General features: G+C 35.4%; 2 protein-coding genes across 2 annotated transcripts; one reads left to right on the top strand and one right to left on the bottom strand.

The window, feature by feature from the left end:
• The first annotated feature begins 3,824 nt into the window (after positions 1–3,824).
• On the top strand, positions 3,825–61,888 carry LOC149776966 (organic cation transporter protein-like). The gene is made up of 10 exons (XM_089941683.1): positions 3,825–4,959; positions 15,505–15,993; positions 28,990–29,220; positions 30,491–30,687; positions 33,964–34,194; positions 41,383–41,517; positions 47,356–47,444; positions 49,316–49,433; positions 50,888–50,960; positions 54,777–61,888. Exons 2-10 carry the CDS (start codon positions 15,607–15,609, stop codon positions 54,984–54,986), a joined length of 1,671 nt encoding a protein of 556 aa, XP_089797809.1. The 5' UTR covers positions 3,825–4,959; positions 15,505–15,606; the 3' UTR covers positions 54,987–61,888.
• A 9,849-nt stretch (positions 61,889–71,737) lies between these two features.
• On the bottom strand, positions 71,738–103,481 carry LOC149776967 (aspartate dehydrogenase domain-containing protein-like). The gene is made up of 8 exons (XM_089941684.1): positions 103,334–103,481; positions 102,242–102,377; positions 93,631–93,715; positions 91,017–91,160; positions 83,170–83,278; positions 82,594–82,714; positions 77,225–77,382; positions 71,738–72,059 (listed from the first exon to the last, which is right to left on the bottom strand). Exons 1-8 carry the CDS (start codon positions 103,374–103,376, stop codon positions 72,022–72,024), a joined length of 834 nt encoding a protein of 277 aa, XP_089797810.1. The 5' UTR covers positions 103,377–103,481; the 3' UTR covers positions 71,738–72,021.
• Between the last annotated feature and the right edge of the window lie 2,844 nt (positions 103,482–106,325).

Below are 106,325 nucleotides of genomic sequence, written 5' to 3' on the forward strand. Positions count from 1 at the left end.
GAAAGTTGCTCTGCAATTCCTTTCGATTTTACATCAATGTCGTGCTTGATATATCAGATGTAATTTATCTAAACTGACTGATTATACAGGCCATTTAATGATTGGTACAGTCACATAGACAATTAATTATCAATAATAACTCACAAACCACCAAATCGTTTAATTCTCAGTATGAATTACTCTGTCTCAATAGCAAATCCAGAGGATATGCCAAATATATTACCCAAATTACAGACTGAATAAAAGAAGAAAAACGATGAAACACACATAACTGGTTTATTTTAGAAGTTATTAATGCTTTCGCAAGCACAGTAATAGAATATACAAGGTAGATTTTCATCGTTTTAAATTTATTTAATATAGCAAGTTTCTAGCTGAAATCAGAAACAATATATATGAGCTATCGAATTTACATTTATTTTTACCAAAGTAACTTTCCAATATTTCCATGAAGAAAATATAAAATTAACTTTTAGTAAATCAAGCCATTATCAACACTATCAAACAACAATGCATATTTATTGACTACTGAGTTCTCTAGCAAATCGTGCTTTCTTCGCATTATATTTACAAAACAAATTGCATAAAGAGTTATTGACAAGTAAAACGATGGTATAACGTATCAAAGAGTTGTCGGAAACAGTACAAACAATCATCCGATATGTATTGATCCTGTCCTTCTGTACACAGACGCTTCTTACAGAACTTACAAGAGCTTTCTGGAACATATTGCTACAGAGCTAGACAGAGGTGTTTAGTCCGTGGAAGTAAGAGTGCTTGAAATGATGGAATTTGGAAGTGATCATGAGAAGAATATAACCAAGCCAATATAGCCTGTATTCCCCTCGGTTACACGCTATCTTTGCACGAGACATCTGAAGGATAATGTCAGGCACTTCCTTCAAAATAAAATATGGGTATAAAAGGGTGAACGTGATATAATAAAGACCCAAATATTTGATACCAGTGTCATCACAGACACAAATACTAAAATAGATTTTTAAAGTCGATCAGAACTTTTGGAAACAGTCATCAATGAACAGCATCAGACATTTGCACCATACTTTATAAAAACTTGAAACCAAGACTACATAAATATTTTTTCAAAAAGATAGCTGCAAAAATACTGAATGCATGAATTTGACTAATGACAATGCATCCATCAATAACATTGTACAACTTTTCGTTTGACTGGAAACCACAACACGCGCAAGATCTTATATATAAACTTTTCAGCATGACACATCACCATTTCATGGCTGATAGAAGTGCTCTTTACGACAGTGCGAATTATCAGTTAACGAAAAAGGAACATATTTGTCACATATATGACAGCATCTGGAGGTGCAAATCCAAAAAACAAACCACGGAGATTTTCAGAAACGTCCTCAAGGACAATAAACGTATATAGAAATAAAAGTACATGAAATCACTAAATGGAAAATACACCGTAATTAATAAAGCTATTAGTATTATATACTACTAATTATTAAATATATATTGTGTTTTGGAAAGCTAAATGATACTAATTGACATGTATCTGTAATCGTAGTATTGATTTATTGTATAGAAGATTTCGCTACTAACTTCATGCTCATTAATAATTAATTTAGAAATAATTTTGGAAACTACAGAACATGATATATTGGCATTTAAAGTCAAACATTTAATACTTCTCAATTACTTCAAACAATATTGGAATCAGCCTGAAATATTGAAATTAGTAAGATGTTTTTTACTAATCGCTAATTGATTCAATATTTAATTATTTTCATTATGTTCTAAAAATAAAGAAATTCTATAACTGTATGAAGTTGGTAAGCTTGAAGGAAAAAAAAAATTATATATATACTTTTATATCTAAAATGTATGAATATACAAGCATCATCTATGCTACTTGGTATGTTCAATTCAGAAATAGATAAATAAATAAATATTTAAGACAGGAAGATTGACAGAATTAAAAAGGATAATGAATCATTACACTAACCTGTATCTTAAATGCGATGCTGACATTTCCCGCATATATTACAAGACAAAATAAGCTAACGAGGCCTGACATGATTATGATATTTGTACACAAGGATAAAACGCTATTGTCACAATTAACACATTTCAGTTCATATTGTACCAAAATATATCCGATCGAAAAGTCACATAAACTGTAACTACTATAAATTAATCCACAATTTACACACGTGTGGCTCTTTTGTACAAATTTAAAACGTGTGGTGCGTTTAATTTTCAAACCTTTTTATTTTCATTCAAATTAACGTGCATTGATTAACTTAATAAAAGTGACTTTAATTATAGTTGACTGTTTACATCTTTTTTTTTTTATTTATTGCAGACATCAGTGAATAACCATGCGATTAGTGCGAATGACCAATAGCAGCGTGCTAATTATTGTTTCTAAAACAACTCTTTTTTTTTTTTGCAAATTTCTAGTGTGCAGTAAACGTGATTTCTTTTCATTCAGATTAGCATGCATTCATTAACTTAATAAATGTGACTTTAATTTTAATTAACTGTTGACATTTTTTCGGCGACTTAGAGATGTGTTGGTATCTTCTTTAATTGTAGACGTCAATGAATAATGGCGTGATTAGTGGAAATTAATATTAGTGCTAATTATTTTGAATATGCATGAATTTGGGGCGAACTGTCCCTTGACTGAAGTTGAAGTGTCTTGGGGTCGAAATGTCTAGGGAATTTTCTTGCGGTCGAAATGTCTTGCTCCCATGTGGTATTGCTACTTATTTATAAATGTTGATAAATATTCACGTTACTGCACCCGAACACTCTTCGTCGAAATGAAATGAGTTATTTCCCTTGTCAAATCTATGATCTCGCTTCTTTTTCTGTTAAATAAACAATCGCTAAATATTCACACTTTTTGTTTCTCAGTTTGTTTGTGTTGTTGTTGAAATTTAAAATAGGTACAGTAAATGATTGAGTCTTAATGTGCTTTTTGCGAATCTTGGGGTGTCTTGGGGTGTTTAGTGAGACCCCTCGGCCACTCTGGATTGAGTTTGAAGTGGCGAATGTATCGAACTTTTAATTCCCAACTTCACTGTTGTAACCTAATGCATACGTACATGCATACTTCCCAGTTAATTCGACAGGGGCTCGTATCGTTGCTTACAACTGACCTGTTGTTATACATGTACCACATAATAACTATAGTCAGATAATACAAACCCGTTATAGTCATTATATAGTATATGCATGACATGTCAACTGTTGTTATATAGTACATGTATGACAGGTCAATTGTAAGAAACGATACGAGCTACTATGGTTAATTCTACATTTCATTCGCTGAAGACCACATAATGTATTGTGGTTGCGTTTCTTGCAGAGAAATGTCCTATTTGTGACTGCGCTGATAAACATCCGGGGTATAATTTTTTTCCTCGCAGAAATAGTCGAAGATATTCCAATTGACCTTACGCCAGAAGGTAGATCGCTCCGCCTACCGAACACGTGACTTGACAACTTCTTAACCTCCGACAAACATTCGGTGAAAATGGCGTGCGTGGTAACATTAAAAGATATACCAGACGATATTGGTGAGCAATATTTGCCATATGAAACAACACTGAGACAGAGACAAACCTTTTTATAACAGAATTAAGTCATCTTTTACGTGATTCATATATATATATATATATATATATATATATATATATATATATATATATATATATATATATATATATACACGTGATTCATATATATATATATATATATATATATATATATATATATATATATATATATATACGCGATCACAAAAGAGATATTAACTAAATTAAAGCAATATCATAGTAATATTTATAAGGACGAAATTAAGTCTGTATATAATCTAATGAATGACGACAGTATAGTGATTAAAAAGGATGATAAGTCAAACACTATTGTTATTCTGAATCAAGATGATTATGTTAAAGAAGTTGAACGTCAATTAGAAATTAAATAAAAATTTTCAACATGCATTTTTAATGAGATCGCTAAAAATAATAATTCCGTATGTGAGGAATTTGATACTTTCCCTCTTAACATACGTACACCTCAATTCTACATATTACCCAAAACTCATACAAATCCTGACCATAATTTACCTTTAAATTTTCCAGGACGACCCATTATATCAGGTTGTAATTCATATACTGAAAACATATCCAAATTTATTGATAGTGTTTTTCAACCTTTAATGAAATCACTTCCTTCATACATTAAAGATTCAACTACTTTCATTAAAAAGTCAAAGTCTATTCCACATCTATCTGATAATTTCAAACCTGGTATCATTAGATGTAACATCACTATATACCAACATTCCGCATGCAGATGGTATTGAAGCGTGCAAATATTTTCTTGATAACAAAATAATTATTTTCAATTTAATAATGCGAATTACATACAGATAATGGGTATTGCGATGGCTCCTATATATACTCTTCCCTCTCATGGGTGAATTAGAAAAGGATTTTATTCAAAACGAAAAGTTTAATCCATCTCTTAGGTTCAGATTTTTAGATGACATATTTATGATCTGGAAGCATTCAACTGAAGAACTGAAAAAAATTATTGATATACAATAGCCGAGTCGATATCGACAGAAGCAGCTTGTCGGATGAAACTGGCGGACGCAAACAGTATCCGGAGGTGTGTATAATAGCGCTCGCTGATTGGTCAATAGAGCAGAATGATTGACAACTGGCGATCAATTGACCTTAGAGGTAGTGATTAGTCTGGTTCCCACTCCTCATAACGGAGTGGAGAGAGGTCAGGGAACCAGACTAGGTAGTGATCCGTGAGATTCACCTCAATGTTGGTTTGGTTTCCAGTCAGGAATCGTGAGGTATACTTGACCACTGCAGCAACCAACGTCGCATGCGTAGGAGTTAGGTCCTAAATCGGGACATACAAAAACGGAAGCTGATGATAGATTAGGTAGGCTAAGTGTTAATATAATAGATTTGTTTAATTCATTTGTGTACAGGGCCGGCGATACCATACTGTATAAGCAAACTAGGCAGCCGCCTAGGGCGCTGATTTCAGGAGGCGCATTTTTTAAAAAAAATTATTCTTTATAAATTTTGAAATTGATATTTTCCGGGGGTGGGTGGGTGGCGCCAGAATCTAACCTTGCCTAGGGCGCCAGATAGTCTGGCCGGGTCTGGCGCCGGCCCTGTTTGTGTACAAGGTTCATGCCTGTTTGCGGATTGACGTGACCATTTGTAGAGTGATGTCGGTAAGGTTACACCTAACACAGGAGTCTGACGTTTTTTCAGTAAAGTATGATGCAATCTCTGACAATACGAAATCACCTTATCGGTACCATAAATTAATTAATAAAATGTCAGACTCCTGTGAGACCTAAGACCAGAATATAAAAGTCTTCATAAAGTATCAACAATGCGGTTTTAGCAAGAGGTAGTCTGAGAATAAAGCCCCAGCTCCCAATCAGTGTTGATGCTGATGGACGATAAACCGCCAGTCAGTATTATAGGTGTGGAGCTGATTTATCGGCTGTATAGGAAGACAGGTAAACATAGGACTCGCGGATATTAAATGTAACTTATCAGTGGAAAACAAAATCAGGCATTTTCCTTGTTTCAGTTTCAATTTCAAATTAAAACTGGCATATACGTTGATCTTCGTTCCACTTTCTATTCAGTCGAACAAGTTACCAACGGAATAAAGGTAGGGAAGATATACTAATTTGATAGAGACTTCTGCTTTAAAAGTTACTTTTCATTATCACATATAGTAATTTTTAACTAAGGACAGCAATTTTATTTTTTTAAAATGATTTCCTTGTTAAAAAGGCATGTCCCTGCCATATTTGTATAAATTGTAGTGATTTTATAGGGATTTTTTTAAAAAGCAATATATGTAAAAACAAGCAACAACAGTTCATATAGGGAAAACATTTTTATAATATAGGGATAATAAGATGCTTATATTACCAGTAGAATAGAACATTTGTATGATAGATCAATTTTTTTGAGTATCATCATGATCATAATGAAGGATCATTTGTATTGAGTAAATTCGTTGTCATCATATTGACAGTTTATTTGTATTGAGTACATTTATTGTGATCATATTGACTGATTAATTGTATTTATTACATTCATCATGATCATATTGACAGATTTGTATTGCGTACAATTCATCATCATCATATTGACAGATTTGTATTGAGTATATCCATTGTGATTATATTGACTGCTCATTTGTATTGAGTACATTCATTGTGATCATATTGACAGTTCATTTGTATTGCGTACATTCATTGTCATCATATTGACAGATTTGTATTGAGTACATTCATTGTGATTATATTGACAGCTCATTTGTATTTAGCACATTCATTATGATCATATTGACACATCATTGTATTGAGAACATTTATTATGATCATATTGACAGATCATTGTATTGAGAACATTCATTATGATCATATTGACAGATCATTGTATTGAGAACATTCATTATGATCATGTTGACAGATCATTGTATTGAGAACATTCATTATGATCATATTGACAGATCGATATGATGAGTATATTCATGATATAGATAGATCATTTGTATTTAGTACATTCATCATTGTTATGTGCATTTGATTTAATTTATATTTAATTTAATTTTAAGTTTAAAAATCTTTTTATTTTTAATTTCATTAGATGTCAGAGTAATGTAATTTTGTTTACTAGGAATTTGATATTTTCCAGAAATTAGTTTGACTTGACTGTTTAATCATAAACACCGAACTTTCTATCTTTTGATGACCTAGTTCCTGACCTTGATTGAGGATCTTATTAAACAACTTTTTTTTAAAAATATCCATTCTTAAATCGTGAATGATAATCATGAAATCGAGGCTGACTGGGACTACATGCCTTTAAACGTAAATACTTCATTGCTATTCTCGAAATTCTGGAGAGTTGACCCTCATCCGGGAATCTGTTTTGTGTCTCAAGTTACTGTATAACCTTTTTCTATAGAGAAATTAGTCAGTTGGGCTTCTAAACACTGGGATATAAAGGTCTTTCTTTTTTCTCTTGTTGTGATCAGTTTGGAGTTATATTTTAATTTTTTTTCAATTTATTTGGATTCTAAAAGAATTATTCTTTTTCCTGGAAATATTTGAGTGCTCATACAGAATTCTTGGACATCATCGCCTTCCATTTTGGATTTTTTGTCGGGACTCAAACTTGAATTCATTAGAACATTTCATTACTAGGACTTCTAAAATTTAATTCTTGGATGATTTTTGGATTGGATTTTTAAAACCATAAGTTCTTATTTTTTCATTTTTACAGTGTTTTTCTCGGGAAATAAATTATTTGTTAAATTTTTGAAAGCTTGTTGTTTTCACTCTTTCTTTTGTTACTGTTTATTAGAGCCTAAACATGTAACATCATGATCATGTTGACAGATTATTGTATTGAGAACATTCATTATGAGGGCCCCGAGTGGCTGAGTGGTCTAAAGCGCTCACCATTATGGATCACTGCCATCTCATCTCTGTCTGCATGGGTTCAAGTCTTGAACTTGGCCAATGTGGGTTTGTGAGAAAGCTTGCCAGTAGCTTCTCGTGGGTCGGTGGTTATTTCTGGGCTTTTCCAGGGTTCTTCCTCCACCATTTATACTGGCTGCCATGTATAGCATATCTTGTACTGAAAAATGGCATTAAACCCTATAACAACAACAACAACATTCATTATGATCATATTGGCAGATCATTATGATGAGTACATTCATGATCATATTGACAGAGCATCTGTATTGGATACATGTATGATCATATTGACAGATCATTATGATGAGTACATTCATGATCATATTGACAGATCAATTGTTTTTGAGTACATTCATCATGATCATGACCGCTTCTGTGGCCTAGTGGTTAGAGCATCTGCCTAGGATGCGGGAGGTCGTGGGTTTTATCCCCGGCCAAGTCATACCAAAGACTTACAAAAATGGTACTAACAGCTGCCTTGCTTGGCGCTCAGCATTAAGAGGTTAGTGTTAGGATTGGTCTGCCTGGTGTCAGGATAATGTGACTGGGTGGGACATCATGCTACATGTCTGCAGTATGATGCCCCAGTGCTAGAGATCACTATAAACTGTATTGCTGTAGACATAGACATCGTAGCAAAATGACTGAAAAATTGTTAAAGCTATGTTAAAAATCAAAATCACGCACACACATCATGATCATGGATCATGCAGTGTTTTTCTAATCGTTTCAATTTTGAATTTGAATCTCTTGTTTAATTTCTAATCATTCCCTCAGATTTACAGCTTATAAGGAAGTGTGAAAATTTCCAAATACTCTTTGTTCCACAATACAGGAGTGAGGACCTTTTTCAAAGACAATTGAATGAACCAACAATTATATCAGCGAGACTGAATCCGCTTGCCTAACAGAGGTACTGCCATGCTCCTAAGGAATATAGACCAGTATATAAGACTTATAAAATTGGCTAGGCATAAGTCAGAAAACTGCTTGTATTGAGGAAAGCGTGGTCATGTAACACAGCGATGTCTGCATGGAAAACAGATTTGTTGCCATCTTTGTAATGAACTAGGACATAAGCAAAAGTTGTGCACATACCAATAGGTAGAAGGCAGTGATGATGTGCAGGCCTATGCAACACATATTCAGCAACAAAATGCATTAGAATATGTGTATACTTTTCAACGTAATAATTATAATTCTATAAACAGATTTCAGGCACTATCTGATTTGTGTACAAAGTGCAGCTTGTTAACATGTAAAAAGCTGTATGATACTGTTCAAGTTACTTCTCCCTCTGAGGCTCCTCACGTGTCTAATATATCAATGTCTTCTTTTAGGTATGTAAATCAGTCTCATATTGAACATTCTCATGTGTCTACTACATGTGGTCATGGTACAACAGATGGATCTTGTATGTTATCTTCTTCATGTGTTTATGTAAATAATCAAGGTGATGAAAAGAAATCTGTCAAGTCTAAAATCAATGCATTGCATACTACCTTGTCTGAAAATCAATCCTCTGAAATTGTCATGTCTTTGGCCTCCTCAAAAGAGGTCTGCAAGTAATCAACCTAAATATTCAACATATCCTCCCTAAACTGAATGATATAAAGTTAATGTTACAGCAGACTAGATCAGTCATTATTATAGATCTGTGTGAAACCTTTCTTTCTGATGATACTGATGATTTGGCTCTCCAGATACAGGGGTTCAACTTTAAAAGAAAAAAAAAAGACTCCATGGGGGTGGGGGTATTCTTCTCTATGTAGACAGTTCCATTAGTTATAATAGACATGTTGGTCTAGAGACTATTGGGGTAGAGAGTATCTGGATTGAAGTAACCCTTACCTAATCAAAGCCAATACTCTTATGTTAAGTTTATAGACCACCTAGTTCCACAGCTGATTGGATTGATAGATTTGAGGTGCAAATTCAAAAAGCATTACTAAAGGAAGATTTAGAAACTATCATATTAGGTGATTTTAACATTGACTACATGAAAATTCCACCATTAACATGGATAAGTAACTTTGAAACTTACAACTTTACTCAATTTATTAACACCCCAACTAGAGTAACAGATAAAAGTGCTACTATTATTGATCATGTCTATACTAATAAACCTGGAAACATAAGTGAAATTAATGTGCCAGCGTATGCACTGAGTGACCACTACACAGTCTGTATAACTAGACATGTTCTGAAATCATCTAACAATAGTCAACACATTGAAATACAATACAGGGACTTTAAACAGTTTGATGAGGAAATGTTCTTAAATGATTTAGGTTGCAAACCCTTCCAATCAGTCTGCAATATAACTGATGTCAACACTTCCTTAGAGAAATGATATCCAATGTTCAGTGCAGCCATAGACAAACATGCCCCAATTAAAACAAAAAGGGTTAAACACTAAATTACACCCAGGTGGATTACCCCTGAGATCAATAAGGCTAGGCACCTAAGAGATAATTTGCACAAGAAAAATGACATGAAAAGCTATAGCAAGTGGAGGAATAAAACTAAGCACCTGATAGATAAGGCAAAAGAGAACTACTATAAACAGGCTATTAATGAAAGTAAGAGTACCAAGACATTGTGGAAGCATCCAAAAGAGCTGAACTCACCCAGGAACAGTTGTCTTCCCAATAAACTTAAGCAAAATGATGATATAGCAACATCTGTACAAGACATTGTGGAAATATTCAACAATTTCTTCATAAGCATATCCAGTAACAGTATTCAGAACCAGACTAACAGCCCAATTGAACTTGACGTTGTTCTGTTATTTATAAGAGCTAAAATTCCTGATGATAATTATTTTTCAATAGCTAATGTTAGTGAAGCTGATGTTTTTGATATGCTAATTAAGGTGAATATTAATAAATCCTCTGCATTGGATGGGATCGGCGCATGAATTCTTAAAATTGCTGCACCAGTAATAACAAAGTCACTAATGCATATCATAAACTTGAGTATAATGATTCGTAGTTTTCCAGAAACACTGAAATGTGCAAAGGTTACACCTATGTTTAATAAAGGAGAAAAATAGGATCCATGGAATAACAGGCCAATATCAATTCTACCTATATTATCAAAATTATTTGAAAAGCATGTAGCCATTCAGGTCTATAAAAAAATTTTTGAAATATACTCTCTGTTTCATAAAATGCAATCAGGATTTAGAATGTATCACTCATGCCAAACAGAACTTACCAAATTAACTGATCTTTGGCTGAAGGAAATGGATAATGGACATATGACTGGGATTGTTTTCCTTGACTTCAAGTAAGCCTTTGATCTTGTTGATCATGAAATTCTGCTGCAAAAGTTGAGCTGTTACAGGTTCGACAATCCTTTAAACTGGTTTAGATCATACCTAAACCAAAGGTGTCAACAAGTAAGCATTGGCAATATTAGCTCTCAAGCTCGCACAATTCATTCAGGAGTCCCTCAAGGCTCAGTTTTAAACTCAGATGTTATTATAGTCCAGAACTGGGTACAACAAAATAGGATGGTAATTAATGATGGTAAAACAAAATGTATGATTTTGTGGACATAACAAAAGCTTCACAAGTTCTGGAACCCAGAACTATATCTTGCAATAAATAATCATCCATTAGAAATTGTCAAACATGAAAAGCTTGTATGTGTGACCATAGATAATAATTTATTATGGAATGACCATATTGATAAGCTTTGTAAAACACTGTCATCCAAAATTGCCCTACTCAGCAGAATCAAGAAATATTTACCTATGGAAACTTGAAATCTATACTACAAGTCATATATTCTTCCAACAATGGATTATTATTCATATGTATGGGGAAACTGTGCTACATCTGAGCTTGACAAGATTTATAAACTTCAGAAATGAGCAGCATGCATTATTTTAGATGGATCTATTGATGATCTCTCAAAAGTATTTTTTACAGAACTCAAATGGTTCACAATATATGACATGATAGATTTTCACAAGGCAGTTCTTTTATATAAATGTCTGCATGGAACTGCACCAGAGTATCTTCAGGACTTATTCAGGCTTTTTTCAACACAATACCAGCTGAGATCAGTATCAAATGGAAACATTTTAGCACCAAAACCAAGAACAGAGCAATTTAAAAAGAGCTTCCAATATTCTTGTACAGTTCTGTGGAACAAGCTTCCACTACATATAAAATCTGCTGAAAATATTAGAGTATTTAAGAAGAGATATCATGAGCATGTATGTGCTTCAGTTCTAATAGATAATGGAATTTAGTATTTGAATAATAAAGATGTTAAAATAAACAGTAATTTTTGCTATCTTCATATAATGCGCATTGTTATACTCTCCTTAATAGGGCCTCAAGGGAGAATAGTCCTTGACTAATGAGTCACCCTCTATAAATAAAGCATTGTTAATATTATTATTATTATTATTAAGGATCTTGGAAAAATTATAGGGGGTTAACGTCGGTTATAATATATAGGGATTTATTTTAAAAAATATTGATATGGATGGCAGGCCTGGAAAGATTGCCAATTATAGAATCCACATAAATAACATGTACCAGTACATGTGCTTGTGGCGATTTCTTAACCCTGCCATCTTTCAGAGGAGAACACTTCACTACTGTTTAAATAAAATTTTGATTAAAATTTGAAGACTACAAAAGACCATATAGAACCAAATATGAAACTTGAATTATATGTTTATCAAACAATATCCCAGTGCCTCCCTCTTTTGACTGCCATCCCAAAATTTCAGCCTCTTGGGCATATAGCTGAGGGTAAAAACAACAGACCAAGGGTAAATGTCAGTCTGGTGTCTGTATTTTGTCATTTCATCCTTAGTACATGTATGTACATTATTATTTGATGGGTATCTTGATAGTTTGCAAGTTCTGACAAAATGGCCAGATTCTGTGGGGTTAAGGTTGGATCATGGGGACAGTGACAGTTGCATGTATACATCATCTGTTAACTTCTGCACATAAACATATAATAAATACATATCGACGCATTAAAATGTGGCAGACAGTGTCATAACCCATATTGATCTATTCAATATTTTTCATATGCCCGCCATAGGTGTAGAGTATCTTGTTATGAAATCAGCCTGTATAGTCATTATAGTATTTTGTTTCCACACTGTACTTTAGCTCACTGCCATCTACCAAACTTTATAAATACTAGTAGCTTACATTTGGGTTAATAATTTGTTGTTCTTTTGGGTTTAACACCATTTTTCAGTGCAAGATAGGCTATATATTGCTGCCTGTATTACTGGCTTCGGAAGAACCCAGGTAAGAAGTACTGACCCATGGGAAGCTACTTTCAGCTTTCTCACTTGCCCACATTGGCCAGAGACTTGAACCCATGTGGACGGAGGTGAGATGGCAATGATCGGTAAAGATGAGTGCTTTAGATCACTCATCTACCTGGGGCCCATTGGGGATAGATAATCAAAGATCAAGATCACTTCAGCTGAAAGAAGAAAGTTGTTTTCATAACCTTAGTTTTTCAGTACATACTAGAGTCAAACTTTGTGGATGGCTTGCATTGTGATAAGAAAGCAGGTTGTCGATTTTGGGGTCAAAATGTCAATGGTCAAAGTCACTGACTAAAATGTGAAAAATGGTTTCTGATCAAAATATCAGTCTTTGTCACATGTTCCAGAAAAAAACAATAATGATAACAATTAAAACTGCAACATCAACTACTGTTACTCTTGTTACAATAAAAACAAAAATAGTAAATTGTACTAGTGATGCTGGAAATGTATGCACCCCCCATCTCATCCATTGGTAACCAAGTAGATCTGAACCAAAATATAACAACTATCCAGTCAAGCAATTTCAACTCAAGGTTATGAAGTCTTCCATCAGTATTGATAATTGTTCTTTATTTCTTATGCTCTTTATTTGTTGAAATTACTTTATCTAAATCAGAATCATCATTGATTACACCCATCTCAATTCTCTGTAGCCAGGCCAACATGGGGCCAGCTTGGTTGATAAGTAATTTTACATTTTTTTTGTTAAGGTGATGTGTCCATTTTTCAGAATGAACAGTAAGAATTTGCGTAACTTAAAAAGCAAGATGTGTAACTTTTTGAGCTGATAGTGGAAATGGCTAAAAGATACAATGCACACTACCAATAGACTACATGATCATTGAACCATCAGATGACAGCATTGTGGGTTGAAATGATAGTGTATCAGAACCACCATTGCTAAAGGCCATAGGAGAACACTAAGATATTATCTGTTTTATAGTTGGTATTTGTATCAGCTGTTTATTGTTACAGGCTATTGTTATGACTTGTCTTAAACTATGTAACAGAAAGAATCAAAACCAAACAAGTTGGACTAAAATGAACAAATGAATTAAATCCTGAATAATCCCAAATGTCCTATCACAAGTTCAAAAGTATAGAATTTGGTGTGTTCAAAAGAATTTCTGGATGAGGAGTCCTGGACTTGTCACTCACTGAATTCGGGGAAAATGAAAAGCGCATACTAATTATTTTATGACTGTCAGACTAAAAATAATTTTTTCTTCAGTAAATAGAATGTTCTGCATGTATTACTGCAACAACACTTTAAAAGAAAAATTGTTGGCAATTAGTTCAGTCCTAGGAATCATCACAGGCAGCTGCAGTAATTTAAAAACTTATTCACTACTATATTGGTCACAGAAGACCAACTAGGAAGCTTGAGTCGATACTGTGATATTTTCCTGATTCAGGAAAACAACAGTAATGTTTTGGAAAGCTAATTGCTTTATTGATTTGTTGATGAAACAGAAGGCAGTTTTGGTAAATGTTTATAGGGCTAACACAAAATAGAAGTTGTTTATCTCACACACACACACACACGGAAGTCAATTGCAGAAAACCAAGATCATTATGGTACTTGAGCATCACTGCCTGACTTTTACTTTCTTGCATTGATTAATTGATTGATTGATGCAATATTCATTCTTTTGACATGTTTTACTGGTATCAGACTTGTTTATCTTTCTCCATGATGCGTACTGTGTTTTTCAGCTGGGAACTCAGTTTAAGCAGTCTGAGGGTCAAGGACTGGGGCTTAAAAATCCTACAAAGATTTCTGTGTCATGGTCACTTTGATTGTGCGTGTGATTTAGATTTTTAACTTAGCTTTAACAATTATAGTCATGTCGCTATGATGTATGCAGTGTAGCAGCTTATAGTGATGTCTAGCACTGGGGCATCATGCTGCAGACGTAGCATCATGTACTACACAGTCACATTTTCCTCACATCAGGTCAACAAGTCCTAACACTAACCTCTTAATGCTGAGCGCCAAGTGAGGCAGCTGCTAGTACCATCTTTATAAGTTTTTAATATGACCATTGTGACTGAAGGAAGAAAATTGGTTAAGGTTTGTGCATAGTATATTAGTTTTAAAACCACATACCATGACCAACATTTGTGGCTGGCTTGCACTTAGGTAGAAAAGACCTATGGATTTTGGTGTCAAAAGGACAAATGCCATGGTCATTGTTTCCACAAACTTGACACAGATATTTAAATTTATCAATTTAGTTAATGATTTTAAATTAATTATAAAAATGCTTTTAAATTAATCATATTATAAAAATGCTTTTAAGTTAGTTATTAAAAGATAACAGGAATATAGGTCAGTTTGAACCTATTACCATTCAGATTATACAGTGTGTAAAATGGCATTTATTTCAGAAATATAAACTCTGGCTAAATCCAGAACTTTTCAGATTTTCCATTCCTGTACACGTATTCGAAAAATGTACCCAGAATAAAATTGATATTGGATTAGACTGTTACAGTCATGTTGCTATAAATACTCTTTTAAAATGTTATGAAAGTTGTTAACCCAGCCTAAATAATTTTAAATTATTTATTGTATTATGAATTCCTAGCTACAGTTTTATTATTGAAAGTTTAGCTGACATTTAACTGTTTATATTTTCAGATAGTACAACATATTAACTCTGAGTGAAAAAGCATTTAATACAAACAGTCAGCAGGTGCTAACTTGTGACAGTAGCAACAGTATCACCAGTGAGATAGGAGGATGAGGCTACGGCTAGAGGAACTCTTGTCCCAGCTCGGGAATCCTGGCAAATACCAGAAGGTCATCTTTCTGCTCTTGGCTTTGAACTATCTTCCGGTGGTTTTCAACCATGTTATCATGGCCTTCATTGGATCCACACCAACCCACCAGTGTTACTCAGAATCATATGAAAGTATACTGGACAGTCAGGAAATGACCAGTGGGAATCTGTCAGGCAGTAGCAGTATGACTACTGACCAAAGTTTCATAGTGGACAAGCGACTGAAAGAATGTCGAGCTGAATACGTATTCAAATCAGGGCAAAATCTTAGTGTCGTTTGTGGAATAGGAGGAGCTGGAAAGTTAAAATACTACAAAGAACCAAGGGAGACAACCATAGTAACTGAGGTATTTATAATTTACTTGACATCTTATTGCAGTGGTTGTAAAATTAGGGTAGCAGGTAATTTAATGTATAATATATATATTTTGTACTTTTTTTTTACTTTAAGGAAATTAGTACTAGGGTCAGCAATGAGAAACAAGGACAGTCAGCAGCCTGGAAAAACATATATTTTCTTTGGCCTTATAGAAACTTATTATGTCATCAAAGTCTAACATCAATTACCAAGACACAATAAGCAGTAGCTGAGAATACAGCATTCTGCAGAATAACCTGTCTGTAATAGAAGTACAGTAGCTTTCAAAGCAGAGCTAAAATTTCATGGCTGCCACAGCTGTATGGTAAAAGGCTGTATCATTGTCACAGTACATGTAGTAATATTTGTGGTCATGAAAAAACATCTAAAATTATATGTTTGCTGATCAGATATTATCAGCATTTGGTTTGGTTTATTTTATAGCCACAAATATTTGAATTTGTTATGAAAATTTGTGAGTGATTTTGTAATTTTATAATTTATTCAAGAAAATGCGTGTGTGTGATTTGGATTTTTTATGTAGCTTTAACAATTTTTCAGTCATGCTGCAGACATGTAGCATGATGTCCCCACCCAGTCACATTATCCTGACACCAGGCTGACCAGTCCTAACACTAACCTCTTAATGCTGAGTGCCAAGTGCAGCAGTTGTTAGTACCATTTTTATAAATCTTTGGTATGACTCGGCCAGGGATCGAACCCATGACCTCCCGCATCCTGTTCAAGAAAAGGGGGTAGAAAAATACATATTAAATATGAATATTTTCAATACATGAACTTGTGTTAGAACTGAATTTTACAAATTTGATAGCGCTAAGATACACCTTTCTGACCATAATTTTACTGTATTTCTTATGTCATTTATTTGGCAATAGATGTACTTGTTCGTTTCTCATTTTCCAATGATTGCCTTTGTATATATTTGGCTATTTAAAAAAAGAGGAAAAACAACATCTTCTCTAAATACACGATCTTTGTCATTTTTGTTAAATTAATGTCCATGACCACTTGCAGAGAAGAGTCCTGGCTCTCAGCAGATAACCGTTCTGTATAGTTTGTGAACTATAATAACTTGCAGTGCTTATCCAGATCACAAACTGATTAATCAATGTATATCATGCCTATTGATGAAATGTATTTTCATTTTTTGTATTTCTATGGTATATTCATACTTGTTATGTAGTTGAGGGCCATTCTAGGTGGGCACTACTCCTAAGGGCAGAGTGAGGGTTGGGTTGGGGTGGTGTTTTGCATCACAGCAACACTTTGAAGGTTACATTGAGCTCACACAAGTAGAGTGAAGTGCTTTGCCCAAGAATATACATATTACAGGCTGATCCAATGGTAGGAATCAAAACTAAACATTTCTGGTCATGAGCCCAAAGCATTTACCACACCATGAATCTCTTGTAGAGTGAATGAGTTTCAGTAAAAAAAAATATAAAAAAATACTAATGCCATAACGTCTTGATGTTGATACATATAACATAACATTCATTTTAGAATAAATAAAAGGAACTTCATAGTGTTTATATTTATGAACAAAATTAATCTTTCTATTTTTGGGTAATGCCCCAGTTAAGAAATAAAATGAACTTTGAGTGAAAATATTTGGTTTGCTCAGACCTTATCTTCAATTCCATTCCAGAACTCTTAGGTAGAGTAATTTACATTATATTTGAAATAAAGCTTAGACCATTTGTGGAATGGATTTTGTAATGCTGTGAAGTGTAATTAATTTGTATCAAAAGAAAAACTGTATTGTCATGATTATGTAGACTGTCACAGTTACAGGATTTGCTAACATATAGGATCATATAAATGGTAAAATTAATTTTTTAGCCTTGTAAACTGAAGCATTCTGTTGAAAAATAATTAGAACCCTGCTTGACAAAGTTGGTGAAGCTCTGTGTTAGCTACATGTTAATTATCTCTTTCAACTTATGAATAAACATGATCAACTCCAGCTTCAAGAAATGTATAACTTTCTGGTGATGGTGCCTTTACAGTTAATTGTAACATTTTTTTTATAGTTATATGCAGTCAGACAGGTCATGTTCTCCATAAACTGCTAGAAGCTTCCATTAACTATATCATGGGTCGGCAACCTACTTTTCATAGTATGCCACTGTTTTTTCAGACTAATTACAAAATGAATGAGCACATGCCACCAGTAGGAGAGTAACACTGTTAAAATCGAAAGATTTTTGGCTGCCTTTCACGTACCACACAAAACCTCCTGATGTACCACCTTGTGGCATGCATGCCATAGGTTGCCAACCCCTGAACTATAATATATTTGTCACTGTCTGCTCTTAACAATCTTCCAAAATAATGTCTTTTAGGGCTTCTATCAGTATAAATAAAACAAATCACATAAACTATTATTGAAAAGGGTCCCAAGAAATCTATAACCTCTGGAAACAAAAATTACAGCAAAACTTTGTGTTTTCAGGATGTATGCTTTTTCCATTGAAAGAACATAAATTAAACTTTTCATATGCATGTTTAGGTTTCCACCTGTATTATACAAATATAGCAGTAAATGTGATCATTAAGGTTCCAAAGGGGTTTATAGGTTAATTTTGTGTCTTTTCTTTTACAGCATCCCATGCACAAAAACACTTTGCATAAAATGTGCAGTGAGGAAGGGGATTAAATATCTTCTTTTATATTCCTGGCTCTTTACCTCAACCACAAAACTTCACCTCATTGTAATCACATTTTAATATGCAATAGAACATTAGATACCAACTATATCTGGCATTGTAGGGTCAGATAGTGCTTATAAGACATGTGACAACTTTGTTGAAATGATTCATGTTCCTGGGGTCTGGTCCGCTGCTATCTTATATAAGCATATAACTAAACTCCCCTTACTTTCTTCTTCAAATACATTACCAAATCACAATACTTTAGGAGAACTACAACCTAGCAAATCCAACCCCCATAAAACATTCCTACAGTATGCCTGCAAAGGCACAGTTTAAAGTATGTACTATGCATCTTGCTTTATGAACTTCAGAGTGTATGTGAAGAGCTATATTGACTGCCTTTACCAGGTAAAATCATTGAAGCATCACTTACAGTAACTACTGTGCTGGACAATATGCTAAACTACCAGTATGCATAGATAACTTGCCTGTACATATCTGGTCATGGTGGAAACTATACAACAACATAAGTGAGTTTTCTATAGTACACACCATACATGCACATAAAAATGCACAGACTTGCCATTATTGTGGATGTTGTAATATAAATTGTAAGACAGTATTACCTATAGAAAAGGTCAAATGATGGCCTTTATAAGAGAAATCAGTAGAGCGTCACTGTCTGAGAAAACTCTGTTGTGAGTGTTCACCCATTATTTACAACCACAATTGCCACTATTGTCAGCAACCACCTGCAGAATGCAACCAGTAACCACTATTTTCTGGCCCAGAAAAATTATTTTGACACTGCTGTGAACAATCATTTTGAAAAAACGAATGAACACTTCTGGCATTTATTGAATCCATTGTTACAACTACTTAGGAGTGTCTGCAAAATGCGGATTGTTCTAAAGCAACACTGCAATGTATGACGCGATGCAAAAACAGAGGTAAATGCCAATGACCTTTATTTAATCCTTTGAAGCAATGACTGTTTTATGAGTGTTGAGCTAAGAAAAACTACAGTCTAGACTAGCCACCAGTTCATTTATAGCCATAAAGACCGTGAACCAGACTAAAGTACATGTTACTAACCTCCATTGTAGTACAGAATAACAAGTTTTATCAAGAGGCTTTCACTTTACGGATGGATTCCTGAACAAAACAAAATGCATGTAAGGCAAAATATCTCACAGAGGACTCTGCCCAACCAAACCAGGTAATGACTGTGTTACAAAATACATAAACCAAAAACCCACAGTAGTGCTGAAGCTCGATAATTCCCTAATGAGAACTATTCTGAAAAGGGTTCATTGTTGTGGCTGAGTTTCTCATTTGTCTCTTAAGTCAATCCGTAATCTCTTGCATGAATGAGATCTTTGCCCTCATTGTTAATAAGTGATTTTCCAAATTCAATTGTCATATAAAAGGTTTGTCTTATTTGGTGATTTTCAATGTTACCATTATTAAAACCCACACCAAGTCATCATTGTTCATTGTGGTCAAGGCCTGTTACAGCCTGTTTTTGGAGTTAATCTGTTCACATCATTGGTGAGTTAGCATTCAGGCTTTGTCTTTAAATAAAAAATATTTTGTTTCTATATGGGTTAATTCTGTCTTTTGATTTCATTCATTAATACATATGTATTCCATATTTACCTAAGCCTATTTAATGCCACTGATTAATACACAGGATGAGTAAGTGTTATCACAGCTGTGTAATTTTTATGCTACATTAGAAGACTTCAATTTTCCACTGCCACAGTGACCTCTGGAGCTGATTTCCATGGGACTCTGCATCACTTTCAGCACACCTTTGTCCAGGGCACCCTCAGTTACATATGCAAATGACTTGCAGAATCAGCAAAATACATGACTAATCATTGGACCAAAACTATATGCAGTTCTGTCAAGATAGGCCAGTATCACTCATGATGGCCCCTGCTTTTATTGCCAAGAACAGGCTCCCATTCATGGGGAATCAGACTTTAGTAATGAAAATCCTGTCTGCTCCAGATACTTCATCTCAAGGTTTTATACCCAGTGCAAGCTCTGAATTGGTACTTAAGGACAGAACTTTTTGTTATCGCTCCTTTTCTTGCATAGGGTAAAGATGATGCATCAGTATGACTTTCATCCTGGATAATGTGGGTTATTTGTTTCACATATTGAAAAATGACTAAACTCTTGACCAAATGAAATTGATTTGCATCTTGGCTCACCCGTTTAGGGCGGTCATCACAGTCTGTCATCGTCTGTGCTTTGGGATGGAGATCTGAGTCCACTTCTATCTTTTATCCCAGAGATCTTTCATCCCAAAAGGTTCAACTCAACCTGGTGGGACCTATAGCCATTGCATGACAGGATGCCATGCCAGGTCATTCACCAGCTTCATAAGGACATGGAATTTCAACCTCTGCTGGATTTATGGGAGGGAAAATTTTATTCTTTTAAAGCTGCATATGGGGTCTATTCACATTGTCTCGCATACCTTATTGAACTGAAGATCATCTGTGTGAGGTAAATGGCTGTATGTCCCTCCACTGCTTACCTGTTCTTCTAAGGAGTTATGATCAGGTATTGTATTTGAAGAAGAAACCAACCTAGTCATAATAAACACAACACTTTGAGCCTCTCCACAGTTACATCCAAATAGAGAGTGTGCCTTCCACACCAGTAGTAACTGAAGCATTCATGCGATTGGGTGCTGGTTTCTATATCAAAGGGAGATAACTCTAACTGCCACCAGGGTGGGATAACAGTGTTTAGCATTTTGGCTAAAACATTATTGCCTGGGAGAGCATGATTTGTAAGATAGTTGTAGCTCTCCTAAGGTATTACAATTTCCTAGGGTAGCATCATTGGGTAATTATTATTGAAGAAACATATTTTACTAGAAAAATTGGTTTCTTGCTGTAAACTCAGAATGGTCAGGATTTTGGACCATGTAGAGAAACATTAACTGAAAATTCAAGATCTTAAGATAGACTTGATCATACTCAGTTATAAAGTGAGTGTGTGTGTGTGCAAATGAAGATATAAGAACAATGCCACTAATTTTAAAGTTAAATTGCTATAGCAACCTTGAAAAGGTTTGCAACTTTTGACTATAGACAAGAATTTATCCAAAATAGGTTTTTTTTAAAGTTAAAATGACCTTCACCTTGATTTAGGGCAGCATGAGAGTGGATGCTCGGAGATTAAACAACATTCCTTATTATGTTTGACAGCAGTTGTTGAAAGGTTTTGGAACATATGAACCATACAGAAGCAGCCATTGAAACCTTTATCAAAATTTGTAAATGACCTTGACCTTGTCTTAAGGTCAGCGGTTTTAGGTTCATGGAGATGAAGGAGCTATGCTGATTAATTCTACAATGCAAGTTAGACAGCTAGCTCAAGGACATATGGTCAAGCAGACAAAATTTAAACTTAATATTAACCTCTTCTGCTGTTTGAACTGGTATTCATGAAAGATGTCCTGGCACATTAGACACTGGACATCTTCTCCAGGACTTCCAGAATTCTACTACTAGATGGCCTGGTGACTTCCTTTTCTTTTACCTGTTTGCCAAAATAATAAACTTGTCTTTCCAACCAGTATGAGATACAGCCTGTTTCTTCTACCAGCTAACTGTGCTGATAAATTGATTTAGAATAACCAACAGAGCTAATATGGCATAACCGACTTTTGATCCGGAAATCGGATTCCACAGGATAGTATGAACTTCCGATTAATCGGAGTCGGACAAGGCAGGAACGACTGATTCGGATAATAAAAATAATAAAGTTGAATTTCTATAGCACCGTGTCTAACACTGCGTGTCATTCGATAGTGCGTTAATAAAGTTAAATAAGGAGTCAGAAAAGTCCAATATGGTCAACACAATGGGGTGAAACGATAATACTTGAGTTAGACCGAAAGATTTAAATTTATTAAAATATATAATACAGTCCTACCCGTTTATGTCAACATCCTCAATAATGAAGGCATAATATTGAATACATTGACACATGCTAATGAGGTATTAAAAGAAAATGATTCCGCAAGAGGCCAACTTTATAGGACCAAACAAAAGCCTGTTTTATTTTTATTTGACCGCGACATTAAAGCATGGCGGCAAGATCAACTAATTGTTGAATAAAGTACAGGATGGAACTGGCCGCTTGCCGACATAAATGATTAAGGCGGGAAAATAAAAGCCTGGCGGCAAGATCAACTAATTGTTGAACAAAGAATGGGTCGGAACTGGCAAAAAAATAAAAAATTTCATGGATTCTTTGTGGCTTTGAACTTCGTTGCATTTTGCTATAGTCCTGCCATTCCTTCCCCTTGTGACATCGGTGTGATATGCAAAATGTGTGTAACACGGTTTAAAAAGTTAATTTGAAAAACCTTTTAATTTAGCATTTCCGATTAATTGAATCATATCCGGAATCGGAAAAATTTCATGCCCAAATCCGGAATCGGAAATCAGTAGAAAAATGCTAATCGGTTATGCCCTAAGAGCTAACAATGCTGGTGATTTCCAGGTCATTTCCTGCCTATTTTTCATTACTGTGTAAATTTGATATGGATATTGATAAATGTGTCCCTGAGTCTAAGGCACTAGCCATTGATTTATGCATCTCTGTGCAAGTTGGTCTTAAAATTGCGCTTCTTTCCAGCCTGCTTATCATCTGCCACTAACACTCAGATGAATCATTGCCCACATTTTGCAGTAAGAGCTGTACTGGACCATATACTTCAAAAGTGGTACTATGATTGACAAATACTAGTCATAACTAAAGATGTAATTTTTCACAATCTTACTGGGAGCAGACTTGAAAGAGTACTCAAGTTACTTTTGTCTGTTTTATCTCCTAGACTGGCATTGTTCACCTTGGCTGAATAACATTCATTTATATCTGCTTGACTGACACTGTTCACCCTTACTGAATACCGTTCATTTGAATATGCTAGACTGACACTGTTCATCCTGGCTGAACACAATTCATTTGTATCAGTTCACCCTAGTTGAATACCATTCATTTGAATATGCTAGACGACACTGTTCACCCTGGCTGAATACTGTTTATTTGTATCTGCCAGACTGACACAGTTCACCATGGCTGAATACTATTCATTTGAATATGCTAGATTGGCGCTGTTCACCCTTACTGAATACCATTTATTTGAATATGCTAGATTGGCACTGTTCACCCTGGCTGAATACCATACATATGAAAGACAATGACAACAAATTGAACAAAGAGCAGATCTCATCAAGGCTGTCTTGTTAATTGCAAGAAACTTACAAAAGTGCAGAGACTTGTGATAAAAAAATAAAATTGAACTTGGAATTAAACTTATATATATATATATATATATATATATATATATATATATATATATATATATATATATATATATATATATATTCAGAACAATGAATAATATATGTGGTAACATTTTAATTTTCAGGGGTGGGTGGGAGGGCCTGGATTTAATAATAGATACATTATATCCTATTTTATATACCTCAGTCACAGGACAAAATGCAGTTTGTAAATGCTCTACATAAGGATGTGGGGATGTATGAGACTTCAAAATATCCAGCCATGATAGTCCAGGACATCCAGAAATAAAAATATAATGGAACTCCTTTGCTATTACAAGTGAAACAAAAAATTCGCAGTGACTTGTGCAAACATGACATTATCAGACTCTCTAGTATTTGATGGTTGTTGTGTATATAAAGTAGAGACAGGGAGGGCAAATAGCATTACACACTTTTTTTGTGTGTCTTTGCTGACAAGAGAAGTTAAACTGACAGCAGGAAGAGGTAGTATTCCAGTAAGACTTAAACATGGAGTAATGTTTGTTTCTTACAAATGAGATACAGTTGCAACATGAGTGACATGTGAAACTTTAAAAAGGAGTAATTTTTTCTAACAAGAGTGCACAGTTTACAAACAAATGAACTTTTAACCTTTTCTGATGTAGCCATTCCTGACTGACCTTTTAATGTTTGGTGGTGGGGGCCAGGGATGTTTTTCGGAAAAAACATCCAGCTGACAGATAGCTTGAAAAAAACATATTCTTGCTCAGATTTTTAGAATTTTTTAAAATTATATTCATTATGTTAGTTGCAAAAAATATGTCAAGGTTAATGTAAAATATCCTGGTTTGAAAGAGCATCCAAAGCTGCCCCCCATAATTAAATGGTCAATTTCTTTTGACATTATAGTTGCATGACATTTCAAACATCAAACACAATCCACCATTCATCTCTTTTGTATACCGAAGGTGAGAACAGAATATACACTATACTGTATTATGGTTTCTCAAGATCTGTACCTGCTTCACAAAAGGTGATAACTGAACAAGATCCAGATTCTGATGACCCTTTCTAGCTGATGATGATCATCCATTCTAAATGATGATGATCATCCATTCTAGCTGATTAAGATCCAGATGCCAATCATCCATTCTAGCTGATTAAGATCCAGATGCCAATCATCCATTCTAGCTGATTAAGATCCAGATGCCAATCATCCATTCTAGCTGATTAATATCCAGATGCCATTCATCCATTCTAGATGATTAATATCCAGATGCCAATCATCCATTCTAGCTTAATAAGATCTAGATGCCAGTCATCCATTCTAGCTGATTAAGATCCATATGCCAATCATCCATTCTAGCTGATTAAGATCCAGATGCCATTCATCCATTCTAGATGATTAATATCCAGATGCCAATCATCCATTCTAGCTTAATAAGATCTAGATGCCAGTCATCCATTCTAGCTGATTAAGATCTAGATGTTGATCATCCATTCTAGTTGATTAAGATTCAGATGCCAATCATCCATTCTAGCTGATTAAGATCCAGATGCCAATCATCCATTCTAGCTGATTAAAATCCAGATGTCAATCATCCATTCTAGCTGATTAAGATCCAGATGCCATTCATCCATTCTAGATGATTAATATCCAGATGCCAATCATCCATTCTAGCTTAATAAGATCTAGATGCCAGTCATCCATTCTAGCTGATTAAGAGCTAGATGTTAATCATCCATTCTAGTTGATTAAGATTCAGATGCCCATCATCCATTCTAGCTTATTAAAATCCAGATGCCAATCATCCATTCTAGCTGATTTAAGATTCAGATGCCAATCATCCATTCTCGCAAATTTATGTTACATTTAAATCTGTTGGGTTTACTGTCACTATACTGTACAATGTTCAAGGATATCTGTGTAAGGTCAGAAATGGGTCTCTTATTCCAATGTACATGTACTTGTTTGTGTCTGCTCCCATGATACTATGCTCATTGTGTTAATTGTGAATGGCAAATATACATGCAGGTATCTAATCAATACATCAGAATATTTTTTTATCGCAGGTAAATTTATTTTCTTCTGCAAACATATTGGATTAAATGTGTTTTTTCTATAAGTCAGAGTAAGATTATTTATCAGGCTATTTGGAGACTGCTGCATACCTGCTTTATTTCCAGATAATATTGGGAGGATTTATTGACAGTGTTGTGAGGCCCCAATGTGTGTGTGTGTGGGGGGGGGTAGGGGTCGTGCAGGTGACCCAAAGAACCCATGTCATCCAGTTGAGAATAAGGTATCTTTTCATATAAGCCTATAGAAGGGGCCTCAGGTGCCTAGAGGTCTAAAGTGTTTGCATTTACCAATCACTGTCATCTCACCTGTCTACATGGGTTCAGGCCTTGGTCTCAGGCTTAGCCAATGTGGTTACGTGAGAAAGCTTGCCAGTAGCTTCTCGTGGATTGATGGTTCTTACAGGGGTTTACAGGGTTCTTTCTTCACTAATTATACTGGCTGCCATGTATAACCTATTATGGGCTCACAGATGAAAATTGGGTTAAGCCAAACAGCAATAACATAAGCCTGTAGAAAATGATTGGAAATTCAGATCTAATTAAAAAATGTTAATCAGTTTTCTTTGAAGCATTTCATACACTTACAGAAAAAGAAATAGTTGGTAGACTTACTATTTACAGATATCATCACAGTACTATACACATACATATGTGCAAAAACTCACATAATCACAGCCACACTTGAATTAAATAAGAAGATACAAGTTTCTGTCTTTAAAACCCAATATAGGCTTTATTAGATGCATTCTTTGTGACTGCCAGTAGTTCAATAGGGGTTTGAAGGTAATGTTGTTTTAGGGTTTAACGCCATTTTTCAGTACACAATAGGCTATACATGGCGGCCAGTATTAATGGTGGAGGAAGAACACGGGAAAACCCCGGAAAGAACCACCGACCCACGAGAAGCTACTGGAAGCTTTCTCACATACCCACGTTTGGCCAAATCCGAGACTCGAACCAACGCAGACAGAGGTGAGATGGCTGTGACCCGTAATGGAGAGCGCTTTAGACCACTCGGCCACTTGGGGCCCCGGTTTGAAGGTAATAAAAGTGTCATTAGTGTTCACCTTTGTGCTCACTAGAGACCTAGATAGTACTGTTCTTCAAATTCCCAGCTGGATCCTCTGACCGAATCTTGGTCAGAACTGAGTTGTCTTCATGACCATAATGTTACCATTGTCAGAACTGTACCTCGTGCAGTTTGACCATGCAGTATAATGCTTGTCTCCATAGAAAGAAGAATATACATCACATTTGGGACTGACCATTTCATTGGGGAAGGGGACATACTATTTTAATCTTTAATGGGGGCTTTATGCATAATTCATCAGTAATAAACGACTCTGTCCAATATGGGTGTTAACGCTTTATCAACATAAATAAATTGTGCAAACACGAGCTTGTGCTTTTATTATTGTCTTTCAGTTAATCTTTTTCTATGGCTTAAAAAAACCCTGAATAAAACACATCAATTTATAGTATCTTAACACAATTAAGATAACAAATAATAAAGAGAATTAATCTAAATGTTCAGTTCAGGGCATCACATATGTTGCATGCAAGGGGTGTTCTAATTTTGATGGACATTGTACAGTCTAGAATGCTGTTGTATGATTAACACTATTTTTCAGGACCTGATAGACTATACCTGGTGACCAGTATAACTGGTGGAGGAGAAACCTGGGGAAAGCCCCAGTAAGAATCCATGGGAAGCTACAGGCAAGCTTTCACACATCCCAACATAGGCTAAACCTGAAACTTGAACCCATGCAGACAGTTGAGATGGCAGTGATTGGTAAAGGCCATCCAGGGTCCCTCACTTCAGAATGACCTATGTTGATTGGTGTTTGCAGTATGTGCAAAGAATAAAATGCTTCCTCTTGTTGCTGTGCTTCACAAAGTAGAACTCTTCTCAAGCAGGAGTTGTTATTTATTTTTTCTGGGCTTTGCTTGCTTTGTTTATAACTTACTGCATCCTGAATCATCTTTAATAATAGAATCACACTTGTACATTTTGTGGACAATTGAAACAATCATGCTTTGCATTTTATATATGGACAGAGTAAAATCTGACTTTAAAGAAATGTTTGCGTTGTTCCCAAGCTTGCCAGTTCAGATCAAGGCTGTGATGTGTACTAACCTTCGTACTTCAATGAGCATTAGCATCTAGCATGTTTTTGATTTACTGTAACTCAAAACAGATTGTGTTGTTCCACTTTATGAACCTTACATATGCAATTAGCACAATGGACTCACCACACCAGTCTTCAAAGGGCTTTTGTCAGCCAGTTATGTAACACAGTACATGATGGCTGTTTATACCTCATTCTTTGCCTTTCAATGCCTCTATGACAATTTATTTTATAAACAGTAACTAGAATATTTTTACATGAGCTATAAGCAGGGCTGTTTAAAGTTTATACATGTTACAAGCATGTTTGAAGTGGGTTTTTTAATAGTTTATCTTTTTTTCTCAAGATTACTGATTTTTTATTATTATTTGAAACCATATCAGAGGGTTTGGGAGTTAACAAATTGTGATTTTAGTGTGACATACGATGTTTTGGCAGGTATGCCCCTGGAAATAAACAAAAAATACCAGGAAAATCGACCCTATAATTAAAGGGTCAAACCCTTACAGTAACATTGACAGGCAAGACACAACATTCTGTAAAGAAATTGTTCCATTTTATTTATCAAAAACAATTCATACCATAAATTTAAATTTATTTTGAACTTGGAGTTATTCTGTTCAAGTTTAGCAGGGAATTTTGAAATGCAAATTATATTGACTTTTCTGGATTGACCAGAAAGAATCAGCAAATAATCATACATTTTGTTGCTAAATAAAACCACAGTTCCATCAGCTTTGTATTTAATATATGCCTTTTATGTCATCTATTCCAGTGGAACTTAGCATGTGACTTCAAGTACCTGTCCAGTCTGGCAACCACCATTTATTTTTGTGGCGTTATGTTTGGTGGCATGTTGTTTGGACACATAGCAGATAAATTCGGTCGAAGGCTGGTGATGCTTTTCACTCTGTACATGCCAATATTTGTTGGAGTTGGCATAGCTTTTGCACCCTGGTACTCACTCTTTGCTGCCCTCAGGTTTATTCAAGGTCTACTGATGCAGGTAATTACCACAAGTACATTATTCTATGTCTACTGATGCAGGTAATTACCACAAGTACATTATTCTATGTCTACTGATGCAGGTAATTACCACACATGTACATTCTAACACATAAGTATCAGCCTCTGATTGGTCAGATGTCTAAATTGCAACAGTGCACAATTTTTGATCCAAAATGTTGTTACGATTTGGCTAAAATGGGATTCCTGAGACAGTTCTACTCAGAATTATATTTTCAGCCTCTTAAAAATACATTTTGAAATATGTTGGAATGGGATATCAGCCTTTATTTTAAGATTTGATGACAATTTAGTTTTAATGTCAAAAAAAGTAAATGATTTACTATTAATACTTTGCACTGCTAAAACCTCCATGTACACCCTCAGTTTAGTAATGCAACAGTTAAATAACATGATTTAATATTTAAAAAATTCTAGCAACCTATTGCTTAAAAAAAAAATTGAGAGAGTAAATCTGTATGGTAAAATACTTATCATCAAAATTTATAATACAGTTCTGAAGGTAAATTATCCTCAAAAAATTCAGTTCAGATTCTGATGAATTGAGTGTAGTTACAGAAATCAACAAGTGGCAAAGTCATAAGTTACAGTCTTTATACCATAAGATGAATTATATCAAGCATTCACACCACAAGATAAATGTACCAAACATGCTCCTAAATAAAAACTATGAAGAGTCAACTCACTCATAAGCAAAGATCCCCACCCACATTTTAGTTCACCTCACTCTCAATTTTATTCATAGGCTGATCTTACAAATATCAGTGATTTAAGATAGTGGTGGTTTTTGGATGACATAATCTGTTGCAATAAATTACAATTTTGACATTTTTAAAGTATTTATTGTACATGATTTAAAGCGAATCTTTTCAGCAATGCTGCATGCTGGGTTTTTCGCATTGTCTTCAGGATAATACAGACAAAATGACTTCATAGAGAAACCAGTGACATTGAGCCTGATTTCTTCTGCCGAAAAATAATTTATATTCCTGAAATTAATGAAGTATTCATAATATTTGTTTTGGCTCACAAAGTGCTCATTTATTTTGCTGCAGGTGTCACACCCACAATTCAGCATTGTGATGGAAAGTCTTCAATTTTTACATGAAGATATATTAATGAAAAAAACTATAATTTTTTGCGAACAATTTTCCATATTTCACACTTACAAATATAATAAATGATGATATATAATGTTTATTATGCTATGACAAATAAAATTTGTTCCTTTTTGGGGGGGTTTTCTACAGGGCCTACAGACATCCACCTACACACTAGCAATGGAGCTGTTCCTGCCAAAATATCGGAGTCATGCTGGGGTTTTGTTGGAATGCTTCTGGGGCTTTGGAGTCATGCTTCTGCCAGCTTTGGCCTACCTGATCCAGGACTGGAGATATCTACAGCTGGCTGTCTCTTTACCCAGCCTTCTCGTTCTCTGCTACATCTGGTGAGAAACAGACAGTGATATCAGATCAGGATCTTGTATTCAAGTTCAATATTTTGTTTCTTACCTGATGGGGATTTTTTTTAAGAGTTCTTAGGAACCAATAATGGACCCAGTCCCACTGAGAACTGTTGCTAAAAAGTCATTCAAAATTCCTAATTTTAGCAGTTTACTTCTAAAAACTTTGTTCCCCAATTGTCTAATTTTACCCTAAAACTGAAGATGAAATTGAATTAAATATCTGCACATTTTAATTTTTGTACAAAAGTATATTTTCAGAAATTATTTATGCTTTGGAATACAATAATGCTGTCTATTATGGTACATAACAAAGAGAAGCAGATTAATAGAGCCAAAACAAAAAAGAGAAACAGCAAAAGATACTCATGGTTAATAAAATACAGCCTTTTTATAGGCTGCTGGAGGCCATCTCAAAAACCTTCTACTTTGATAAAAGTGAACACTGTAGTCAATTACTTTTACAACTCGGTAACATTTTTTGTTATATTGTTGCACTGACTTGGCTTTTGTACTTTCGATTCTGAGCTGCTACTGAAGACAATAGTGCCAAGGCTGGACATTTATTCATTCCATGATGAAAACTTGAGATTATTGTAAAATCAGTGTATACTGTGCATCTTGAAATGAGGCTACAGTGGTCCCCTCTTATGTGGTCACCCCTTCTGCTATGGGAAAGTGGCTGCATAGAACAGGTGGCCTTCCCAGAGGGGGATTATATTTGTGAGATGTATGTATGTGTATGTGTATTAGTAAGAAAGCTATATATAACTTAAAATCATTTAATATCTTCATTTAAAATGAGCATTAGTTATTGATAGGTTTTTCTTGTCTTGAGAACAGATTTTTTTCAAGTTAACAGAAATTAATAGTTCTTATTCATAAGCATGAAATGTAGGTGGAGTATATTTTCCTTATCAGTTACAATGATTTCAATTTATATATTATCATTATATGTTACAGTGTTGTTTATTTGAGTCTTCCCAACATATTTTTTTTTGGCAAGAACTGATGAACTCTCCCCACTGTCGTCAAGTCAAATAATTTTAACTTCTGTAGTATTAAATCTCAGTTTACGTGATGACATGTTAAAGTTTTGTAATGATTTATTCCTATGTTGCTAATTGTACAGTACTGCAGTTTAATTTTGCAGACAAACTTTTTGTAGAATAGATGAAATGCCTTGTTTATATTAGAAGTGATACATGTACTGTCACGTGACTTTTTGGTATTTATCTGGTACCCTGTTTCATTCAAGCATAATTTCTCTGTGTGTTAATCTATGAAATTTATTTTTAGCCAGTGCTGACCATGTTATGTTCTTGATAATTGTGTCTGAAGCCCTATTATTTACCCCATTTCATGTAAATTCAGATTTAATTATATAATATTAACATGAGTTGTACATGCGCTTTAGCCAACACTTTGTTCAATAACAAAAACCTCACATTGGGAAAAATACATCAATACTCGGATTACTTACCTTACCGTATGATTTAAATAATGGTTCTGGACACATTAAAATAAAATGAGGCCACATGTAATGGATCATTTTTACAGTTTAGCACTAATATGCTGGCCTCTAGTTGCATTATAGGGTGGGCCTTTCTTGAGGGGTACTTTTGAGCACAAACTTTTCAGTGCCAAGGGATTCTGGCTGTAAAATGTAGGTGTCTTCTGGTCGGGACGGGGGTGGGGGTGGGGTTTGCATTCATAAAGGGGACCACTATATCATTACGTTGAAAGTCATCAATATGACCACTTTTTAACTATATTGTAGTGCGATATAATCTTAGAGATACTGACTGTAAAATGACGTGGTTGCAACTATTGTCTCATTAAATAATTAGAAGAAAATTTGTATACAGGTTTAATAATCACAGTAACGGTCCTGTTAAAGAAAATTATAAAACCATCAAAGATGAAACTATTGAAAATTTTATATGACTTGCAATTGGCCAGGCAGGGTTTCTGTTTTGGAACCAATGCAATCACAATAATTATGTTTATTGTATACTTGAGTGTGAAATATAAAGAATAATTGGCAAATTAATTTTCATTTTATCATTCCTATATTTTCAAATGTGCAAAATATATCCTGTTATTTCCACATGTAAAAATATAAGACTTCCCATCATGCCATGTGATGCTTGACTCCGTGTCCCTCCAGAAGTTGTAGCTGCAGCAACATAAACAAGTACTTTGTGGGCTACAAGAAATAAATAGAAACTGTCTTACATTACAGACATAAACAATCTTTGATATAGAAATCTGAAACGATGCCATTCACATCGCTGAAGTTATTTCCCCTTACTTGACAACAATGATAAACCCTCTGTGGTACATTGCTGAATCAGACTTGCATTGTTTTCAGATAGGAACAAAAAATTTACCAAATGACAAAAATGTAATTTGCTGTGTCAACCAAATCCTACCACTTTCTTAGGTTACAGATATTTATATGATAAAAGTGAGGTGAATTTACAGAATGGAGGTGGGGGTGTTTAGTAGAAGAGTGAATTTAATCTTCCAAGCATTGATTCTGGAGCAAGTTGTTTATACAATAAAAAGAAAATTTTCTTTTCCTTAGTTAATATAGATACATTTCATCTTGTGGTACCCAGAATGATATTTTTTAAATCATGGCTTTGCCATGCATTAAAATATCATATTTTTGGTACCACATGATGAAATATATCCATTATTAATGTAAGAAAAGAAAATGTCTTCTATGTCCTGAAAGAAAATCACTCCCCAACCTATCCTTTCTTTTGTGTATTTAATAAAAGAAGTCATTGATTTTCGACTTGTGCATATTTGTTGAAATTTTAAATAGTCCTTAACTCTTTTATTATTTACATTGAGTGGCATTGTACTATTTTATTTCCATAGTTTTTAGTTTTTTTTAGAAGTAAACATTTTTGGGGAAATTCCCCACCCCTTAATATAAATGGGTGGGGTTTTGTGGAAATCAGAGGGATTTGATGAAAAGATAAAGGTAAGGCATTAAACAATTACTAAACTGTTACATATAAAGAATAAAGACCATTTTATTCTTCTAATACATATTTTTCCATTATATAAGTGCAGGGGCCCGGCCTAGAAAAGTTTCTAAATTTAGTAGACTTGTTGCTAGATAAAGATTTCCATGGTGACTATTTGCCACAATGTTGTCTTTTTGTGTGAGTTTATTATCACATATGAGTTTGTCATTGGAAAAATATGATCTTGATATTATTAAATTTTAATATTGCCCCACAGCATCATGCCAGAATCTCTCCGCTGGTTGATCATGATGGGGCGGGTGGACGAAGCGGAGGCCCTCATCACAAAGATCACCAAAAAGAATAAGCTGCCTCATCCTCATGACAGCTGGGAGGATGTGAAACTTCAACTGGGAACACGTGATGCAGACACCAAACAGTACAGTTTTATTGACCTGATGCGGACACCTGTACTCCGAAAGCGTAGTCTCATCCTGTTCTATCTATGGTACAGTAATGTGCTTTGTTTGGTTGTGTGTCTTTGCATCTGTCTGTCTTTGTGATATGTGTGGGACAAGAATGTCTGTGTTATGGAGACACAATTTTATTTCCTATTTAGAACACACTGCTGATGTGTACATGTGTCTGTATGAGTTTATGTCCGTGCGATTTCCTTCCTATACATTTCTCTCTCTAGTTTTGGATTTAGGAAACTGCTTTTATCGGTATTGTTGAGAAAGTTGAATCAATATATTCTAATGTTTACCTTAAAAATGATCAGTCATGCACTTCAGGACTTCCTTGGTCAAGGCTGTTTCCTTCAATTGCCTCGGCCCTAAATTAACTGCTTGTTTTGCTGTGCCAAAAAGTACAAAACCTCCCAAAAATATCAAGATATCCTCAAAAAACATAAAGCTATCTGAAGCATTTGAATATTATTTCTTATTCTATAGTTATCATTGTGTCAAAATCCATGATGTGCAAAAGTAATTATGAAATTTGTCATTACATATTCGTTAGTAGAAATTGTTTTGCAGATGCAATCCATTTAGGAACTGCCAATCTGAAGTAGGGCAATTTGTGTTTTCTGTCAAATGGATTAACTTTAGAGAATAAAATCTTATTCTACTTAAGTCGCAGAATTCTTGCAGTGTATAAAGCTCACCTCTATGAAACAGAGAACTTTGTAGTAACCCCAGCATTGCTGTTGGCATCCACACACACAAAAACATTTACATATGTACAGCCTCACTGCTTCTCAGCCATTCTTTTGTCAAAGGTCCTTGGCAATGATTTGGAGTTGGTTTCTTGGTAACTACCCCTTGGAAGTGGGGATGAGGGAGTAGACCTTGTACTTATATGTATATTAGTTGCATGTTCTTGTCAAGTTTTTACATTAGTTCAGCATTTTTGCATACTGTAAACATACTATGATATTTTTTACTGACTTTTGGTTAAAGGTTTTAAGTTATTTCTTAGCTCGTTTCATACTGGTCTCCTCAAACTAGATGATTGTATGCATCTCTGTTAGTACCACACTATTTACAACAAAAGAAGGTCACTGTGAGCTGCATTTCACATTTTACTGGCTTAGGTTAAGTTCATGTCTTGCTCAAGACCAGATATGCTTTTGAACCCTGTATGCATATTGCTATATCTATAATCATTCAGCTTCATTATGGGATGCATCTTGATGAGTACTACAGCATCATCACGAAAAGTAGGATACTGCAACCCATATTTCAGACATAAATGACTTTGGTTCAGATCTGTTATAAGTTTATTTTGCTATCTCTGTTCATGCTATAAACATCAAACTAGCAGATTTTATGCATCTCTGTTAGTACCACACTCTTACACCAAAAGAATGTCACTGTGACCAACATTGCACATTTTACTGGCTTAGGCTAAGGTTTTCTGTTTAACTCTTGATCAGATAGGTTTCTGCAACCTGTATACTTAAGATTCATGAATTTGGTGAGGGATTGCATCTTGACATTAGTTTGTTACTGCGCATTTTTCCAATTTCACTGACTTGGATTCCATTTTTGAGATGTAAAGAAAATATGTAAATCTGTCACCAGATATGGCAGCCATTAATAAGAATTGAAAACTATAACAACTTCTAACAAATTGTTCCAAAGAATTTGACAAAATTGTATAGAAAGTATCCTGGCATCAGATTTGTACATACGATGCTGATTCTTCATCAGATGTGGCTGCTGTTACTAAAACATTGTTAAAATGACTTGTCAGAAAAACACACAACAGAATTTATTTAAATTTGACAGCAACCATCCTGGTAAGTGCTTCTAAATTTATACACTTAAGCTGATCTGTGATCAAATATGGCTTCCAAATGTTCAGATGACTTCTTTTCGAAAATCACTCTTCAGATTGCAACTAGATCTGGAAGTTCTTGAAAACTCTTTATCTTTTTCCGCAAACTGTTATGGGAAGACAAATCATTTTATACTGAACAAGTTGGGTCACTTTTTGAATTAAGGATTTTATTATTTAAATATTGTCTAATTGTAAATAGCTAAATGCAGAAAATAGAATACAAATTGGGTGGATCAAATGACAGGACATGGAGTAGTTCTGTTTGTTTTAATAGCATTCTAATTTTGGTTATTGTACTTACTTTGTCTTCTTCGTTTTTACTTATGCGTGCAGTGATAAACAAAGTAACATATTGAGAATGTTTAGTTTCATTAAGAAAAATAATACTAGTGAAAACTTGTACAAGTCCTTGTGTGTGTGTGTGTGTGTTGGAAACAACTCTGTAGTTTTATGAAGCATGTGAAAATAGACAAAAGTTTTGAACAACTCAAAAAACTGTTCAACAGAATTTCACCAAATTTGAAAGTAAACGTCCTGGCAAAAGGGACTTTTTTGTATTTTACATCAGATATCTGCCATTACAAAAAATAAAAACATTAAAATGACTTTTTGTCCAAAAGTGCATATTGAAATTTGTCCAAATTTGACAGCAAGCATACTGGTGTGAAGTACTTTCAATATAGCTGTCATTATTAAACACATAAAAACTTTTAAACAACTTTTTTTCAAAAACTACAAAGCAGAATTGTATCAAATTTGACGTCAGGCATGAAGGTCATCACAGTTTATACAGACGATACCACTCTGCCAACAATTATGTTAAATAAGACCGAGGTTGACTTCTCAAAATACTGTTGAGCTTGAATGGACCAGTTTGGCAAAACACACATTGACATGATGGGCTTTATACAGTTAATGCTGTATTTCCATCAACTATGGCAGCCATGTCTAAAAATAAATCTGAATAACTTCTAAAAACAGAAATGTTCCACAGACTTTGACCAAATTTAACAGAGTATCCTGGCATAAAGAGCAGTGAGCCTGTTACAGATGATGCCACAATGCTATCAAATATGGCTGTGGTTACTAAAAATAGAAAAACTTTTAACAAATGACTTCTTAAGAACAAATTGCTGAATAAAATTGTATCAGACTTGACAGAAAGCACTTTGGCATGAAGGGCTTTTGAGGTTGGCACAAATAATGCCAATCTACCATCAAATACAGATGGTTACTAAAATCAGGAAAAGAGTTGAACAGCTTTTTCTTGGAAACTGCTCTGTAGAATTAGACCAACTTTGATAGAACGCGTCCTAGCATGAAGACCTTTCAGTATTGGACAAATGTTGCTGAATCAATAGCACTGAAAGAAATTCTACTGTGTATATCCTTTTGACCAGATTTCTTAACTGCTCTTGCATTTGCATATTAGTGCAGATGTAAAGTTCACCTGAACCCCTTTACTTAGCTGAGAACTGTTACCTTGAGCCATGAGTGGTACAGTGTGACCCTGCTATAACGCGCTCCGTTATAATGCGAATTCGGATATAACGCTGTTGTGGCATGACTCCCGAAATTTCATATACATGTATTTTTCTTGTGCACAAAAAAAATTCTTAAAAAGTATGAAAAACAATGTAAAAAGTTGCTTATCATTTTGGGATAGAGATTGCGTATGAATAAAAAATGCAAGACGATCGTGGCTTGGCTCCTGAAATTTTACATGTATTTTTCTTGTACACAAAAAAGTATTTTTCTCGTACATGAAAAAGTACTTTTTCTTTCTTCTTAAAAGTAAGAAGAAGAAAAAAACGCATAAAAAGTTTATTCTGGGGTTGCGTAGGTCTTCGTCAATGTAGCAAACTTGGATTGTTTTTCCTTATTGGCTGCAAAACATACCAATGTAGCTTTTTTTATTTGTTGGCGACATTGTTGGCTGTTTAAACTTTTATATACAACCATTGGTTTGGAGTGCAGAAATTCAGAGGCTCCATGAAAGGAAGCCACAAACTGGATATAAAATGCACTGAAATTTATCCATTGTTACATAAACAAATTCTTTGTCTGTACTGACAAACCATCTAAACAGTGCATTGTTATATCATAATCCACTTATTCTGACATCTAGCATGAGTTCTGTATGTTGTGAAATATCCGCTTTTTTGTTGTTGACATTTCTGGTAACGGAGATCAACTGGACGAGGTATTCTCGTAATCTGTCTTTCATGGGATTTTTGGCTGCATGCTAGTAATTAATATATTTACAAAGACTGGCATTTGTGTGTGGATGGTAAGTAAAATTCCTCTTCTTTTCACTCAGAATTAAATCCTTCAGAACACTCATGTTTTCTGTAATAATCCATGTCATCAGAACACCTGTGTCTCTATCTTCCATTGACCCTTTGTTAATTTTCAGACGCATGCATAGAAGGCAGCATCACGCTGCTATCACAAATGTAAAAAAAAAAAAAATCTTATTGGTTTATTCAGTAGGCATGGAGGGACAGTAACTAGAATAGTCTAAACGACGGCCAATTCCTTTTTAAAAATATATCCAGATAAAACAGTTTGCTGAAATTTCAAAGGAAACAGATTACCTTTGAAGCACCGACTGTTATGAAAACTTACTCAGCAAATGGAAAAAATCCCCGTCTCAATCATGCAATACAATTATTTGATATTGCTGCCACAATAAGAAATGGGCATTCGTTTGGTTCTCCAAAGCTGTTCTTTAGCGGCAACTTCAAAAGCGCATGCACCCTTCATCAAAGAAAGCTGACTACAATCTTTGAATAACAGCAAAGAAGTTTTCTTCAAAGGAAGTCAGTACCAAACTTAAATAAAAGTGATGGAATCTGATGGATATTTGCATTTTCCAACATGACTGGAACACTTTAACTGTGTTGTGAAAGTTTACTTTTTGTAGGGAAACAGTTTATGCCAATGGCGGCTTAAAACGCAAACTAACTTTTACCGACTTTGAATGTACTTCAAAGTAAATGTGCTTCGTCATTCGTTACGTGATTGTGCTATGTTTTTCCACTAAATTCAGACCAATATGACCTGTTACAAAATTAATGAATATTTTAAAGCTGTGTATGCATATTTTCGATGGAATCACTTGTATTGTGGATTCAATGTATATGATGAGGTTCGCAGGTGAGTACACTGCGTTGATACTCTGATCATGCTATACATTAGACATTTATATATAAACAGTATTCATGTATATGTACCAAATCATGGTTCTCTAAATAAAGTAAACTATTATATGATGTCTTCTCTCTTTTCACTACAGGTGTATTTCTCATTTAACATGCATTAATTCAAGATAGCAACTGTGCCAACGAAGCACGTATTTTACCACCCACATTTATTACCCACCCACCCCACATTTTTTTGTTGGGGGGGTACATTTTCTTCAGCTAACTGACTTGGTTGCATATAACACGGTTTGGTTCATAACACGGTCGGATTCTATGGCTCCCAACTACCGTGTTATAGCGGGGCTCCCACTGTATACATAATATTCACTCTGATTTGCTATTTCATAATGCCCAAGGAAAACATTGATCTAAACTGTTGCCATGAAGTCATTGGTAGAACCACTATGTTGACCCTGATCTGCTATCTCATGATGCCCTGGCAGATGGTGCCTAAATTGTTGCCGTGAAGTCATTGGTAGAACCACTATGTTGACCCTGATCTGCTATCTCATAATGCCCTGGCAGATTGTGCCTAACTGTTGCCATGAAGTCATTGGTAGAACACACTATGCTGACCCTGATCTGCTAGCTCATAATGCCCTGGCAGATGGTGCCTAAATTGTTGCCATGAAGTCATTGGTAGACCACACTATGTTGACCCTGATCTGCTATCTCATTATTCCCTGACAGATGGTGCCTAAATTGTTCCCTTCAAGTCATTGATTAAACAGACAGTTATAGACTGGTATGCTTGTGCATTTCATGATGGCAGATCTGAGTTTCACTCTGTATTGTTTGCATTGTGTTATTGCAGATCTGGGTCTCTCTCATTACTGTTTGCATTGTGTTATTGCAGATCTGGGTCTCTTTCAGTACTGTTTGCATTGTGTTATTGCAGTTGTGGGTCTCTCTCAGTACCGTTTGCATTGTGTGATGGCAAGTCTGGGTCTCACCTTTGTACAGTTTGCATTGTGTGATGGCAAGTCTGGGTCTCACTCAGTACTGTTTACATCGTGTGATTGCAGATCTGGGTCTCACTCAGTACTGTTTACATCGTGTGATTGCAGATCTGGGTCTCACTCAGTACTGTTTACATCGTGTGATTGCAGATCTGGGTCTCACTCAGTGCTGTTTGCATCGTGTGATGGCAAGTCTGGGTCTCACTCAGTACTGTGTGATTAGATCTGGGTCTCACACAGTGCTGTTTGCATCGTGTGATTGCAGATCTGGGTCTCAGTACTGTTTGCATTGTGTGATGGCAAGTCAGGGTCTCACTCAGTACTGTTTGCATTGTGTGATGACAGATCTGGGTCTCACTTTTGTAGTTTGCATCGTGTGATTGCAGATCTGGGTCTCACTCAATACTGTTTTCATTGTGTGATGGCAAGTCTGGGTCTCACTCAGTCCTGTTTGCATTGTGTGATGGCAAGTCTGGGTCTCACCTTTGTACTGTTTGCATTGTGTGATTGCAGATCTGGGTCTCACTCAGTACTGTTTACATCGTGTGATGGCAGATCTGGGTCTCACTCGGTACTGCTTGCATTGTGTGATTGCAGATTTGGGTCACACTCTGTGCATTGTGTGACAGCAGATCTGGGTCTAACTGTTTGCATTGTGTGACAGCAGATCAGGGTCAAACTGTTTGCATTGTGTGATGACAGATCTGGGTCTCATTATGCATTCTGTAATAGCAGATCTGGGTCTCATTATGCATTGTGCAATAGCAGATCTGGGTCTCATTATGCATTGTGTAATAGTATATCTAGGTCTCACTGGATTCTGTGATAGCAGATCTGGGTCTCATTATGCATTGTGCAATAGCAGATCTGGGTCTCATTATGCTTTGTACAATAGCAGATCTGGGTCTCATTATGCGTTGTGTAATAGTAGATCTAGGTCTCACTGCATTCTGTGATAGCAGATCTGGGTCTCATTATGCATTGTGCAGTAGCAGATCTGGGTCTCATTATGCTTTGTGTAATACCAGATCTAAATCTTAATATGTGCTGTTTGCATTGTGTAATAGCAGATCTAAATCTTAATGTGTACTGTTTGCATTGTGTGATGACAGATCTGGGCCTCACTCTGTACTGTTTGCATTAAGTTCATATTATGCAAGAGTAAAAACGATATATGTTCAAATTCAGGTTTGCAACATCTATAGGATACTATGGTCTGACATGGAAACTGACAAAACTGGCTGGAAACAAGTACCTCAACTTCTTCATTGGTGGTGCTGTTGAGTTCGTGGCCTATGTTTTGGTTCTTCCAGTGACAAAGAGGTGAGATTGCTAAAACACATTACAAAACTCAAAGACCTCCAACAGTTAAATAGCAGTAATGAAGTCCACCCTTAAAGCAGACTCTTAAAATTTTCTCCAGTTTTCCCATAACATCCTCTCATTAACCATTTTCTCTGCATCGCAAGATGCTAATCTCTGGAGAAACACAGTTATTAATCGTTTATATCCAGTACTTTTTTTTTTGTTTCATTAGTTTTCTTAGATGCTAGATGTGCAGCATGGCATTTAAGTGGGGCCAGTCCTTTATTACAGTAAGTGTCCCTCGTGGGGAAATTTACCGCTGCAATCTCATCAAAGAAATTTGTAGCTGGATCAATGTCATATGGCGTTTAAGAAAGGAAGTTAAAAAAGAACCATAATACAAGATTCTAGTGGTAGAATTTAGTAGTATTTTGTTATCATGTTATTTTGTTGCGCTGGGGATCATAGATTTTAGTCCATTTTCTTTTTTTTTTTTAATTGATTGGCTGGGAAATTTTTGGGACATGTTATAACAAGAGGATGTTAATTGGAATTTTATTAAGGTGTGCAGACCAGTCAATCAGACAGACCAGCAGTCATGCAGATCATAAACACTAAAAAGTGCATGACCTGCATATAAACCAACCCACAAGTTTGAGACATCACAAGATGCACGCGGTAAGTTCTAAACTCATTTATTTAGGAAAACTTACATTAGCAAAAATTACCCGTATAACTCGCTCATGGTACAATTATTACATAGAAATGGTTTTTGTTTTTTTGTTAAGTCAAGAAATTTATTTAATTGTCTCTTTTCTTATTTTTTGGGTGCCTGATTCAGATAACTTGATCAGACGATGACAAGAATTGAGCATTCGTGGGTTGCTGTAACACTACCTCCCCCTTTTGACTCAGTTATTGTTTATGTGTTATTGCATTAGACTTTATATATCAGTGCACCAGTAATTACATTTTTGTTTTGCCTTGAAATTGTAAATGCCTAACTTATTAAAATATTATCCCAGTATGTTGTTGTTGATGTTGTTATACGGTTTAACGCCATTTTTCAGCACACGATAGGCTATACATGGCGGCTGGTATTAATGGTGGAGGAAGAACCCAGGGAAAACCCCGGAAAGAACCACTGACCCACGAGAAGCTACTGGCAAGCTTTTTCACATACTCACACTGGCTGAATCCGAGACTAGAACCCACGCAGACAGAGGTGAGATGGCAGTGATCCGTAACAGATAACGGAGAGCGCTTTAGACCACTCAGCCACTCGGGGCCCCCTATCCCAGTATGACAACAATGAACAACAATAGGGTTTGATTCAATGCATTTAGGCTAGTGAGAGTATTTACATAATGGTGCCACCACATGTACTTTATAGGTTTGAACACAAGCTGAATGAAGTACATTCTGCTGAATGAAGTACATCCCTTGGATTTGAAACATGGGCATCACTGCACTAAACTTTAGTATCTCCAAAATACAGTTGTGAAGTTTCAGAAATAATATTTCAAAAATTGTGTTAATATCGTAAAAACTGAGATGTAGTTGGCTTTGATGTAAGTGACCTTACACCCAGTTTTACAAAACTACGGTAATCATGCTAATATTATGGAGTGAAAATCAATTACACATCAAAGTACCAGTATAGTTGCTGGTCAGAATTCCCTCTTAACCCAAGCCAGTTTCAGGATTTTCATGATTAACTAGCCTGTATTGCTGTCAGAAAACAAAAGACAGATCCACCAATTATAAACAAAGGAGACTCTGAAACACCCAGCTTTCCATTGTATGGAAAATTATGATTTTGTTCAGCCAAAACACAAAAGTAAAATAGATTAATGATGATCTTAGTGATCTATATAAAGAATTTTTAGCCTTTATTATTACCATTCTTTCATGAACATGTAACAGTTATGCTGGTTATGCCTTGCACAATTGAATGTGCACCATTTCATAAAGATTACCTCAATTTGTAGCATTGCTTATATCATTGAAAAAGAGTAATTTGTGATCAATGTAAATGAAACAGCTATTACAGACTAGCTGAAGTGTTATCTGGAAGAATGCAGTTTGGTTGAAAAAATAAACACAGCAAATTCTGCATCTAATATGTTTGGGAATAAACAAGGATTAAAGTGATGCTAGGCACGATTTGCACTGTGTAAGTACTGTACATTATAGGTTAAAGTACAGCCTGGTCTCGCAGGTAAACTTGAACCAGCCCGTAAATTATGAAGTCTTTATTTAACTTTATTTAATTTCGTATTGGAGAAATCAGAAAATATGCACATGCAAAATAATAACAAAAGCAATCATTGTAGTTTATAACAGTTTAGTAAGTGTTTTGACATCAAGAATGTATTTTTTTCCCTCACATTTGTATTATTTTTTCTTGTCTCAAGATTTACAGCCATTATGGTAGTAAACAAAAAAAATCTAAAAAAATCTTTCAAGTTTAGACCTTGGTGAACAGATAAGCTGACCCCTCTTCTTCCAGGCTTTAATTTTTCCTCAATTATTCAGCTTATACATGTGTATAGATGGTATTATGATTGGCATTTTAGCCACATTTATGTATATATAAGTGGCCCAAACTGGGGGTTTGTTTCTTTAAATGTATTTATTTGTCATAAAGTATTATATTTGCAAAAGGATAGGAAAGAATTTCATAAGACCTAGCAATTTTCACTTGGCTGTATAGAAGCAGAAGGTCGTGGGTTCGAACCCTGACCGAGTCATACCAAAGACTTACAAAAATGCTACTAACAGCTGCCTCGCTAGGTGCTCAGCATTAAGAGCTTAGTGTTAGGACTGGTCGGCCTGGTGTCAGGATAATATGTCTGGGTGAGAGGTGTCAGGATAGTATGACTGGGTGGGACATCATGCTACATATCTGTGGCATGATGCCCCAGTGCTAGGCATAACTATAAACTGCCACACTGTAGACATTGTAGCGATATGACTAAAATTGTTAAGGCTACTTGAAAATCATAATCACACACACACCACTCGGCAATACTGTGCTATTCATTACATAGCAATTTCCACTCTTTTATACCATACTATACATGACATTGTAATTTCCACACAGCTATACCATACTATACATTACATTGTAATTTCCACACAGCTATACCATACTTTACATTACATTGTAATTTCCACACAGCTATACCATACTTTACATTACACAGCAATTTCCACTGCTATACCATACTATACATTACATAGCGATTTCCACACAGCTGTACCATACTGTACATTACATAGCAATTTCCACACGGCTATACCATGCTGTACATTGCATAGCAATTTCCACTCATCTATACCATACTGCACATTACATAGCAATTTCCACACAGCTGTACCATACTGTACATTACATAGTAATGTCCACTCTGCTGTACCATACTGTACATTACATAGCAATTTCCACACAGCTGTACCATACTATATATTACATAGCAATTTCCACTCAGCTATACCATACTTTACGTTACACAGCAATTTCCACTGCTATACCATACTATACATTATATAGCAATTTCCATTCTTCTATACCATATTATACATTACATAGCAATTTCCACTCATCTATACCATACTATATATTGCCTAGCAATTTCCACACAGCTATACCATACTATATATTACATAGCAATTTCCACTGAGCTATACCATGCTTTACGTTACATAGCAATTTCCACTGCTATACCATACTATACATTACATAGCAATTTCCATTCTTCTATACCTTATTATACATTACATAGCAATTTCCACACAGCTATACCATACTGTATATTGCCTAGCAATTTCCACACAGCTTTACCATTCTCTACATTACATAGCAATTTCCACACAGCTATACCATACTATACATTACATAACAATTTTTCACTCTGCTATACCATACTGTACATTACATAGCAATTTCCACACAGCTATACCATACTTTACATTACACAGCAATTTCCACTGCTATACCATAGTATACATTACATAGCAATTTCCACACAGTTGTACCATACTGTACATTACATAGCAATTTCCAGACAGCTATACCATACTTTACATTACACAGCAATTTCCACTCTGCTGTACCATACTGTACGTTACATAACAATTTCCACACAGCTATACCATACTGTACATTACATAGCAATTTCCACTGCTTTACCATACTATACATTACATAGCAATTTTCCACTCAGCTATACCATACTATACATTGCATAGCAATTTCCACACAGCTGTACCATACTGTACATTACATAGTAATGTCCACTCTGCTGTACCATACTGTACATTACATAGCAATTTCCACACAGCTGTACCATACTGTTCATTACATAGCAATTTCCACAGAGCTATACCATACTATACATTACATAGCAATTTTCACACAGCTATACCATACTATACATTACATAGCAATTTTCACACAGCTATACCATGCTATATGTTACACAGCATTTTCCATACAGCTATACCATACTATACATTGCATAGCAGTTTCCACACAGCTATACCATACTATACATTCTATAGCAATTTCCACACAGGTATAACATGCTAGACATTGCATGACTAGATTTTTATCTTGACACCAATTGTAAGTACTTTTAATTTATCCAGATCAATTTGTTCTTTTACTTCTATATAATTGCTTATAAGTCTGGTCCAACTGTTAAAAAGTAGACACTGATCTGCTTTTGCATAATGTTCCAGGAGATAAGGGTCTGTGTTGTATTTTTTACTAATTATTCTATCAAAGTGCATAGACCAAGATCTTTCAGTGCATTATGAAACTGCAGTTTGGGTCTGTGCAGTTTATAGTTGGATATGACTTATAAGTGAGTATATATGGTTTGTGTGTTAACATTCATTCGCATGGGCATTTATCCAGACAAATTCTGTGTCTGCTAGGGACTCGAAATAAACAATATTTTAAGAGGTTTAGTATACTGTGGGATCACCATGGTTACCAGTACTTGCTTTCTGTCACACGCATCTTGTCAGAATGGTGCATTTAGGAATCAACAAGTGTCCAGAAATGTATATTTGAAGTTCACTGAATATATGGTCCATAAAATAAGATACCTTATAAACTGTTTGCATTAATATATAATATTCCTTAGCAAATGAGGTTATGTCTACTGAATGCACAATGCATCAAAAATGAACACAAATTTTAGTTACATATAAAACTTAATTGCAGTTTTCAGTATTAAGCATGTCTCAGGGATATGAGGAAAGGCAGTTGTCTTTGTGATATGAGGAAAAGCAGCTGTCTCACTGATATGAAGAAAGGTAGATTTCTCTGTGATATATGGAAAGGCAGCTGTCTGTGTGATATGAGGAATGGCAGCTGTCTCCATGATACGAAGAAAGGCAGCTGTTTTACTGATAAAAGAAAAGTTAGATTACTCATTAATATGATGAAAGGCAGATGTCTCTGTGATATATGGAAATGCAGCTGTCTCTGTGATATAAGGAAAGGCAGCTGTCTCCGTGATGTGATGAAAGGCAGCTGTCTCCATGAAATGAGGAAAGGCAGCTGTCTCCATGATATATGGAAAGGCAGCTGTCTCCATGATATGAGGAAAGGCAGCTGTCTCACTGATAAAAGAAAAGTTAGATTACTCATTAATATGAGGAAAGGCAGATGTCTCTGTGATATGAGGAATGGCAAATGCCTCAGTTATGAAGAAAGGCAGCAAGATGCAAACAGTTATATGGAATTAATTTTTCATGAACTATTCTTTAAAATGTATAGCTTCAACAAATGTGAAGAAATTTAAATTCTGTATACTGCATTATGGTATTTAAATTTTCTAGGTTTGGTAGACGACGTCCACTGTGCTTTTACTTTTTATTGGCTGCTACTACGTGTATCACAGCAGGAGGGCTCATGTTTCAGCCAAATCGTGAGTACTGTACTTCTATAATACATGTCATGGCAGGCTAATCAAGCCAGTATCAAATACCAATCTCCTTCTGTTAATAAATTGTTTTATGACAAGTATAAAAATACTTTTAGGGGTGGGGATCAATATTTCATGTTTGGTGGGCCCACAGAGAGCACCAAACAGACCTATGTGGCACTCCACAATCCTTCAGTTTCTTTGAATTTTATTTCATTCCCATGTCATATTATCAGATGGTATAACAAAGACATGGGTGAACAGTCACTATTTCTGCTGCTGTATGGTAGAATTAATTCTGAAAGTTTTCCTAATATTTTTTTATATGCCTGCCATAAGGTACAGTGTTATATAATAGATGTCTGTCCATATGTCTGTTCCCAGTTTGGTTTCTGCACAGTAACTTTAGTTACCCACCATCTACAGTTATCAAACTGTGTGGATGGATTATACTTGGTGTAAGGAAGAACCCTATCAATTCTTGGACCCGATCTAAAGTTCAAGGTCGATCTAACTAAATAACAATAACTGGAGTTCTTGATTATGTCCTGTTACCAGAGTTAATGGATGGCTTGTACATGGTGAAAGGGAGAACCCCTGTTGCTTTTGGAGTAAAAAGATCAACAGTCAAGGTCATGTTACAGATAGAATTTTTAAAATGGTTTCTGTTATACATGACATACCTGAACCAGACTTTGTAGATGGCTTGTACTTGGGGTAAGGCAGAAGGCCATTGATTTTGGGGTCCAAAACTCGAAGGTCATTGTCAGTTTGAAAGAATAAAAATGGTTTCCTTAAAAAGTTAAGCCATCTGCATAGAGGACAATTCAACATGGGGTGGGTGTATAATATGCCGTTTGTGGTATTCTTGTTCTGCAAATGGATCCAGCTGCTGAACCCTTTATAATGATTTATTATGAGTATTACACACCCTTTATAATGATTTATTATGAGTATTACACACTCTTTATAATGATTTATTATGCATATTACTCACCCTTTATAATGATTTATTATGAGTATTACACACCCTTTATAATGATTTATTATGAGTATTACACACCCTTTATAATGATTTATTATGAATATTACACAGTTTATTGAGTTTTTGCTGTAAGACACCAACATGAACATGATAACTTGTCAGTGGAGTAAACAGTAGAATAAATGATAAGCAGAACTGAATAGATTCTCTTGCCTTCATTGACTGAGAGCATATGCTGTTACTGACTTTATTTTATGCTGTCTTTGTTTTTTGTAAGACTTGTGAATGACATACAGTAGAACCTGTCTTGAAAGACCATCCTTGCTGCACGAAAATAATGGTCTTTCAAGACAGGTTGTCTCTTATAACAGGTCATAGCAAAATATAAACACATAATCCATAAATCTCTGAATATAGGACCTGGTCTGTCATTGTATTGCTCGGCTTGTTAATTAATTATCATAGTTAATTGGAACATTTCAGATTTGCAACATATCATTTTATGCTTTTGTTTTACAAAAGGAATGCTTTCATAATAAAGAAAATTTTGTTTTGGTAGAGATGGGTCAACATGCTTATTGTCAGGCCAAAAGTCACTTGTCAGAAAATTTTAGAATTAAATTACAATTCCAAACCAAACAGTGTTTCATAAATACTGGATGACCTGGGGATGTGTGTATTCTGACTATTGTGGCATTTTTCGTAGTAGCAAATATGATCAGCATCTTGATATTACCATAGATGTAGCCCACAATTCAGAAACTCCGTCGCTGATGAGAACTTGATAATTATCATGTGATTTATTAATACCCATTTGTGTTTTTATCTCCAGTTACAACATTATAGAGAAATATAAAAACTAAATAATATGAGGTGATGTATCTTTCAGCAAGCAAAGAAGTTTCCTGGGCAACAACAGCATTTGCTATCGCTGGAAAGTTTGGCATGGGTGGAATCTTCTGTGTCATCTTTATGTATACTTCTGAATTATATCCCACAGTAATAAGGTATGATAAACCTCATCTTCATGTATACTTCAGGTTATATCCCACAGTAATAAGGTATGATAAAACCTCATCTTCATGTATACCTCCAAGTTATATCCCACAGTAATAAGGTATGATAAAACCTCATCGTCACATATTACCTCCGTGTTATGTCCCACAGTAATAAGGTATAATAAAACCTCATCTTCATGTATACTTCAGGTTATATCCCACAGTAATAAGGTATGATAAAACCTCATCTTCATGTATACCTCCAAGTTATATCCCACAGTAATAAGGTATGATAAAACCTCATCGTCACATGTTACCTCCGTGTTATGTCCCACAGTAATAAGGTATGATAAAACCTCATGATTATTGTCTGTACAAGCCAAGAAAAATTATAGAAATTAAGGGATTGCATTTAAAACTTTTTTTTTTAATGTTGGTTTTATCTTTGAAAACTATTTGAATTTGTTGAAAACATCACTGAATTTTGTCGAAGGTTTGTTGAAATTAGCTAGGTAAGGCATGTGCATCTTCCACCAGGGCATGGGCCAAATAAGCATTTTTAAAGCAACACCCTAAAACCTTTGAAATCAAGAACTTTTTACTCACATATTTTCTAAAACTTATGGATAAATAATTGAAATGGGATAAGATGGATCAAAGGACACACAACACCAGTAGTTAACAGTAACACATGGAGAAAGTAAAAAGTTAAAAATACTCCTTGGAAATTCCTTGAAACAAACTCTATGAGGCTGCATGAAATATATGCTGATTTGTGATTCAGTGACTTACTCTAAACCTTAATAGTGTTCACTTGAATCATGACTTCAGCCAATTTTAGAACCTTACTAGAGAATTTATGCATGTTGTAAAGAAGTCTACCATCTATACTTACAAGATGAGTCCAATTGCACACACTGCACAGACCCAGATCTGTCATTACATAATGCACCAGCAGATCTGGGTCTGTGCATTGTTTTAGGAGTAATCAGTAGGTCAAACATTTTGCAGTGGCAGATCAGTGTCTGTATTGTCTGAAGATGGACCCAACTTACAAGCAAGTATATACAGTTTGTGTAATAGTAAAATATTGCTTAAAACTCCCAAGGACGATATACATATATTTTAACTTAGTGTTATTACATTGGCGAGGAACAAATATTGTTTTAGAATCCAGAATTTATGACAATAACAACATTATTTTGTTCTTAATTCAAACAAAATCTTCTTTGTTTGCTTATTGTACATGAAGGATAAGTTTTCAAGGCCGTTGTTTTACATCAGAATCTGTTCATCTTCAAGCACAAAACAAACAAACAAAACCAGTGCATGCAATATATTTTTTCAATATGTATCTGCATTTAACCAGCTAACTAGAATATGGATGCCTTTAAATTTGTAATTTTCAAGTGCTGCCTTTCATTTTGTCAAGTGTTTCTAAATTTGTAAGTTATGTTTTTCAGGAATATTGGAATGGGAAATTGTGCCTTCTGGACCCGTCTTGGAGGCGTAATCGCCCCCCAGATCCTTTTAATTGTAAGTATTATAAAGTAATTGAATAAGAAAAAAAACTCTTATACAAATTTTTAAAAAAAGACTTCGCTTCCACCCTGGTTTGTTATGCTTCTTGATCTACTTACTACATCATGTTGTGAAAGAAATTTGACTCTGCACTTTTTTGGCTTGAAAATCTTGCATTGATGGACTTATTTTTGACATAAAATAGCATGATAAAGAACATGTATCTCTAAGAAGTGGATGATTATACATACATTTGTGTGTATATAATTTTCTTAGGTGTATCTGCATGACAGGAACTAATTCTCCAGAATGGCTTCTTTTCATGTTACAACTCTTCCTCATTATAACATGCCTCATTATAACATGATTCTGTATATAATGTAATACTACTGTGGACCCCTGTGACCAAATTCATACCAGTGTATAACAATATGGGTTGAAAGGAAGCAATATGAAACTTAGTTATATATCTTTCCTTTTCCAAACACTATTATTTAACCATATATGTAGTTGGCAGCTGGGGTGGGGTGGGGTGTAAAAATAATTCTGCTACTGTTGCATTGCTTACCTTTTCTGGGCTTTATTGTCCCCAGTCCAGACTAATTATTCCTTCCAGTTATTGTTGGAGGGCAAGAATTGAAATGGACATGATCACAGTCTGATCTCTTAGTCACAATCAGCACATTGAATACCATCCCTCTTTGGACTTTGATGATGCCTGCTGTATTGCTTATCAAAATTTGCCTTCGATTTTGGTTTTAAACATATCTTTGGCATTTCATCTTTCCATTTTGAATCAATTGAGTGTCTCCTTGGTTCATGCAGATTTTAGGGTTTGCACCTTGCTTAGCAGGAGTTGGTTCATTACAATTTAATTGTTTTAGTGCAGTGATAAACACTGTCCACCCATGTTTGCTTCTGGATTTTTTGTTTTGCAAGAATTTTTGCAGTTTAGAGTTTATAATATTTTGGGCAAGAGTAAGCACCAGAGGGCCCCTTGGCCCACTCACACCACCTGCTTAGCATATACAGGGTGTGCACGCACATATAGTTGTCCAGTTTGCTGTCTTTGGTCTGACCAGGTGTGGGATTTAACTTAAAAGTTTATGCATATTCAGGGGGAGGAAGAAGGTCACTCTTCCTTTTTATCTGCAATGGGTGATCCCATCCATTCACAGGAGTAATCTGGATGTCTTCCTGTGCTGGTGAGGACTACTGCAAGAACGTGCTGGACCACAACAGGAACCATTTATGGTCAGCATCTCTTGAAGCGAAGATGCTAATTGGTGGTCTCATCCCCTCCATGGTGTCGCAGACTTTGAGGGACCAACAACACAGATCCTTGGCAGCAGCTCTAGGCCCTTCAAGGCAGGCCAAGAAGCACCCTGATTTCCCTATTGGGTTTATCTCCCAAATATTTCAAGCAGCCTCATCAGTCTCACAAGCAAACTAAATTCAAAGCTCCCTCTTGCCTGTTGTTTGCTACATTAGTTGGTCAGAACGACCAAGGGAGAAAGAATTTGTACTCCTACCTCTTCCTCAAGGATGGAGGGGATTGGCAATAGGTAGTTGTAGCCAGCATTTCAGTTGGAGCTTGTTTAGCTCATTTTTCAGGGGTTTGGTTGGGCATCACAATGTGTAGGCCCATTCCACCTTCAAATATTACTACTGCCATTTTTCCTTAAAACATTCTCTCCTATCATAAGCACCAGTCTTTCAGCAGGCTGCATTGGCTCAGTTAAGAGGTGCACCCCTTCCTGCAAATGGGTGTAGTTGCGAGGGCGGAAAATAACCAGACTGTTTTTATTTATGGACCTTTTAGGTGTCTATAAAAGGCAGAAATTTCAGGTCATAATCAACCTTTCCACCTTAAACAGATTTCTTCAGGAAGAATGCTTAAAGATGGAGACTACTGGTCAGGAATGCCATAAGGTGATGTGACTGCAATTTCCATCAGTCTTCAGGATGTGTACCTTTATATCCCCATCTTCCCTCAACACAGAAAATACCTCAAGTTTTGTCTTGACCAGAATGTATTTCAATTTTGAGCTCTTCCATTCAGCCTTTCCAGTGCCTCTAGAGCTTTTATCAGGGTGATTGGAGTAGTTGCAGCCCACTAGAGGTCATCAGGAATCCCATATTTTGATGACTGGTTGATGCACAACATCTTCAGATATTCATCAGCTCAATCATGTTCCTCACAATGGCTCTTCTAGCCAGGACTTCTTAGCATTCCTATTTCTCTCTCTCTCTCTCTCTCTCTCTCCTGGCAGCTGACTTGTTTCCTCTAGGGAGATTTTACTTGTGCCCTCAGTTGCTTAAAGCAAACTGAGATCCCATATCTGCTTGGATACCCCCAGGTATCCAGTTTTCACCATCACCTGGGGAATTTGGTCCTTGCAAGCTGCATATAAAAATGGAAATGTGGGCTGTGTTTCTAGCCTTACAGGGTTGCAAGAAGCCATTGTGTTATGGTCACCTCAAACAAGAAGTCAGTAGTAGCATACCTCAGGTATCTAGGAGATACATAGGTACACATTCTGTTTTAGGTGAAGTCTGGAGACTCCTCCAAGTCTGCCATATTCCAGGCAAGAGGAATTTCCTGGTGGATGGTCAATTCACTGTGCTGTCCTCATTGAATGGTTTTGACATCAGTCAGTAACGGAGTCACTTTTCCAACTGTGGGGGAGACAATTGGTGGACTTGTTTGCTATGAAACTAAACAGCAAGCTCCAGTTTTACTTCCTGCCAGTACCATATCAGAGTGGGATCATCTGCATTCCCAGCTCTCAAAATAATTCTGCATGTCCTCCACTAAGTCTGGACTTCCAATGCTCGGCCCATTTTGATAGCCTGATGCCACCCTACCCACTCAAAACACAGCCCCTACAATCATGGTACAAAGACCCACTTGATCTGTTGGTAGACAAACCAGGAGATCACCACAGAGGAGGGATATGCTGTCACAACAAAAGGGGTCTCTCTGCAACACCAGCCCACAGATTCACCACCTTCACACATGGCTCACCTTAAGTGATCAATAAGTTGGACCAATTTTCTAGCAAGTCTGCCAACTGCATTGTCCAGTCTTGCAGAAAATCTGCTTCCAGGGTTTATAAATTAAAATGCAGGACGGAGAATCTTCTGTTTGGTGCAGTAGGTAATGTGTTGATCCTAGGTGATCCTCTTTCAGTGCAGTTATTGATGTTCTTCTTTTCCTTTTTGAATAAATAATTGTTCATTGTCCACTATTTAGAGCTGTAGGTCAGCCATTTCTAACTCAGTTTCTCTGGTGGTTCTGCCATCAGGTCAGACCTTCACCTTTCTGATCTCATCAGGTATTTTGAATTTCAGAGACCAGAATCATGTTCACTAATGCTTAGATGGAATCTTTCATTTGTTGTTTGTGTCCTTTGTATTACTGCAATTAAGATTTTGGGGGGGGTAAGAAAAATTGATAGAGGAAATAATTAGCTTGGACCTGGAACTATAAGTCAAAGAAAGAAGAGCAATGCAATAGTAGCTGGTAAGTATTGCATAATTTAATTTTGCTTTACCCCACCCACCCACCCCGACCACCACCACCAAAAACAAGAACTACACTTTATATTTTTTTACAGTTCCCACTACGTTTTTACTATAATATGGTTTGGTACATAATGTGGTCTGCAATTATCGACTCAAACTACCTTCTTAGAATGAGGGAATTCAATCGGATGATTCGTTTAGAAGTTAACTTTATGATTTGCTTTTGAATTGTGTATACTTGACCGAGATATCTTTTTTACCAATTACAGTTCACAATTGATAAAATGCATTGCTTCATTTTAGGACCAGTTTGCAAATAAAGCAGGACCGTTGGTCTTGTTTGGGGTTGTAACCCTGCTTGGCGGACTATTGACCATGCTACTCCCTGAGACTCGAGGCTGCAAACTCCCTGACACTGTAGAGGATGTGGAGAATTCATGTAGCAGCATTGCTGAGGAACAACTTACCCACATTTGTAAAGATACAGACAATGTGGAGATGACAAATGCTTGAGTAGTCTAAAGAATCAAATCTCCACATCAACTCCACATTTATGAATGTTGTCAAAAAGCATATATTTATTATGCATAATTGATGAATTTCTAACTAACCAACTGCTCTTAGTCTCGATTGTTATTATTAAAAATTCCAATTTGGCTCCTAAACTGCCTTGTTCCGGGAAATTGTGATCCATTTTATAATTACATCTGTTTAGCTTAACTTGTCAGAGGGGAAATTGTGCTAACCTGATGTTCAGATACCTACACAGTTTGGCACTATATGTATAAATTCAGTGAAGTAATTATATTCTCATTCAGATTTGTGATGTTGTCACTATTAACCAAAAATGTTTCTGTACTAAACTGGTAAATTTTTAACAGCGCATGCTAATACAGACATTGTTATGTTAATGAATAAGGTTGGTTATCTATTCAGGGATTCATCAGTTGGCTCCCATTTTTGAAAATTGTGTTGACCTCAGTCTGAGTGGAATTCTAATGCATCAGTTTTTAATTTGAAAGAATTCAGACTATTATGGATAAAAGTAATATCTGTTGGATATTAGATATGCCATTTAGAGGCTTTTTAAATAAATTGGAACCAGAAATTTTGAAAAGCCAAATTGAATTGATCTCAATTTAAAGATTATAGTAAGTGATGTACTCAGTTTTGTCATTTATATACCCCCAGGTATTTGTTATATATTTACAGGAAGGTGATCTCTGAAGTTCTGATGTAACTTTTTGGTTTGAAAATATAAATGCAATTAAGGTGTATGTTGTTTTTTTTACATGGGCTTAGTTTGTAGACACTTGGTGTGTGCAGAAAATGTAGATGTGACAAGTGACAAAGATCCTGAGAAGTTATTCATTTAAATATTTACTACTCAAAGAAACAACAGCCCAGTTGGAGCAATTACATCTCATCAATGTCCGTTCTGTAGGTATCAAAAGAGATAGTATGCATGCTCACTTTTAAGTCAAGTCCAACTGCAGACTACACATACCCAGATCTGCATCAATGCAATTCTTAAGAATAATCAGTAGAACAAAAAGCATAGACCCTGATCTGCTGGTGCATTATGCAATGACAGATCTGGGTCTATGTTGTTTTGCAGTTTTACTTGATTTATTAGTGGGTATGCATGATACTGACTGAGCGATGAAGTGAATATTGGTTATTACAAGTTTTTACGGACATGGAAACACTGAAGCAGTGCATTCTGTTGTATTAATCAATATTAACAAAAACAGCCCCCCTCCCCCAAGTAAATTTGCTTTTTTTGTCATTACTTGTGAGAAAAAACCATTTATTCTAGTGGAGGATAAATTTGCAGTGTGTTTTTGAGCTTGATAAAGGTACAATGTGTAGCTTTTGTATTACAACTTTTTGTTTATCACTGATTTTTGTGTGTCTGTAGATGTCCTTTGTGACCATACATATTGCTTTCATTGTCCCTGGTGATATTTTTTCTTTATAATGTAAGTTACCAGTAGTGAAAAGGACTTAAACTGGATGCTGAATTTTTTTGCAGTGTTTTTATGAATTTGTGAACAAAGCAGAATAATATTTTCCAAGTGGCAATGCACATTTTTCTACCAACAGTTTGACTATATACTGAATGATGTTTAACTTGTAGTAAAATATGTATGCTGTTCTGGGGAGTTGGTCACTACAGCTTGCTTCCACATTTAATTTGTAACAAACTAGGTAATGTAATACCTCAACATGCAGACTGACATCAACACAGCATGTCCTGAAAATATTGTATTCCAGCAGTCATTATTTAATTGTCCATAGTGTCAGATATTGGCAGGTGCTCTACAGAGTCTTGATCCAGGCAAATATGGCTGGCTATTCCAATGTCATTGTAATATAATTACCATATATACTCACTTATAACTTGGATCCAACCGCAAACTGCATAGTCCCAGATCAATCATCGCATAATGACAGATCTGGGTCTGTGCTATTTGTTATATCTGATCAGTAGAACAAACAACGTAGACACGGCACATTATACAAGGGTTTATTTGGTTACAGCTGGATGTAACTTGATATGAGTACATACGGTAACAGCAGTATCTACTTTCTCATTTCATATAAGGCATTTTAATACTTTTACTGCCAGTTGAAGATATGTTAAAAGATTATTTTGTAATTTAGTTGCTCTGTTAGACATGTTTTGTACAAATTTCAATGTAAATTTATTCAGATAAAATGTATATCACAAAATGCTGTAAAAATAAAAAGTAAATCTGATATAGCTTACTCCTAAAGGAAATTACAACTGAATATTAATGTTTAGGTACATTATTTTGTGTATTGTGTAAAACACCTGGAAAAAGATGACACATACCAGATGTTTTGACAGATGACATGCATGTTGTAGTTGATCTGTTACATGACACTAGTCTGAAGCATGTTGTAGTGACAACTCTGTTAAAAAAAACAAAAATTTGAAAAACAAAAGTAAAATAAAAATGAAAAAGCTCTATAGCATTGTTGCCATGAAACTTTTTTGATCTCGTTTTAAATTTTTCCACTTTCATTGCAGTGGTTCTGTATTTTAATATGAATGAAGCACTTGTGATAAGATGTTTACTGGTTTAGAAGTAGTGAGAAAATGTGTTATAACTCGTGTTTTTACTTTTTGTTTACTACAAAATTTACAGGAGGAATTGCATTTCTGACATTTTAGACTCTATTAAAAAAACTTTGAAAATATATTTGAGACAAAGTTTTTGAGGAATATTTTGTCATGCAATTTTTTAAAATGTTAGGATTTATTTAATAAATTTGAATGTTTTTTTTAATTTAAATATCATGGAATACTACCAATTTCAATGCCAAACTTGGCTGTATTTTGTTTAGATAAGTTTTTTAAGCACTGTAGTAGGGCATTTGTGTTCCATGAATACATGTCTAATTGCTACTCATGGACCTACTACATTTCACATGTAAGAAAGTTGTTATTTAGCAATCATTTAAAATGTTGACAAAATTTAATTTAAGCAGTAAAATCAACTCATTAAAAGTCCAGCAGATGCAAGATAGTTTATTAAGCCATGTTTGATACCAGAATTCTCAGACCTTTTTTTTACCTTTATTGTGGAAAGAATTACATTTATTTTTGCTGAAATTTTGAAGATGTTGCTAGGCAGCGTCCTTTAAAAATTAGACTCAGGATCAATGCTGCCAGATGTGAAGAAAATTTACCAAGTTGTCATGACTTCAGATTAGATTATCAAGATAGACTTTCTTTTATTGAAAATTGTGATATAAATTTTCAGTTTCAAACTTTCTACATATTGATTGATAATGATCATAATATAAAAATACAATTATCAAATATTTTTGACATTTTAATTTTTACAAACCATTAGTCATTTCACCATCTTGTATCATCGGAAGTATAAACACAAATATGTTTGTGATTACTTTGGAGCTAATGAAACAGATTCCTAAACACCGAAGAATTTCATTATCACTGGTCTTGAATTTTTAATTATGTAAGCAGTACTTTGAATTATTCACAGTAAGAATTGTCATAGTGAAGATATGCTGATTTTATTGTCGACATATATTTAGGAAAAACAGCAGTGAAGGAATGCACTCTGACAGCATTGATACTGATGTCCATTAAAACAAAAAGGCAACAATGTTGGGGTTTGAATTTATTAATACCAGAACAGTGTATAATCAAGTCATGCTTAGCATTCAGTATATGTCAGATTCACATACTTACATATTTTATTTAAGGGTATTTACAATATTTTTATTTACTTTTTTGTATTTACTTCTTAAGCATTTGTATCTTAAAAACAACATAGATTTATATCATCTGCATATAGTTTTAAATCGTCTACAATTTAGTTTCTTATCATTTGAATGACAATACTTAACAAAATACTGCATCGTGCTGAAAGCCATATGGCAGTTTATGGACTAGTCAGTCACACTTAAAAAGGTATGTGGATTAAGCTTTGCTTCCATGTACCATCTTTATAAGGGTGACTTGTTGGTTCATGAACTACCATAAAGCCATCCAACACTGTGCAATATTTATTATATCCAATGAGCTTTGATACCTTTGTGAGAAGAAGAAATTTACAGTTGTTATTATTCCCTGCATGCAGCTTTTGACTATGCCACATTTAGTTACAAGGTGTATATATATATATATATATATTGTTTTGCTGGATATGTAAGATTTGTACTAACACATTCTGAGCACCTGCACATGTCACTAGATATCTCAAATATATAAAATTATATTTGATTTGTTTATCTATCACACCACTAAAAAAACACTTTTCATAAGGTTAACATCACAGGTCATCAAGCCTAGCATTCACACTTTTGTAGTTGGTGGACAGTCAATAAAGATGTCACCACCTAAGCTTATTTAAAGGTTGACATGGGGTAGTTTACACATTTTTTGTCCTATAATAAATAGAAGTGTCACCATCTAAGTTTGCATGGTCTTTAGGTGAAAGCTTATCTGGACTTGTAAGCAGTCCTATCACTGATTGCCCCAGGGTATGTATAGTAGCCACTGCATCAGTCTGGTTCTTAGCTGTATTGTTATTTAAAATAATATATTAAAGCCTAACCCTTAATTAAAAGAAATAGGTGCTACCAACAAAAACTTTTATCATCCTCCTCCAAGACTTAATTGGGAACCTGACCAAATAAAAATTTATGAGAAATGCCCACCAGTTAGAAATTTATGAGAAATGCCCATCAATTAAAAATTTATGACAAATGCCCATCATTTAAAAATTTATGAGAAATGCCCATCAATTAAGTATCTTTGAGATAGTTATCTTATTTTCAGTTAATAACAATTAGGAAAAACATTAGAGTGGTATAAAATTGTTCTTCATGATATTCTATCACAGTTTTCTGAAAGAAAAATGATTTTTATAAATTGGTTTTAAGGAAGCCATTTAATTTTGGAGGGATAATACTAGCAGCAGCAAATAACACATTTTCTTGTACATATAATAATTAGGTATGTCAATGTTTTCTTTTTGTCACAACTTTTTCTGTTTCCCTTGAATGTGTTTGTATTAAATTTCACAAATATATAACCGCCTTGTTAATTTTAGGGAATTTTTTTTTAGGCAAGAACCATTAGAATTTTAGGATCCCAGATATATGTATATCTGCATATAATCTGCAGATAGAATATACATGTTTTGTCCACTTGCATAAACTTAATTCTTTGCTTTCCAGCTACTTTGCAGTCTTTTAGCATTACTTATGATGTCAAACAGTGGATAATAATAATAATAATAATAATAATAAATAAATAAATGGTCTAGGCAAAAAGATAATTTAAAACTGAAAACTTGTGCTATTAACATGAAAAATTATTTAAAATTCCAGTTTACCTTATGATGTCACTCCACCAACTCAATAATTGTTACCCTTTCAGTTAGGACATTGGGGAGGGGTCAGTTTTATTTTTTTTCCAGATATTCTGTCACGAGATACCAGTAATTTGTTTATTTATGTTGATCATAGCATTTTATGACAATTTTACATTATTTCTTTGCATAAGGAAATTCTATTTTTAGTCCAGTTTTCTATCAAAATCATATACAGAATTTCCATAGCATACGGATTATCTCACCTGAGCAGTGTAATGAGGTGGAATAAAATCAAATACACTTTGAGTGAATCTAAAACTTAACAGCTTTTGAATTTTATCATTTTCCACATTGTCAAACTGCAATGTACATGAAATGTGATGCAGAATATTGCATAATAACTTGTGCCTTGCTGTTTTGTTATGTCCAAACATTGTTGTTGTTGTTGCTTTATCTGTTTATTTACATTTAATGCTTAATACACAGTTATTGGTGCATAGGTTCCATTGTTTATGTAGTAAAATGTAGTTAAATGATTAGGGACAAGACTGTTCTAGAGAAACAAGTGTTATCTCTTCTGGTCATAGACCAGAAGAGCTTATGGGAAAGCCTGTATGTCGTCTGTTATCTTACAACACCAGAGTGTCATTGCTACTCATCCTAAACTCCTTGGGGGATTGTCGTGACATTTTATATACACCGTCGTCGCAGGGTGTAGCTGGTCCTAAATAAAAAACGGACATCCAGTATGGTCACTGTAGTGGCCATCTTTAAAGCCTTATAATTGCTACTTCTGAATGGACTGTTATATTAATATGGGGTTTCACTGAAAGGCTTATGATGATACCTAGTTGGTCCTAATAGAAAATCGTGCTGACCTAATGGCAGCCATTTTGGAAATCTCATTTTTGCTACTCTTCCAGAAAGGAAAGTATTATTGGCATGGGGTTTTCACTAGATGACTTATGACATCCAGTTGGTCCTAATTGAAAATGGTACTGCCCAGACATTTGATATGACTACCACAGTGGGCATCTTGAAAATCTTGTCACTATTCCACGTGAATGGATGGTCATGTCAGCATGTTGTTTTTGTCAGGACTTATAATACTGTAAGAACAGAGAGAGAGAGAAAATCTCCTTAATCCTTTCACACTGAAAGCTACAAAACCTCTGCCTTCTCAAGTCTGTGAATCTTATTAAAAAACTTTCCCAATCAATAATTCAGTCTAGTTAAAACCTGATACTTGACATGAAAACAGATAAGAGTTCTCACTCCCTAGGATCACTGCCCTCAGGCAGACAGTTCCGTTATAATTAACAGCTCTAATTGTTTCAACTAATGCTATAGGGAAAATATAACTGCCCCTATCATTGTAGCATCACATGCCCCAGGTATCTAATTTCATCACACTGCTCCCCTCATTGAAAACATTTGTCCCACATGTTACTGTCTGAGTCAGTTCAGTTTCTTGATGTAGGTTACAATGAACTTGTTCTTTTGGCAGGAGTTTTATCATTATATCAGTACTTTTATGACATTAGTTATGAAGCAGTCTACTATACGAGTTCACAAAATATAAAATTAAATATGAGATATAAAACTTTAGTTTTTTTTCTAATTAAGTCAGCTAAATCCTATTTACACACTAAACATTTTTGCCCAACAAAATAGTTCCCAAGTATTTCTAAGAAAATGTAGTAATTTGCACATTTCTACTAATCTGAGTCATTTGACAGTCACAAAACACAGTCACTTGATTGAGCCTGATCACATTTTAGATCACTCTACACTCCAAATCTCTGCAGTGGGCATCGCACCCGCTTTCCGTGCCCATACTTTGTAGCATCCACAATGCCAATCTCACTGTCAGACCTGTCGGAATCATTTTCTTCACTAGATCCACTGTTAGGAATTTCCTTCTGCATGTTAACAGTGTCCTTCAACCAGTTTGTACTGTCGCCATAGAATGGTTTTAGTCTATTATAATGAACCATGCATGATTTGTTTGTTGTAGATTTTTGAATGCGAATACCAGGTCACTGATACATTTTACAATAAGATAGGGTCCATCCCAATTTGATTGTAATTTCTGGCTAATCCCAATTTTCCGTTTTGGGTCATGTAGCCACACAGCATCTCCTGTCTGATATGTTTTAATGTGTTGTGTATCTGGTAGTCCTAGTACCATTTCTGCTTTTCACTTGCATTTCTTAGTGTTTCCTAGCTAACTCATGGGCACAATCCAGGTATGTTCTTAATTTTGAAACTAATTCTGTAGAATTCCTGGACTCCAAAGACTATTTCTTTAGAGTTCCATACATCAAATCAGCGGGTAACCTCACTTCTCAACCAACATTGTTTCATTTTATGAGAATTTCGCTGAGTCATGGGCAGCACTATGGTATGACATGAGTACCAGTGGCAGAATATCATCCCAGTTTTTCTGATCTTTGGATACTTGGGTTACAAGAATGTTTTCGATAGTCTGATTGAAACATTCTACCATTCCATCTGACTGGGTGTGAAGAGCAGTAGTCCGTGTTTTATCTACCCCTAAAAGGTTACACATCTCCTTGAACAAATTCGACTCAAAATTCCTTCCTTGATCTGTATGAATTTGCATCAGTACACCAAATTGAGCGATGAACTGATCCACTAGAATTTTTGCCACAGTCTCTGTTTCCTGGTCTGGCATTTTGAAGGCTTCTATCCATTTCATGAGATAGTCCCCTATCACAACAACATACATGTTTCCATGATTTGACATAGGGAAGGGTCCCGAAATGCCTATGGCAGTTCGTTCCATTGGTGCACCAACATTATAAATTTTCATGGGGGCCCAGTTAACTTTATATGGCCTCCTTCCATGCTGAACACTGGCCACAACTACAATACCAGACTTTAACATTTCCTCCTACACCCGGCCAGTAGATTAGGATCTGTTTGGATGCCATCTTGAGACACGATATGCTCCAGATATGAAACACTGCTTTGGAAGAGATGACACTTTCCTGGACTCAGCTTCAAGCTAGAAGCTAGCAGTCTCTCGAAAACGTCTTGCAGGCACTGTAAAATCATTTTGAAATCTGCGCTGAACACAACAACATCATCCAAATAGACCAGGCATATCTTCCACAAAAGCCCTTCTAGGACTTGGTCCATCAAATGTTCAAAAGTAGCAGGCAAATTACAAAGGCCAAAGGGCATGGCCTTAAACTGATAGAGACCATAGTCTGTGACAAATGCAGTCTTAGATTTATCTTTGGGATCCATGGCCACATGCCAATACCCACTTTGTAAGTCTAGAGTACAAAACCATTTCGACCCTTGAACAGCATCCAGTTTGTTGTGGAAACAGGGAAGAGTCATTTTTATGTCACTTCATTTACCGTGGTTTTCTACTGTCGACACAAAACCTCGTTGATCCATCTTTCTTTCGAACAAGAGCAATGGGCGATGCCCATGGACCATCAGATTGCTCCATCACATCTTGTTTAAACATTTTCTCAATATGGTCTTTCACTTCTCTACGCTGTGCAAGAGGTAACCATCGAGGACATTGGGGAATGGGTGTAACCATCGAGGACATTGGGGAATGGGTGTACCTTCTCGGTGTTGATTGAATGTTTTACAATATCTGTTCTCCCCAGGTCAGTCTTATCTTGGGCAAACACCTGGTTAAATTGTACAAGGAAATTAACCAACTCACTTCTCTGGGAGTTATCCAGATACTTCGACAACCATTCGAGTAAGTCGGCAAGATGTGGCGGAACCATGCCAGTCTGAGAATATGGAAACACTGTGATTTCGTTATCAACTGTCACAGCCTCACACGTCACTGCCATAGACTTCTCATACACTTTAAATGATCTTTCTAATGGATTGAGCACCCTAATATGGATAGTTATTTTTCTGCATTAACCACTGACTTTGCAATTGATAATTGATACCTCTCAGTGAATTTCTCCTTTGGTACTAGTATTGCACAAAAAGGTGCAGATTCTAGGTCTAATACCTTCCCCGGTATGATTCTTTCCACTCTCGGAGGTATGATACTTGTTTTGTCCACTACCACGTGGCAACACTTGATGCTTTTCAATTCCACAGTGGCACATTTCACTGGTTGACCATTCAACTTAAATGTATTAGTCCCAGCATCTATGGCACACTGGTGTCTCTGGAGAAAGTCAAACCCAAGAATTCCATCGATAGCTTTTTTGATTTCCTCCACCCACACTGCATGCTTAACTTTGGTATCATTTATCATGATATCCATTTTTCCCACACTTCTTGTTTTGATACACTTTCCATCAGCCATTTTCATTTGTTGACCAGTCGGTTCCAAATATGGCTTTTGTAGGTCAGACATTTGTTCATACTATGGTAACAGTTGCACCCATATTGATGAGGAAATTCACTTTCTGCCCTTGCACTGTGCCTTCCTGATCCTTTGCTTGAAATTCGAGTGCTACAGGGTTGTGTCCTGCCCTGTTGACCCTGCCCGTTCTTATTTACTTTTAATTTCAAACAGTTCTTCTTAAAATGTTCCTCACTGCCACAAATCCAGCACTTCTTCGAATTCTGCCAATTGATGGATCTTTCAATGCACTTTCTCTTTAACAAATCTAGTTCAATCTTAATTTCTCTGATTTCACTGGATAATTCTTTGATGCATGCCTGGAGGTCCACTATGCAGGATGCTGAACAACACCAATATTTCGAACTTGAGTTGTCGTGCGACAATCCTGTTGTTTATCTGAGCCTTGAATAGCCTCCAATTCAACTGCTAACTTTGTGACTTCTTCTAAGGTTTTAGGATGCCTTTGCTGAATACGAAGCCTCATGTCTGAGTCTGTCAGTGCATCAATAAAATGATCTCAGTTTGAGCCTTTGGGTAGGCTGTGTCCCCAATGGTAACATTTGTATATCCAGTCCATATTAGTTTATGGCATTGTCTGTGTCCCCAATAATAACATTTGTATATCCAGTCCATATTTGTGTCTGTGGCCCCAATGGTAACGTGTATATCCAGTCCATATTTCTTGGAGAGATTTTTTGAAACTGGTCGCAAGTATACCATGATTTGACAGATTGCTGTGTAACATAGCCATGACCCTGGCTCAGGGTAAATGTCATAGCAAGGGAAAATGTAATTGTCACGTGTATCATTGTCTGGAATGTAAATTTTAAACCAATTAAAATATTTTTGAAACATTTTTTGCCAATTGTATTTCATTTATAGACTCTAAGATGAAGGTCACAGGAAAGGCATTATGTAACTATGACTTGAATCTTTTACTCAGAGTAGAACTTTTGAACCAATGAAACTTTAACCAGTTATGTATGGTTACTAGACATTGTGTTGCATAATAACAATGACCACTTACCCCAACCCTTAAGGTCAGTATCACTGGAAAGAAAAATATAATGTGAATTCATTATTTCTCTGGGTATCAGTTTTTTTGGTTTTAAGGAGAGAAAAACATTTAATCAGTATTTAATTTCATTATTTTGGGAAGGAATCCTCTTTTTTTCCACAGAAGGATCATTGTTCATTGGCAGTTAAAATTTGTTTTTTTTTTAGCAGCCACAAATATTGGTACCCCTTGGAAAATAGTGAATTTACAGTAAGTGGCCTCTTGACTTGGAACTGTATGTGGTGTTTGACAAGCTCTTGTTCATGCAATTGTCTTGCAGTTTTTGATGGATTGCTGTGAAATATAGCAAAATACAGCTGAAGATGCACATAATAAATCACGTGCTCCTGCAAATTTTAGCTTACCTAGCCAGAGGTCAAGTGAACATGTCGTATGGTTTTTGTCCATTGTGCATCATCTGTCTGTACTTTCTTCTGAACACTCTCGAGGCTTCATTTCTGTTCAGATCTACATACATGCCAACCATTAAGCTTTCTGTATAATTATTACGCTTTTTTCACCAAATTTCATTTTACACTTGCCTGCAGATAACTTTTTTGTACATAAAACATAAAATAAAAATAAAGCAATAAAAAGTAGTTTCTGACATTTTTAGTATCGTCTTTAATTCTATTCATATAAATTTGAGAATATAAAAACATGACTGCTGCATATGAACAGCGTATTAGTACTTTCCTTGCTGGCTATTTATAGCAACTGTATATGACCCATTTCCAGGAAATCAGACAGGTTTGTTCAGATATGAACTTTACCTTGCAGATTCGTTATATTTATAAGGTAGTTAGATAGCAGACCAGTCTACAATTTTAAAGAAAATGGTGCTGATGTTACATGAAACACTTTACAGTGGATGTTATGTGATGGAAAATGTTAGAGCAGAGGTATCTTTTCCAAACTTCAAAACATGTCAGATCAGAAAAAAGGACCAGTCAATACCATTTTACAAACTTTAAAAGAAAAAGAGAGTAATGTAATACAGCACTCTGAGCACAGGATCATGCTCATTGCCGAATTTGAGTTCATGATCATTCAGCGAAAGTTGCACATGTAAACTAATTCATGTGACTGCAAAATATAAATAATTTTTCAGTATATTTTGTTTGTACTCTGGTTCTAATCCATGTTGATTTTGCCATTTGTGACAGGAATTTTGAACAGCTGCAGAAGCAGGTTAGTAGCAAAAATGCATCTTTTTCATACGTGCTGTAATTCTGGCAGTAATGTATAGATTACTCTTGTTACACCCCAATTATGCTTTTTGCCACTTGTAATAGCAATAATTACACTTATACCTCTCAAGGGATGGTGGCATGTAAGCTTATATCATCAAGATCTCAGGCAAGTTTGATTATAAGTGACATCCACACATATTCATAAAGTGATCTTGCATCTAACTGGTTGAGCTTGAGAACACTGCTGACCAATCATAGGAATCGGTGCTAAAAAAATCCTATAGCCCAATGCCCAGGGCTCCTCTAATTTGAGCTCAGGCCCTTCCTGTATTCCAAGTGAGGTGCCCGTCAGGCTTGTTGAAATAATAAAAAAATTGCCTGAAGAAACTTCACTGGGGTTCATGTTGTTGTTTACAATTTAACTGTCAGTCATAATATATAGTGTATTATTTTATACTATACGTATGACTAATAGTTAAATTGTAAGCAGTGATACAAGACCCTGTGATCTAAATCAGATACCACTGTGACTATGCGAAATTGAGATTTGATTTTAATCAAAGTGAAGCATGGCATGGCATGCTAAAAATACGATTTTGTACTCTCATACCTACTGACTTGATCATGTATCAAGAAAACAATTTTCAGTGATCTAAAAAACAAAAGCAAAAAGAAAAACACTATCACTTTCAGTATATCCTGTAGCATGTATAAATGGTGAACTGTCATGATTGGACCTGATTTAAAACTGTCCCTTGGGCAGTTTAAATAGTAGCAATTAAAGGCAAAGAGGTCATGTATAAACCACCATTGCACATATTACTTAATTGGCTGCAATAGCTAGTGAGATATGTTTGAAGGCTGCAGTGGTTTAGCCCATTGTGCTATTTTGCATAGGTAGGATCATGAAGTGGAACAACCCATCAAGAGATGCAAGTGCAAGAACAAAAGTTGTTACATATTACCTCCTTGAATGAGAATGTTTAAGCCATATGTATTACATTTTTGAAAAGTTTGTGAACAGCAGCAACGTTTCTTTGAAGTCGGATTTTACTGCATAAATGGAATGTAAAGCATGATCATTCTCTTGGTTGACATTTTACTATGTGAATAATGCCAGCAACAAAAAAAAAAAAAAAAAAAAGGGAGGCACAAACTGCAAATAACACATCAACATATGTCAACACACTTCTGAAAGGATTCACTCTGAGAATCCAGAAGAAAAGTTTGAACACCCGTACCATCCAGTGAGTGTAGTGATGAACACTAATGACACTTACATTATGTTCGTACCCATTTGAACACTATTAAATTTATATTAGAACTGTAGCTATTGCAACACTGTGACAATATTTAAAAAGGGGAAATTTTTGACACGTGGAAATTGGAGTCCAGGCTTGTGGAATTTCAGTCAGGGCTTGTAAGTTTATTTAAGTCACCAGCCCGAGGCCTGTGTCTAAAAAAAAATTTCTTTAAACACTGGGAATCCACCTTTTTTAAAGATTTATTGCCCTTTTTGTTGTACAGATTGGTGCAGTATGGCAAATCTTTTGACTGCAATTCGTCATACAGATGGATAACAGGAATACAGTGGACTCTTACTATAAAGCACCTTGTTATAATACAGTCCCTGTAAAATAGGCATGTTCATGGATCCCATTATACAGATTGAATTATGATTTTCCATGTACCCCAGTAAAAGGTGACTTGAATCACATTACATTTATATTGCTTCCCTAGCAAGTATGATAATGAGTGATCATCATACTTTCCATGGTCATTATGTGAAGCTGGGTTTATTGACAAATCACTGCATTTTCATGATTATGGCATGACTTACTGCCCTTTCCAGCTTGTAGCTGGAGGACTTTCTTACAGATGTTTCCAGCTGAGACAATACTATAAATAGGCTCCTTTCAGTCATGTGGGTAAACAGTTAAATCAATAACTGATTTTCATATTTTACAAGATTCATGATGTCACTGGGCTTGAAAATCGATTACATGCTGCATGAACAGCATGCCAGACTTGTGATCAAAAGGATTCGAACCTACCATCAGACCAGCCTGTGTCAGCTATTCTGGTGTGTACTTGGGCAAGGCACTTTACTCCAATTACATAAACAGCCAATTTGTGCCATAAAGCACCAAACTGAACACTGCCAAAACATACAAACAAAGACCCTGATCCACTGGTGCATTATGTAATGGCAGACAAGGGACTATGTTGTTTGCAGATGGACTTGACTTATATACAAGTACATACTCTATTTTGTAATACCTTCTTCTAAATACCAAAAGATAATGGGTTTTTCTGCATTCTAAAGAATTAAAAATTGAAAGTAATTCATCAGTTATTGAACTTTTAAAACTGAGTCATTGTATTTAATTATTACTCATATTTTTTTTAATACTGTTAAGATGCCAAAGCTAGGCCCCAAAATCAAAGACATCAGAATTTCAAGTTGAGTCTACAGGTGAGAATTATTTGTAACTGTAAGGCCATATTTACTGAACCATATATGATCATCCACTCGAGCACCACTTGATACCAAATTAATGAAAAGAATAATAGTTTGGATTTAACAAGTTTTGGCAAGTAAAGAAAATTAAATTTCATACATTTCATATGAATTTAATGCAAATAAAAGATTCTATAACATAATAACAATTCATTAAACCACAAAAAAGATAGAGTGAAATGACTTTTTAGTACAGCCAGCTGCTCTGAACATTGTGTTTGTCCTGTGTTGATCACAATATGGGGCATGACATCATGACACAATACAAACATTTATGAAATAGTTCAATTAAATGCATATTATAATTTATAAATTCATAAATGCAACTACATGTATATTTATGAAAATGTATCACTTCTTAAAGTCCATCATTTTCCTTATTTCCAAAGAGATTTATCAATAAGACCTTACAAGTAATCACATCAGTCCATTTATCCAAGTGTCCACTTTATCAACAATTTCTACAAGATAAGTTTACCGGAAATTGTTGGAATTTTAACCAAATTTGGTATGCATCACAGTGCTAATGAAACCGAGAGTTCATTTTTCAACTTTTTCTGTAATTATTTAAATGGATATGACCACTGAGTGCCTATTGCTCAGACCTTTGCTTCCACAGCTTCACATTTCCATCACTGAATTTCAACCAAATTTGGAATGCAGCTTTGTACTGATGAGACCTTGAAAGAATTCAATTTCCAATATTCCCTGATGTCATTTACATGAGTTATGGCCCCTCACTGCCTTGACTCCTGGCTTTGTTTAACTTTAACAGCACTTGTTATATTTCAATCTATTTATATCAACAAGACCTTCAATTAGTTCCAATTCAAGTGTTTAAATGCATCATTTGCAGCAGGTTACCCCCACCCCTAACTGATGTGCTTCTGACTTTGCTCTCTGCAGGCTGTGTAGAAATTCAGAAACACCTTCAGTTTTCAGTAGTCTATGACATAATGAAAAAGCAATATATTTCCTGGCTGCCCATCATCCTGACTTTGGTTTCTGCCGTATAACTAGATAGATTTCTTGGATTTCAACCATGTTTGGTATGGGGCTTTTATGTTCATGAGAAGCTTGAATTACTGATTTTCAGTATTCCACGATACAATTCACACGATTTGTGTCTCCTCATGATTTTGGGTTTTTTTTACAGAAGATTTTCCTGAATTACAACCAAATTTAGCATGTAACTTTATACTGACGATACTTTAACAAGTTAAATTTTCAGCAGTCAACATCATTTACAAGAGTTATGGCCCCTCCTCATTTAGTTACCACAGGATAACTGAAGGAATATTGGATTTCAACCATATTTATCATGTACCTTTTCACTCATGACACCTTAAACGAGTTGGATTTCCTGCTTTGCAATTTCAAGGAGTTTTGTCCCCTTATTACCCATTCTCCTAACTTTGGTTTCACAACTGAAGTTCCTCTATTTAAGGCCATGAAGAGCAAACTGAAGTATGCCAAGTCTTTGCTATGCACCTGTCACTAATAGCTCAAGTTGAACATACTCTGACAGTTCCAGTTTTTTACTTTGCTTCCTATTATCCTCATACTTAAGAGTGCATGTTGTGATACCCTCGATCTATCTATTGCCCCGTCCTCTTTTCTCCTAAACCATAAGGTAGAAATCCATGAAACTGTGTCATTATATTGCTTATGGGGTGACCATGTGATAGATGGAGTGATATCCTCAACTCACACCCTGGTGTAAAAAATAAAAAAATAATAATCATAGTTTCTAATATTTTCTGACTAAATTGTATATATGCAGTCCCCATGGGAAGAAGCATCTTATGTGTCAGGTCTTGCAATATAACAGCTGAGCACCTCAATCCCAAAACTAAATACATGTTCAAACATTCACTGAGAGACCATGTCACAATAGTTTAAGAATATATTCCACTGTCCAATGGATTTTAAATGCAGAAACTTGGTTTCTTTTATTTAATGTCTGTGCATGTTGGTAATGATGATATATGATAACCTGAATCCCAAACTAACTACATGTTTAAACAATCACTGACAGACCATGTATCAAAAGATGAGTCACTGCAGAACACTAATCTGCATCTAGTTAAGAATGTATTCCACTGTCCAATTGATTTCAAACACAGAAACTCAGAATATTTTTGTACTAATCTCTGTGTGGTTGTGATTGAGTGTGTTGGTGGTGATAATATATGACAATGCCAAGTCTACCAACTATGTTTTTGGTCAAATGCATGCTTGAGAGAAAACATATTTATTTTCTTTTATTCAACTTTAAATTTCCAGTTATTTTTGTATAGGTTTATACAAGTAGATAACATTTTCTCAGCTGTACATTGGTGCCAGTAGGGTAACTATTGCTGACTCCCTTTGGCACTACAAAACACACTTTTTGAGTCTGGAAGCTTGTCAGGTATCTATATGTGTATATATTTTGGGCTTAATGGCACATCAGCACAGTAATGGCTATTCATCCAGAATACAAATCAATCGACTGCATGGACTGGTGAAATACTGATGTGAAAGCCAGATTAATCAACATAGATGAAAACCTCCACCTTTTCCATGGGCATCTGAAAAAGGAAATAATCTATTTTTAACAAATCATTATAATTCAAGCCTTTTTCCAAACAGAAATTGTAAACTTTAATAACAGATGAATTGCTTGCATTGCCTATACAAAAATCTGCTCTGATGTCAAGTTACACATGTTACTGTTTTTGTGAAATCCCTGAGTTCTATACTGTAGTTCAGTGCTCCCATTTTACAACTGTTTATGGCAGACCTAAAATAATTTGTGCCATAATTTTACAAAAATAAGGCATTTTAATAATGTACAACTGCCATGTAATTGGTTCTCAGTAGCCAAATATTAATATCAGGGAAATATATTAAGGAAGAACCTGAAAGCAAAATTTGCCTAACTTAATGGGATCCATTCCCATACCTGTGTTATAAGAGGGACTGAATTATAGGGAGGGATTTTAAAGTGAGGGATCATTTGCCTTGTAATCTTGGCACAATACAGCCTTAGTAGTGATACTGTGCTGTACAAAAAACTCCAACCACATGTACAGAAACTGCAGTAACACACTATGTTTATTCTCATCTTCCATACTGCCAGTCTTCTTGGTTTACACTGTAATAAATGTGCCTTGTTTGGATGATCAGAATTGGAATTCCTTGAATGCCCCCTTTTTTCTTTATCCTGTTGTTCCAACTTCTGCATGTATCCTCTTATGTTCATTACAAGATTTACTAGGTATTTATCTCTTTGTCTAAAATTATTATTTACCCCCAAAAATTGGGTGTAAAATATGTTTCTTTGATAATACTTACCAAATCAAAATACATCTGGCATACAACCACTAAAAGAATATTCCAGCCCTCCCAAACTTGCATTTTGCTCTAAAGTGCTAAAAGTCTTCTGCCCACCTATGTGGAAGTAGGACAAGAGTGATCTCTCCTTGGATAGAGGAATTGGAGCCAAATTCCATCCATAAGTCAGTTACTACTGAAGTGGATGTGCACACTTTATCAAGTTTTTATGTGACTGGGGGTAGGACCGTAATGAGTGTGCCCATATTATAACTGGGCAAGTATTATCAAAGAAACATTTAACTCCAAAACTGGTTTCTTGTTTCAATACATTACACAATCATAAAACATTAGGAAAATGGGTAAGACCTGGAGGGAATTACATCCACTTACTATGTAGAATGCCCAATCTACAGTCCCTGATGTATGTGACTTGGCTTCATGAGATACAGACTTGAGTTGGCATCCTGATATGCCGGGACACAACTTGTTGAAAAATATCCCTAGTGCTAATTCATTGGAAGTAGAGCAAACACACCATTGAGAAACTGCTGAATGACAAAAAGGTAGCCTGCTGTTCTGCTGCTATCGGTCCCTCCAGGTCAAACTGAACCTTCTGGGACAAAAGGTCCCTAAGGCAGAAGCTTGAGAAAGTTCATCCTTTGTATCCCATGACTTGTCTAATGTCAGCTTAGGATCAGCTATGCCCAAATGCTGTGCTAGTGGATGATGGTTTGGATGGGAATTTAAGTTTGATAAACATATTTCTGGGAGTGACAAATTCATATAAAATAATATTCCAGAAGATTTTGTGAGTATATAATGATGTGCAAGGTTGAACTCGATGACATTTGTTACCACATGACCGGTGATCACACTTGACAGCATGAATGATTTAATACAGATATCATGGTAAGTTGCAATCTATAGAATTGTAATACATTACAATGTTCAAATTCATTCTTTCAGTAGCTTAAATATATTCATTGATGAACAACATGTTTAATTTATGACATAAAAAACCACCCTCCCCATTCCATCATACTAAAGTTTTAAAGCCCCCTGGTCTATTACATTATGCTGGCATATCTGCATATTAAGGCTTTAAAGCCCCCAGGTCTATTACATCATGCTGGCATATCTGCATATTAAAGCTTTAAAGCCTCCAGGTCTATTACATTATGCTGGCATATCTGCATATTAAAGCTTTAAAGCCCCCAAGTCTATTACATTATGCTGGCATATCTGCATATTAAAGCTTTAAAGCCCCCAGGTCTATTACATCATGCTGGCATATCTGCATATTAAAGCTTTAAAGCCTCCAGGTCTATTACATTATGCTGGCATATCTGCATATTAAGGCTTTAAAGCCCCCAGGTCTATTACATCATGCTGGCATATCTGCATATTAAAGCTTTAAAGCCCCCAGGTCTATTACATCATGCTGGCATATCTGCATAGATTTTCATTTACTGGAGTTACTCCTGTAGCAGAATGCAAGTGATAAGCTATGTAAGGTCGTCCATTTATTGAGATGGAATTGCATACAGCTTTAAGCTAGATCACTAGTTTAGATCAACCACTACTGGGATAGCAGAATCATCTACTGGGGTCTCATGAACAAGTAGCCCAAAATAAAGGAATCCATTGTCATATTGTGGAGACCCAATAGCAGCAGAAATCCGCAAGTTAAATTCTATTTCATGAGTTAATGGTAGACGCAAATGAGATGATTACATGAGATTTTTCTGTAAGCAGCTGACTCAGTCCATACCAAAATGATTTAAATGCCTGATTGGAATTAGTCTGTTGTTGTTGTCAAGGAATTCAAACCAAGGCCACAGTGAAACAGGTAAGTGTATGTCTTGTTGCTCTGCTGAATTTCAACCAGGCAATTTGACTTCACAAACTCTCAGGTGGCTAAGAAGAGCAAAACCACTCGGTTCATAATTCCTGTGATGCCTCAGGGACTGACATTCAGACAGGAGGGAAGTGCCATCATCCAACAGATACGTCCCTGTATGTGAACCTTGAGCTCAGGGAAAACCTTGTCAATGAGTATCTAAAGGTTTGCATCTTGAAGGTTTTGTCTGAATTTGAAACCATCCTTCTGAAACAAGTTTTGAACCAATTTCTGTGTCCCATTCTTAAAATGATTCTCCAAAGAAATGGTGAGAGAATTTAGATTCCTTACCAGACAAAGATTGCTGCAAGCTTTGGGGCTAAGAAAAGCTCTGGAGAAAGATCCTGATGAGTTTGCATTGTGAACAATCTCAAATGCCTTTTTTGTAAGGAGAGTGTTGATTCTTCCTGTAAAGTATCCACTTTGTATGGGTCTTTTGGGATATCGGTAATGATGGATACCATTGTAATGTCACAGGGACACTGAACATGGTCTAGAGGCCCTTTGAAACAACCTGTATCATTCACAGGCCAGTGTACCCCATTTCATGGAAAAGTTCAATTCCTCCCAGAGAAGTGAAATCGTGGCAATACTGCTGTAGAGATTAAGAGAAAGGACATGGAATGTTCCCCATTTTGCATGACTTCAGAGTCTTTCTTGTTTCTCTCATATCCTTGGAACAAGGGCAAAACTCTAAGTTACTGAGCCAAGAGGTTTGCCCTTTTGTAGCCCATTCCAACCTAAAAATGGCTATGGGATGAATATCTGGTTAGAAGATGTTGAATGAAATATATCTCTTTCTAACAGGTGAAATGAATGGATGCAACTGTCATATTAGGTAAGCAAGTTTTGAGCTGGTCTGTTTAGGTCATGTTCAGATTTCTGCAACAAAAAAAAGCCATGGACACCAAGTTGAACAGGGTCCTGTTGCCATGACATTTTGAAACAGCTGTTCCTATCAAGGTGGGACTTCTGATACATGCACACCTGTAAACAGAACACATTTAATTTGCAGTGAAGAGGATGGTAATAATAACAATAAAATAATGGAAATTATGAAACTGTTTTTCAGAATTCATACACAAGGTCGAATACTGTAGTTGAATTTATTTGAGTACTATGGACCCAAAGGCAGACTATTAAAATGGTGCAAACATACTTGTCATATGATTAAGTTATACAAAGCAAATGCAAAATATTTGCGAGAAATAAAAAATTTGATGGAGTTCCTCCCAGTTGGAGATAAAACATCCCAAACTGATCAAATGGTGAAAAGGCACAAGTACACATCTGCTTCGTGAGGTCTCAGAAAGTGCATGCTTCCTAACACAAGTGGATGACAGTTGATGCCAATTCCTCTATTCAATTGGAGATCACTCTTGTCTAACTTCGAAATATGTTGGCAAACAACTTTTAGCTCTTGTTGATAAAACTGTATCATGATTGGGTAACATATTTGAAGAAGAAAATAGTTGTAAGGTATTTAGTGACAAATTTTAAAGTAGATTATATATTAATTTAATAACCTTTGCAATTTCAAGTTTGGGTGTGATGGATAGACATTTTCAAGATAAAATCTAGCCAATTCAAATATCAACAACCACCACCCATCCTATATGTAAATGTTGTAAACTTGAATATTCAGTCATAAAGTGTATGTAAAAATTGAGAAAAACATTACAAACAGTTTTCTTTCTGTATTTTTAAGATGTGTTAGGCCTAAAGCTTGAGCAATGTAGCTTGAAGTTCCTACTTTTTGTCAGAAGTACATAAAGCACTCCCTCCCCTATAGGGTCCTTCATTATAACATCGTTATAAAGTCAGTATGATCAAGGATTCCATTTCATTAATTGGTGGAAAGATTATATGTATCATGTACTTTGTTATGGAGCAGTCTCACTAATGTAGGTATTCACTGTGGCTACTACTGACAGCATTACAATTAGTACCATGCATGAAAACCTGGGCTGAATAACTACATACTAACGAATTTTCAGTTTGAGAGTGATGGTTACATAACCACTTTTTTGTGACCCACCATATTAAATTAATCCAGAGTATTTTGACACATGCAAACAAGATCTTGAATTTGCTGAGGCGCTCCTTGTAACATATAAGCCTAAGATACCCAAATTTTGCTATGTGTGACCTTTAAATTTGTTGGCATGTGTGACCTTTAAATGATTTGGTATGTGTGGCCTTGAAATGATTAGGCATGTGTGACCTTTAGATGCTTTGGTATGTGTGACATTTAAATGATTTGGCATGTATGACCTTGAAATGATTATGTGTGGCCTTGAAATGATTGGGCATGTGTGACCTTTAAATGATTTGGCATGTGTGACCTTTCAGTGATTTGACATGTGTGACCTTTAAATGATCTGGCATGTGTGATCCTTAAATGATTTGGTATGTGTGGCCTTGAAATGACTTGGTATGTGTGACCTATAAATGATTTGGCATGTGTGACCTTGCAATGATGAGAATAAAATCAACAAATACTACCATGATACTTACACATCATACTGCTGAGGAATGAGTTGTAGGTAGCTGTGCCTGTAACATGACCCACTTTTGCTGGGTTTCGTCGCACTGTTTTACAGTAAAATGCAGTGTTGTCTGCAATGTTACCAGGCCCCCATATCTCCACCTCAACAATGTGCCAGTCTGTCAATCTGGATACAGAAAAATATTAATTCTAATTTCTGGAATTCCTTAATTGGAATGCACAATATTTTCGTTCTCTCAGTTACCCTGCTTATGATAAAGAACTTTTTTTTGTTGCTAAATTTAGTACCATTTATACTTGCTAACAAGTAGATTCCAATTACTCAGACACTGACCTGCCATTGCATAATGCACTGGCCGATGTGGGTCTGTGAAGTCTATTAGGAGTCATCAGTAGAACAAGAAACATTGCCTGTGATTAGATTGCACAATGTGTGATGCCAGATCAGGGTCTATGTTGCTTGCAGCTGCACTTGACTTAAGAGTAACTATATACAGTATAGTTAATTTTAACATTTCTCACATCACTGAACGTTTTCAAATTAAGTAAAATCATAATTTTAGCCTTACACTTTTTCACAATCTGCTTATTAACATCCTACATCTTATCAAATAACTATCTGTTATTAATGTAAATAACATTTTCATGAATTCAGGTATTAATACAAGTATTTGGCTTAATTTATGAAAGTCTATTGCCTACAAACATTTTATTTGGTTTGCTGGATGGCTGATTTTAACAGAATTTTTAACCTTTAACACACCTGCCAGAATATGATGTGTCTTATAAAAAAACAGGTTTAAAAACTTCCAAACTGGTCAACACATTCAAATCTAAAAAACATAATTTCCAGAAAATCTTACCGAGAAAAGTGAGTGCCTGTAACATGACCCACCAAGAGTGATAGAGACAGACCTTTCTTGACACACCATTATATGACCTTAACCTATAGTCTGTATATACAGTAAACAGTCATGCTTAATGTTCATGGAAAACGATCACCACGGGGCAGTTTATAGATTTAATTTTCATGGAAGTGATGAAAAGGAGGTCAGGGATAAATAACCACCATTGTACAGATTATTTTAACTCACAGAAGTGACTTTGTTTTGAGAGTCCTTGTGATGCAAGTCCTTTCAGCATATATGTGGGAGAGTCCATTAGGCTCATTTGCACAGGTAAAATACACAAAGTGAAACAATCCATTCTATTAAAGTTAGGTTGCTTGTATATGTATTTCTAGTGAAGAAGTGCTATACAGTTGCTGTATTAGAGGAGGTATCTTGGATATCAGTTTGTGTATTAAAGAAGTGCTATACAGTTAGTGGATTAGAGGAGGTATCTTGGATATCAGTTTGTGTATTAAAGAAGTGCTATACAGTTAGTGGATTAGAGGAGGTATCTTGGATAACAGTTTGTGTATTAAAGATGTGCTATACAGTTAGTGGACCAGAGGAGGTATCTTGGATATCAGTTTGTGTATTGAAGATGTGTTGTGATGTGATTTGGATTTTTAAAAATTTTTCAGTCATATCGCTATGATGTCTGCAATGTGGCAGTTTATAGTGATGTCTAGCACGGGGGCATCATGCCGCAGACATGTAGCATGATGTCCCACCCAGTCACATTATCCTGACAACGGGCCGACCAGTCCTAACATTAACCACTTAATGCTGAGCGCCAAGCGAGGCAGCTGTTAGTACCATTTTTGTAAGTCTTTGGTATGACTCGGCCGGAGATCCAACCCATGACTTTTTGCATCCGAGGCAGACGATCTAACCACTAGGCCACCTGAGTGGTTGTGTACTGAAGAAGTGATATACAATTGCTGGATTAGAGGAGGTATCTTGGATATCAGTATGTGTGCTTATACACAGGATGAGTAAGTGTTATCATGATTAACTGTGCAGCTCTTATGCTAGATCTGAAGTAACTCTGAAATTTATGGAGAAGATAACTTATGGACTGGATAACTAAATACTGCATTAGATTTTTATCTTTATTACAAGATAAAATTATCCTGAGATGAAACAAATACAATATTTTAACAAGATGTATGAATAAGAAATATAATGCATGTACAGAAATAGTGGGTCTTTTTCCTTCTTGAGCCCTATTTAAATTTGCCTTAAAAATGATCACCTTGCACAAACCTCTTAAGAGAGACCACCTGTCTTGAGAGACCACATTTTCAATAAAATGGATAGACATGTGTTTAAATTCACTGCTGTCTACTGTTTTTATGCAGACTAAGTACATACAGTCAAACCCACTTATCTTGACCCTGGTTATCTTGAGATATGTTGAGTGTTTTGGTACAGTCCTGAAAAATATCTTTATTTGTTATGCTAATTTTTCTCTACCCCTGTTAAGTAGATAACCCCATTATGTCAGGGATAAGTTTCAGTCCGAAGTAACACCTGGACCAGCTTATTTCAACAAAGTGCAATGTTTAATGTCCATCTTGGAGAAATTTTACCAGAAATGATCAGCAAAAGCAATTTATTTTTATGCACAATTTTGGTCAGTTACGTTTGCTACTAGTCACAAGTCAACACTTACAAAAGGAAATACTTAAAAAAGGACAGTCCTAAATATTTTGTGACACTGAAATTCTTAAAAAGTGGGTACAGAATACACAGGAGAGCAACGTGCATTGACTTTTCACTGACTGCTTAGGATGATGCTCAAGTGACATCCTGCAGAAGGTGACATACCCAGTAACAGGGATTGACAATGGAGTTACATTATCACATTTTACATGTTTGGTATTATATTTGACAATCTTTGATTTTATAAAAAAAACATTTTGTGCCAAGCACCAACACGTTTTGCAGTAGCTATAATACCTCTATAAGACCTCTGTGGTATGTATAAAAGAACATATTTCAAAGTGAGGTGTACTGAACTTTGGACATTTTTGTGCTTGGGAAAGTTTTGCGATTAAGCAAGTCTTGTGTATTTGTGCAGTGTATAAGCAAAATATTTCCTGCATTTTTATGTTAATACAAATACATTTATCAAGTATAATAATTTTCCTAAGTCAGAAAACATGAAGAACAAAAAAAAGCTGATCATTCCTTTTATCCATTACAGTATATTAGGTGATGTCAGATGTTTATTAACTTCTGATTCTGTCTTCAGCCTACAAAATTTGACTATAGCGACACACTGCTGTTGGCAAAGACACAAGCCAATCCATTTCGCTTACATAGGGGTGACCAGGTTTAAATAAGTTTGTATTTTTTTTTATTTCTTCATGAGGCATGGTTATTTTATTAACTGAGGAATGGTAAAACTATATGTTCACCACAAAATATTTATTGACTGTAGAATTAAAACAGAAATTAGAGTACATATTGTACCTTTATTTCAGAGAAAGCACACGTATGTACACACACAAGTAACTTATTATACACTGTTCTTTTTGTATTGTATGATATGTACAGCTGCAGTCTGAATTCTGTCTAAAACATTTGAAATCACAACACTTGTTACTAAAGTAAAATGGTAAGATAAAGCAATAACTGATCTTAAAACTACAACCTGTTTGAGATACCACTTTTTGTTGGCACAAGGGATAGTCTCTCAAGGCAGGTTCTACTGTATTATCCCTTTACCTCATAAGGTGTATGGCTTTGTGCTCAGTATATATACATGTACCAAACTTACACAGTGAAGTGTACTATAAACAGAACACCTGTTACCTATTTGACACTATACAGATAGGCCTGCCATTTAACTGTTACAGCAGTGTAGTATATGTTATGTTCAACATCAATTTGAACCCTTTTATATTTTTGGTACACATCTATTATATCATCTATTATATATAAAAAAGATTTAAGAGTAAAATGTGATTGTTATAGTTGTATAGTTATTTTTCACAGAAGAATATTTTATGTGCTTTAAAATCTTGAGAGAACTCATTCACCGCCAAACCAGTGAAGCCATGTGACCCACTGTAGCTGCCATTTCTCAAACTCAAAATTTACATTATTTATCTAAGTCTACATCACTAAATCACCTGAATTTGATAAATTATATAAAATAGGTGATGCTTACATCAACATCAGAACCTTTACCTATGGTAATGAAGCTTTTTACTTGTGACTGTAATCATGCAAACTCCAGAAAGTACTGAACGAAATCCACAGCCTCCATTTGGAGAGCAGAAAATCCAACCCAGTTACTTTAAATAGCAGATTAGGTCACTAGAGCTTAAACACTGCCGCAACCACAGGATCTGACATAATGGCCATTCACAGCAATGAATCTAGTATTTAATAGGTGGTTTCCCCCAAAGGTTGTGTTTTAGCATTGGGAGAAAGCTCACATTATGCATTTTGATGGGAAAGTTGATCAAACGAAGATAAGAGGTGCCCTAAAATATTCAAATATTCCTCTTAAAACATCTTGGAAAACACAGTAACAATTAAACAAAACAAAATCTCAACAAGTGTTTCTGCTGAAGTAGTTTTTGAGTTCATCTCTTCTTTTTATCTTGCCACCAAAGTTTAGCCAATTTTTAATCAAAGACTCACAAGCCATCATGGACCATTCTTACATACAACTCCTCAAACAATAAGGTAATCAATTCACAGCTTGTTGTGTACACATGCCAGCCATGTCAATCTGATAACCTCAGCTATGTGAAATCCAATGCTAATACATGGATACAGCCACATTCGTACACCTCATCCTACAATGATATGCATCCATTTTTATGTAAGAATTTATAACTAAGTTGGATCTTCCATTTTTCTTATTTCATAAATGAATGGAAATCTGTCTCAATCAAAACCTCTATATAAATCATACCAGCCCCATTTTCACATCATGTCTTAAAGTATAATCCAATGCTTGAGATCTATGACTGGTCATACTTAATTTGAATTTCATCCAATGAGATTGTTAGATGCAAGATTCCATACACATGACACCAGCCCCAATTTCACCAACATGTACTCTAAGTCTATGCTCAAGATATATGATTGGTCAAACTTAACTTAAATTTGATCCAATGAGATTGCTAGATGCTAGACTCAAATGCAGACTCAAAAGCCATATTGGTGAAATTAAGGCCTGTTTATAAAGGACATTATGCATCTTTATCTTACTTATATGCCATACATACTATCTTACAAGTCAAGTCTGAACAGAAACTACACAGACCCTAATCTGCCATCACATAATATGCCTGCAAGTTAGAATTAACACTGTTTGTTCCTGATTACTCCTAACATAATTTTAAGTGAGTATATCTGGTATTTAACCTCACTATAAAGTACATCTGTCCATAAAGGACACTCTTGTGTATACTTTTACACTTGAGATTTGCTGTACTATCAAGCACAATTACAAAAAACTATCATACCCAGGATCTGCAATAATTGAACCCTGGACTTTATCAAAACCAAGATTGTGTGCTGCCACTGCAGCTGCTGCCATTGTGTTCACATTATTTGGGGCCAGAAGACAAAGGTCACGAACTGGACCTGCAAATTTAAGGAGTATATTTTAAGTAATAAAGAATGCATTCGCTAAAATGTACCAAATGGTATAAAAGATTTACCAAACCATGAAAAGGGTATAGTGCAACCAGATAATATACATCAACAGCCTTACAGGTCAGGAAAATATCTTGACTACCAACTTTGTGTACGAGGAGAGTAGCACATGAAACATTACATCCTGTTTACTTATATTTTTAAAAATTAATCATGATTGTTTAAAAATTATCAGTTAGTAAAGACATTCAGGGGACACTTAAAAAAATGGAAACCCACTCAGTCCCAGGTAAAATAAATTCATGTCAACTGATCTGCACTCATGAAGTTTGATTTTAATGAAATCTAAAAATTGGATTGTATAACAGAAAATGGAATACATAGTTGCCCTAACTTAAGTTAATTGCAAGAATACTAATAGATCTTGTTATAATTCAGTTTACCATCGAAAAGGGTGACAGCTGCATTTCCTGTCATGCTCTCTAACTTGCTCTTCAAGGGCTCCTCTAGTTTAAAGCTTGAGGGGTGTTTGGTCATTGTCACTTTCAAAGCCTGACATACATGATAAAAATAAATCAATGTTTAACTTCAAAAAGAGGACATTTAAGAAATTTTTGTTCCACAAAGAGAATCAAATCAGGAATAAATCATAAACAACAGCTTCAATGTTTCAGTTCAAATCACAGTTTATTATAAGACAAAGAATACAAAAAACACTATCATAGCAAAATAAAATCATTATTTTCTCACTCCTATAGTTTGCCATTATAAGAAAATCATACAAAATATGCCTATCCCAAATAAGAGCAATTGCTGACACAAAAGATGTCATTGTTCTTAAAAAAGCAAATTTTGCCTGTGTATGAAAAGTAATCTTTGTTTACAACAAATTCTGTCATGAACTAAACATTTATGCTGTAGTGAAGTTAGTACTTATGAAAACTTCTAGGTACCAGATATATTAAAATTTAGGCACAACTCCATTTGAACTTATTAAACATTCCTCTAATACTGGTGTTCCCAGATTTGAAATAATCGTTAGCTAAAAATAAACATACAGTGTAAAAACCATCAAGTATGCTTTTTTCTTGTAATGCTTTTCCAGAAATGTGGACAATTTTCATTCTAAAGTGTAACATGACCAGAAAGAAATCAAAGTTACAAGAATAAGGTGTACCATGCATTACAATGATTGACAAATAAAAATCCAAACTCATTCTGTACATTTTGGAAAATAATGCTCAACAACACAATATTGAATGAGTAACATTAAATTTAGAATTTAAAAAAATCAGTTCCAAGTTTGTAAACCACTTCAGTTTCTTATCATTGTAAATCCAACAAGAGGAATACACCTGTTTATATGCTTGTCACTGACAAATGAAGCCATTTTTAAATTTACTTGCCTTGAAATACACATTGTGTTCATTTTTCACTTTAATTTATATTGTTTTTAAAAGTACTGAAATATAAATATGAAAGTAATTTGTTTGATATCAGTTTTGGGATACAACATCTTAGAATCGGACTGCCTCCATTGTCCTAAACATTATTTAGGCTAACCAAAAACCTGGCAACATGTGCTTTTCATCAAGGTGCTACGTACATGGATATTTAAGACTGTGGAGCAATAGACAGTATCCAGGGTTGTCAAAATGAGCAGGTGAAATGGGCTGCCAAAGCACCTGAAGGGGGGGGGCTGTATTTTTATTAAATGCGACCCCTGCCTGAGGTACCATTTCATCCAATGCAAACTTGCATCTGCCCTAATAGTACCTGTGACACTTCACTGAAGAATGAATGGAGCTTAATTATTATAATCTTTTGGCCAAGTTATTGAACAGCAAGCAGAATAAGAACTGACATGAATTGTTGTTGACAGGAGAACTGGATGGCATTGTTTTGAGTACAATAAACACAAGGACAAGCTGATGTGTATTCAAAGGTAACAAACAATCATGATTATTAACTTGTTTTTCAAGCTGTTAAGAATGAAAAAATGTATGTAATTGTGGTTGTGTAGCTATCACTATTTTCTGGACAACAAAAATGGTACTGTCAAACTCAGAAATGAGAAACCCCTAAAGGTGGCACACTCAAAATTAAAACTCTGTAAATCATCATAATACAGGTGCTCTAAAATTTAAAATAGGCTGAAACAGATATCTAAATAAGAATAAATACAGTACTTTGAAGAAAAAAGTTCCAACACCATTTCCTAGCAAGAAATGAGAAGAAAATTATCCAATATATGCATCAGTGTGGGATAGGGAAATCCTAACACTGGGGTAGGAATTTGTTGGCAGAAACTCAGCAAAGCATCATTTCTGCATAAAAATTCTGATCCTCAAATGGGGTTTCCTTATCCAAGACCAGTGCATCTGATGGATTTCTTCTAATATCATGGTTATTGTCTATTCAAAGTGAAATCTCTCAGGACCAAAATCCTACTTCAATATTATTAAACACTTACCAGAGGGAGAACAGATTTGAAATTATGTACAACTGATGTTAGAAGGGTCAAAGATTATGTTCTGAGAAGGAATATTTTTAGTTAGTTTTCTCCAAAATACTTACCTAATCGCTTTTAGAAAATTACTCTCTGCTACCTCCAAATCCAGTACTACCTGACAAACTAATTTTTTTTAGGGTCTATTGTCATAAAGACAGGGGGAAGTAACTCTTACAAACTTCCTTTCTTTTCGTTAGGTAACCACCAGTATCCTGAATGCAACCTATGTAAGCCTGAGCAAACAGTAGAACAGGATGTTCACATTTGTGGGGAAGGGTGAGAGGGATTCATAGTAATGTGATCAAGTAGGTATTTTCAGAGATACATAATTATATATTACTGAAACATCCCCACTCTCCATCAAATACCCAAACACATTAACAGTGGGAGAACATGTAACATAAGGAAAGAATACATGAGTATCTAAAGTCGACCCACATCACCCTGTAGAAGCACAATATCTGCTCTACTAACATGAGGTTAGCATAACTTAAAGATTATGCATCTGAGGGCATTTCCTGTGGGATCCAACACATTACATTCACGAGTTTCCTGGAAAAATCCAGCAAAAGCTGCAAGGTCATGCCAAATCTGAGATTGATTTGTCATGAATGGAACATGGTAACTCTTTGGGCAACTGCCAATTGCCAGACAAGATTTAGCTTGCCGATTTGTGAGGCCATGTCATGCAAATAGAAGCTTGAGAAAGTGGACATGGCATGCCAGTCAAGTAACTCCCTTTTGTCTCAAAGTGAAACATTATGTTCAATTGGAAAGGCTCATGGCAATCTGTCATATTTTATGAACTTAAATCTTCATGAATCCTATCCGATTTCATGCTATACTGATCTAATACCCGCCTCCAATAGTCGAGCAATGTATGTGGAGTTATGTCTTGCATTCCTGCCTTTACCAGTATGAAGAGCCTTTGATGGCCTCCATGGACATTCTCTGCATGTTTCAGATAGCACCTGAGGTTACATGCTGGCTCCTGCAGCTTCATCTCTCTCGACAAAACCATGGACAGCACATGCAGCTCACTCACCCTGCAAGCTGAAGATATATAGTGCTATAAGAAAGCAAGTGAGAACATGGAACGGTATCCCTTGAGTCTCATAGGGGTAACTTCTTGTCCTCAAAAACAAAAAGAGAGAAGGCAGCCAGTAGGGGGATGGTGGCTGAGAGTAGTGTGACATTATCATGATACCATTCATTGGAAACATGCCACTTCCCCTCATATGCCTTAAAAGTAGAGGACCATCTAACTGTCATGATTCTCTCAACAATTAAAGCACTGAACTCCTTTTCGTCCCTGACAAGATAGAATAATGGTGACCTTGGCTGCTTGCACAGCAATGCATTGGGGGGGGGGGGGTTGCTATGATTTTCCTGGGTATGTCCATTGACAGATGCATTGGGGGAATTGCTATGATTTTCCTGGGTATGTCCATTGCCAGATGCATGGGGGGGGGGGTGTTCCTATGATTTTTCTGGGTGTGTCCAGACCTGCCAACCCTGATGAGTCCGTCTCAGTAAGGCAGTCGATTTTTTTCTGTAAGATTTACCAGTTTTCAGTAAGGTGTAACAAAATATCAATAACTGCTATTGTAAAGCTGGAAAACGTAATTAAAAGTTTGACGCATCAACAATAAACATTACGTTCAACTGAAACATTTGTAAAGTACACGTAGACTTTATTTATTTACCACTAGTACAGTTGCACAAACTCTAGTTCCAAAAGCTTTGCAGCTCAATGGCTTGTTGCTATCTCTCAACTTGACATAATTCTTGGAAATTCTTTCCATTTCACATGATGACAGCAATCATATCTCCCACCACAAGACATACTCAAATTGGCACGTGATGTCCAATAAATGTAATTATGTTCTTTCCAGCTTTTATTCACAAGAATCTGAATACTCCTCTTTATTCTTCTGTGTTGATTATTAAGACTTTTCTAGAAGATTATTTTCCCTTTCATCTTAAACATGCATCGCTTTCTGGACGTCATTTTTAAAAATTCTATAATCAACAGTTTGATCATGCAGACACTTCTCATGAACAAATAGGTGCAGTTTAAAGCATCTGGGGTGCTGCTGTAAAGTTAGTCTGGTTCCCTGACTAATTTCACTACTTCTAAGATGAAACCCGGATCCAGATAAAACACGGATGAACCAATTGTTCTGATTTTTCGGCAACCATCATTTTTCCGTAGTTTTTGCTAGTATGCTGCAAATCCGTATTTTAAGGGAAATGTTTTTAAGACTTATTGCAAAATCATAAGAGTTGGCAGGTATGTGTGTCCATTGCCAGATCAAGCAGACTTGATCCAGGATCAGTTCCATCAGAGAGGGGCAATCAGAACTATTCTGCTATCTCTGCTCATTTTTCAGATCAGCAAAGGTCCAGTGATTTCATCTCTCCCTTGCCAGAAGAGGCAGTTCACTACAACCAAATTGTCTAAAATTTTCAGAACTTCCTTCCTTTGGATGCAGCCAAAAAATGTGAAAGGCATTGCTTGAAGAACAGTTGGTTGAGTCTTGCAGCATGTGTACCCCAAAGCCAGACAAACTGTACAGTTTTTTGATTTCCAGTTCTGGGGTTTCTAAACATATTTCCTTTAATATCCAATTCCCTGTCTTGCCACTGAAGCAGGAAATATCTGATTTTGGTCAAGATCATAATATGGTGATCTAAATGACCCGACATTGGGTGCCACTGTGCCAAAAGGGCCATCTGCAGAGGATGCATGTACAGGCAACTGAGGTATAATGGTTTCACCACAAGCAATGAGCAGGCCATGGAGATGAAGAAACTCCCTCACTAAAATGAACCATCCGGTGGATGGTTTCTCCAACAAATAAATGATATTTTCAATGTATTCTGCGAGGAAGATGAATCAAGTTGATATAAGTAAGAAATTCTACACCTAGATTAAGAAAATGTTGAGAAGAGACAAGATCCAACTTCTCCACATTGACTATCTTACCTAAACTGAGAATGAGGCAGAAAAGGTTGTTTATATCACAAACCAACCAAAATTACCATAATAATCTTGCCATGTATAGCTTATGTATGTTGCCATCACTATAAAGAGTACATCCTAATGTGGGATATAGCACATTCCAACATCTTAGTGCCATCACTGTGGGGGAGTACATCCCAATGTGGGATATGGCACAGTCCAACGTCTTGGTGCCATCACTGTGGGGGAGTACATCCCAATGTGGGATATGGCACAGTCCAACATCTTAGTGCCATCACTGTCGAAGAGTACATCCCAATGTGGGATATGGTGAACCCAAAGCCTTGGTGATGGCCAAATGGCCGAGATTGAGGCCAGATGGAAGGGAATGGAACTGGTACACTAACCCATAAAATATGAAGTGAAGGTATTTCTGTGATACTGCTGGAATAGGTATATGGAAATATGTGTTGGACAGGTCAGGACTGATAGAGTATTTATCATGCTGCAGAGATGGACCTTGCCAAATCTATCTTGAACTTTATGGTAGTAATGAACTGATCAAGTATGTGACAGGTCCCATTTTTCAATTAGTTTTTGTAACAAGAATGCTGGTTTCCTGTATACATTTTGTATCATGGACATGATCTGTCTGGCTTGTTGGAAATCTGATGGGAGTAGGATGCCATAACTGTGTCAACTGTCAAGCAATGTGCTGTTTAGATGACAGATTTATGACTGCCGAAACTTTACCTTCCTGGCCTTCACATCTGAACTAGGTGACAGCCATAATGGTATATGGCGAATGATGTACAACATGCAGGCCATTCTAGCTGGCTAAGTCAAAAGGTAATTCCACACACCTGGCTTAAACTTTCCTACATTCATGCTTGGGCACGGATAGACATTTATGCACAAAGGGCTGCCGAATTGGCTTATAAATGGTCCTAGTTTCATCCAACGTGCTTATCCACATTCTAGACGAGACCTTTACATAGTATTCATCTCTAGCATGATTCCATTATAGCCTGAGTTGAATCATTCAGCGTGGCTTGATTGCTATGTGCTGTTCAAGTTATCTTAATCTGGAGTGGGGTGGCTCTCTCTAAATCTGCCATAAAACTGGTCAATGGTTCCAAATTCGAATGAATATTAAATACTTTATGTCTGGAAGATTTATACCTGGCCCTTTCATACTGCCTTTCAATTGCCTGTCTTCTGCCCATACTCCACAAACATTACATGGGTGTGGAGAACATTTTGTACAAGCCAGGCATGTTTCATGGTTTCTTCCACAACTTAAAACCATCTGCACTTCTTGCACTTCACTGATGTCACTGTAATGAATGAGAAAATAAAACATACACACACTATATATACACATTCTTCAAAATGGGCAAACTACCAAAACTACTTAAGAAGTGTGTAAAAACATGAAATCAAACAGGACAATACAATTACTCTGAAGAAAACTTGAGAGTAATCAATTGATATCACATTGACAATAATGACCAGCAAAGAAAATGCATAAATATGAATAATTCACAAAAAAAATGCAAAGCTGTACACACTAGGTATATCAACCTTTTGACTTACTATACCACTGAAAATAAAAATCTTGAATGATCAAAATTTTAAATATAAATTGCAGTGCATTCTTTGGAGGCACTGGTCACAGTTGGAAATGAAAATTTAAACTCATTACACCTGGGATATGGGGGGCCACCTAGCAGGAACAAAGCAAGTGTACTCTGTAAGAGTTACTTCCCTTGTTCTATATGAGAAAGACATTTTCAGTCTTTTAGGCATGGTTGGATTTGGAGGTAAAGTAATTTTTCTAATATTAAGATGATCGGGTAATGTATTTGATGGAGAACACCCTTTCACATAATCAAATTTAGGTCATTATTTCAAGAATAGTTGGTCAAGTAAATGTTTATTTTCAACGGCAAATTAAAAAATGTTCAGCATGTGTCAGACTGGTCAAGTTGATTTTATTTAGAGATTTTTCAACCCAAGTGATGGCATTATCCGTGTAATCAAATTCGAGTATCCTAATTCATGTAGCTGAATTCCTGATTTTCTGGTCAGGTATTTTGTTCCATAATATAACAAAAACAAACATTGCCAATAAGTAGCAATGTAATGTTGCAATAAAAGTTGGCACAATACCGCCGCATTGTCTGGCAACAGATTACTGAAAAGAGTTGTGAAAATGATATGAAATATTACATTTCATCATAATTTTCCATATCAATTGTAAAAGTATAAAGTTAAAAGCCTTAAATATAATTCCATCTGTTGAAAACATTCAGTTGATACATAGGTATTATGATCTAAGATCAATTGTGAAATCAACACTATTTCAATGAATTTCTGTACCCGAGTGCTCTGTCAAACAACCATGGGATGGAGTAATCATTAAAACCTATAATGACAAAGTTTTCCAGTTCATACAAATGTCAGACTTCAATGCAAAAATTAAAACTGCTGAATGAAAGATACAAATTACAAACTTGCAGCCTCTGTAGCCTAAGATAAAATCCCATTAAAGAAAAAAGAAATATAAAGATGATATTATAAGTTAGTACAAAGCCATCCCTCTCTAAATATATGCATATTTCTCTGTTGTTGCATGTAGTCTGCTTTCCTGTCCTTTCATACACTAGTCCATATTTTAACTCAACATGGAACCAGTCAGATACTGGTAGAGAACCAGAGTACCTACTTTCTCCATTTCTTTCTTTAGCTTCTGAAAATCAACTTCACAATTAGAACTGAAAGCCATATTCATACTGAGTCAGTCATTCTACCTGTAAGGTTCCTCTGTCAGCCATCTTGTGAATATCTTCTCCTCCCCAAAGGGCACCACTGGGAACATACAGACCATGTGTCTGTGCTGCAGCATACAACTGCTGTTGTAGTTCAGGTGATGCCAATGCAGTTGGCGAGCCAATCTGGAATAGTATGCATAACTAATTTCAAATATGGGATTGCTAATAAAGTATATTTGTTACCAACTTACAAAAAGAACCAATTGTCTGAGCAAAATATATTCTCCTATAATATTTACTAGATCAAAATATGCAAGGGTTATATACACTACCACACAAACCCAGCACTCATACTTAAAAACAAAAATGCCATATACTTACCAAGATGGAATTTAAACTAGAGTAGTTGCACCCTGGACAAGGTATAACAGCCCAATCCTGTCAATTATCAGTTACTAATAGAGCATATGTGAATGCTCTTCCAGGTATGTAACTGGAAGGAGGGCTTGGGACGGTGTGCCCACATCATGATCAGGTATGTATTATCAAAGAGACATGACCAAACTATGGGCTAAGGGGACATAACTCCCCCTTTAAACAAGAGCATCATCAAAGGTACATTATATACCACCCCATTTTCTGTGTAGACACTAGTAGTGCATGGTTCACTCTGGAGATTACTGACCAGCCCCAGGAATGGGGTCTTTAACAAAACTAAGGTGTAGAAACTTTTTTCTTATTAGTCTTAGTGTGACCATGATCACCTACCTTTACATTAAAACCTTGTAACTTTACATAATACTGGTGCTCTAAAATTTGAAGCAGGCTGAAACAGATACCTAAATAAGAAATACAGAACTCTGAAATCTTTTTTCCAACACCATTCCTAGCAAGAAATGAGAGGAAAATTATCCAATATATGCATCAGTGTCGTATAGGGAAATCCCAATATTAGAGTAGGAAATATTAGAGTAGGAATTTGTTGGTAGAAACTCAGCAAAGCATAATTTCTAAATAAAATTATGATGCTCGAATGGGGGTTTCCTTATTCAAGACCATAATCTAAAGGTTTCTTTATAACCCTAATCCACAAACTTTGCTCAAGGAATTTACTCTAGGACAAAACTTATTCTGCAAAATCCATTTTCCTTCAGCCAAAATGACTGTGACCCCCAAAGGAATAGGTCCCTTCCATATTTCAAGTGCCAGCCCTCCACAACATTGTTCAAGGTATGTGGTCTCAATTAAGTTATTATGCAAAAATCATTTTTTTCTGAATCAGTCACAGTGATTCTGACCTTTAACCTTTTGTCATTCACAAATTTTGGTTAAGGTACATGGTCAATAACTTAAATCTTTGTGCACGAACTATTTTTCTTATTTCAGTTATAGAGAAATTGACCTTTTTGCCTTTTGAAAACAAAACAGATAGGGATAGGTTTCTTCCTTACCCCAAATGCCTTCCACAAGGTTTGGTCCAGGTCTGTGATGTAAAACAAATGTTAATGTTTGGAAATCATTTTTCTTCATTCAGCTTCTGCAATCAACATCTTTGAACTTTGAACCTAAAAGTGGTAGGCTTCTTTCTTACCCAAAGTGCAAGTCATTTACCAAGTTTGGTAACTGGTGATGGTGGACAACTCTTCTGTGTGAAAAACAAACATGGTAACAGATGGAAGGACAGCATCATAACGTAATGGTCCATCTTCTGGCTGGTGTATAAGAATGGTTTCATCTTTAAATGTCTTATCCAATCATAGGACATTATGAGAATTGGTAAGAGGAGTGAGGGAGTTATGTCCCCTTAGCCCAAAGTTTGGTCATGTCTCTGGTCTTGAAATACATGTATAAGGAAGTGCATTAACCCTGTTATCCTGACTTAAAACACTGCTAACAGTGATAAAAAACAAAATTTATATTTTGCTCTTATAATTTAGCTAAAAGTAAGCAAATCATGACTATCAGAAGTGCAAGAAGGACTTCAGGACAAATGATACAAGTATTGGCATTCTCACTCACCCACCCTTCCATGGTCAACATTATGTACAGAAAACTTATATGTGGTACGCTAATTTGGAAACTAAATTCAAAGTACGGACTACATAAAGTGTAAAATTTTATTCATTAATAGATTCAGACAGGTAGTTTTGGATATTTAAGCTAACTTTTTCAGGATAAATTACTACCTGCATAAAATTGCACTGATTTAATAGAAATATTACAACAAAGGCATTCTATGTGTTTTCATTTGATCTGATAGATTCCATATTTCAGTCTTGTCATAATTGTTAGCTCCGTCACATGTATATTTCACTGAAAAGTATTTTTAAAGCAAAGATTCGTGACTCAATTACATAAAAAATGGAAAATACAGACGTTTACCCCCAAATTTACTTACAGATACAACTTGATTTATGTGCACGTTTATTACTCTATGCATGTAGGCATTTTTAAACAACTATATATGCAGCAGTTTATTTTCCTAAATGAATTATACTTCTGTACATGAATGGGGATGATGGCAATACTTTCTGAACAATAACTGCTGCCACAATTCTTGGATGGACTGACAGCCTTACATGACTGTTACACAGACCGACTGAGAGACTGACCATTATTATAATATTTGATGTGTTATACAGTGTATCATTACCATGTAATCTGCATTTTTCAAAAACATTTCTCCATACTCTGAAGTGATGCTGGGATGGGCCACCTCCACAATTAAATCTGCTCCTCTGAAAGAAAAAATTATGGAACAATGACTTGCTTGTTACTTTTTACAATCTAGACAGTGCTCTAATTAAGAATTTAGTCTGTATTTTACCCATTGGTTTGGATATAATACGTTTTTTTTATTAAAAATTAATGGGTTGTTTTGTGAACATCACAAAACACAAACATATAATACTGAGGCTGAGTTACACCCATCAAGATGCTAAATGCCTTTTAAGCAGCATCAAATGGCACAGTGAACAAGACTAATTCATTGTGTGTGTGATGATATGGCTCAATTTGAGTTTTCTTGTAATGATGTTTTAAACATGCAAGGAGCTTCCAGAACCAGTCTTAATACAGGTATAAACAAGCCTAATGGCACACACAAGTTCTACAAAAAATTCAAATAATTTTTTTCAGCAAAAACATTAACTGTCCCAGAAGTCGAGTGGTCAAATGGATTAGATTTTAACCAAGATGTTATTGGTCGATTTTAGGATGTAGATTTATAAAGCACTAGAGCTAATTAAACAATGCTAGGGCTAATGTATACAATGCCAGGGCTAATGTATACAATTCCAGGGCTAATGTATACAGTGCTAGGGTTAATTAGGCTACTATAACAGGCATGATTAACTGATAATGCAGCCATGTTAAATGTTCATGATTGAGTTTTTCTGTATATACCATATTTACTGTATATATTGGGGCATGATAAAATAATTATGTTTTTTTCCTGTCCCAGAACTTATAGTGAAAGTTTTGTGCGCCCCCCCCCCCACAGCACATTGAATTAAAATAGATTTTTAAAAAATGCTTATTTGATAATAAAATGAAAGAAAGTAACCTTGTATTGTTATCATAAATTCCTTTTTTTCATCACGAGCATTAAAGAATAAAATATATCCACAAACTCCGTATATGTAGCGTAGGCATCCATACTGTAGCATGTTTTGCTTATTTCCGATAACGCATGACACATTGTTCATTGACATGAACATTGAGAAACAAATTGTGTTTGGTTGTACTCAAGGTTTGAGTATGTTATCCAACTGAAAACTGGATCCAACAAAATCATAAACAAGAGGGAAATAATCAACCTATGGCTTGAAGACAACTGCCATTTACACATGACATGGTGTTAGGTGTAAAATAACCAAGATTTAATTATATCCTGGTCAAGTATATGACAGTATCTCGCAAATTAAAAAACATTATTTGAAAGTGTGTGTGTGTGTGTGTGTGTGATTTAGATTTTTAACATAGCATTAACAATTTTTCAGTCATATTGCTATCATGTCTGCAGTGTGACAGTTTACATAGCGCAGACATGTAGCATGATGTCCCACCCAGTCACATTATCCTGACACCAGGCCAACCAATCCTAAAACTAACCTCTTAATGCTGAGTGCCAAGCAAGGCAGCTGTTAGTACCATTTTTGTAAGTCTTTGGCAGACCCTCTAACCACTAGGCCACCAGAGCGGTCTATTTGAAAGTACATTCACCTGAATGCATGTGACAATCTTTTCACAAGCATGGATTATAAAAAGTATTATTAAAGTGAGTTATTGCTGTATATACTATTTACCTGCAGACATCAATGGCTGTTTGTATTAATTATAACTACATATGCTTAAAAGGGTATCAATACAAAGGTTATTTTATTATAAAGCAAGCCAACCTCAGATGCCGACTTTGGATTCTTTAAAGTGTGCCAATTTTTTTTATTTTTTTAAAAATGCGAAGTTGGGCAAGATATGGAAGCTAATTTTTGTTCCTTTTCACAGGTATTCACTGGAATTTTGAAAACAAATTGAAACAATGGAACAAATTTTAAAGTGACACAATGTAGTGCTTCGTGCATGAAATCAATGACCCAGCGTCACCCAGAAGATTTGGAGAAAATATAATGATTTGATGAATTCGTGAAGACCAGAAGAGACGATGATTTCGCCGGCAATATGATCATTAACATGGATGATATTCTAGTGTACACTAATCTAATTCCTGGACAGACTGACAATAAGATGGGGGTTAAAAGTGAGAAAATTCACACAAACTGTGCAGATTTTTTTAAAAATCTGACTTTTGGCCTTGCAGTTTCCTCTTCAGGAGATGTGTTGCCTCTAATGATAATTTTTAACAGCATGACAAAGCTAAAAAAATACTGATGCACCGAAGGAATGGATCGTTTGTGTGCAGGAGAAGGGTTGTATTGACAAGAGATGATGCTGCAGTGGATTAAAGAGTTTTATCTGAAGTACACAGTTTTATATTTTTTAAAATAACATTTCAGTTAGAGTACATTTTCCGACATAATTTCTGAATGATTTAAAAGATGTCCCACAACTTACATTTTGAAAAAATGATATGTCCCAGAACATACAGTGCACAAAAACATTACTTTAAAAATTAATTTATGGCATCCAAACAAATACATTGTCCCATCATTCAGTAAAGACAGTAGCTTGTGTCCCCTGTTGATAAGAACTCTGACTCATTCATGTTTTTTGTTAGTGTGGCTGTGCAATCAGATCTAATCCAATTCACCAGCATAAAAACATGGACTATTTTGGTTTACACCATACATTTAGACGGATCCAATGCAAAAGCATAAAAACATGGACTATTTTGGTTTACACCATACATTTAGATGGATCCAATGCAAAAGCATAAAAACATGGACTATTTTGGTCTACACCATACATTTAGACAGATCCAATGCAAAAGCATAAAAACATGGACTGTTTTGGTCTACACCATACATTTAGATGGATCCAATGCAAAAGCATAAAAACATGGACTGTTTTGGTCTACACCATAAAGTTCGACTGATTCACTGTACCAGCATAAAAACATGCACTGTGTTGGGCTACACCATACAGTTAGACTGATCCAATGCACCAGCATAAAAACATGGACTATTTTGGTCTACACCATACAGTTAGACTGATCCAATGCACCAGCATAAAAACATGGACTGTTTTGGTCTACACCATACAGTTAGACCAATCCAATGCACCAGCATAAAAACATGGACTATTTTGGTCTACACCATACAGTTAGACTGATCCAATGCAAAAGCATAAAAACATGGACTGTTTTGGTCTACACCATACAGTTAGACCAATCCAATGCACCAGTATAAAAACATGGACTGTATTTGGCTACACCATACTGCTAAACTGATCCAAAGCACCAGCATAAAAACATGGACTATTTTGGTCTACACCATACATTTAGACAGATCCAATGCAAAAGCATAAAAACATGGACTGTTTTGGTCTACACCATACAGTTAAACCAATCCAATGCACCAGTATAAAAACATGGACTGTATTTGGCTACACCATACAGCTAAACTGATCCAAAGCACCAGCATAAAAACATGGACTGTTTTGGTCTACACCATACATTTAGATGGATCCAATGCACCAGCATAAAAACATGGACTGTGTTGGGCTACATTCATTCATATTTGCAACTCAGAAATTGACTTTTCTTGAAGATAAACCAATTAGTTCATAGGTACCAAAGGATACAAAATGCAACAAATTCTTGTTAATGTCTGATAATACATATCTCAGATTAATGTCTGATAATACATATCTCAGATTAATGTCTGATAATACATATCTCAGATTAATGTCTGACAATACATATCTCAGATTAATGTCCGATGATACATATCTCAGATTAGTGTCTGAAAATACATATCTCAGATTAGTGTCCATAAAGTGGATCTATCCAGTCCCGTCAAGACAGCACAATTTAAGCAAAAGGAAATTTCATAGAACCAATGTAATATAATACAGCAGGTGTGTGTGTGTGTGTACAGGCACAGTGATTCCACTCTTAAAATGGTCAGAATACCTTGATACTGATAAGTTTGTGTTCCAAATTTATCCCTCTATTATGGCAACCCCTCTAATATGGCCAGCATGTTAGAACGTACAATGTCCCAATTACCCCTATGTGCAGACAATAATGATGGTTACAAACAGAAATCTCAAGAATATTTGTCGAGTACTATATTCAGCACAATAACATTTGTTCCATCATGCCAATGAAGTACTGACTTTAGTCATACAGAGAGGAAAGTAACATGATTATCTTTACTGATGTGTATCATACAGATGTTATGTTTTGTCATTTTGATAATTACTGGCTGTTATTATCACTGTTAATTATCAAGCTAATTTCTTAAAACCACAATACTGTATTGTTCAGCTCAATCCATTGTGATATCCAGTCACCATAACATAAAAAGTGTATGTTAGTCATGACTTGGTCTCTTTGTTATATTACAAGATAAATGTACTCGAAAGTGTACCAGACTTCAAACACTCAATCATGTGACAAGCTCACTTCCTTTGTAAACAAAGACCATGTAATAGCTAGGTAAACATGGGAGTTTGCCAAAAACAATTATGATTCTGTTTCAAAGTGGTACACTTGCGAATAAAGAAAAGTTGCTAAAAAAAGTAGAAACTGTCAGACACTCTCAGTCTATAAAGAAAAGGGAAAGCAATTTAACTAAATGAAAGAAGGGAGAGACCTAGTGCAATTGTTGAGAAACTGTATGTCAAAAAGATATAAATAACTATTGCAAAAAAAAACATTTTGCTGAAGATTAAAAAATAAAATAGTCAGAGGTATCACAACCATGATTAAGAGACCAACAGTTACAGTCTTATGTTTATACCTTGATTTTATTGACAAGGTTTCAAATGGTTTTGTACTTTGACAAACAGTAGTTCACAATTATCTTAAATAACATCATTTAAGTTTTATTACCTTAATTCCATTAATTACAATTGATTTTTAAATAAAGATATTAAATATTGTTAAATTAGTTAGGACTTTCTTACTTTAATTGTATGTATGTGTTACTCATCTCTAAATGATCCCTTTCTTCAAAGTACACCCTGCATATAAGACCACTTTTCTGCCACAGAAGGGGTGGCCTTATAAGAGGGGGACCACTGCAAATTTGTTAATAGTTTCTGGCAAATCTTTGGGCAATTCATCAAAAGCTTTGAACTTATTGCCCACATAAGAACTGACACATATATGGTACATGTATATACAATTAACATGACAAGGGGTAAAACTCTGGAAAAGTACATCAGAGTGTGTTAACCAAATGATGTACACATATTGACTGCATGTCAATAACACCTGCCATGTTTCATGACAGTCTAGGCTGAAAGATGTGGGAGGAATAGTTGCACACATGAATTAAGGGACCTACATAAAGGGTGAATGGACATGCCTAGGTAGGTAGGTAGGTAACTAGGTAGGTAGGTGGATGGGTTGGTAGGTAGCTAAGTGGGTAGCTAGGTGGGTGGGTGAGTAGATTGGTAGGTATTAGCAGCACATCAGTACAATACTGTCTATATGGAAGACAAACCCTTCCAAATTACAAATTACAGAATCTTCTCTAGTGGTACATTATACATTTTCTTCATCGAGTTCAAATGAAAAAAGTTCTGTCTCACACAGTGGAAGTAGACATTTTCAACAAGAATGTACTCCACCATCAGTGGACACAGGAAATGTATACACTCTGCTGGGTACATAAAGATCATGCTTTGTACATCATCCCAACGTAACAGTTTTGCTCCATGGATTTGGAGTACCTATGAAAGTAAAACAAGCACAAACCAAAGTTATCTACCCTTGCAATATGAAAAAAGTTAACACTTACATGTCTTTTACCTATTTGGATTGACATTAAATTTTTTATCCCTATTAAGAAAACTATGTCGTGTCTGAAGCAGAGGACTAATGAAAATGACTGCCTATGCCCCTGGGAAATATTCTTGAAATAGCACAAAAGTACACTCTTTAGTTGTGCCTGTCCTTTGTGTAATACAGAAACATATTTTCACAGTGCTGACGTGCATTTAACAACATTTTAAATAACAAAAAAGCTACCTAAAAAAGTTATGTTCTGTATGTTATATTTGATCTCCTTAGTTTGAAAGGTGAAAATAGCCATTTGGAGCTATAAGACGCACATCAGATATAAGGCCTAGCTATATACTCTCGAACCCATATCAATTGTATCATACAGATATTGAAATAAAGAAAACTGTAGGTCATTTTTACCTCCCCTTGGATATCTCCATTTGTTTTCTTTATGGAAAATTGGGGGAACACATGTTCTTTAAATTCTAAACCTGGTGCAAATATAGAAATCCCAAGAGCAGACCCACAAACAGAAACCTCCCTTCTACACTCACTAAAAAGCTGGATGATATTGGTGTTCAAACTTCTCTGTTGGATTCTCTGAGCAAATCCTGGTCAGAACCGAGTTGTTCTTGACAACCATAATGTTGGCATTGTCAAAACCGTACCTGATGCAGTCTGATCACAAGATACGCTTGTGTTTATAGAAAAATTACACATGGGGGGAGCATTAAATTTTCAAGTTTAATGTGGGTTTTAAAGGTATTACAGCATTAATAAACGCCTCTGTCCAGCAAGGGTGTTAACGCTTTATTGACATAAACCAACCATGCAAACGTGAGTGTTTATTACTGTCCTTCAATCAATCTACTTCATGCCTAAAATTATCCAGAAAAGCATAGGTCAACTGATAGTATTTTAACTAGATAACGAATACAAATAAAGAGAACTACATGTAATCTGAATTTTGAAGTCATTGTGTCAAATAGGAGCTATGTATGTTGATATGCTGTTTGCAGTATGTGCATGGAATTAAATGCTGTTGACCCCCTTTTACTGACATGCTTCACGATGTATAACTTTGTCAAACTGGAGTTCTGAAATTCATTTTTGCTGGCCTTGGCTGATAACTTATTGCTTCCTGAATTGCCTTAAAAAATGAATAACACTTGAACATTATTCTGACAACTGACATAACCATACTCTGTGAGTTACATATGGAATATAACCATACTCTGTGTGTTATATATGGAATATAACCATACTATGTGTGTTATATATGGAATATAACCATACTATGTGTGTTATATATGGAATATAACCATACTATGTGTGTTATATATGGAATATAACCATACTATGTGTGTTATATATGGAATATAACCATACTATGTGTGTTATATATGGAATATAACCATACTATGAGTGTTATATATGGAATATAACCATACTATGTGTGTTATATATGGAATAAAATCTGACTTTAAGAACATGTTGCCACTGTTCACAAACTTGTCAATAATCTTTAACATTCTCATTCAGGCAATGAATATGCTATAACTTTTATTCCCCTACAGGTATATGGCATCTCATTTATTTACCTATATTGGGTTGTTTCACTTTGTGATCTTTACCTACGCAAATTAGCATAATGGACTCACCCAATGAAGTCTTTAAAGTACTTAACACAACACACTAGCTGCTGTCAGCCAATTAAGTAGTATGTGAAATGGTGGTTAATACCTGACCTCATTGCCATTTAAATGCTGTTATTTAAACTGCCAAAAGAATAGTACTGCATCATCTCCAATCAGGATTGTTTACTCTTTATACATTCTACATGTAATCAGCATCTACTGAAGTGGTGGTGGGGGGGGGTAGTTTTTTTTATAAAGATTCCTGAAAACCATATTTTTATAATCACAACCGTGTAAGGGGGGTTTGGAAGTAAAAAATTGTGTTCTTAACATCACACTGCATTAGGGCAGGTATAAGTGTAGCCAAATAAAATGAGGGATACCATTTTACGTTCATGAATCAAAATTTAAATCAAACTTATTAATATCAAAATAAACCAGATAGTTATATATATGGTGGTTACACTGAACAGAAAAAATATCCAGCATTTTAGTTTACTCTGTTCTGATCAATCAACTGTAAATAAAATTCCAAGATGCCAAAAATCTGAAAATTTCTAACAATGAAATGTTAAAAAAGTTGGGATATACACTATTCTTTTCAGTGTCACAATAAACAGGTCTAAGGGAGTCAACATACAGTCAATCACCACTTTGACTGAATAAAAATAAAGATTTTTGATTGACATTATATAAGTGGTGACATAATAGTAAAATTATGGATTACTGTTGACCACAACAAGTTTGTAATGGCAGGACATAAAAGCTTTCAAATTATGTGAGAAAACGTTTTTCTAGAAGCTAGCCACAGTACCTCAGTGGGAAGATCATATGGCTATCAATCCAAAGGCTTGATACCTGTCCAGGCAAGCTTTAGTCAACTGCCTTGGAGTGTCCTTGGGAAAGGCACTTAGCTCCCATTTCTTCAGAATAATGCATTATACTGCCAATAATGCGTTAAAAGTGTCATTAAAACAAACAAAAATATTCTGCATGAGAGACATGAATGTGTTGTAGCATAAGTTTATAACATTAATAAATTCACAAACCACAAAAAGTTTTATTTGTGCAAGCATGTTCAGTGTACAAAGTTAGCTGAAATTAAAAACTGCAATAATTTTATGATTTATGGTACTGTATTTACAAAAAGAAACCCCTACAGCCTCTGCCTTTGTAATTAAGTATCCTGTACATGAGGAAAATCTATTTTGTACTTCTCTGTGAAGTTCTCCAGGTCAGTAAGTATACACTCGGCTGGCACTTCACTACCAATTGCTGATACAGTTCTATTCCACACAAAGGCAAGTGACAAGTCATCCTGGGACAGGATTTTCTCCACCAGGAACCTGCCTGCCAAAATAAGGGTCAAACATGATGATGGTGGTGGTGGTGATGGTAAAGACCATCATGATAATGATGATAATGATGATGGTGGTAGTGATGATGATGGCAATGGCCATGATGATGATGGTGATGAAGATGATGGCGATGGTCATGATGATGATGGTGATGAAGATGATGGCAATGGCCATGATGATGATGGTGAAGATGATGGTGATGGTCATGATGATGATGGTGATGAAGATGATGGCAATGGCCATGATGATGATGGTGATGGCCATGATAATGATGGTGATGAAGATGATGGCGATGGTCATGATGATGATGATGATGAGTTAAACCTGCTATAGTGATCGGCCACATCTAATGATCATTAATTATAATTACTTTAGGTCCAACAGATATAATCAAACCTGCTCAACATGGTACATATATAAAATTTACCTTCATATAACAGCCACCTCTATTTTAGAGCCAGTTTAAACCAGCCCCATAGGTGACTCTTTAATGTAACTTTTCCATACATAAACATAGATTTAGTTGTATATTGAGAACGCCCTCTCATCTCACACATGACCGACTAGTGTTGCATGTACCGTTTATACTTGCTAAAAAGTCGAATCAAATTGCAAATAAAACCCAACAAAGATCCTGATTTGCAATAGCAAACTGTGCTTGCAGATCTGGGTCTACTCTATTTGTTCTACTGATTACTCCTAACGAACTGCACAGACCGGCGCAGAATATGACGGCAGATCTGAGCCTATGCAGTTTGATGTTGGACTGGTCCTATACATGAGTACACAGGATACATTCTTACTCTTAGCAGACAAGTCAATGGATTTTGACCCTATTGAATGTCAAACAGATGGTTCATCTACCATAGTAAATAAACTGCTTATAGTTCTAAGAATCTATGTCAGTTCATGAGATAAAAAGAACTGGACTTGTGGGAGCATGTTTACCTAGGTGTCCGTACCCAACGACACCAACTCTCTTCTTAATCATCGTGGACACCTGCCCATTCTCTAAAACATAGCCCGGTACATAATGTAGCACAGGGCGCGTTTGATTACTCAGTCCTTTATTTTGACTTTATCTGTGACTGATGTCTGTACAATAAACTGTGTGAATTTGTGTACTATTAAGTTCACCCTCACAAACCGAAAGCCAGAATGGGTGTAACAACTAAATTTAACATCATTCCTGCTCGTCTGAGAACCACCACTATATAAAATATGCATAAAAATGGAGAAGAATGCAATACATTTTTTTTAAATCTTTCATTCGGGTCACCTTGTAACAGCTGAGAAATACAAACAAATATCAAATAATAAGGCGGACACGCATGTAACAAGCTCGATTAATTATAATATTATTTTAGATGGGACAAATTACGTAAATACAAACGTGTTTGGGAACAAATGCGTTCAGTGCACGAATTATATTACGTAAGCATAATATCAGATTGTTGTATACATTTAGTTTAAGACCAAAAGGTGTAGATAACGTTCCAAAGTTACATGTACATAGGTTGTACTTACTGTTTTGTGTCAAAATCCATACATTCTGCATACAACAAATAAATTAAAAAATAGACTATTGCTCTACCATAGACTTCAATTTTATCATAATAACTCCAATCAATTTACACTGATTTAGGAGTTCCTTTTTTTCTTCTTTTTTTTTTTTCTTCTTTCTTTTCTGGAAAGTCAATAGAGTACTGAAATGAATGAATGGAGGAGGAGGGGGCTTACATTTCCTTTGCTAATTGAGGTACATACAATCGACTGTATGATACAACTTATCATCCGGTTTATTTTCATTAGACACAGAACACATTCCTTCGTCACCTAGGGTGTTGTCCATCTTCATGTGTATGTTGCTACATGGTGATTTGAAATTTAGATTACATAATGTGAGGCAGACAAAGTAAATAATCATGAGAACTCAAGAATGTATAAACGGTTTATACTTGAATAATTGTTTTATTTCTATTCCAGATTGTTGTTGTTTGAGTAGTATCGTAATGGGCGTTTCATATTGGCCAATCACTGTTCCCAATTCCGAAACAACTTATATATTCCCATTGACTTTTTCCCACTGACGATTTTTGCACACACATCCACGATTGTAACCCACGTGAGCCAGCCAGTAAAGTTTGCAAGTAATGATGTTATATTTGTACTAGTTGTAACTCCACGGTACGAATAACTCTTTGAGATTTAGTTTGGTCTGAAACAAACTTTGAGCCTTCAAGGATGTTATCAGGCACACTAGGGACTCTTATGGTTACAAATTCAAACCATCATAATTAACACTGACTAGAACATACGTTGATTGTAAGAAACATGTGCAACATTTTTAATTAAAAAAAAAAACAATGTGCACATAGTTACCATATAAATACTGTTCACTCTGTATGATGTGATTGTGATGTGATAAGTTGATTGTTTTCTTTTTTTAGTTTCTTTTCTTTATTACAGTGATTAAATGATTTAACATGCAAAATGGTTTTAATGAAGAAAGGAGAGCACTAAAAACACTCAGCGCTCAGCCATTCATATACGAGCGCATGGACATGAGTGTGGCGTAGAACCTAAGCGAAATTACGGACCACCAAGAGGTACCTAAATATTTAATACATTTACAGTTTATCTAAGTCATTATTCTGCTCTACTTAACATTATTACCAACCATACAATTGTCTCTCTCTATCTCTCTATGCTCGTCTTTTCATGAATTTTCGCCAGTACTTTGCTATGATGGTACAGAGAGAGAGGGGGTGGGGCAGGAGGCGGCTTTTTGTCATTTTCCTATTTAATTAATAATAATTTATTTCTAGAACATTTTAATAGGTTTAAGAAACAACAACAATAATAAAGCATTAAATGCATTACGTGTGCCTTGCAACCAAGAAATTTACTGTGTAATGTCGACAGTCTATTGCGACTTTGTATCATTGATTATATAAAGACTGTAGATAAAAACCAAACAAAGTGTACACATACCGATACGACGAATCATATTCTTGTAGGTTACTTTGGTGTAAATTCAGTTTCAAGATTTTCATCCAGCTCAAATTCTTTTTCTATCTCACTCCAGATATCTGCGTATTTTGTCCCTTATGCATGATTGTATGGGATAGAAAGGGGAACTGAAAGCAGAAAGAATTGCGATGAAAATGTGCACCATATTAAATACATTTAGAAAACGGGGATTATTATTATTTTTTGTCGTTATTTTCATACGTTACTAATGATTAATGAGTGGAAATTCTTCGTTGATCTAGAATCATCAGCACACAGTTGCAAGAATGTTTAGATATGCGAATTATTGCGCCATAGGCGGACCACAATTTGATATACCAACAGTATTGGTATATCAAATTGCTTTAAAACCCATGTAATTATATATAGTATTTTGAAACTAATCACGAGCATAGCTAATGCGGGAATTAAATTGCCAAAGCAATGGTGTGTTTGTAGCATCACATAAAAGATTATATCACCATGTCGCCTAAATGTGTCATACCGATTGCACATTAAATGTCCAAAAGATATGGCATGATTTTTCAAATACGTATTTGGAGCATATTAATAAATTAATCAAGTTAGGAATCGTGTTGGAACAAGACCGACGGAAGAAAAGTTTAAGTTCCTGACGGTAATCGAACCCAGTGACGATGACACTGAAATGACCAGTGATGCAGTACTGAATACAGGAATGGGCATATTGATCAGAAAAATTCCTTAAGCATATAATAAAAGCATATATCATTTGCATCCACACGCAACTTTCATGACATGTACGAACTGATCTGTAACGCCGCAGTGGCAGAGTAATGGGATAAATTTTCCGATCCCATTTCAAGGTCTGATGAAGCAAAAACCTAAACTGAGATATACAAGCACTCGAAGATATCTGGCGATGTTGCATTAAACTTGCACGGTCTGA

The sequence above is a fragment of the Sinohyriopsis cumingii genome, chromosome 18 (genome assembly GCF_028554795.1).
Source record: "Sinohyriopsis cumingii isolate HCF-2022 chromosome 18, ASM2855479v2, whole genome shotgun sequence".
Classification (NCBI taxonomy): domain Eukaryota; kingdom Metazoa; phylum Mollusca; class Bivalvia; order Unionida; family Unionidae; genus Sinohyriopsis; species Sinohyriopsis cumingii.

Excerpts from the sequence above, each read along its gene's own strand:
- LOC149776966 (XM_089941683.1), top strand. The coding sequence starts at position 15,607 with ATGAGGCTACGGCTAGAGGAACTCTTGTCCCAGCTCGGGAATCCTGGC. Across the intron at positions 15,994-28,989 it reads AGACAACCATAGTAACTGAG|TGGAACTTAGCATGTGACTT; the intron begins GTATTTATAATT and ends CATCTATTCCAG. Across the intron at positions 30,688-33,963 it reads CTCGTTCTCTGCTACATCTG|CATCATGCCAGAATCTCTCC; the intron begins GTGAGAAACAGA and ends ATTGCCCCACAG.
- LOC149776967 (XM_089941684.1), bottom strand. The coding sequence starts at position 103,376 with ATGATTAAGAAGAGAGTTGGTGTCGTTGGGTACGGACACCTAG. Across the intron at positions 102,378-103,333 it reads CGTTGGGTACGGACACCTAG|GCAGGTTCCTGGTGGAGAAA; the intron begins GTAAACATGCTC and ends TTATTTTGGCAG. Across the intron at positions 77,383-82,593 it reads TCAATTATTGCAGATCCTGG|ATTGACAGACTGGCACATTG; the intron begins GTATGATAGTTT and ends TTCTGTATCCAG.